The sequence below is a fragment of the Hippocampus comes genome, unplaced genomic scaffold (assembly GCF_001891065.2).
Source record: "Hippocampus comes isolate QL1 unplaced genomic scaffold, H_comes_QL1_v1.1 scaffold21, whole genome shotgun sequence".
Classification (NCBI taxonomy): domain Eukaryota; kingdom Metazoa; phylum Chordata; class Actinopteri; order Syngnathiformes; family Syngnathidae; genus Hippocampus; species Hippocampus comes.
Genome location: NW_017805745.1, coordinates 292,821 through 419,975, shown reverse-complemented (window position 1 = coordinate 419,975; position 127,155 = coordinate 292,821). Strand labels below are relative to the sequence as shown.

The following is a 127,155-nucleotide window of genomic DNA, read 5'->3' as shown; positions in this document are numbered from 1 at the left end:
GTGTGTGTGTGTGTGTGTGTGTGTGTGTGTTATATCCAGCAGGAGATTGGACTCCTCTTCCCATACTGTACCCAAAGTGGTGGTCAAATTTCATTAACTAAAAGAGGTTGGCTTCCAAGTGTCTCCTCGCTGGCACTGAGCTAAGATAAACACGTCTTGCAAAGCTACATTAAACTGTTTTCTCCATTAAAAATCCTGATCGATGCTAATGACGAGCCCCGCACTGCCTGTAATATATTCCAGTAGATAATTTGGCTATAAAGAATTGAGTGTCAAGATCTGACCACATTGACTAAATTGGCAACGCAGCCCAATAGAGGCAATAAAAAAATGGTCAGTGAGTGGCGACATAGTTGGCACACTGGGCTATTTAACACAAACTAAATGAAGGGATAACGTTGACAATGCGACTAATTAGGCCAAGTCGATGCAAACCCAGATAGTGGAGTTTGCTGTTTGGCCTTTTGTTAGCTCCCCATATGTATTGTCAGTAATTTGAACTACATTCATAATTAGTGGTCATAATGATTCGTTTTGAATGCCTTGAACAATATGTTCATACTGCAACAACATTCAAACTCCACACCGGATGGCCAGAGCTGAAATTTGAATCACAAACCATTTACAAACAGAGCACCCGAAGGAGAGCCAGAGAGTCGCAAACCACTCAGTGATGTTTCTGCACACCCTGATGTCATGTGGCTAAGATGCAATCAAAGAATTCTGTGACCAAGAGTTTGACTCCCTCTTCATTTGAAAGCCAGGACACAACACAGGAGAAACGCGGGCAGAGATGGTGTCAGAGCACATCCGGTAGAGGGCCATCAGGTCAGCGCGGGGGGGCACTTTCAGCTAGTCAATAAATGTACGGGCACACACACACAGCATGAAGCGTCATAACAGGTAAACCGTGGCGCGCATCGGGTATATTAACGGCGTGACCTAGCTCTAGAAGAGTCGAGGCGGTGACGGTGGGCATTTTGCCATAAACCACTCTATTCTTCCACTCGTCTTGCGCATTTGGGTTATGACCGTCAAACGCTGGCCGAGCCAAATGGGCCTTTCATTTTGTGGAGCACTTTTCGTCTGCTGAGTGAAAAAAAACGATTCTCAGAGTGTTGAATGAATACTTGCAGATTGCCGCGGAGGTGCCAAATATGAGTTACTTTTGACACGATGTGACGTGGCCACGTGCAGATGGTCAACACTACTTTTCTTCATTTTATTATTATTATTTTTGTTTGTTTTCATTAGTTATAAATAATGTTTGGCATGAAAAGACGACACTGCTTAAGACGGAGGCAAGGGCGGGGGGCAGCAGTGACTCAATGAATATGGGTTACAGATTACTGCTGAAACCATGTTGCTAGCTAGTGCTATGTTTGCTAATTGAGTCATGATGACTAGCTTAGCTTTGGAAAATACTTGAATGTGTGTCCTTAAAATTGTGCTGGACGTCTTCGATATTAACTGAGCTTCTTTTGGGGGCTGTACTGTAAACACTGGAACGTATAAGTGCTGCGTAAGGACTTGATGGTATGGCCCATGGAGATGGACAAGACACCCTTGCCCTATCCTCCCCTTACACCATCCATCCGGCTCTGCACAATTTGCAGGCACCGTCTATGGCGGGAGGATAAGTAATGTCAGGTCAAACAGAAAAGAGGCATTTCGGGGTTAGAACTGGCCGGGGAAATGTTGCTTCTGTGGTGAAGGCCACCGCTTCATCGCCACCGCACGTGATGACAAAAGTAGCTTTTGCTGCTGACAAGCTATTTGAAGTTAAAAAAACAAAAACTGCGATGCTACAGCCGCGCTACTGAGAAATGTGGTTGAACTCGTAAAGCAGCTATTTGCAACGCCACGGCTGCTCAGTGCAGCGAATCAGAACATGCAAATGTCATTGTTAGAGGTCTCGCCTGCCACTGATGGTTGAGTTACCCAAACACAAGGTGGGGGTGCCTTACGCCCATTCCATCTGGAAAAAGAATCTGCGACCCATTTTGGTAATATGCTTTCGACACAAAAACCAGACCCCAATCGTCCACGTTCAAGGTCACAGGGGGACATATCCCCAGCGGACTTTGAGCAAAGGGAGGGGTGCACCCTGGAATGAATACCAGTCGAGTTGTGAAATTTGGGGTAGAAAATGAAAACTTTGTTATGATTACTTTCTCCCCGCAGACAGCTATTATGCGATGTTTCTAGCCACATTTATGCCAACATTTATCAATTATTACTGAGAAATGTGGTTGAACTCGTAAAGCAGCTATTTGCAACGCCACGGCTGCTCAGTGCAGCGAATCAGAACATGCAAATGTCATTGTTAGAGGTCTCGCCTGCCACTGATGGTTGAGTTACCCAAACACAAGGTGGGGGTGCCTTATGCCCACCCATTGGGCATAAAGAATCGGTGACCCTTTTTGGTAATATGTTTTCGACACAAAAACCAGACCCCAATTGTCCACGTTCAAGTTTGTGTCTACGTTCAAGGTCACAGGGGAACACATCCCCAGCGGACTTTGAGCAAAGGGAGGGCTGCACCCTGGAATGAATACCAGTCGAGTTGTGAAATTTGGGGTAGAAAATGAAAACTTTGTTATGATTACTTTCTCCCCGCAGACAGCTATTATGCGATGTTTCTAGCCACATTTATGCCAACATTTATTAATTATAGAGTTATTATTATTGGCACTACGTGAGCCTATTGGCTGTGGAAGACCGTAAACTTGGGCAGTTGTTGTATTTGGCATAATGTTGTGACTCATTTGGAACAAAACACTTTTTGTGGTTGTGGGAATGCTGAGAGTATTCGTCATTCACACTGCTGTAGTTCTCCAACAACAACAACAACAACACAAATTCTCGGGGCAAAAGGTTTTTACAAACCCAAATGAAAGAGCCGAGGCGTTATCACCCGCCTGAAATTTTTCAAGAAGTTTCTTTGGCATTTGACTCGATGACCGTTGACAACCAGTTTGCAAAGAACTTTCCCAAGTTCCCTCCCCCCCTTTTTTTTTTTTTCTGTCATGTTGGAGATGTGGTTACGGTCAAACATCAAATGTCGCAAGATTACACAATTTGGAATTAATTTTGTGTGGAATATGTCCTCGCAATGATGATTTCATCCATCATTTAAGCAACTCTGTTCAGACAGCATCAAAGGAATTACTCATACGCATTCATTGCTCTATGCGTGTATGCTGTTATTTGTTCTCAGTTTGTAAAATGCTCATTTGTTTTGTTTTGTTTTTGTTGCCACAGTTAAATTTATAGCACCCGTACTCTCAAAGACATCAGTCAATCATGCACGTATATTGAATCCATGCATGACAGTGTCAAATGATCTCATGTCATTAGTGTTGTGGTGGCTTAGTCTGCTATTTATTTACAGGCAATGAGTCTTCCTCCAGGAATATGGCACGTAATATGTCAGGAGAGGCTTTAATTATTGTCTCACCAGAACATTGCATGTGCCTTGTGTTGTATCTGATTAGTGCTAAGGGAATCAAGGCTGTAATTGTTTGCGCAAAGAGTGCGAGTGTGTGTTTGCGTGGCTGTGTGTGTGCGTGCGTGCGTGTGTGATGAGTGGCTGGTCACCCATAGGGCTAATGTTTCTCCTTTGAACAGAGGGGAAGTGATTTATTCGCTGCGGGCCTCGATGTGCATCCAATCAGCCCCCAGGACCCTCGGGTGACATCGCCACGGTCATCTCTTCTGCGGGAAATGATGCAAGCTTTACAGAATTATATAGAGTGCGAGAGCAACAAAACGGGGCCTATTCTTGTCACTGCATCAGATAAGGACCGGCTGCTGGATGCATCGTAGCAATTACTGCGCTCTTCAGCTGTGGGATTGGGAAATGATCATCTGTGAAGCGCGGTGGAGTACCATCGCCTCAAGCACAATAACTCAACATGTCCTCTTGGCTAGGCCCTGTGTGCATGAGATCCAAAGGGGAAAGTGACTAAAACAACAGGAAAAAATAGAGATGTTTATTCGTATGTACAAATCTATCTCATCTGAATGCATGCTTAAGTTAAATACTGTCAAATACAGAATCGTCCTTGAACTGGGAATTAAATGTTGTGTCCTCGATACGGGACACGGTTTGTTCCGTATTTTCCTCATTGTACCATGCGTCTGTCACACACAAACGTGAACGCTGAATTTAAACAAAAATGAAAAGACAGGCAGCAATGTGGTATTGGGTAGCCTACATCTGGCGCGTTCGCCTCGGCTCGGTGCCAAATCCTCTGTTTGTCTGCCTGCACGCAGGCCTTTGCGCTTGCCGCTGCCTGTCATGATCGTTGCCGAGTAACGCGCTCACTGCACACTTAACACCAGGCCGGGTTTTAAAAATGGACATTCGCAGCACTTTATAAGCTATTTAAATTAAGTATTGTCCTCTTTCAGTCAACGTGCCCCCAGACAGGCTTTGTTTAATTTCCAGCACTTTATAATGTAGACAATACAGCAGGCCGCGTCTATGGGCTTAAATTCAGACTATAAAGTGTTTCATAATTTTTAAAGGTGTTAACGTACAAATCTTTGTTTTATTTAGACAGATTTTAATAGCCTAATCGATGCTATGCTAAGTTGCCTCGCAGATGCTAACAGCACATTATTATTATTGTTATTATTATTATTACTATATTATTATCATTATTATTAATAGTGTTTTGGGGAGCCAAACCCTCAAATTCGTTTCTCCCGCGTGATTTTGCCGCGACCTCGTGTGGCGTGCCCTTTATTTCCACATCTGAAAGGTGGCAACTCTAAGCACGCTAAGAAACCGAAACACTGAGACAATGTGACGGAGATGCGGACGGCAAACAGACAGTTGAGCCTTGCAAATGACCGTCCAGTGGCCTAAACGGGAGGCACGGTGGAAGGAGAGGCTGAGTGTGAAGAAAATGAAGACTAATGAGCTGTTTAGGCATTTACGCAGTGAGCTGGATAAGAATTGTATTAAATCATAATATAACAAGTAATATAACAATAGCCAGGCCGAGGGAGGTCACTGTTAACAAAAGCTCGCATTACCCTCTGCTCAGTGGCACGATATCCATTACTTACAGCGTAGACACAAGTCGGATTATTCGCTTAAAATGCTTGAGTAGAAACTGTTGGCCCGAGCCCCTCTTCCCACCTGACCTGAATGTCCACGTCAAAAACAAATGAATTATTTTGTTCCCGCGTCTTTCCTGCGGGCCACAAGAAAGCATCAGTGGGACTGTTGGAATTCTACTTTTGTGCAAAGAGAATCGCCTTTCTCACTGATTAGCACTCATCTGACGCATTCGTTTCGACATGCTCATGAGCCCCCGTGCGTGCTTTGGTCATGTTGCCGTTACAAATGATCATATTGAAACAATTGGTCATCATGGCAGCGAGGTATTAAATTACACTATTGTGTTGATGTTTATTTATTTATTTACTTGGTGGAGCGGGGGGGGGGGCGTACAACTACACTGCATCACAGTAGGAAGTAGTTTCTCCTGCTGTGGGCAGAAAAATGACCTTGACCGTCTTCCTTTTTTTCCAAAAACCTCAAGGTCATCCAATTTGGAATTTAAAAATATGTTCTACCGATCATACGAAAGCTCCATCCCATCTGAAAGCCCTTGGCTCAAGAAGTGCCAGCGCTGCTCCTCGCATGCCTGCGTGTGTGGGATCTCGTTCTTTGTGTTGGTGTACAACAGAAATAATACAGCAGAGTGTAAAATTAATTTGCTCTTTAGAGAATAAAAAAAAAAAGAGGGGGGTGTTTCTAACATGACTCCCTTTTTATTTCAATTTCTGGTATTGGATCTCCGAACAATATTGCTGTGTGTGTGTGTGTGTGTGTGTGTGTGTGTGTGTGTGTGTGTGTGTGTCTGTGTGTTGTAAACACTGTACGTGTAGGTACATCTAGTGCTGCAAGTAGAACTAACTAGAATATCCCAAGACATGGAGGGATCGGCTTTTAAGCTTTCATGAGGTCGAGTCTCATGTGGGACGCACTATCGCTAAATTGTGACAATTTTCGAGTCTGCTTCACGTCCAGTAAGTGAGAATGTCTGCTTTGAATGTGTTTGCTTGATAAGAGCCATTGTGACTCCGCATGAGTACTGATGGCGTTTTTGTGTATGTTTTCAAGACTGGTTAGTGAAACAAAGCGGAAAGATGTCGGGGCACTGACAGAAATAGATCTTTCTTCGGGTCTCAAGAAAAGGCTGCTCAGATAATAAGTTTTGTTTTAAAATATACTCTGTCAAAAAGTTGCATGTCACAAAGCCGCCTTTTCACTTACGGATTTTTTTAACGAGCGCGCATTCTCTTCATACGGGACAATTTGTTTGTAACTCCCGGTGGCACAATATAAAAAGCTCATCATAAATATAATTAAATGAAAGTATCTTTTGAAATAATAAAAAGAAATGGGTAAGTAATAGGTCATCAAACATCCGATCATTATTTTTGAAAAGACAGCAGCATATGAAAACAATATTTCTGAAAAGAGGCGAGTGCTTTCTCACCACCTGATTGCATGGCTCTCCCTGCCCCTCCCTCCTGGCTTGTTTGGGGGTCTTACTCGCTGTCGGGAGCTGTCGGTTGTGAGATCCTTGATGAAGCGGATGATGGTGACCCTCATCAGCCTTCCGGCACGCCCCGAGGCCGCTGACGGCGCCACAGCTGGCTGGACGGACATAATCATTTATTCGCTGAAAGGATGAACCCACCCCTTACCGCGTCTGTCTTTGCCATCCTCTTTCCAATCTCGGAGCCCTTGTATGTCCTGACATGGACGCGTTCATGTCAAAGTGGGGTTAATTGCAAAACGAAGCACACACGTGACTGTAAGTTCAAAGGACCCGCACCTACAAAGTCGGATTTCATCGGAACCACTCAGTTGACAGTACAATTTGAACTGTTAGGACAGAGTCCTTGTGAGCAGCTCAGTCCTTCATGCCTTCGTCACATGGATTCCTGCAATGCACTTGACTTTGGAGTCAGCCACTCCTCCATGAAGCGTCTCCAGTTGGTCCAAAATGCTGCTGCTCGCCTGTTGACAGGTACTCATAAGAAGGAGCACATCACTCCGATTCTGGCATCCCTTCACTGACTCCCTATCCATTTTAGAGTTCTTTTTTAAGATCTTATTATTTGTTTTCAAATTTTTAAATGGCCTCGCCCCAACTTACCTCACTGAGCTCCTCCGCCCCTGTACGCATCTGCCTCAGGTCTGCAGACCAGACATCATTAGAGGAACTAAGCGGAGGCTCAGAGGGGATCCAGCCTTTTCTCATGCCGGTCTCTCTCTTTGGAAGGACCTCCCGCTGAATGTTAGGCAAAACTCAGCTTAAAACTCATTTTTATTCTTTGGCTTTTCACTCAGCGAAAGAGTTGATTTTTAGTTTTAAGGTTTGTGTGCATTCTACTGTCTTCATTATTGATTTATTGTTTTGTTGTTGTATGGACTATTTTTGCTCCATGTCCGGCACTTTGTAAAAAGAAGTCTGCAGGTTCTGCGGCATTCTCTGTACTCCTGAATACCTTACCTGTGTCAATTCAAGCGGCTATTGCCATGGAAATGTTTCATTTTGACTCAAGACGTATTTTGACACCGAACCAAACCTTCACGTTTTTCCACAAACATGACAAACTACATCTTGACATTGTACAGAGTCAGACTGAGTGACTGAGTGAGCAGGGCAGCAAGTTTTTGTGTATTCCTGCACTTACTGAGGCAGAAGAAAAAGTCCTGCGTTTCCCATCAACCGCGCATAATTGAGATATTTTAACGGTCCACTGTCTTCCTGTTAATGCGGCACGTGACCTCCAATGTTCAAGTTTGATTTGAGAATCGCTTCTGAGAATCAGATATATTGGTGGGTGGAATCACACATCACTAAACGGCTGACATCTTCCTTGGAATCAGACTTTTCATCACTATACGCTGTGTTTTTGAAGATCTGGATGTTCTTCCTGTACCGCACGCATGCACGCACACGCACACACACACACACACACACACACACACACACACACACACACACACGCACGTACGTGATCAAAAACATGACTGCCTTGGCTGAGCATGAATATTCATTCGCGTAAACAAATAAATACATCCCAGGTCAAATGCAACAGTGCAAAAATCTGTATTTTCATCTTAATTTTTTTAATTGCAAGAACAAAAACCATCAATAATCAATTTTAATGGCTTTAAAATGAACGTTACATGAATGTTTACTTACCAGGAACGATACATACAACATTGCCTTTAAAAAAAAAAAAAAAAGGAAAATCTAGTTCCAGCTAATTTGCAGTCCTCCGTCAGGCTTTTTAGAATATAATGAAAGCATGTTGTGAATACAACAATAACAACATGAACAAATAGCAAGAATAAATAAACACAGTCAAGCAACTCGTTAACTACAGACAAAAAGCTACGGCGTACACATGTTGGCAAACAATCCAGTGTATAAAGATCATTTCCTATAATAGGCTACCGGGTGGCGCGGTTCTTGACTGGTTAGCACGTCCGCCTCACAGTGCAGAGTGTGAGCGCGAATGGTCGTTGGTCTCTGTGTGCCTTGCGATTGGCTGGCAACCAGTTCAGGGTGTCCTCCGCCTACGGAAGAGAAAGCAGGCTTGCTTTGTTTTGTGTTGCGGTGAGGTTAAATGAATGTTAGCTAGAAGCTAGGAAGCTGCGCTAGCCCCCGGAACAAGGAACCGTCACTGAACAGAAAAAGAAAAAAAACAAAACAAAGTTAAGCGCTAAAGTGAAATGATGACAAATGACCCCTCGCCATTCTCATGCTGCAAGCATTTTTGCCATCTTTTGTTCAATTCCCTTGCTCGCATCAATATTTATAAGCTTGAAATAGACCAGCTCATCGAAGGTTCTGGAGTTGTTTTGACGGAAACACAGAGGAGTATCATTTGACATTCATGGGTTGAAAACAGCTCCAATTATTAACTGCAAGACTGTGATCAGACGCTTGTTATCAGCACCGCTGCTGGAAATGCACTCCTTGCTTTGAATGCTCCCTTTTTTTTCCTGATAAAATGGAACGTGAACACGATTTCCACGAACCTAATGAGACCGTACAGAAAAGCCGTTTTTCTTGGAATGAGATTTGAAATATACTGAAGTCACACCATTTTCATTGTGTCTTGCCGTCACATTAAAGGAGCCCGTATTTACCCGAAAACGCACTTATCACTCTATTGAGATCGACATTTCCCCACAAGATTATTAAAAAAATAAAAATAAAAAAATAGATACAACTGAACAATGCGCTGTAATGTTGTGTAGCCGTGACAAGTGAAGTTTAAAAAAATAAATGGTGAAATCCTACATGATGGTATCTGGCAATTCACGCTGAGCACAGAGACAATCCTGAAATGGATTCTCTCGCGCCGTAGCCCGACAGGCAGGAACGCATCTTAACCTGGCCCTCTTCCGCGCCGGCTCTGCCGACGCTCAACATTGGCGTTCAAGCAAAGTCTTTTGGAAGCTCGGACAGATGCAGATTTCACACTTGACAAGATAGTTTACAAAAATAAAAATGAAATGCGGATCCGAAATGAGTCTGTGTGCTGCTCACCAAATAAACGGCTGTGTAAAGTATCCCCTTTGCCCCGGGGTAAACAATTCTTCATCACACATTTTGTGGTGTTTATCTTGCTGACCAGTGAGTTTTGACAATTAAGGAGGATTAGACGAGCACTCCACACACACACACACACACACACCCACTTTCTCCGAAGATGCCTCACCAAGCCTCCCTGCCTCCGGAATGATTGTAATCAGCGTGGTTTGACGCCCCCGAAGAATTAGATTAAACTTGTTAAGTCGCCCAGACACGAACAAACGGCATGACTTACAGCGCGCGAGCATCCTCGCTCAATTTGTTAGCCTGAATACATCTTGTGATGTTTTTCCCCGCAGCACCTTCTTGAGTTAAGAGGCAGCAGATGTGCAGGCGCGCGCGGCCAATTATTGGACGACTGTCGGGGAAACCGAGCGACCGGCGAAATGTTTTTTAACAGCAGGTGCGATCCGGCGCGCTCATTAGATGCACAAAGATGAAATGACGGCGCAAAACAACAGAGGCTCCATTCCAAAGTTAACTGGAGTCGATTGGAGTTGCGTAACATGAAAAGGACCTTGTACTTTGTTTTAACTGATGCCGCTCAGTTTCTTGCGAGATTGTTTCACGCAAAACGTATGGCGACTCCCCGTACGATTTGGACAGGTCTGTGTTTGACGCCATTTTCATCCCAAAAGACACAAGAGCGCTACAGCATAAACCTGGCATATAACTCCACAAAAGCAAAACAAAACTCTTTTTTTTTTTTTTTTTAGATATTTGATTTGCATGCAGAAAAGTAACATGGCGGGAAGGGTTATACATAGCTGAATATATTTGGATTTTATCTTGACTAAGTTGAAAGGAACATATGGCGCAGAGAGGCTGTGGAGCTACTCTTGAAAGCATATGGCTGCAAAATAATTCATTTCGAAATTTGCCACGGACGCAGCTTTTTTCTGAAGGTGTGTGCATACGGAAATATAAAATACAGAAATGTTAACAAGTTGAAAACAAAGCTGCTTGCTGTGCGCGCATCGAAAAGCAAATTGTGAGGAATAACAAAAAGGAAGTGTTTTCAATGTTTTGTAGGGTTTACTAAGGATTTGTGTGTTCGAAATGAAACAATATTGTTCTGATGAACTATTCATCAACGTTCCACATCACACAAACTGCAACCGTGCGAGCATCTGCAAATCAAAGTGAGAGATGTGCAATCTGACATCTGTTTCAAAATCATCCGCATAAAGTCGATGGATTTCATGCTGTGTGAAGGTGAAATATGATGCACCTATATGTGTCATTGCAACAAATACAGCTTTTTTTTCCCAACCTCACCTCTTATTTTCTGTGCAGAAACGGGAGTGATGTTGCGATGTGGGTGTGATACCAATTGGGATGCAATTGTGAATTTTTTATTTTTTTTTTCCAAGGGGTGGGGAATGAGCATGCGGCGATGGGCTGGTGTGTGGGGGGGAACTTGAAACGCTATAAAGGGCGGGGGAATGAAACAACACATGACAGAAGGCACAAGGATCCTCTGTAGTTTACCTTTGTTTGTTTGAAAAGCAAAAGGCCGTTTATTTCTTTTGCGAAGCCCGAATTCAATTGCGCATTCAATCATGACATCTATGTGACAATGGGAAATGGAAGAGTAAGAAGACATAATGCGCATTTTTTTTCTTTTCACCAAACAAAGCTTGTCTGCTTCTTGTAGCTGAGAAGAAAAAAGAACAGATGTCCTTTCTCCTTGTCCTTTGTTTACCATGTCACAAATGTCTCTTTTTGGGTGAATTCATTGTACTGATAAGATGTCAGCAACGCGTGCCTGTCTGGAGGCTTCTAGTTTGGAATATCCGCTCAGACCGTTTAGCATATTGATTGCATTTTCTGCTCGTGTGAGTTTACTGTTCGGTGATTGATTGATTTCCCCCTACATTTAAAAATATTATATATGGTAAAGATTCTAAATTGCCCATTATGGAAGGGTGAATGTGTGTGTGTGTGTGTGTGTGTCAATATGTTCCTTGTGGTTGACTGGCGATATATTGTGTATGTTATTAAAAAACAAAACAAAACAATGCTTTCAGTGATGTGGATGTTTTTTTTCATGTTCCAAAAAAAAAGGGGCCCTATCATTCTAAAATCGACCGCTTTGAGCAGCTAATCATGTTAAGATGCTAATTCCTCGGCAAACACACCTCCAAAGTGGCGTTTTCCTCCATTCGCAGTCCTGCTCATTCCTCCTTTTCCGAGCAAGAACTCCGCCCAATCCAAGAAAACGACTCCATCCTCACTCTTATACGTCACAAAGTCGAGGAGTCGCTCCCATGCGGCCTCTGCAGACTAAACACACACAGCCACTTTCTCAGAGCGGCCACCAGTGAAACACTTTCATTTTGGCACCGGAGTTGGGGAGAGGTGGCTCCTTTCTCACACTGGGTCCCACTCATTCCGATGGGGGTTGTGGCCCCCACCTCGAGGATGGCGCATTGGGCGGCCGTCGACCCGCATCGGATGCCACAGAGAATGAATGACAATGATCTCAGCTCGGACAGGTGTGTGGTTGTTTGGGACTAATGGAAAACGGCACTAGTCTGCCCAGAAACTGTTCAGCAGTCAGCTTTAGGACGACATCACGAAAGGGCTGCGGCAGCCACACGATGAGTTTTGCTAAGCCGGAGGTCTTGCTTCACGGTTTGAAACGTAGCCACCGAAATAACTCATATTTCATCAGAAAATAGATCGCCATTGTGCCAAAGCTATTATACATGCCCCTAGTTAGCTATGGAAAGCTTCAAATAGCATGATATGTCACCTTCAATGTTCAAAATATACTTGAAAATGAAGATCGATATGAATATACATTGCTTAGCTCACAGCCAAAACACAAGATCAGTCTGTAAAAGAACCAATAACATTCCGCATCACTGCAGACAGCTTTCACAGACAATGCAACTGCACGCAGATGTTTTTGTTTCATTCGGCATGTCCCAAAGTCAGTTCCCGAAAACATTGTCTCACAGTAACTTGAAGCAGATGTTTTATGAAGCATGTCAAGGGTCAGATGACGTAACCATAATTATATGAATTTACAATATCGTGCTTTTACTTGCATACGCTCCCACGTTGCGCAGTTAGTCAGGCAAACAGTGTCGTTGATGTGAATCAGGATTGGGTTTCAAATTTCAGATGGCTATTCATATGAGATTTTGAGCTTTGTTTTGTCATCTCATATTTGTCAGTGTTGCCAAGCGTGGCTTGTATGTGACCGGGGGGGTTTGCGTCTTGATCACAGTTGGTTCACTAATTACTTAGAAAGAGTCAGCAAAAACAGCAGATGGGTCAAAGAAGAAACATTTATTAAGGTGTAAAAAGGCAAATGTAGTCATCATGTATCGGCTAAGCCTATTGAAATGATGGCCTGTAGGAAAAAAAAGATTGACAAAGAGCCAACCGAGGATTCTCTTTTCACAATATCTTAATGGTTACTGTCGGAAGAAAAAATGTCTCAGAGGCAAGAATTTTTTAAAAAAATGCCGCTGCCAAATACAAATTTGGAGAAGAACATCATAGATTTGCATCCTGGGACATATGACCAAACTTCCCCAATGGGGGATGGCACAATCAATAATTCTCAGTAGAATTTTAGATCCGCACTGGACACCATTCAAGCGAGGACTGAGCTAGTGTGCCTCAACCTCGCAGTGTATGAAAAGCATCTCTTATTTCGGCATTTTGGTTTGTTTACAGTTGATTTATGAAAATATAATGAGGTCTTTCAAAAGGAAGCGCTAAAATAACTGACTGAGTGTCTTGATCAAAATATCATCAACACGAGATGAAGTGTTTCCATAATGAGGACCAGAGTGCCCCAAAGGGACAATTTGGAGCATTGAGAGCATTCTGCTGACATTGCTTATCTGGAGAATAATTAACACCTCTGCCCTTTTTGTTATCCCCGAGGAAGGCCCGTCTTCATCACTGGTGGGTAAATCGGGGGAGGGACATTGTAGTGGTGAGCTTAGTCACACGTTCACGGGAAGAAAACATCACGGAAAGGTCGCCAAACACACATTTACTGCAGATGTTACGACGTAAGGCACTCTCCGTTCCAGCAGCAATTGGTCAACATTGAATGATGTAATTTGGAGCATTGCAGTGAATGTTTGCAAAAGGTTTAAGTTGACATTCGGTGGTGGTGAGGCAGAGCCTCCGGTCCAGCCAGTCAAAGATGACCCCATTCCTTCAGTGACTCAGATTAGCTGGATGATGAAAATTCTTTTTGGCTGCAGGATGTTAAATTGTAACAAATACATGTGTAGATATGCACACTTTAAATGCATTTTCAGGCCGAGGTGTCAATATTTTCTTAAATTGCGTTTTTCTTGATTGGGATTTGCTGGATGAGGAAGTTACTATCAGTTTGGGCTTCAGGATGTCAAGATTAGGGTTAGGGGGTAGGGTTTGGATTAGGGGATAGAGTTAGGGGTGAGAGTCAGTGTTAGAGGTTAGGGTTCATGTTAGGGTAAGGGTAGGGATTAGGAGTGGGGTTAGGTGTATGGTTTAGGGTTAGGGGTATGGTTTCGGGTTCTGGGTTAGGTTTCGGGGTTAGGGGGTTAGGGTTAGGGTTTGGGTTAGGGTTTGGGTTAGGGTTGGGGTTGGAGTTAGGTTTAGGGTTTAGGGTTCGGGTTTCGGGTTCTGGTTACGGTTTGTGTTTGGTTTAGTGTGAGGGGTTAGGGTTGAGGGTTAGGGTTTAGTGTTCGGGTTAGGGTTTAGGTTTAGGGTTTGGGTTAGGTATTGGGGTTAGTGTTACGGTTTTGGGTGAGGTGTTAGGCTTAGGGCGTTACGGTTAGGTTTAGTGTTTAGGGTAAGGGTTCGGGTTAGGGGTGAGTTATGGGTTAGGGCGGTTTTGGGGTAGAATTCGTTACAACACTTTTTAAAAAACTGCACAAATAGATGTTTAGAATACTCTCACTGGACATCTTTGAACATGCGGCACACGTGTACATTAAACACCTTTCCAAATATTTTGGAATAGTTAGGCCAATGCTTTGGTTTTTGCTGATGACTGAAGACTTTTCGATCAGTCCTCTGTTCCCTTAAAATGGGGCGTATTCACCTTTCGCATGGAGGCATGTTGGCGTGGAAAGGAAAGATCTGTGCGTGAGGGGAGCATTCGTCAATGCTCTTGGAGCTGGTCGAAATGGCTCCCCTGACGAAATGAATCGCCACTCGCGACCTAAGTGTTTCCTTGTCAATTACTCAATGAATCTCTGTCTCGACTCTTTCCTTTCCTACACAGCGCATACTGTAAAGTCAGAACAAAATGGACTAAACATGTCACAGTGAGGAGAGTCTATTTTCCGACGGCTAATCGTATGCGGCCTTGACAGACACGGGGAAAGGAACCAAAGGAATTAAGTAAAGTTATACTGTACGTTGGCAAATGTCTGCCGAGCTAAAAGTTGCGGGGTGAGTTAAGAGGACCCTTGGCAGTAGCTCTAAGAGCCACAGATAAAAGTGAGTAGGTAATGTGATGAGGCTGCGCTAGGTGAGATCAGCCTAAAGGAGAGATAATTACACAGGAGCAGAGGGATTAGAGTGATTCTAGATGAAGTGGAAAAGCTATGCAAAGCACATTATTCTGATGAGAAGAAGTAGAACTCGATCTTTATATCCTTTATCCTGTGTGGCAGCAAGCAGGTAGAGAGGATTAAGGGACCTGTTTATTTCTTGGAGAATTCAAAGAATTCAGGCCCAAAACACTCATAGTCTGATTTCTAAATGAAATCAAGGCCCAAAACATGATTGGTGGGCAGGCAGAAACTCAAATGCTTTCCACTGAATCTGTTGCCATTGTATTGTCAAAAGACACGTTTCTGTCATTGTTTCAGTCAATCGTGTGATGATATCGAAGGCGCTGCCTTTCTGATCATATATAGAGTGGAGATGATATGCTAGGAACGTTTTATAGCACAATGAAAGTGACCAACGATATCAGCTGTCAGTATTTAAACAGTGTTGTAAAAGAAATGTACATAATGGGTTGAACAAACTGCAAATTCGCCTCTCACTGGTGTATAATTTCGCATAGTGTTGATCTACAGCAAGGATGGCACGGTGGAAGACTAGTTACTACGTCTGCCTCACAGTGCAGAGGTCGTGGGTTTGAATCCGGCTCCGACCTCTCAATTTGGAGTTTGCATGTTCTCCCCGTGCCTGTGTGGGGTTTCTCCAGGTACTCCGCTTTCCTCCCACATTCCAAAAACATGCATGGCGGGTTAATGCCACACTCGAAATTGTCCCTAGGTGTGAGTGTGAGCGCTCCAGCAGCCATCCATCCATCCAGCCGCACCAACGCAGACTGTCCCAACAGCACCGGCATCTCCGCTGAACAAAACGGGGCTGGGAAAAATACTGCCCAATACAAAAAAAACAAGCACCCCAGGGCTGTCGCGCGATGACAGTCAAAAAGCGCCGACATTTCCCCCGTAAAAATCAAAATCAATGCTGCTACACGCAATGCCTAGAAGGCACAACCACCAAGCAGATTCTTCTCCTTCGGCGGATGTCGTGGCCAAAACACTGAAAACAGTCCACAACGGGTCCATACGAAGGACAGCAAACACCATAGGCAGGGGACACCCTGAACCGATTGCCAGCCAATCGCAGGGCACACAAAAACGAACAACCATCCTCAGTCACACTCACACCTAAGGACAATCTGGAGTGTTCACTCAGCCTGCCGTACATGTTTTTGGAATGTCGGAGGAAACCGGAGGACCCGGAGAAAACCCGCATAGGCCCGGGGAGAACATTCAAACTCCACACAGGGAGGCCGTAGCCGGAACCCACGACCTCTGCACTGTGAGGTCGACGTGCGAACCACTGGACCACCGGGCCACAGTATAAACATTCAGTCAGTATACCCGTTTGGGTGAAGAGCACTGAACCTCGAGCCTGTCAGTCACAGACTCTATTTTGAACCGAACACTTCACAATTGCATCGGTGATGTGTTGCTAATGTGTAAAGACAGTTCTTTAGTCCAAACTGTAATGTCTCCCTACCCAGCTGTTTTCGTCACTATCTAATTAGCCATGCTAGGAGGGCTAATTAGTCTCCCAGGAGCGCGTAAAGCTTTCCCTTAGCATGATGTAACGTGTTACACTGAAGAGCTCCCACAACAAGACATTGGTCGTGATTACATTGAGTGTTGTGCCTGTCAGTCACCACATTAACGAACCATTTTATTTCTGTCTTCAGTAGAGGTGTAACATCACGCTTGTCTTCACGTGAAAGGCTTGATAAAGGTTTTAAAAAAATACATTTAATGGACTAAATTAAGGTCTCAAAATAACACTTGACAACATCATAATAACAAGAAAAACCTAACCATAAAAATAAAACATACTGCTCGCATAATGCGGGCTGCTTGATCGGTCACCATCAAAAATCGCAGGAGCTCAAGGTAACGGTTGACTCACTGGTTGTTAAGAGGAGTGATTATCGTTATGTGGGATTCAACTGAAGGTCAAGTTGAGGTGTAAAACTACAGCCTCTGTTGTCATGGTACCTCACATGAACAGGACATCAAAGCTTGTGGCAAGATTAGGAACCGCTCAGGCAAAATAATGTCTTTCTTTTTGACCGCGCACACAATGTACACCGTCAATAAAATTTAGAGAATCGTGGACAATGAACTGAGTGCACTGTGGACGACTGGTTAGCACAGCCGCCTCACAGTATAGAGGTTGTGGGTTCAAATCCGACCCTGGGCTTATGTGTGGAGTTTGCATGTTCTCCCCGTGCCTGCGTGAGTTTTCTCCGGGTACTCCGATTTACCCCCCACATTGCAAAAACATGCATGGCAGGCTGACTGAACACTCTAAATTATCCCTCGGTGTCAGTGTGAGCATGGATGGTTGTTCATCTGTGTGTGCCCTGCGATTGGCTGGCGACCAGTTCAAGGTGTCCCCCGCCTGCTGCCCGAAGACGGCTGGGATAGGCTCCAGCACAGCTGTGACCATTGTGAGGATAAAATTGATGAAAATTGTCCCTTGGTGTGATTGTGAGCGCGAATGGTCGTTTGTCCATGCGTGGCCTGCGATTGGCTGGCTACCAGTTCACGGTGTAGCCCGCATGCTGCCCGGAGGGGATAGACCAAGGGTGGGGAACTCCGGTTCCTCTGGAGCCATATCCTGCCTTTTTTCGATCCCTCCCTACTCCAACACAACTGATTCAAACGATCAGATCATTAGCCAGCTCTGTAGAGTCCTGAATCGATCATGAACAATTGAATCTGGTGTGCTGGAGTAGGGAGGGATCCAAAACGGGCAGGATATGGTTCCAGAGGAACCGGAGTTCCCTACCCCTGGGATAGACCTGAGCACGTCTGCAACCCTCGAGGGGATAAGCGTCTCGGGTAAATATATATATACAGTATACACATACTGTACATACATGGTTACACATTATTGCAAGTAATTACGTTGCAGTGCGGTTTTTAAGCAGGTTTGAACATCTACCGCAAGATAAATACAGAATTTGAATTTTAAATCTGACAATTGCAGTGGTAAAGAGAAAGCACCAAACTGTCATTTTGCTTTCTCCCATGCAGGCCTGAAATGATTCAAATCATATCTGCTGAAGGTTCCCAGTGACAAAGCCCAATGAAATGCCCTTGGTCTTGCGTGTGGGTGTTTGAGCTCCTCAGTTGTGATGGCACTTTGAGACCGTGGCAAGGCCAGGCAAGACAATTTTGTTTTTCTCAGACATTTCATCCACAAGGTAACTCACTCAATGTGCTTCACACAACCAAAAGAACAACATTGACCAACAGAACAACTGGAGACATTTGCAAAGCAAAGACAACAAAGGTATCTCATTCTAATTATTAAATGAATGCACACGGACAACATTGATTTCAACTCATTCAATGCCAAGGATATTCTTTCATGGTTTTTTTTCCAGAATGCAGTCATTAAATTCCAGCTACATCTTTATTTTTTTTTTCTGCACGTGGTAGACTTAGGGCCTGAAAATGGTTGCCACTGAATGAGTTTTTCAACCAAGAGATTCAAAGACATTAAAAGTGAAGGAAAGAAATAAAGAGTAGCTTTTAGTGGGCTGAAATTTGTCGAGGCTATTCTCTTGTGGACGGCGGCATGCCGATTGCAATCGCAGCTGGATAGAAAAACGCACGTGACATACTGCACGGCGGAGCCACAAAAGTTCAACTGCTGCTGGATCGTCATGTTCATGCTATCCTGCTCAGTAACATTCTTTTTCTTTTTTTTTTCTGCTTTTTATTTTTACACCTCAACATCCCACTTTCAAATTCGTCACCCTGCTAAAAGATGTGTTGGTACAGGGACTTCACATTTTCAAGACTGACTTATGCACAGTTAATGACAGCAGATGCGAAGTCTCTTTCCCTCTCTCGCTCTCTATGTGTGTGTTTATAGTTTCTCACCTTTCGGCAGTCACAAAGTAATATAATGAGCTCCTGAGTATATTTTTGTTATATTATTTCAGTAAATTAACCATAATTGATTGGTGAAAAGTCCCAACCAATTCCGGCGATTTCAAGAAGTCAACAAGATCATAATTAGCTCGTGCGGTTGAACATTCCAGTTCCAGTTGCCAAAATGAATCACCCGAGTACTGGGACCACGATCCCAAACGGCAACAAAATGTCTTTGCCAATAAAGAGAGAAACTTGATACCTTACGATAACAGAAATGATATTACCCACAAGGCAGAACTGGGAGCTGTCAGAAAGGAGATGGAGTGAGTGATTGCCCCAGTTATGCATAGCTGATATATCCCATTAGACTTTGGTGGAGGCGCGAGCCCGCAGCTTGTGCCGCTGAGGCTCAGGGCCGGTTATTGGCTGACACGAAAATTATTTTTCAAGCGTAAAGTGTCAGAAAGTAGGATTGATGCTTCTGCTCATTCATGCACCGGCATTTTGGGTGGTTTAGCTCGAAATGAATACGAGTGAAGAGCCGCGCGCTCCATATTTATGGCAGCTGATGTTTCAGCCGACGTGCGTGCGAGAAGAATGAGAGAGAAATTACAAGCAAAACAAGATCAACTCATTCTCAAGATCAATAATGACGTATGGGTAAAGCGGCTTATGGCCAGGGAAGCTTTGACCCCGACACAGGCATATGAATAGTACAAACATCTGGCAGATTTTTCCGTGTACAGTAATAAATGACTGCAGCCCTTTGGAAGCTTTCTGGAGTGTGACAAAATGCATCAGCTCAAGTACGATGCAGCCTCTGCGGCTCACATCAAGATATTTTATCAGCTGCGCTATGAAGACTAACCTCAGAAATGTGCCACCACATTCGGTTGCCAAACTACCCTCAAAAAAGCCGTACGGAGGAGCGAGCGAAGGGCAAAAAAAAAAAAAAAGGAATGGGGTCATTCCAGAAAATTAGTTCACATTTGAGTGCCTATATTTGAGTCATGGCTTCAGTCTTGGAGTGAAAAATCACAGAATAGCTTTTGTTTGATGCCTTTGCATAAGAAACTTCACAAAGAAACCTCACTCGGGCTCCATGAAATCACAAATGCAATGAGAACACCCACATCAGGCTGCGATTTCTGGAGCACTACTGACTTTTCTAAATGTGATTCCTTGTCATAGAGGATGATTATTTTTGGCTTACAGCAGCCACGAATTACAGAAACAGGCAAAGCATGGGTGTTTTTTTTAAAATGCCGTTGGTTGAGAGAAGAATGGTCCTTTCTGTAATCCAGTATTGTCTTTGAACCATTTGAAGAAAACAAAGAGTCATTTGCGTGGCCACATTTTTGTCTAAACTTCCCCTGTCCTCTTTTTGCACTACAGTTATGGTGTTTCAATCAGGTTTCAGTGATTTTTTTTATATTTTTTTTCCACTCAACTCAATTCAACTATATTTCTAGACCACTTCAAAACAACCACCGCTGTAGACAAAATGCTGTATTGGGAGCAAACATAATTCATTCAACAACAAACAATAAAACAATAATAGCGAAGACAGTAGAAAAGCCCCAAAACAGTCGAACTAAAACTCAAGTCTCATGCTGGGTCAAAAGCCAAAGAATAAAAATGAATTTTTAGACAAGCTTTCAAGATGGCAGCTTGCCTAACGTGGACGGGAGGTCATTCCAGAGAGAGGGACGGGCAACGGAAAAGGCTCCATCCCCTCTGAGCCTCCACTTAGTTCTCGTACCGCTAATAGTGTCTGGTCCGCAGACCTTGAGTCACCGGGCAGGAGCTTTGAGAGGTAAGGTGACGCGAAGCCATTTCTAGATTTGAAGACAAATAATGGGTTCTTAAAATGAGCTCTAAAATGTTTAGGGAGCCAGTGAATGGATGCCAGAGTAGGAGTAATATGCTCCCTCTTACGAGTACCAGTCAAGAGGCGAGCAGCAGCACTTTGGACCAACTGGAGGATTGGCTGACTCCAAAGTCAAGTGCGTTACAGTCATCCAGCCGAGATGTGACGAAGGCATAACTGACTGTTTGAAATTGCTCTTGAGGTTTGAGAGGTTTCACTTCAGCCAGCTGACACAAATCATCACTTTCAAAGTATTTACTAAGCTTATTTGCTCTGAAAATTGTGTAACTGCTCAGCTAAAATTATGAGCTTGGAGTTGTTGAGGGGCAAAGCCACCCGAATATGGAGGCCTTTTTGGCTCGGACAGCATTTGCTCCATTGTTCACATTTAAACCTGTCAGGAATTTGTGAGTTATCGCTTTTAGAATCGACACGACCTCACATGAACAGCAGAGTCAGGAGACGGAGTGAATAGCAATTTGTGGTATTGACTGCCATCTTAGTCTTACGCCGGGGTCCGGCTAAAAATTATAATGAAGTCAGTGATTATATTTTTTCCGGCAATAGACCCACCTGACTGAGAAGCTTCATTAAAATATAAATTTGTGTCTGTGGCTTTTTGCTCTTAAGGCCATAATGTCATCTGCATTGCAAGTTGCAGATTATCTGGGGTTTTTTTTTTCCCAGTTTTGCTCGATAGGAAAGCCGTGCTCGACACAAACAGCCCAGTACAAGACTTAATAAAGATCGATATGTTGTTTTTTTTTTCTCAAAGCAACACAAACGATACCATGAACGTTGGCGTGTTTTTATGTGTACGTCGTTTTGCTCATGTTGCAAAATGGCCACCAATTCCGATGCTGAATGCAGTATGAACATTTATAGATGTAAAACCATGAACATGTAATGCAGTCTAAACATGTCAGTTAGAGATACGTGAATACCAGGTCAGCGCTTTGTTCTCCTTTGTGTCGTAATTGTGTGTCCAGCAACGTCCGTCTCTCATCAATAATTTGATTTGCTTACTTCCTGCGGAACTCCCATCACTTGAGCATTATTTCAAATATTTTAGCATTTTGAAGTTCTGTATCTTTCGTTTGGAAAGTTCAGGTAAGCCGGGAGTCAAAGGACAATTGATCGAATGCAGGAGGGCAAATGTTCCTTTCAAGCCCAGCATTGCTAAGTGAGCCTCCAAGTCACAGCCAAGCTATTAAACATCGAGTTGCATCAGTCAGCATCTTCTCCAATCTCAAGTCCTTCCATGCCGAACCGAGGGGCGTTCCGCGTGTTAATTAGCACAAGCGGGCAGCTGCTTGCAAGTAACAAGACAAACCTTTCAGAAGTCGTCACGTATCTGATTTAGACACGTGCGTAAAATGTACTCTGAAGAGAAGGCTGCAGTCTACCAATTTAGAAGAAGAGAAAAATATCTGATTGATGACACAGTATCTTATTTTCACACGTCTGCCTGAAATTGACATTCACTTGACCGTCTTAATTCACTTGGGTTTGTATGGTATTGATTGAAGGAAGAACATCATCATCCTTTAGACAACCACGCATGTCCTGAACCTGCCGAAAAACAAGTTTGCTAGTCATGCCAATCTATTGCTCGCCCGAAGTAAGGAGAACACGTTTGGGCACTTGGAATTTGTCACAGCAGAAGAAGAGCTGTCTTGTTGAAGGGGGTTAGCCGTGAACACTTTTTTTGCCCTCCGATGTACCACAATCAATTCGACACTGAGACGATCCGCATCACCGCCATCGTGACACCATTTGCTGCCTCGTTCGACATCAGGCGCAGCTCCGGGATTTTGCTCTTTTTTATTTCTTTTTCTGGTCCTTCAAATAAAGTCCAATTAGTAAAACGAAAAACTTTTTGAAACATTTGGTGGAATGGAACAAAACCTAACGGTACATAATTTTAGGGAATGTTTTGAAAGGTGTGGGGACGGTCTTCTGAGACTTGTGAAGGATTAGAAAGGTGAGTGCTTTGCTACGGCTTATGGTAATGAAGGTTTGTTTAAATGAGCTTTCAGCTCTTTCTCGGCGGTAAATGAGATGCACATCTTAATTTAAGTCGGAGGGTCACGCGGGTGATATCCAAATAAAACTGATGCCCAGCTGTAATTCAGAATCAAAATCTGTTCAAACCGCAATCAGAAAGATGAGCCAAATGTTAAGACCCACCTTGTGACCTCACAGTCGAGAGATAAGAAGGAGAAAGTATTACGAAACAGGAAAAAGAAATCCAAACGTGTGTTCCGTTGAAAGAAATGTCATTAAATACAAAGTTTCTAACTCGTAAAAATCTTTCATGCCAAGATTTAGATGAAAGGTTCAACTCTGAAAAGAATCGCTCTCAGATTAGTTGGAAGATAAATCCTGAGCAGGAAATAATCTAGACCTGATTCATTCAGTCCAAATAGTATACTTGAATGTTTTAAAGAGTACCCCCCCCCCCGCCCCCCACCCTCCTTCTTGGATGACCGTTTTTTTTGCTTCTGCCGTTGATCATCTGTGAATAGTTGCCTTAGTTTTGTACGGGTAGCATTTACTGGCAGGCAATGGTCTAATGAGGTTGTTTGTTGGTTCGTTTCAAACCAAGCAGCCGTTTGGCTTAGCTCAACGAGGGCAAAAGTGCCGGGATTGTCGTGTTCAAGCAAGGGAAGTCGTAAAAGACGTGTTACGTAAAGGACAAAATGTGAAAAATGGACTCCCTTAACCCTTCAGACAGCGACCACTAAGACTTCTAAACTCAAGTTTATTCCTGTGGGTGATTATTTATTGGTTGCTTCTTTTCAATTGAGAGACTTCCTTTGATGGCAGTGTACCGGAGCCAGCCAAAGAAAGCCAAATCATAGGCATTGGCTGTTCAAGCGGAAAAAGCCATGAGAAATCAAGATTTGATTTTGCTCTTCTTTTTTTTGACCTACTAATGCGTAAATGAGGTCACGGGCTTCAGTTCCCTTTGTGGTTTGTTCAAAATATGGCTTCAAACATAACACCGTGTATTTATTCGCAAGAATATAATTGGCAACCTGCCCTTGAGATATTAGTGAGAGAGCAAATTAATTCTAAAATGTAATTAATGTAGCCCACGTTTTGGAAATATCACACCCACTCATTCTTTTGGCATACTCTAATTGTATACCACACCGGAAAGACTTTACTTGGCTGTTAGAAAGAAAAATGCAGACAATTCAAGTGATACAACTTGACGAAGCTTGGAAGGTTGCATTGTGGTCTAACTTGTATTTACCATTTACTTGTGTCGCACTTACAAAACAAACAAACAAACAAAAAAAAGACTCATGGTACAAAAAAGAGGTGCAGGATTAAAATAGGGAGCGAGGCGGACGAATAGCACCGCCTTGCTACATTTTCATTTCAACAGCTGTTCAATTTTTCTTGCAATGTCCCGTGTTGGATGCTCCAAAAAGTGAAACTGAATTGTTTACTTTCATGCTTAACCCATGTGCTGCAGTCGATCTAAATAAGTTTATATAACGCAACATACAATTTTACAAAAATTGTAAAAGTATTATTCCTGAATATTTATTTCACTTTCAACCACTCGACATGTTCAGTGGCATCAGTGCTATACATACACATATAGTTCTTATTTTTTTCTTTGTATTTTTGCCCTCTATGGACAATAAATTGGTATTGTGCTATGACCAAAACATAAATATAAATCTATATAAATAAAACATGAATTGGAATATTTCATATCACACACTTTTTATGCTGTGTCTTTGATTTAAAGATGACAATACGCAAAAATCTACAAAAATTGTAGAAATTGTAACATATGGGGTAACCCATGTGTTACAAACATCGTAGAAATTGCAGCACAAGGGTTACAAAAACAAAACAAAACCAAAAAAAAAAAACCAACAACAAAAAGTTCCAATGCCCCATCAACGTTCTTTGACAACTTTCTCTTAGACCAGTGGAACTAATTACATTTCCTCAAATGACCTCTCAACCCCCTTCTTTAAAAAAAACGTCTTTTGGAAAATAATTACTTTTAACGGTAGAACTAGCCCCTCCTCCAGTGGGACTATTAACACCACGCTCTGGCCCATGTCCAAAAAACGTGTGTGTGTGTGTGTGTGTGTGTGTGTGTGTGTGTGTGTGTGTGTGTGTGTGTGTGTGTGTGTGTGTGTGTGTGTGAGTGAGAGCCACGCTTACAGATGGCCAACAAAAGAGGGGAGCTTAGAGTGCGGCTCACCCCTCTTCCCAGAATGATTTTCTTCTCTAACTTGATCAATAGCCCAGCCGCTTTTATTTTACTTGATAACACAGCTGCCTGCCTGTTGACACCTTCGAGTTCATCACATCATTTAAATTATGATGCCATGTGATGAAAGTTACAGTCCAGCCTTAAAATTAAAGGTGTAAAAAAAAAAAAAATAAATGCATCAAGTTAATACAAACAGAGCAGAGTGAGAAAAAGGCGAGCAAAAACAATGAAATAAGGAAGTGAGAAGGTGGATCACATTTTTTCCGTTACGGTGTTGCACAAAATAAAATCTGGTTCCCCCCCAAAATCAATTGAAATCCAGATGATTCGATTACGTGTGACCACTTCAAATAAAATGAAGCAAATCCACACACCTTTTTTTTCAGTGTTGTTAAAATATGAAAGAAATGAGCAAGTACAAATGTCAACGTACGTCTGAAAAAGCGGAACTATTCCGTTCCTATGAACACAGCACAACGGGCCACAATGTCATGATGTGATTGGGTGGAGTTTTAAAAGCATGGCTTTCATGCTCCTGTTTGAAAGAGGCAACTGCCACACTCCCGACTTTCTGGGTGGGGCCCCACTCCGAGCGCCGGCTTGCCAAGGAAACCTCGCCGACCGTTAAAATACTTTGAGGCCCCCCGTCACTCAAGATCAATGGTGCTTCGACAGGATGCGATATCGTTTTCTGCTCAGCTGATGCCCACTGTGTGAGTGAACAACAGCAACAATAGCCAGCACATGTGCTGGCTATTGTTGCAGTGAAACTGAGACACAAAAGCTTTTCCCCTGGGCTTCCTTCTACCTCCCATCTGTCAGTGTTTGTTCGACACCATTTGGCTCCCAACGGCTCGTCTGAAACAATTTCAAGATCAATGGAAATGTTTTGGTTTGAAAAAAAGGAAATCATAATAATAATAATAATCTTCATGTGTTCATGTCATTCGCATGAGCACACTGGAAGACATTCTAACAACGGATTGTCGCAAAGCAGTAAAACCGGGGTTGGAATTCACAATGCCACATGCGCCGTGATGTTCAGTCACGTTTTCTGAGATGGCCCTTTTCCACAGCGCTCGTGGCAGGGGCTAGTTCCGGGCCCGTGCCCAGGTTCGCACCAGTTCTTTCATTTTCCACCACAGAAATTGGCTCCAGCTGCGGTGCTTAAAACCTGCCCCAATTATTTGCTGGGCCAGACTCTGGCGCCAGCTACGTCAGGGGGCGGGGTTATCATGACCAGCGCAGATGTAGAGGAACGACTCCCTGGACACACGCAAGTTTTGCACAAACTGTTGAGTGGTGTACACAATTGTGTCTCGCCGGAAGAGCGATCGCGGACGTGCCCGAATAGCATGCCATGTCCAACTCCCAGCCAGCCTCCTGATCTTCGACAATGATTAAGGAAGATAGAAGCGTTTGCTGATTACATGTCCCTGAATGTTATATCCTGCATACAAGCATAATTGATGCTCTGCTATGTTGCAAAGCAGATGCTAACAGTGCATTGTGATTATTATTATTATGCGCGCAGCCGCTCTTGGGTCAGTGTCAATATCAGCGTGACGTTTGGATGCTTTACGATGACATCATGACGTGGCTCCTACTTGGCTCTTTGCCGGTGGAAAACCAACCATGTTCTTGTGACTTTTTCCCAAAGCCAAAACAGGGTTTCTGCTTTACCGATGAACTTTTTTCAGGAACTGATTATACAAACTTCTAATCGAAACACTTCAGTTACAATGGAGTGAAATTTCACTTAAAGGCCTGAGCAGAAAAAAAATCTTTTCTTTTGAGTATTTTTATAACATTTCGTACTTGCCAGGATGATATCTGAGGTGTTGGTTGCGTGTCGGGTGATTTTTAATTACTCTATCTGTTCAAAAAAAGAAAAGATGGTCCGGGTGATAATCGTAAAGGTTAAACATGTTCCGTAATTCTGATTGCAAGTCCTTATGTGTGGGTGGTGAACATAGAGGTTCGTCACTCCACAAGGTCAGTCAGGGTCAAATGCGACAGAGGGGAACCGATTATTCATTTACCACAATCAAAATCGCAAAGAGAAGCGCTTGATATGATGGTCCAACAGCACTTCATTTCCCAGAATACCTTGCTTTATCTCGGTCTGTAAAATGACTACCAAAACACCTTTTGGACCTTGGACTGTAATTCAAATTGAATTCGACACCCTGTGTCGTGGAGTCAATTCAAATTCAAATGCATCCCTGTATTGAATTTGAACCCTAAACTTCGGAAATTTTGCACGGCCCTGCCAGCTACCGCCTCGTTACCTCTGAGCAAGGCCACCGCCACAGGTTGTGTGTGTGGCGCGGCACTCTTTGCGCACCTCAAGCCGACTATCCATCTTCGACGGGACCGCCGGAGACAGGTTGTGTGTGTGGCGCGGCACTCTTTGCGCACCTCAAGCCGACTATCCATCTTCGACGGGACCGCCTCCGGCGCACCCGTCGGATTTCGGGCTCGTACACACTTTGTGGCCGTCAGTCAACTGCAGGGCACACACAGACGAGCGACGATCCACCTTCACGTCCGCATCGACTGCAAAGATAGCTTGGAGTAACATGACGCAGCATGCGAAGAGCCTTGGCGCACCTCTCTGAGTCTTGATCTCGCTTGGCACGCCCGCATATGTGTGAACTGGTTATCAAGTGTATGTTGTGCACGAACACATCAAATTGTCAGCGGGATTTTCAGTTGAAGGACAGTGATGAGTTTCATGAATGAAGAGAAACGTGTATGTTCCAAAAGTGAAAAATGGTTCGGCGCAAATCAGACTTCAGCTGATGTTGGCTGGAACTTTCTTCTTTTCTCCATTATCCGCACACCAGCTCGAGACCAAAATAGCGTCGCTACCTTGGAGTCCAATAATAAGCCCTCTGACAAGATGTGCCACAAAAAAAAAAGAAGAAAGAAGACAGCCGGCACGTCTCACGAGTATTTCACCCAGTTTTACTGTAAAAAAAAAAAAAAAAAAATCTTTGCCTTATAAAGGTACATAGGACAGGTTTCCCAAAAGGCTTGAGTGAAATGCTCGACACTCAGCCAAACGCACACAGACACATCTAGATTTTTTTTAATTTTTTCATTTTGACAACAGGGATAATCTCCTCCTTCCACGTCATTCAAAGCTACTTGCGCCGATTGGAAACTGTCCGTTATTATTATAGTATCTCCGTAATACGCATTTCCATCACTGGCGCTTCAATCCAAAGACAAAATGCAAAGCCACGGACGCGGCCATGGCTTTTCCATCCGCGAGCATTCGTGGTGTGACGTGCACACCGGCGTTCTCGCTTTTTTATTTCTGTTCGAATTATCACCAGCGGATTAGCATTGTTGGAGGTTGTCATCTGAGTGTTGACAATTCTTTCAGAATAGGGGTGTCCAACTCAAAAGAGTTGACAAGCTCTGAGACGTCTGATTATGATCCCGATTCTTCCATCTGGAGAAATTCTGGACAGAACGTGGGTAACACACGGAACGTGACTGGCCCGAACCGTCATCAGGTAACGATGTTACGTGCAGTCATGCAGTCGGGTTAAGGCCAAAATCCTGGTTTCTGAAAAATTAGGGATTTCCACAAGCGAACGGACAGAGTGACTCCCGCGTTTGAATAACCGAATTGAAACAGCAACGCACGGACGTCACGACGCAAATAGATGTTATTTTGACGTGTTACTTCCTCCGACTGATTTTGTCGTCGTGTGATCGGACTCGGGTGAAGAAAGGGGCGGAGCTGTCAAGTGGTCACCACATGGTCGAAACATTTTGTAAGAGTCTGCCGGGGACGTCGAGCAGAGTCCCCCGTCAAAAGCAGCCTCAACCTCGGAACGTCGACCGCATCCGAGAGGCGGCGGGGAGTCGAGTGGGCCGTAAGCCCCGCCTGCTGGGTGTATTTTGGAGGATCGGAGCGGCCGATTGGCAGGCGGATTGGTGCAATGTCTGCAGTGATGTGGACTCTTCATCTGTCATGTTGAAATGAGGAGGGAGCTGGAGTTCTCTCAAGGATTCTTTGCCCTCCCGGAGGGTTTGGGCCATGAATATTTGTCAAGCCCTTTGAGACGCCGTTGTGATTGAGGGCTATGATAATAAATATGACTTGGCTTGATGAGCAGAAATGGGATTTTTTTTTCAATTTTCTGGTCGATCACATTCCCAACCTCACCTGTGAAAACGGAGATCATGGACACAAGCAGGGAAAAAAAAATGAGCTTCCTGCGCAGAGTGTCTGCACTCATCCTCAGCGATAGGGTGAGAAGTTTGGTAATTTCGAAGGCGCTGACAGTCGATCCGCTGCCCCCCCCCGCATCGAGAGGAGCCAGATGAGGATGGCTCTGGTGTTTGGTTCAGATGCCTCCGAAGACGCTTACCTGTTGAGGTGTTTGTTGAGGCATGTCCCACCGGCAGCGGGCCCCGGGAGGGGGGAAACCAAGGACACGCTGGAGAGACCACGTCTCGCGGCTGGCCTCTGTGAAGTTACCGGGAAAGGGAATTTTGAGCTGCCCCCCCCACCCACCCCGGAGTCCCGATTAGCGAACGAAGATGGATGGATAGAGGGGGCTTCTGAGAACAGGGGGCTTTTTGTTAATTTAATGCTTTTCAAAAAGCTTTTGCCATGCAATTTGAATCCCCATGAACACTAAAACCCTTCTTAGCAGGTGCATAAAGATAAGAAATTTGGTTTCGAGGGACAAAAGGCTTTTTCGGTCTCCTTTTTTTGACAGATTGTTCATTCAGCCTGCACGGAAGCCGGCGACCATTCCCATCATGAACTGTGTTTAATGCATTCGGCGATGTGTGGTGTTGAATCTAAGGTGAGCAATAGAAAGGCTTCCAGAGAGCACACCCTTGTCCCTGTTCCTCCTCACTCTGCATTAATGACCGGATCTTTCCTATTACCTGCTCCGAGCCCCGAAGATGGGATTCCCGCCGTGCAAGCCGGGAGCTGTGCTGCAATTCTTATGAGGTCTCTGCTCACGTCTCTCCGCTCATGCTTCTCCAGCTATGCTGGCTCCACTTATTTCCTTGCCTGTCTTTGGGCACAGCATGGTGGGTTTTTTTTTCCAGATGTACACCGTATTTTTTCTTGTGTGTATGCTCATCCTAGTGTGTGTGTGTGTGTGTGTGTGTGTGTGTGTGTGTGTGTGTGTGTGTGTGTGTGTGTGTGAGTGAGTGACAGGGTGCAAGTTCCACTGATGCAAGTGGCACGTAAGATTCAGCCAGGTGTGTGTGTGTGTGTGTGTGTGTGTGTGTGTGTGTGTGTGTGTGTGTGTGTGTGTGGGAGTGTGTCCCTTTATTTGTTGCTTGTGCTATATGTGCGAAATAATGAGCAAGGACTACATTTGTAAGTACCCAAACTGAGATCTCGAACGACTGCTCCGCTGATTTCAGACTCCCACACAATAAAACCGTCATACAGAGTGCGCAAGACAGAAGAAAAGAAACCGCCTGATCATAGAACACTCGATACACAGCACCAACGTCCGACTTTCATGTTGTATGACAAGGTGAGCGGGGGGGCGAAAAAGGGAAACCAAATGGTTGTGTCAAAACGTCACACTCTGACATCATTTAAAAACAAGAAACTAATGGCTGTGGAGGTATGTAGGCAAGATGACGGGATCATTCCGAAATGGCTGCACACATCCCGGCATTCGGCTATAATGTCAGCTTCTTTTTTTTTTTCTGCCTTTCGATTCAAGTCAGCAAAGGCACAAGTCTGTCTCTCTGATGAAGAGATAATCCTGAGTGTGCTGCGGTGGTGTGGGGTGTGCAGAGCTTGAATTTTCGACACCGGTGCGCTCGGAAAAACAGTCTTCAACGTGTTCAGTGTTTACAATCTCAAATCCCGATTTTCGTCAAATCCTCGCGTGTGGGTGTTTTGTTTTGAAAAATAAAGACGGGCCTTTCCACCTTGCAACTATGCCATGGATGCCAATGTTTTTTGTTTTTTTTACCCAGTCTCTTCCCTATTGTTGATTTATGAACGCTGACCTGAAGTGAGGTGAGGGAAGGGTGCCGTTCTTTACAAGATTTGTCGTCGCTGCGCTCCTCGGCTAATTATTGTCGGCCAGTCGCTCCGCGGAAGCTTGAGCAGCGTCCCATCGTGTTCTCCATCTGGGGAGAATGCTTCTCAACTGGAGTCCTGAAGCTTTTGGCTTTATAACCACTTCCAGACTGTTCGGTGTCACTTACTTTATTTCTTAAATGTCCTCGTAGAATTTTGTTGCAGCTTTTTGACATCTTTTGCCGGACTTGATTTTGTCAAGTGGCTTCGGGATTGAACAGGTCAGCAGGTAAGCCGGCCTCGGGTGCGGTCAGGGCAAATGAGCTCTCCCCAAAAGTGCGATTCGCCACAGTAAAGTGACGATTTAACAAGTGGGACAAGTACTCAAAGTAAGAATTTGAGAATTTGTTCTTTTCACACGATCCGAAGCTGATCATTAGGCGACATTTTAACTAGCAGCCTCAGCTTGAAATGTCCGCAAAATACAAAGTGCCGAGGAACAATCATATCTGAATCCACGACGCAGTTATAAATAGTCTCAATGAAGTTTGCCACACGTCGAAGGACAAAATCATTTGGATGTAAACTTAAGCGAATAGGGGGAAGTGACGCTTTCACATCGCATTTTCACTTGTGTCCTCCCCACGTTTCTTCTCTGTATGTTAATGCCTCTCCGTCTATTTACTCTGCATCGCTGTTTCATCTGTTGGCGCCCTCTCGGGAAGCCCGTTTGTCTGCTTATTCCATCGGCGTCAATCTTCTCGACGCTGGCCTCATACTTTTGCTTCCTCTCCCGGGAGTCGCCTGTCACTATCTGTGCCCCCAGTGGTTTATCTGTGCACAAACAACTCACAGGATGTCTGTATAATATGGACGGAGTTCAATAAAAAAAAACTCAGCAGGATCTATCCTGTTGTAAGGGTAGTTCAAATAGTTTCCTTTAAGTTCGATGTCTAATTGTAATCCTGGGAAATGGGGCGTGCATGTTCATTTGGGGCATCTCCCGCAAATGGATTTGATCAAGCCACAATGAAGTCCGCATTCCCCAAAGAGCTTCTGGCTGCTTCCCCGAGCTCTGCCCGCCGCTACTTTTTCAGTTGATCTCCGCGCAGGCCTGACAGGGGATCCTCCCCCCTCCCCCACCCACCTCCAAGACTTTGCCCCAGCGCTCGCTGCTTTAACTGGGCCTACCATAACAAACCTCTTCGTATTAGTGACTGCGGGAAGTGTGTTGGGCAAGAGGTGGAAAGTCGAGCGGGCCGCATGGCACAATAGCCTCGGGGTCTGGACGACGGTTGGAGTGGAGGAGGGAGGGCAACGAGGGCGAGAGAAAGAAAATGTCAGTATGAAGAGAGATGTTACAGTCAATAAGCAAGCTAATACGGCAGGGCTAGGCAGAACAGGCATTTCTCCCGCACGTCCCTCGTGTTTTGCGCGGAGAACAATTTTTCACGCAAAGAGAAGGATTTGGGTTAGACGCGGAGGCCCATGAGAGTCAACGTGGCATTTGCACCGCACGTTGCGCCTTGAGGAAAATAAACGATTTTGTCCCACGACTACAATTTTTCACGCAAAGAGAAGGATTTGGGTTAGACGCGGAGGCCCATGAGAGTCAACGTGGCATTTGCACCGCACGTTGCGCCTTCAGGAAAATAAACGATTTTGTCCCACGACTACAAACGTAAACGCATTGCTAAATCGAAACAGACACTAAATGGGAAAGAAAAAAATATATTTGATGAGATGGAGGCACCGCTGTCTTTAGTCCATGGGGGACGAAAGAACGCAACAATATCATATTCCGCAGGAATGTCACCGTCAAGACAGTCTTTTAATCACTTAGCCCTAGATACTGAAGAACGCCACGAAAATAGCTTGTGTTGCGCCCCTCTTATTCCCTTATGTTTGAGTGGGTGCGCCGTTACGGAACAACCTCCTCCACACTTGCCACGGTGGCCAGCTTCGACTACGGTCGGAAGGGAAAGGACAAGTATGTGTCGAAAAAGTTGCCGAAGTAGGACAAGATTGGCCTGCGGCAAATAAAACAGTTAAGGAAATCAATTTTAGAATCCAAATTATTATTCAGGCCTGACCCCTATGACCTCAATAATGGTCCTTTCAGGGGTGATTGAAGGGTGCTTAACCTCCATCCGAAATAGCAATAGTACATAAACACAGAGATGAACGCCTTATCAGTCAAATGATTTGCTGCTGCGCTTCGTTAGCTGGAATCGGGTCGCGGAGGCAGCAGCTTTAGCAAGGAAGCCAACAACTCCCTCTCTCAGCCACATCTTCCAACTGTTCCGGAGGGATCCAAGGCGTTCCCGGGCCAGCCGGAAGACTCTCCAGCGTGTCCTGGGTCGTCCCTGGGGCCTCCTGCCCGAAACACCTCACCAGGGAGGCGTCCAGGTTGAGTTAGTTTCTGCAGCCGGGGATCGGACTGCCAAGGTTCCCGCCGTTTTGCCGCCGCCCAGCTCACAGGGCACCTGACCCCTTTAGCTCCTCCCACAGGTGGTGAGCCCATGGGAAGGGGGACCCACGTTGCCTTTTTCGGCTGAGCCTGGACACCAGGCACTCGCCAGCGAGTCCAGGCCTGGCTGCAAAGGGGGGCCCCTGGTGACCCGTGTCCGGGCAAGGGAGAATGTGTTGCAAATTTGTCAATTATCATCACGGTCTCTGAGCGGTGCTTTTTCCGGTCCCTCACCTAGGACCTGTTTGCCATGGGTGACCCCGCCAGGAGCCTAAAAGCCCGGACAACTCCTCGGATCATTGCGACACACAAACCCCTCCACAGCGGTAAGGTGACGGCTCACGGGCAGGTTACGGCTCATGGAGGGGATTTTATTTATTTATTTTTTAATTAGAGTGAATAAATACACTGAACAATAATAGAGTTGATCAGATCATCGACATTATTTATGTAAGTAAGAAACAGAACAGAATAATCAAAGTAGCATGGCAGTTAATCTGACAGGTGGCCCGCCGCCACCATTAAATCAAGGCAAAGCAAATGCTGTGCTGCCACTTAAGAGTAGACAGCAAACAGAAGGATTTGTGTTCTGTCCAACTTACATTGATTTTTATTTCATTTTTTAAAAAAATCATGAAGTGGTGGATTTAATTATGGTCTTACGTAGAGAATCCCCATAAATAATAAGTGTTACTTGTTGCTTTTTCTTCTCTCATCTTTCCTACTAAAAAAAAAAAAAAAAAAAAAAAAAAAAAGAAGTCCAAGATGGCGCCCGAGTAGGCAGCCGTCGGCAAGTGAGCCTTGCTTTTTTGTTGTTGTTGTTTTTGCGTTTGTTTTGTCACTTTGTGTTTGTTGTTGCGTCGTGGGGACCGGATGTGAATTGTTTTTCAGCATTTCTTGGCCACGACATTCATCAAGGAGGAGACTCGGTGCTTGGTGGTTGCGCTTTCTCGGCAGCACGGGTATACCAGCACCGTTTTTGAGTGGGAGGAATGTCGGTGCCATTTGACTGTCATTGCTGGACAGCTCTGGGGCGCTTGTGTTTTTTTGCGCCTGTAATGGGGAGCATTTTACACAGCCCCGCTTTGTTCAGTGGAGAGATCGGTGCTGTTGGACGGTCTGTGGCTGGATGGATGCAAGGCTTGAGGAGCCGATGATGAGAAGAAAGGAGCGTCAGCGCAGAGCACGGATGCGGCTGTGGAACTGGGAGTCGCGGCTTGGAATTGAAGCGGATTACGTGGGACAGGAGATGTGAGCCAATCTCTTTTCGTCAATGGACGCTACAGCTTCGTGTTTGCTTTCAAAACTTAGCTTGTAGCAGATGTGTGCACATTTTCAGCATGACGTCTCTGATCCACTGGTGAAAGGACACTTTGATCCTCTCCTCTTTCATCTAACTGCTTCTAACAACAAAGTGTTTGCAGGAAAAGTGATTAAGATTGCACGACTGTCTGTGTCTTATGTGTTGTGTTGTGTTATTTTGTTATTTTGACTTCAAGATGGTGCCGCGAGAGTGGCTGCCTTTCCAGCAGCTCCTATATTTTGTTCTTCTACATCTTCCTGTCACAACTTTGCTGCTGTGAATTGGGAATTTCTCCATTGCGAGACTAATCAAGGTTTTCTTATCTTATTTTATCTTATCTTAAATACATAGATTTGGACATATTTGAACCTTTCACTGTGAATCACATCACAATGCAACATATTGCAAATTAAAATTAGAATTACAACAAAAAAAACGCAATGTCTATCCACCTGAAGTGTGTCATGTATAATCTTTCGTTGGGCAGCTCTATTGAAAATGTCACATTTTAACAACATATTGATAAAAGTCCTAAAATCTTGTCTTGCCATGGCTTTTTATCAGGGACAAACACAACTCAAACAGTCAAATACTAACATTTGGTAATATGTCTACCTCTTCAAATAAAGGACATAAATATGCCGTATTCATTCATTCAGTTCTTAATTTTATGCCACTTGTGCATTGAGTGCTGGAGCTATCCTAGCTGCGTTATTTTTGGCCTGAGGCAGGGCACACGCTGGTCGGGTCCCCAGACAATAACATCCAAGGTTGTAGTCAATATTATCTATTTTTCAGATGTGTTTCTGCCATCATCAGACATTTAATTGGGCACAGTGGTACTGTTGAGAGATTTAATTCTTTTTTTTTTTTCATTAATCCTGTTTGTTTTTGTTTGTGTGTGTGTGTTTTTTTTTTTTAAATGCTGCCCTTACTGGTAGCATTCAGTAAAGAAAAACCTGCATCAAGGTGGAACAGTCCTAAAGCAATCATGATGTAAAAGCAACACTCATATATTTTGACATCCGATTGCGGGTACGCTGAGAAATCGTATGATTCTGTGGAAAAAAAAAAAAAAGCATGCATTGTGCCATATAGTTCAACACCCTCCTTTACCAAGTCAACACACACCAAGTTTCCCGCACAAAATGAGTATCTAACAGCAAACATTGCTTGATATAGTCGTGTTGAGCGCCGGTGGGAAACACAGTCAGAACCACTTATTCTTATTTAATTTTTTAAAATCATTTTTTTATGTGCAGTACGGCTCAAAGTATTGTTACCAATCACACTTAAAAAAAAAAAAAACATTTTTTTTTTTATATATATATCTTTATGCTTAATGTCGTGATAACAGGAAAAACATTGATCGGTAAGATGCAATTTGATGCAGCAGTTAAGAACCCCACTCAAATGCTGTTTACATTTTTCTGCACTTCTATTGAAAGAAAATCCACTGGGAAGAACACAGAGAGTGCCAGAGAGTAGCCTGATTGATATCTTGTCAAAATTGCATGCTATGCTACCGCATGCCTTTGCCAATTACAGTATTATCAGTCTATTGATAATCTATGAAAAAAAACATTCAGAAGAAACTTTCACCCAGAAGAGCTGCCGAAAGCCTTGCTAACTTTTCGATGCCATACTTTGCTTGAGTGCAGAGTCAGCTCATTGATCTGTTTTACGTGCCGCTTTAATTCGACACAATTGCTTTACAGTAGCACATCATCAGCACATACAACATAGTAAGTGTTCATAAGATGACGTTGGCTACTTCTTTTAAAAGGGCCTGCGAGTGGGAAATCTTCCTGTAAAATTAAAAGTGCCCGCTCTAAATGTCAGCATATTTTTTTTCTTTAAAAAAACAAGACAAACAAAATCGAGTAAAGCCTATGTTTTAAAATGACACTTCAGTTAGTGAGTTGGACTTGCTTGGTGAAATTTAAACATCCCTCTCAGAGTCAGTCACTGTTTCTTGTTGACAAAAGTACCACGCAAGAAGGATTACGTCACTTTTTTTTTTTCAGTCAATTGCCGGCTTTGACGGGAGATCAATAAGACACGCCGCTTCTCCTCTTACTGCGTTTGGGGAGCTTGTCAGAACGGGGTGATGGATTGCTGGAGAACAAGCTGAGCATTGGAGGAAAATGAGCTGGACACGGAACACGGAGGTCAGCCAGGTTAATGATGTTGGCTGTGATTATTTGCAGGTGAGAATAATCCAAGATTCATCATTTGCAGCTTGAATGGCAGGAAGTGAGAAATAGCCATCATCAAACTGACGGAAACATCCATGAGCTCCCTGCAGGACATTTAGTCAGGTGGAACACACCGAAGAAGTGATGGAAAAGTTGCTGCGGCAAGAAGTAGTTCAGTTCATAAAACTGTGAAGGATTTCTGCTCCACTGCACACACATTGTACACAAAACCGAAGTAAACAGTATATGGTCGTGCCTTCATCAAATAACACACAAACACACACAAGTGAATACATACACCCCAGACACACACACATTGAAATTGTGAAGGTTATAGCGGCGAAAACGTTGGGTAGGTTTGACTGCACTGATTTTCCCTCACTTGGCACTCTCTGTTTAGTGATGAATTAATTTGTTTCCAAATGCAATATTAGATCAGAGTATAACATGTGTTGACTTGTGCTGGCTCATCCAATGCATTTTCGATTTCATGTTTGGGGGTGGGTAAGTTCCCTTTTAAAGTCAAAAGTCAAGAAAATCTATGTTGAAACACCGAAGGGACAGATCCCAACATTTGCTAACTCGCACAGCAGTCTGACATGACTCATGAACTATACACTCACCTGATTTATTCCTAATAAAAGGTGAGTGGCCAGCAGAGAGTACTTCTCTGCTCATTGACACGGACTGCGGGTAAATGTACAGCACCTTAATTAATGAGCCTAGCGGAGGATAGCACATTTGTTTTGTTTTCCCTGTTGCTGTTCCAAGGTGAACCCGCACTCCGTGATACATGCTTCCTGCAATAAAACAGCCCTGGGTTTTGGCGCCAGTCCAATGAACAGCTGTAGTCAAAACAAAAAGGGGGGGGGGGTGGAGGTGACACACTTCCGAGCATTCAAAGCAGAGCCACACTTGAGTTCATGAAAATACATTGAATGACACGACGGTGCATATCAAAAAAGACATCAAGTCATTGTTTCACCTTTCGTGTCGTGCTCATCTGACCCATTTCGCTCATGCTCAGCGACAGCGTGAATGTGAGTGTGAGCTATTCGTCTCGATGTGCGTCTTGGGGCGGCACGGTGATCAGATTGGTCAGCGCGCTCGCCTCACAGTGCAGAGGTTCTGGTTTCGAATCGGGCCCCGGCCGGCCTACCTATGTCAAATTGGGTTGAGTGGGTTTTCTCTGGGTACTCCGATTCCCTCCAACATTCCAAAAACATGCATGGCAGTCTAATGGAACACTTTAAATTGTCCCGAGGTGTGATTGTGAGCGCAAATAGTTGTTTGTCGATATGTGTGCCCTGCGATTGGCTGACAACCAGTCCGGGGTGTACACTGCCTAATGCCCGAAGACAGCCGGGATCGGCTCCAGCACAGCCGCGACCCCCGTGAGGAGAAGCACATCAGATGATGGATGTTTTGTGGTTGACTGAAAATAAGTCCGGGGTCGAGTCCACCTTTTGCCCACAGTCATTTGTGACAGGCATCATCTCCCTTTGACCTTGAAACCAATAAAGTGATGAATGGAAAAACACACTACTGTAGGTCTTCACAGTAATGGAAGTAGGAAAGTAGTACATGAGGGCACATGCAGTGTTCGCACACTTCTTTTTTGTTTTGCCGGCTACAGCTTTGGTTTGTGAGACGGGCATTCTTCAAACTCGACTCGCAAGGATGGTTCTTGTGTGCTCAAAACACGCTACGTTGAAAAAAGTTCTTGTTGAATTTATTCCATTCTATTTGGTCGAGTGGTTGTATGAAATCAAATGACGTGGATGAAGACATTTTTTCAGTGGACTATACATCGACTTAAAAAGTGGTTACATCTACTTGTCAAGTGGTTGCACAAAATCAAAGCATCTGGATCCAGATATTTTTTTGGAAGTAGACGATACATTTACTTCAAAAAAATGTAACTGGATCCAGATGATTTGATTTTGTGCACCCAAATATGAAGAAATTCAACACAGCATTTTTTTTTTTCAGTGTATGCAATGAAGATCGACTTTTGGAAATAAAATAGTCCAATTTGATGTCAGTTTTAAATGCAGGTTGGTGCTTTTGATCATGTTTAGGCCAGCAAAGAAGGCTTTGAAGGCCCCGAGTGCTCGCTACCGGGGTTGGTCATGATTAAAAGTTTTTGTGGAATGGTTCCTTTTGATATGCACTCCTGCTTTCCATTCAGTAGAGCTCAGGCATCGAATATGATCAACTGACATTTATATATTTTTTATTTTTCAGCATCCAAAATGTCCCTTAGTTGCCAACCATCCAAATGATTTTGCTGTTTTTTCTACTGCAGGTGTGAACCATAACAAACATTCCAAACAAAATGTTACATTAGTATTCTGAAGGAAAATTCAAAACAAGGGCAAGCTCTGAATCCGAATGAGATGTTTACACTCCTGGAATGGTGAAAGTAATGAGCGTGTTTGTGTTGGATTATTAAATGCTCGTGTCAATCAAAACTTTTATGAAAGAAATTATCTTTGTTGAATGTTTGATATGACCATTGTTTTGGTTCTAATTAGTTTGCGTCGGTGGATTAAGTGCTCGGTCAGTCAAATTGTTCATGTTGCCAGTTCCCAGAACAGACAATTTAATACATGAACAGTTTAGTCATTGTCACAGACTTTTTCTGGAGGGGTGGGGGGCATTTGTCAAACTCAGTTTTTTTTCTCAATTATTCAGAGTAGAGATTTGTAAATGTATGCCTCAGGAGCTCTCGTGTGGTGTGTGCGTGTGTGCGTGTGTGTGTGTGTGTGTGTGTGTGTGTGTGTGTGTGTGTGTGTGTGTGTGTGTGTGTGTGCGTGATACATTTTATATACAGGAAAATAAAAGTTGAGCTCACTGGTGTGATTTTTTTTCCCTCCCATAGAACAATTGAATGTTTGCATTAACTCAATTCAGCTTTATTTATCGAGCACTTTAAAGCCCATCACAGCTGCATACAAAGTGCTGCACGCAAAACAAAAAGACATAAAAACTAAGACAGTTAAAACAATAAATTCATAACAAGAAGACAGTAAACACAATGAAACACCGAAACAATGCTGAGTCTCATGCTGAGTCAAAAGCCAAAGAATGCAAATGTGAAGTTTTAAAGAGGGACCGTGAGGGTGCTTGCCTCAAGTTCAACAGAAAGTCATTCCAAAGAGAGGAACTAGCAACGGAAAAAGCTCGATGAGGTTTGGCTCAGTCCTCGGTCTGTCGGACAAAGTCGAGCAACATTTGTGTCGTCGGACGTCGGCATAAGGTGGGGCGAGACCATTTTAAAGTTTTAAACTCAAGTCAACTGTATTTATAGAGCACTTTCAAACAGCCATCGCTGCATATAAAGTGCTGTACATGGAGCAACTAATATAAACAACAGTAAAGCAACAAATCAGTAACAAAGACAGAAGAAAGCCCGAAACAGCAAAACCAAGATCAAATTTGAGTCATGCTGGGAGGGCCAGAATTGGAGTTATGTGCTCCCTCCGATGAGCTCCTGTTTGAGGCAAGCATCAGCATTTAGGACCAACTGGGGACGCTTGTGGGAGGATTGGCTGAGTCAAAACAATGGTTATGAACGGAATTCAGCTGAGATACAACAAAGGCACAGATTACTGTTTGTGAAAGGAGACTCTTGACCTTCGCGAGCTGCTTAAGATATAAAAAAAAAATGGCTTTGACAGCAATTGCCATTTCCCGGTCAAATTTAAAATCCAAATTCGAGACTTTTGGCATGATTATGGATGACACGGACAAGGGGAAACGATTGTCCTCGTCCATGATAATACAGGGGCCAGGATACGTCTAAAATTAAGTATCCCCCTAAAACACAACCTTGCATAAAACATTCTAATGTATTCTGGTGGGAGTGCCAGCGGTACACGCGGGCCCACACACTCTCTCCCTCATCCCACTCTAACTAATGAGAGGCAATAAATGAGGACGTATGGATCGTGTTTATCTCTGTGACTCCGAGGGGGCCAAGGTGCCCTCACACGCTGGAGTGAGCGGAGACGGGGTGACTGCTCGCTCTCATACTTCACACATTAGTCGCCTCTTACTTACGCTACCTCCAACTTCGCTCCGCGTGCCTTCCTATCTTCGTCTCGTCGTTTGTTTCCCCAAACCGAACTGGGCTGCCTCCCAGTGCTCCCCATGTTGCCGCATGGCATGGCATGGCATGGTATGGCATGGTATCGCAAGCCAACAGTTTAGTCATTCCATGCAGCACTCTTTATTTTGTGAACAAGCCCAGTCATCTTCTCAGCCCATAACCTTCCCCTTGATCCCTCCCCCATGGCTAACTGCCCTTGTCCTGCCAAGCCTGCTGTAGGGTCACATCTGGAGTGGAGAGTTATTGCTGCTTTTCATCTAACCACAGATGGCCTGTTGATTTTAAGCCCGCTAGAGTCTGCTGAAAATGAAAGAGGTGGCGGGTAGCGATAATGACTTCTTTTTTTTTTTTTTTGCTTAGAAAACAGATTATGTAAAGTTATTACAAAACATGTCCAATTAGAGTTTGATCCAGATATACAAATGGTCTGCTATTGTGACTGATACTGCTGTTTTTTTCCCCATCCATTTTCTAATCCGCGTCTCCTCACGAGGGTCGCGGGCGTGCTGGAGCCGATCCCAGATGTCTTCGGACAGTAGGCGGGGGACACCCTGAACTGGTTGCCAGCCAATCGCTGGACACACATCGACAAACAAGTATTCTCACTCACACAGAGTGAGAATTTCGAGTGTTCCATTAGCCTGCCACGCATGTTTTTGGAATGTGGGAGGAAACCTGAGTACCCAGAGAAAACCCACGCAAGCATGGGGAGAACATGCAAAGTCCACACAGGAAGGCCAGAGCCATAAGTGAACGCAGCACCTCTGCACTGTGAGGGGGACGTGCTAACTATTTGACCACCGTGCCGCACTGTTTTTTTTTTTTTTAATTATTATTTCTTAAATACCTGAGCTACGGAAGCAATGGATGCAATGATGGATTTTTTTTTTTTTTTATATATATTTAGCTGCTAACTGGGCGTTTTCCGAAGTTGAGCATCCAACGGCAAAGTGTTGTACAAATGGCCTTCACCGCCGGCTTTGGTGACCACCCAGCTGTCTCAGCAACAGCGAGAATAATAAACTATGTTTACATGCAATCGATATTTGGGTTCAGGTCAAAATTCCAATTCTGAAACCTTCAGACATTTAGTTCGTCCCGCATTTGAATAAATTAGTTTAAACGACGACGCAGGGACATTGTGATGCAAATTGATGTCATTTCCGCATGTGACTTTTGTTTCCCTCTGATTATGTATTCCCCACGAGTTGCATGCCGGACTTACTGACTTTTTTTCACACACCTATAAATATACACACGGTGCCATTTTCAAAGTGAAAACAAAATCCGAATATTTTTCCACATTATTTACCTTGATGACGGCACAGCGGAAGCCACAATGAATTTTGACCCCTTGTGGCAGCAGCATACTTAAAGTGGCAGCAAAAGGAACCAACCGGTCAAAACGCAAGCAACCATGACAGAAGAAACATCAGGATAAAGGTCCAACAAAGACTGAACAGAAAAGGGGCAAAGAATGACATGCCGACTAATTACTGGACCAGACAGCTGAGCAGGACGCAAGGGCAGTAAGGAGCTGATTGGATGTGACACAAAAGGGGAAGGGCAAGCAAATGAAACCAAGTGAAACTAATGGCAGACATTGAACAGGCACCAGGGAGTGACACAAGAGGCTTTGTGGCAATGGATTGGTGGATTTCCGAACAGAGGCTTTGAAAGTAACTGTGACTGAGACAGATACCAGTGAATGTAACACGCCGCCAGCGCAAAGGGGTAACTTCAAAATAAAAGCATACTGAAGGATACATTGACGTCAGTGCAATAAACGTAGAAAATATTTCATTGGAAGTAGAGCCTCTCCGCGGGTGGTGGCATGCCCGCTACCTTGTCGAGATTTCAGCTTGCTTTATTCGAGTTTTTATCACCATCACATAGTTGCTACCAACATCAACAAAACGCCTTCCCGAAATCATATTCACCCGTTAATTAAGGAGGCTAAGAAACAGCTTGTTAAATCTGCCCTCATTGTATTATATGGCAAAAGTTCCCGGCATTAGCTGACAACTTCTACGACTAGTAAGACGAATAAATTTGCTTGACAGAGTTTTTCTATTTAAAACTTCAATAGTAACGACATTTCTCCTCATAATGCCTTATGTATGAATATAATTCGTTTCAGGTACAAAAAAAAAAATGTCATCCTCCACTCGCTGCTGTCTGTGTCAACGTCTGATGTGTGAACGTCATGATTAATGAAGATCCGGAAATAAACACATTTGCTTGGTACAGATTCCGCTTGTTTTGGTTGTGACTGTGGAGGTTTGCTAAGAGCAGGGCAAAATCTATTCTTGTAGAAGAACAGCCTTCGATTTTTTTTTCTGTAAGCTGCTCCATACATTTTCAAAGAAAATGAAATTGAGACATTAATTTTGACCGTTGAGAAAAATGTACAGTCAAAAGGCCACATTCAATACATTCCAAGATTGAATGTAGCACGCTGACTAATTCTGTGGCAGTCCGCTGTTTGCCTCAGCATTTGACCTGTGGAATGTAAGCCTCCAACCACATTTGTCAGTGTCCTCCAAACAGGATTCTTACCGGACAACTCTGCATGGGCGGTTGCGTTGATATATTTATAGCAGTGGGATATAGTTTGGGATTTAATATAACATATTGAATGAATATGACATAATACTTTGAATGTAACATTATTATAAGAAGCATTAAACAAACCTGCTACTTGCACACACAGTACATCCCCACCAAACGACCTTGGTGGCTTTTGGATGAGAAGAGTAAAAATGTTCTTGCAATTCTATTGCACATGCAGTCTTCATTATACTTTACAAATCTCAAAGAAGACATTAATTTCCACCAGAACTCAAATCTTAAGGTTTTTAACGACTAGGCTCAAGAATCACGCGGTCCTCCTCGAAGTACGCTAACCTTCTGCTTAAGTAATTTGATGTTTTGACAGGTAAGCAAGAGTATATGTTGAATCCAGTGCATATAGCCTTGTGGCCATGTCATAAAAATGAGAGATGAATTTATTTCTGCCGATATGAAATGCAGCAGCCAGTCAGCTATTGCGGCGTGACCATGCGCGCATTTACTTTGATGTGAGTCATGTCCGACGTTAGCTTGAAAACAAATGCAAAATTGTAGCATTGCCATTTATGTTCCAACACAAACATAAATAACAAGACAACAATACTCAATACGTTTGGGGTCAATCCTCATGGTAGCCCTTTGCCCTCGATTGTGTGTGTTCATGACATCGAAGGGGTGTCACAATTGAACTTACAGCTCCAAGATATAGTTGGCGAGTGAGCAAGGTGAGGCCAGATGTGAGACCGAGACCACCCCAATGAAAATGACGACAACTGAAACTGTTAGCAAGCTAACAAAAAAACGACTCATCTTTACCCAACAAAATTTTTTTTTTAAACTAACACTTTAATAGAGTGTGGATACCAGCAAAGGGGGATGACATAATGCATGTGTACAGAGAAAAAAAAACTGCCTTTAAAGAGCAATTTACAAATAGTGTACCCTAACCCAATAATGTGAGTCAAATGTGTCCTTAACATGTTAGCTAACGTGCTAACAAACACTGTTTGCCTGTATCGGCTGGGCTACTGCCACCAGCCAAGTTGGTAACCTAATTTGCTCTTCCTTGGCACTGTGTTTGAAAGTGCTTTTCGAAGCTTTGATAGTTTTCTTGAAGTTGCACTCTTGACTTGAGTAGCAGCGTGGATCAGGGAAAGAAAGAATCATCTGTGTGAAGATTTGCCAGTCCTGGAAAAACAACAAAATGGTGGGTGAGTAACAATCTGATCCTCAATGGCTATGATCTTGAGAGCGGTTGCGCGAAGGGCTGAACTCCAATTTTGTTCCAGGGGAGCAGCGCTGATGCCAACAAGAAAAAAAAGTCAGCATACCGGGCAAATGTGAGCAGAAAACCTTGTGTGGGTGATAGCTTTCAGCGAGAAAACAACAGCCGGCAAAAAGAACCAAAATATTGTAACGCCGTACAAATGGGTGCGTTATTGCATTGAGGTAACTTAAAACAGCACGACGTGTGGATCTGCTCAAGAAATATATATGGTAACCATGGAAGCGGGATTTATTATTCATAACATCACCGTGCCTCTTTTTGTATCACTGTGCGGATGGAGAAGGATGTGAGAGGACTACTGATGTACCTCCATTTTTCATTTGAAAGTCACAACATTTTTTGTTCGAACAGCTCTGTGAGGCTGATGGAGGGGGCTTGATGGGATTCCTGCATGCTTGTAGGTGAATGGAGGCAAAAGCCTTTTTCTCATCAACACCTGGGATGAGTGGGTGCTACCAGCTTTGACTGACAACAAAATGTTGAGGCCTGACACACGTTCGGGTGGGAGGTGACGTGATTCAGCGAAGAAAACAGCAATGAAAAAAAAAAAAGTAGTGTGTTGAATTTACTCTGTTTTATTTGGAGTGGTTGCAAGGAGAAAAATCATGTGGATGCAGGTTACATTTTCTAAGTAGACTATACAGCGACTTAAAAAAAAAAAAAATGTATCCGGATACAGACGATTGTCTGTTGCGCAACCACTTAACAAAATAAAATGGAGTGATTACAACACACCATTTTTTTTCAGTGGACTCGGTTATGAGAGGGAAGGAAGAAGACAAAAAGAAGGGGTGCAAGGGCAATGTGGACGTGAGACACAAGAGGAGAGAATGTATAGTCAAGGGGAGAAGAGAAGAATGAAAAGCAACATTTCAAATGTGGAGGAAGGAATAATGCACACACTTGCAGCATCCGTTCTATGGTATGGTGACTTAATAAGCTTACATTTTTACGGCCGTTGTGAAAAAAAAAACCCAAATCATACACAACATGCCCATCCCCTACCCTCATTTCTATATATATATTTTTTTTGTGGACTCGTACTTGGGCATGCCGGATTTTTATTTTTTCACAAATGTTGACATGTTTTCTTTTTTATCAACCACTGCAGCAACGAAAAAGACAAAGAATTATGGTTTCACCTTATGCATTATACAGTACATTCGTGTATGTCGGGTGCAGAGGGATGCGTGATGGATGGAGGCTGCTTTATAATTCGGGTAATGCAGATAACTGACAGCCAGAGAAAGGAGGACCCTATACGTGTGTGTGTGTGTGTGTGTGTGTGTGTGTGTGTGTGTGTGTGTTATATATATATATATATATATATAATATTTGTGCCAGTGGCAAAAGTTCATGCACAAGAAAAAAAGCAATAGAACCTGTGAATCGCCAGCTGAGTATCCATTTTGTTGACATATATTGCATTGTGACCTTTATGAATGATGGTGTGTTGGATAAGCCGGCACATCGCCAAGGTTACACCGTGCGAGGCTAAGAGAAAGTGTATGCTCACCTTATTCCTTCTCCTTTTCGAGCCGTAATTTGTAAGAGTAACTATAGGACAGGTAGTAACTCTCTCCAAAGAAGTCATCCGGTGGCAGGCCTTCTTTGTAACCGCAGGCCCCCCAGCTGTCATTAGAGGCTTCCAGCTAGTGATCTTAAAGAAGTGTTCGGTCTAACCGGGCTGCTTGGACATACCTTGATGTGTCAAGCATCCCCAGGGTGAAGAAAGAGCTTTTTATTCCGTGTCGTGTCTCGCCGTGCGCCCGGTTGTCACCGGTGCTCACCGGACACGCATATTCGCACTGCATCTCATTACCTCTTTGAGGCCGAGAGGTTCTATATGCACGCATGGCTTTACATTCTCACTTTGTCGTCTACTGCACATACCGCCAAATGCTCGGGTGTTCCGTCTGCATGTCTCCGACTCTGCTCATACCGCTCGCAAGTGACACCGACAAAGCCAAATCTGACTAATGGGATAAATCAACTCCTCTAATCTCAACCGGGAGACCGGTGCCCAAAATCAAAGGTTTTATGCAAATCAACTTCTTTATGGGGGTCTTACAGTCATCCAAATATGAAGTCACATCAGGTAGTAAGCTGGACAGCTTTGAGCGCACGATGTAAACAAGTGTCAGGCTGTGTGCTGTTTGCTGAGACCCCGCCGACGTTCTCCTGTCAAAGGCAGACTTTTTCTTCTGAACTCGCACCTTTTCTAATGACGCCTCGTCTTCCGCAAAGGGGTTTAAGTTGTTAATAAAACGTGTTGGTTGAAGAAGTCATCGGCTCGACTGGTTGTGGCTGCTGTGACCTTAAAGCGCTTAGCAAACAGTCATCACTTCCCTTCTTGATCTCTAGCGTGTAACACGGGTGCACTCAACTAGTCATTTGTGTATCTGTGTGCATGGTATTAATATGATATATTTTTGTGTTCGTGTACACTGCACCCTAAGTGTCCTATATGCCCCCCCCCAAAAAAGAATAAAAACATAGGTGACCTTTCACCAACGGTGGTGCATGATCTACATTACAGGAAGTTGTTAGCGAGCAGCTAGCGATCGTAGCTGTTCAGATCGATATATTTCTTTATTGTTATAATTTTTGTTCTCATTCAAAGTTTGTTTGATGGCAAAGAAGCGGAAGCTGGAGCGCTAGGAGCAGCATTTTAAAACGGTACACGCGAGCTACGACGGTGATGATGCTGCACTTAACATGCTACAAAAGTGTGTCCCTGTTTCCCCTGTGTCAGGTCTCCGACTGAGGTAGGCCGCGATTTCTTTTTCTTGTATCTCGTTTATTTTTCTGTCTCCTTCATGGTCAATGGTAATGGGCTGTCACTTATTTTTTCATTTACTTTCCTACCTCGGGTACTCATAGTGCTTTACGACCTGCTGCGACCTCATTCACCGACTGATGACGCATCATCAGGAGCAACTGGGGGTTCACTGTCTTGCTCAAGGACACTTCAACATGGTCGCAAATGGCCAGGGATCGAACCACCAATCTCTGTTAGTGTCCGTTATGGCTGTTGCTCAACATGGCTCGTGCGCATGCGTGTGTCAGCGCGCAGGTACGGGAGCGGCGGGTCAATCGTGGGAGGGTAGCTGCTTGAAAAGTAGCTCTTCGGTCAAAAAAGGTTGGGCACCCCTTGATGTGACATTTATCCCACATTTTGAAACCTGTATCGTTGGACACGTAACTTTATTTGTTGCAAAATAATGTAATGGGACTCAAAGATGACATTTTTTTTTTCCCAGTCCGGTCAACAGCCCTTATATTTTCTCAACATTACGTCGCTTCATTTATTCATCTCTTACAAGCGGGTAAGTACATGATGATGTTTTTATTAGCAGCCAAAGCATTTAAACATTAACAACAATACATCAGAATATATGGGAGCTGTCAAAGTTTATGCTCCAAGTCGGTCTTGGGAGCACATCACCAAAGCACAGCTGTCTTGTAAGCGAGATTAGGTTCAGTGCAGCAGAAAGACAAAGCATCACTTTGCAGTATTTATGAACAGTTTTTAGAGTGGTGGCACTGAGTGCTCTCCTTTGTATTTGCCACTCTGCATATCCTGGCCTACATAACTTATGTGTGACAACAACAAGCAAGTTGTCTGTTGAGCGCTGTCTGCTCTCCAAGCGGAAGTCCTGCTTTGCTGGCACAACACCCGCAGCACTTTCCGCATGTTAAATATGCCTTTGTTGATTCATTGAAATACACGCACGCACACACACATACACACCCGTACAAAATGAAGAAACCAAGGTTTATTCACCGTACTGTAATTACATGAACCGTTGTCTGCTTTATGCTGATGATCAATGGTTTAATCATGTCTTGGCCAAGGACAACTGCTACATTGCAGTCGATTCCCAGTCAACCTACAAATAGGTATCAGAATTGTTCGGTGTCTGTTAAATGTTGTTTTTTTCCTAAACATGTACTGTAGACAATTTGTGTCTCTACTGGGTATTCTAATTTGGATAAAATGAAAAGTGAAAACTTATTCTTGCCACCAAACACCATGAGATGGGTGAGAATGATCCACTGGGTGACAGAAGCTCTCCACTGAATGTAGGTCAATACATTTGCATCGGAACAACACATAAATGAGTAAAGTTCTATTCATTTTTGCTTTATTACGGTGACCAAAGATTTCATTTCAATGCTGGGCAATTTCTTACAGCTGTAGTTATGTAATAATATCATCACTAAGGCCACAGCAGTAATCGCTTAATATTATATGCAATTAACAACTTGATTCCCCCCACCCCCGGATGTTTTTTTTTTTTTTTTTTACAAAGGAATAAACAAAACTTGTCTCAGGACTCATAACGGCTGAGAATTTTAAGATGGTGTTTGTTCAATATAATTATGTGTAATGAGAGAGAAAAAGCAGAGGGCTAAAAGATTTGCTGGCAGTTTTTTTTTTTTTTCTACATTGGATTCAGTCACTGTGCCCCACCTTCTGTCTTTGTGCTTTTCTTGGAATGTGTTACTTCCTGTATCGATAGGTACTGTCATTGTGCATCACGCTTTACCTCCGTATTGATGCCATCAGGGATGGATATGGTCTACATGTCACACAGGCCTCGCAACTGCTTGAAATTTCACGGTTCGCATAAGATGCTTCTGAACCATCTGTTGTTTCGTTTTTTTTCTTATTGAATTGGATCGCCAAAGAGCGCGGTACATTTTCCTATGATATTCTATGGAATACATTCCAGTAATTACGTTCCTTCCTTGCTTCCTTCCATATAACGATCCCAGTGATAATATGGCCATCCATACGAGAGTTATATACATGAGAAAATACAACCCAATTCTATAAATGTCCTCTCATGCCTTCTTCACATGATACAACCTCACTGCATCATATTGTCCACTACCATAACCAAACTCCAATGAGCAATGCTTCCTAAAAAAAAAAAAAAAAAAGTACCTACTCTCACTAAAATGGTAAATAAGTGTAATTGCTGCTATAGAAATGACATGTTGTACAACACCAATGTGTCCATTCTGCCTTTTTACCTTTGTGAGAAAAGTGCAAGCAGAAGCAGCAAATTAATTAATCTCTACAGTGACGTTAGTGTCCGAAATTTCAATTGTATGCATTGCGAATGTGTATTCAGCGCTCACCGTAACATGAAACATCCATCTCTTCAGTCACTGACATTGGTGACACGAGCGCCATGTATTTAGCCAGTTGCTTGATCTGTTAAGCTGATTGGTGAATAAATCAGTCAGAAAGGACAACGTTGTCAGACAAAGACTCCGGGACCGAACCCATCTTCATATTCGTCCCTGGCAAAGTGAAAGCTTACTGTCAAATGGTGTCAGGCACATGATCTGACACAGCACCGTCACTGTCCCTCTGCCACGGAACTGACACTTGAAAAGAGGGCGTTCAGATGTGCACTGGGCTATGATATGCGCGATGACACTGGCCAAGATGCACAACATATGCACGCTGACTCACTCACTCACTCCCTCACTCTCTCACTCATAACCGTGTTGATAGGCTGTGTGGTCCAGAAGAAAAGGGAGGAAAGGCAGAACGCGAGCAAGATGTCTGAAGGGCAGAAACATGAAAAGAGAGACCAAAAGAGACATAAATGGAAATGGAACAGCCCTTTTTTTGTTGTATAACCCAAGGCGGACATGATTTCATGGTGACTCCAAAAGCTCATCTGTGGTGTCAAAGTTAATGCATTCCGTTTATACAGATTTGAGTCGAATGGGGAAGGTATCCTCAGCAGTTTGTATTCATAAAATGTGGTGCTGCCATTCACTGACGTGGGAAGGAGACGGTCATACGACAGAAGAAGCAAAATCATACCAAAGGACAATTTCCGGCAATATGATCAGGGGTGCACATAAGGGGTGCGCTGGTGTGCATGCGGCCTGTACTTTGACACATCTGTCACTGCGCTTTATGCGCACTAGAATAATAGAGCTCAGTCAGTTAGCTTGACTGCGATCAGGCTATGCAGCCGCAATTCGAAGTCAAGTCAGCCGATTGCTTCGGAGGGCCGGCTTCAAAATTAAAGGCTAGGTGAGGCGGCTATGCAGCCGCAATTCGAAGTCAAGTCAGCCGACTGCTTCAAAATTAAAGATAGGTAAGGAATTAATATCCATGGACAGTCCTGCTTGTTGCGGCACCTTGCGTAGCATATAAAAAACAGTTGTTGTGGTGGCTAGCTTGACTAGGCTAGCTCCGGCACGAACGACCAGTGGCCAAACGTGTCGTAGGATATCTCCATCTCGCTGTGCGCAGCGCCAATGGTCCATCAAAATATGTCCTAGCGGGGCGAGGTGGGGGAAAAAAAAACAAATTGGCACAGGACTGGTGCCTTCGAGCCGTGCACCTAGCTAGCTAGTTGATTGCAGGGCCCCATACTGCAAGTTATACATGAGCAGTTAATTTTTCGAAAGGACCATGCAACTCACTTGTATAGTTTTAATAAAGAGAACACTGAAAAAAAAATGGAAAAGTGTATTCCGTTCTATTAAAATGACACAATAATGATGAACCTTTCTCAGATGTGCTGTCAGTTCATCCATGAGGTCAGTGAGCCGAGAAGAAAACGAGTACCAAACAACAACCACCCGGTGCTCATTTGAGGACCATGCTAAAATGTTTCTGTGCACCCCTGAATACCGTTATATATTGGAGCATTGAAATAAAATGGGAAGACCAAAAAACAAAATTTTTGTTCTTAGCATTTTTCGAGGGAGTTTGTTATTTAAAGCCTCTTATTGCATCCAAGTCAGTGTTATGCGGATGTGTGAATTTCTTGCTTTGTTGCACAAAGTAGACCAGGCCCAGAATGCGCTAAACGCGAACTGTCAGACACAGCTTGCGAAGTCTCTCAAGCTCCGAAAAAAACAGATATTTACTCCAGGCATTATCTTGAGAAAAGGTATCTTCAGTTTGTTTAGCAGCTCACATGTGAGTGTATACAATTTTTTTTTCCATTTCAGTCTTCGGGGAAAGGTGTGAAAAGCTCTCATGGACAATCTAATCGTATGCGCTCAGCATATCACAGACTTTAATCATCTTTGTCATCCATGTCTGAGTTCAGAGCAAGGCATCTCTGCGCGCTGCAGAGCGCTGCGCATCTCGCGGATACATACATAAACTATGAACGCAAAGGGCGAGCGGCAAATTCGCCACACTTTGATCAGACTAAAAGTGAGCAGTTGCCACTGATGTACCTTCAACATTTCACGAGGTCTGTAGCTTGATCAAGTGTTTGAACTGGTGCCAAAGAACAAATAAGCTCACAGATTTTCTGTGCGTTCAACGGACATTCAAGTGACTTATCCTCTCCGAGCAAGAAGCCTCTCCGTGTGCTTACCACCAATAGCGGACATGACGTAAACACAATCGGCTGAACACCAGTTTGAGTATTTATGCAGGAGAAAAGCAAAAACTGGCAAAAATGGTCATTCCGGAAAGAAAAAAACAAAGCAAATTTTGACACTGAATTGGTATTTTGTACAAACTCTACTACGAGTTCTACTGACAGCATTACAAAGCCCGGTCTAGTAAGAGCTAATACAAGACCTGCCAGTTACAAAACTAGTAATGTTCAGTAACCGCTGCAGGCAAAAGAGGCTTGACCATATGTTTTGTTTTGTTTTTGTTTTTTCCCTCTACAGCCCTCGCGATGGACTTGGGATCAGTCCGCGAGCTGGTCGATCGATCGACTGACGTCACGGGCACCCCTGATCATGCGTTTGGCTCCCCATTCGTTAGCGTTATATCCAACATACAATAATTGACATTAAAGTCACAATTTCTGACGGATGTTAAATGTAAAATAAATGAGTCGTATTTCGTATTTATGAAGTTCGTCAACAAGCCAGTGCGGCGATGTCTGATGTTTCTGGCGTTATTTCAGGAGTTCCCTGATAACAGGACACATAATAGTTGAATCCATTTGTTTTTCAGTCGCCGTGGCATTTAGTGAAATGTCCTTTTAGCTTTTATGTGTCCGGCCACTCAGACATTGGCTATTAATTGATTTAGCAGCACCAGTCATTGTCGCAACTTGCCCGGGGGGGGCGCTAATCCATACGATGGAATTCGTACGTCTCCTTCATATGAAATCTCCTGTCTTGCTAATTGACCTTTTCATTTCGCATTTTCCTTCATTGATGTGAGAAAGGCCCTTCACAGACGCTGATGACGGACATTATTTTGCTGCTTCTCAGTCTGCGTTTGCTGAGAAATGCAGTACGTGGACACCTGAGACACGGCGTGACTGTCAGGAAGAGTTTGACTTTGGAGAGCTTCCAGTCCATGCTCCTAAATGTTGCCGCAACCTTCATAAAAAAGTAATGCACGCATGGTTATGACGGTCCTTGCGGTTTGATGACCTGCACTTTATCCTGGAACACCACGAACACATCCTGTTGGTGGACTACAGCTCGGAGGCAATTTAAAGCTTCTTGACTGGCAGGACACAGCAGGTGAGGCTTTAGGGAAAGCACCTCATCATCCACACGCGACATAAGCGCCGGAGCAGCCCAACGGTGTTTCGTCTCTCCCCGACTCTTTTCTCTCTGCGGGAATAAATGATGAGTTAAAATCTAGATTGCAAATTGAAATGAGCGTGTGGTGTAAATGCAAACATAATCGCGGTTATTGTCATATAAGCATCCTCTTAAGGATGAATAACCTAAAGCAGGGGTGTCAAATTCATTTTTGTCGCGGGCTACATTGACGTTGCCATTTCCCTTGCAGGGCCATTATGACTGTAAAACCATACAAAGAAGTCAAGAATAATCGTTTCTTCAATGATTTAAGTGACTGTAATGAGGGGTTTGGTAACAAGAAAATGCTGACAACAGCTCTCATTTATTATATATGATCATTTTAAAATGGTGGTACAGATTTTAGGAAGCATCATGGAAATTGACATGCTTGATTGGCTTTCGCGGGCCACATAAAATTACGTGGCGGGCCAGATTTGGCCCTCGAGCCTTGAGTTTGTCTCCTGTAGCCTAACGGAAGTGAACTTGCAGCACGAGTGATACTATTTTGATTGCAACCGGATGATTTTCTTGACCCTTTCATGTTTGGATTTAAAGGCCCTGAAAAAAGATTTCACTGTTTTGTTTCTAAATACAAGAAAAGTGCAGATTTGTTGAGAAGTCTTTTTCACCATTTCAGGTTTCTTTTTTTGCGGGGGGTACATAGTATGCACTTGGGCTTTCTGGCATGAGGCGGGCCTGCCCGACGACTTCAGTGCTGAGTGCCGTCATTCCATCAGTGGCCGTTTGATGATTGCAACCGGATGATTTTCTTGACCCTTTCATGTTTGTATTTAAAGGCCCTGAAAAAAGATTTCACTGTTTTGTTTCTAAATACAAGAAAAGTGCAGATTTGTTGAGAAGTCTTTTTCACCATTTTTGGGGGGGTACATAGTATGCACTTGGGCTTTCTGGCGTGAGGCGGGCCTGCCCGACGACTTCAGTGCTGAGTGCCGTCATTCCATCAGTGGCCGTTTGACGCTATTGCCAATTTCTTCTTGAGAGTCACTTTTCTACCACTGCAGTCTGCGGTGAGCTGGCAGGTCATGTCTGCAACCTGAAAAATGCATCTTCCCTGGAAAGAACACTTTGGAGTCATTCTGCCGCAATTAGCGTGCAAAGGTTGTATTGTGATATTGTTACTATGATCGCGCATATCCGCTTATGAAACTATACTTTTTGACATTTATCATTATATCCCTTAAATGCTAATGCAGAAAGAGGCCAATTTCTCAAAAAAAAAACAAGAAAAAAAAAGACACAATTATCAGGTAGGGAAGGTTAAAAAAATTGGTTCCATAAATGACATAAACATAATTAATGCAACTTTTGCAAAACCGACAAAGACAAGAGAACAGTATGAGTAACATTTTTAATTTTTTTTTAATTTGAACTTTTCTTCTTTTTATCCACAATGAACAAAGCCTTTAGACAATAGCAGTTGAAACAATAACATGGATTTCTCTGGTCTTCACCAGTTGCCTGTCGTAGCGCTGTGCGGTGCAGGTGATTGGGGAGGGCGGAGGGGTGGGATGACACCGACAAACATCGGTTGCTTGTTGTCGCTGACCAAAAGCGACCTGTGGTGGCTGTGTTTTTACCTGCAACGGTGTGAGTGAGACGATGGCGGTGAGCCACATTCAACAAAGCCTTGCCCGAAAAACTCGGTGCGGGCTCAAATAACCCATTTCAGATTTGAGAAATACACTGGCAGCTGTGAATGATGAGCATGACGGGAGAGGCCTCGCATTATGCTCCATCTCCTATTATGTGCTGACCTCCGCATCTCGCATGGCCTTGCGCTGTTAGACAGCAAATAGCCCAGGAGAGGGCCCATGGCTTTAAAGAGAACCTTCCATACACAACAACCAGGTCCGTCGCGGCCTGCGAGTTTCACAAGAACATTGGCGCTATGACGTTCATCTTATCTACTTGTGGTTAAATTAGGTTTTCAGGTTTCTTTTTTTTTTCCCAGACAATTGTCTTTTTTATGTGTGTGGGGGGGGGATGATTAAAAAAAACAAACACCCAAAAGACACCGTGACAAGAAATGCAAGCTAGGAAATCCCATGCAAGTCATGCAATGAAACTTAAGATTGGAGAAACTGGACGCACATTCAGCACCCGCAAAAAAACAACGTCAAACAGAATGCACAAAACAAATAACGGGACGTTAGACTGCAAAACACAAAAATAAAAAGCAGAACCACTGCATAAGAAGCAATCACGTCATGGACTGGGAGGAGGGGGAAAGTCATCACATCAAAAACCAGTACATTCAAAAAACGGAGAAAAGAGGCAATGGAAAGAAGGAGGCGTGGAGATGGCACCAACAACAGGGATGAGGGGCTTACGTGCTCCCAGACACCCGGGACACATTCGCTTCACCGGCGGCAGGGGGTTGGAGCGCAGCCTTGCCGGGGTCGGGGAGCTTTATTTTGAAAGTTTCCCGACCCAGTCAGCTGTTTTTTTTAAGACACGTCACCAGGAAGCTGTGACAGCTCCGACGAAAGCCGAAACTGTCAGCCAGGTAAGACTTTTTCTCTTCACCCAGATAAAAAAAAAAAAAACACCATTGTCTGGGGAAAAAAAAAAAAAAAAAAACCTTAAAGCTAATTCACATGAACGAAAAGTCGCCGGACCAGGGAAACACCATTCGAGGGGACAGCACTCACCTGTGGCTGTAAAACTCATACCAAATGATCAAATCCTGCAATATTCCCCCGCAAAACTAGACTTGCAGGAAAAATAAGTTTGTATCCTATAGCACAGGTAAAAGAAGTTTAACAGCAAGAAAAGAGATGTTTTTTTGGGGGTTTTTTTTCCAACTTGACGTGGAAATGAATAAAGCAGATGAATATGGTGAGAACGATCCTTGATCCTGCATGGAAATAGGGCACAATGGGATAAAAAAAAAAAAAAAAAAGAAAAGAAATAACACAAAGACAAGTTCACATGATGTGTCACAGTTGTCTAGGTAGTGCTTTGCCCTCCTTTCAACCCTTGAGTTTCCCTTTAAAGGCCTTTGCGTTCCGATGAAAGGCAGTGTGTTGCTGAAGTGGCGGCTGCTGCGCGCGGGGGCATTTTGAGCAGCACATTTGAAGGATTTCTACCGCGCGTATGATCCAAGTGTCAGCCTTACACGATTCACCAAGAGAGGCAACAAAAACTCCCGTTTTAAATTACCATTAAGACTTTTCCTCCTAAGCCAAATCCTCCGAGCGCACTACAAAAGCAGCCACGGCTATCTCTGAGGAAAACAGCTCGGTATGTCAGAACTCAAATATTTTACAGACTAACAAGACTTAACAAAAGCAATCCGGGCTATTCGTCGGCAATGAAACAAAGGCGGCAACACGAGGAGGACAAAACGGGCAAACAAAGAAAATATCCAACGTGAGCAAAGCGGAGTGGATGTTCAAAAACTCGATTGAGAATGTGACACGGGAACGGAAAATAGACTCCGATGATGCTTGTCATGCAGGATGAAATGTATTATTCTTGCTGTCAAAACTCAACGCGGCGCGCTCGCCTTCGTGTGAGCTCAACGAACGTACAGGACAGTCAGTCGGCGTTCCCTCTCCTGGTTGCGTCATCCCTGGATTTGCGATGACAACGCACGCCTCGAATTGGGCTGATTTGACCATTGAAGAACATTTAGAAAAAGCACCTGTCGTTATTTCACAGCGTGGCCAAAAATTTGCCAAGATTTGAAAAAATAAATGTCTGTCAATAGTTTAAGAAAGCCTCAATGTGATTCTACGACTGGATGGTGTCGCCTAAAGAGCTAAGACATCAAGTTCAAAGTAGAGAGAATTTCACACGTCCGGTTTCTAGGAGACTTTCTAGCATGTGTTGAGAAGCAGTACATACATAAATAGCGGGGACCGCTGAAGGGGGACCTCCATTGGTCCTTCATAGAAAATGCACATTCTGGTGGACCGGGGTCTCATAAGCAGTCATAATGTAAGCGCTCCGCAGAGACAGTAAGGCAGTTTGATGATCACCAAGAAAATCACTCCATTTTCCATATGGCAGGTTACTTTCATTTTTTTTTCTTTCTTTTTTGGGGGGGGGAATTGAAAGTAAAAAACAAAATGAACACAAAAATATGCATACGAGCTCTTGTGAAAGAAAATAGCTGCCCGGTAAAAATCGGCTCTGTAAAAGTACCCCAATAATTATTTTCTGGTCGTTGCTTTTTTGTGTGTGTGTGTGTGTGTGTGTGTGTGTGTGTGTGTGTGTGTGTGTGTGTGTGTGTGGGTGTGTGTGTGTGTGTGTGTGTTATTGTTGGTGGTTTTTGACTTGCATTGTAAATCATCTGGCTGGCTCATTAAGCTTTCAACAGTTATTGTGTGCGATCCTGCTGAATCTCAGGGAAAAAAAAAAAAAACATCTCAAAAGCACTGAAGCCGGTCGGCAAAGATGCAGAAAAGGGAGGAAAAGAAAAAAAAAACACCAAAAAAAAAAACAAAAAAAAAAAAAAAAAAACATCTCAAAAGCACTGAAGCCGGTCGGTAAAGATGCAGAAAAGGGAGGAAAAGAACAAAAACACCAAAAAACAAAACAAAACAGCAAAACCCCAAACTAAAGCAAACTCACAGAGTTCGACAGCTACTAAGGCAACCTTTGCCAAATACAATATAAGCCCATGTATATTGCAACACAACTATATATTAATTTAATAAAATACACAATATAGCTTTTGTACACGTAACAATTTGGCTCAAATGCACAGAAACTGTCATGAAATCAAGAAAAATATGCCTTTTTTTTGTTGGGTTTTTTTTTTTCTCATGTCGACACATCTAACTTGAATACATTTACACATATAATGATAGTATGTATAGTGAGAACGCAAAGGGACATTTTCTTGATTATTTCTGAATAGTCGGCGTCAAAACAGAAGCGACGTCCTTTGAGTTGAGTTGAATTCTTGACGCCACTCTTGGCCTTAACTCAAGGACACTTTTTTTGCTGAGATTCCACAATTCTTTCTTTTTTTTTTCAATGTAAAAAAAAAACGTATAAATATGTTGTCATTATTAGGACATTGTACATGGAATCTTACATATAGGCATCTCTATAATCATATAGATCTTTTTTTTTCACAGTTGAGCAAAAATGTCCCTTTTTATACAACTTGTGATTGCCTTAAGGCGTTGCCACACACACACACACACACACACACACACACACACACACACACAGGCGCGCACACACGAAAATTCACTGTACACTGAAAGCTGACGATGATGAACATGTATACGACAATTACACAAGCGTGTGCGTGTGGTGCGGCGCGTCAGTGCTTGTGAGTGTGTGTGGGCGTGTTGTGCTCGTGTCGAAGTGGTGCGTGTGTGACGATCATCGTGGATGTTTGAGACAGACACAGCTTTACACGTGGGCTACAAATGGAAGGCGGGGAAAGGAAAAAAAAAAACAAAACAAAACACGATTCCTTCGAAATTCTTGTTCAGCAGAGCAGCAGCACCCGCTAATCCTGACCACTTCAAAGAGATCAATCTTTCGCGATCAAAGCCCTGATGACCAATCCCTCCCTCGGGTTCACACACACACAATCCATCAAGGGAAAATGCCGACATTAGAGTCGCCAAACATAAGGATCGTTGTTGTGTATTTTGGCCAGCTACTGTCCCAGTAGAATCCGTTTGTCTATCATCACGTCAATTGTCATGTCTGACCTTTGATGAAGTCCTTTCTTTTTTCTTTTTTTTTTTTTCTCCATAGTCTATATGGCCATCGCACCGAAAATAAATTCACCTCCAAACACAAATTCACGAGAGACTCGGAAAAACAAACTCATGAGCTGGTGGGCACTTTGATCATACCTTGCGAGGTGCCAGAGGCTCAATCCTCTGCTGTTTTCTTGAAAATCCCAAACACGAGGAACAACAAATCAGCAGATTTCAGATCACCCCGTGTTTTTTTTTGGGGGGGGGGGTGCTGAACTGCTGCCAAAGGACTGTTACTAAATGTTCTCAAATTCAATTCAGTGTTGGTACTTTTGCATACCACGAGGAAAAAGGTCCTTCAAAAGAGAAAACGTCAATGTCTGTATTACTTTGGGTGAGAGTTTTGGCATGGAGAGTTTTTGGAATAGGCTCTTATTCCGCACTCAACGTCCTTTCTTTCCTTTCCCTTTTTGTCTTTCTTTGTTTTTTTTTGTATCACTTCCTCAACGTGCCAGCGACCTCGCTTCCTCTGCAGTCCTGCAAAAGCTTGTCAATGTCTCTCACCACCTGGTCGGCATCCATCCCATCGCGACTCACATCATTCTGCGCCTGTTCCAGCGCGCATTCCATTTCCCCTCGGCTCTCTTGGCTGATTCTCGAGCGGGCCTCGGCGAGCACCTTGGCCACCGGGTCTGAAGGGGGCAACGGCGGGTAAACCCCCTGCTCCCTGTTTTGTTTGGTGGGTGACAGGTACTGGCCATCGGGAGGTCCGTAATAGCCGGAGCAGGTGGCAAGAGGAGGCTTGCCTTCCGCCCCGTCAGCCGGACTCTTCACTGAGGCGCACGTGGCGGAGCCGCCCTTGACCGGGCTGCCCGACGCTGATGGAACCTCTTGGAGCAACGGACTGAGGGCCCGCTTGGCCTTCAAGTAGGGCTTGACGTTTGCAATGAGAATGGTGTGATCGCGGCGCTCCTTGCCAAACGTACAGAAGGTTTTTTTGCCGTTGGGGTTGACGGTCTCGTAGGTCTCCGTCTCAGGCAGGCTCTCCATCCCCGCCGGCACAAACATGTTGTTGCGGTAATCGACGCCCTCCGCTTGGTTTCCACCGGCGGGGAACTGCGGCATCCAACAGCGGTCGGAGTGACCCAGTACTCGGCACTCCTCCGTGCAATTCAAACAGTCCTCATCTGCAAAGACAAGGCGGAGAGGAATTAATGGATGGGGAAAGGAGCGCCGGATATCGGCGGCGGCGTTTTCTCGCGAAGCTCAAGCGAGCGGAAGCAGCTGGCAGAGGCTACGTTGAGAAAAGTCAAAAAGTTGCAGCAAAGCGATGACACCGCACACGCGACCACATCTCTCCGAGACACCGGGGGGGGGGTCAGCGACCGTTTTCCAAGCTCTGATCAATGCGATGGCAGCCGTGATGGGGATGGCGGGAGAGAAAAACAACAACAGTTGCCGTTTGGCAAACGCATCGTACCGTTATCATAAATTCATGTCGGTGGACTTTGAAGCCCTCCCTTGATAAAAAAAAAAATCGGTGCCAAATGGCTTGCGTAACCCCTGTTTAGTGTGTAAATGTGTGTGTGTGTGTGTGTGTGTGTGTGTGTGTGTGTGTGTGTGTGTGTGTTTTCTGTTCTTTCATCTCTATCAGAAAGATGCACACTGGCTGATTATGGGAGCATTCATGCCTGTGTCAAATGAATCCAATCATGAAAAATAAACTATTTTTTTTCTTTCTCCTCCTGAGCTTAAAGTGAAAAATAGAAGGAAAAAAATATATTTTGGGATTTGGGATAGAAAGAGAGAAAACACAACAGTGGTAAATAAATGAACGAATCATCGTGTGGTCAAAAAGAAATCCGATTGCGCATTTCTGCGGTTGTTCCTTCATGTGTCGTACCAAGATGGACTAAAAGTCTTCGCAGCGCTGTGTGCCATCCCAGACGCTTCGCCACGAGTGCGCACAATGGAGCTCTGCCATTCATGTGCGTCGGTCTAAATACTGACAAACAAAATCACATCTGCATGCAGCGTTCGACCGCAAAAGTACATCGACTCGGTGGGTCGAACGAGATAAATGTGTCGAAGAGGAGTTTTTTTTCCTGCACTCGCTTTACTCTGAGATGCGTGTTTTAGGATTGTGGGAGGAAACCGAAGCACCCGGAGAACATGCAAACTCCACACAGGAAGGCCGCAGCCGGAATCGAACCCTGCACCTTTGCAGGCTAACAGTGGGAAGCTAACTGCCGCCATGGCCTTGTTTATGAACAAAACGTACAGTGCGAGATTCACCTCCGTCGCTGAGCAACGCGACCGATCGACTCGGTACATTGTTGTACTTCCTGCCGTAACTCGCGGAGGCATGGCACGCTCCTGAGCACATGCTCGGAAAACATGCCTGGCAAACGGAAGCAAATCTCGCTGTCTGTGAAGGCTGAAATTGTCTCTCACTTTGGAGAGGGACTATCTCAGACGTCGGCGGCGCTGGCAGTTGCCTTTGGTGTCAACAGGGAGGGTCACCTAAGCGCTTCTAGCATTTTCTCGCTGATTCTGGAACAAATGTAAGACATTAGTTTATTGCGCAGCTAGCATATAGCAATTACATTATGCAATGTTGAGTAGCTAGCTCCCGACCCCACAACCCCCCCCCCAAAAAAAATGGATGTAATACATCCATTTTATTGGCGTGATGCCAAGTGAATGTGCCCGAGTGCATGTGTTGGGCTTGTCTTTCCCGTGTAGCGGGTCGGCAACCCGCGGTCCTGAGAGACTTGTCTCCGAAGCATTCGCGACGAGCTTAACACTTTGCAAATGATTGAAGAAGCCAAACAGGCCTGGCAAAAGGGAGCCTGACATTTCCCATGGTGAGGCAGTCATGTGAGGAAGAAACAAGGTGGGCTGAAAAGTAAAGGTCACGGTGGTTTGAGGTGGCTGCATTCAAATGCTGTGGGGTGAGCGCATGCATCTGTAAATGACTCCCACATATGTAGCGTGCGTCCGTGTTTATCGGCACTTAAATGCAGCACCAAGAAAAGAATTATAAACATGTTTCATATGCGATTTGAAAAAAAAAAAAAAGGAAAAAAAATCAATCCAGCTTGCCGGAACATGAGAACATGCGATACAAACGTGTTGTAATGTTCCGGCAAATAAATACTATTATCGTCAAAGCGTCAGCCTCCAGAAAATGAAAAGCAGACCAGAACCTGCAACACAATGTAAATAAGTCAACAGAAGAGCTGCCATCTAATGTATTCCAGTCACACTTTCGGAACATTTGGCCTATACGAATTCATTGTCTGCTCGGGGGTGACTTGCCTTTCAGTCAATACTTAACCATCCATCCATCCGTGCATTTTCTAATCCGCTTATTCTCAGGAGGGTCGCGGGCGTGCCGGAGCCGATCCCAGCTGTCTTTGGGCAGCAGGCGGGGGACACCCTGAACCGATTGCCAGGCAATGGCAGGGCACATGTAGACGAACAACCATCCGCGCTCACAATCACACCGAGGGACAATTTGGAATGTTCAATCAGCCTGTCATGCATGTTTTTGGAATGTGGGAGGAAACCGGAGGACCCGGAGAAAAGCAACGCAGGCCACGGGGAGAACATGCAAACTCCGCACAGGAAGGCCGGAATCGAACTCTGCACATCGCACTGGGAGGCCGACGTGCTAACAGGTCATCCAGCGTGCCGCCAGTCAATACTTATTCAATCATAAATCATATGAACTCATTAATTGGACATCTTTGTTGAGTAGAAATTTACAGTAGCTTCAAATGTGAACATCCACAATTTAGAATTAGGATCTTAGTTGCCTGCAGTGTGCAACAGAAGCCTTAAAGTGGACGGAGATTCTCATCTTGCCAATAGATTTGGGGAGAGGGGTGAGCAGCAATTATTCTATTCAGTCTGATAATGTCTCTTATCTCTTTCCAAATTTTACAAAATGCCTCAGTCTTTCCCTGACAGAAAAAAAAGAGGGAAACATAATCAAAGCTTAATTAAGAAGGGCCACATGCCGTGAGAATTGCACAGAGCTTTTCCTCAACACACACACACGGATCCGCCCAAATCTGGTCACCGTTCCCATAATCCCGTGACGTTTTTTTTTTCCCTCCCTTCTTTTCCTGATTCAATAGTTCCAATTTCTAGGTCAAGCTCTCAATATAGTACGGCGATGTTGTGCACGGCAACGCGTTTGTGTTGTCAGTGTGTGTATAAAGCAACGTGTGATTTCCCTAACCGCACCTTTTTTTGCCACCATGGCGCTTCCTCCCCAAACCTCTTTGCGTTATTACCCATCCATGTGATTAATGTCCCTCTGTCACACGCGGCTCTTCTCGTGCGGGGAGGGTGGGAGGAAACGGTTTCAAGCGCGTTACATCAAAGTGAGCACGGGGATGGACTGATGGTCTTGTCACAAGTATTGAACGGGAAATTGGATGAAAGGTTCAACGTGATAATAAATGCAAAGTGACTATTCTCGAGAGGCAGGAGCATTGTCGTGCCTGCGTGAGGCAAATCTCCAATCATGCATTAAAAAAAAAAATGCCGTGTACATTGGAAACAACACGTTTTATGATGCTATAGAATGTATGGAGAAAATGATTTTTAAATTCAACTCAAAAGTATGACTTTGGAACTTTCCATTCCAAATTCTCAGCCTGAACATAACAAAGAAAAAAAATAAATAAATAAACAAAAAAGCCGGCTGACACACGAGTGCTGTAATCCCAAAACACAGTAATAGTGAAGCATCATATGAACCCCCCCGCCTGCCATCAGAAACCATGCTGGACAGGAGGAATGGCAGCTGACAAGTTGCAGAGAGCATCTGTGACAGACCACAGTCGCACCTGCTCACCTGAGGGAGACCGTCGAGTGTGTGTGTGTGTGTGTGTGTGTGTGTGCCTCCATGTGTGCGTTATTGTCTTTTTAATCTCCTCGCCTACTGCTGTTGAGCCCATCTGATGCATGCGGGCCCCTCCTCTAATGCTCGAACCGAATCAGCTAACTAAATATTGGAACTGCACAGATGAAAACGTCCAGAGCAAATGTTCAATAGCGACCAGGTCTCGGTTCACCGCTTGATGAAATGAGGATCATTGTCAAGTGCATTGCAAACTACAGCACTTTGCATGAAAAAAACGATTCATTTATTGGCCACTCAAAGGTTATTTTACTGAGTGGACCACAAGTTATTTATTTATCAGCAAAAAAAAGCAGTGGCATTTTTTTTTTAACTCAATATGTGACACCAATGAGTGTAAAGAAAATGCAGGGTAAAAACAGCGTTCATATTTTTGTTAACTAGAGGTGAAATTTCTGATATCACAACAGGAGCAGGAACATCCTCCCGCCTTGATCATGCGATTGTTTTTCACCACCCGAAGTATAAATAAGGGTGGTGCTCCTCCGTTTGTTTTGAGGTCATACAAGTATATTTACACTGACTTGCAGTTTTGCTGTTCTCATCACAGTCAAATGTGGGAACTGTCAATGACAAATAAATACTTCAGACCAGTGGTCTCCAACCTTTTTTGTGTCACGGACCGGTTTAGACAAGAATATGCTGTTTCGCAGACCGGCAACCTTGTTTTTTTTTCATTGCTTTTAAATTGCCCGTTTTAAAGCGCTGCTACTGACAACAACGATGATTACAGAGCAATTGAACATTTTATTCACATAGATGTTTTTTTTCCCACTCATTTCAAACTGTGTTACACTACTGTACGACAAACGTAGAATAGAATAACAGTGAACGACTAAGAAATGGACCAATTCGGAATGACGAATATGCCTTATAATGTAAAAAGAATAATTTTTAAGTTATGAACCTACATACGATGTTAGCATTATTGCTAGTAGCTGCCGGTTAGTTGTTAGCGACGAAACTGCTCATGTTTATGTGGGCAGGCTGTGCCAACTCTGCTCACATTTTTCATGCTTTCCCATTGATCATTGTTCAAATGATTCAACGGGTTCCTTGTATCGCCTTGTTTCGGACGACATACCTTGCGCAACAGCTTCCTTCTCCACGTCGCCAAGGGAGAAACTTCTCTTGGGAAAATAGCATCATCTTTGGAAGTCAAGATGGCGCGTTTAGCTGCGCACTTAGCTGTACCTTGGGTCAATGTGTTACGATTACTTTCTGTTTACCGCTTCTTGTTTTTCATTTATGGGCGCGCTCTGTTTATTTCAATTTGCCAACCAACGTTAGAGGAGTGGCGGGGCACTCCAATTGGCTAGAGTTGCGTCCATTTCCGCCACGTCCGATGGCGTAAATTTGCTCACAGGTCAGGTCTGTCTCTGTGTGGACCGGTGGTTGGGGACCACTGCTTTACCGTTTAGAAGTGCACCGTAAACACGCAGGCCATGACGCTGTATCAAACACTATTCATGAAAGGTATTGCGATACATTTCTGGCGAACAACATATAATTGCTCATTCCAAAGTCCTCGAGAATGTGGTCAAGTATGAGGAGAAGAGGACTGTGGGCGGTTTAGCCGGGGATTAAGAAGAAAGGGATACTTTTTTTTTTCGGGGGAGCGAGGGGGGGGGTTGTATAATAGCTTTTATCGCAGTGGGAGGCAATAGAATGGCGATGCGTAGCGGGAAATGCTTGGCAGCAGCGGCAGTAAGGGAGCCTGGTGGTTGGCGATACCGAGACTCAAGCAAGGACGTATATCTCAGGATCAAACATGTCCTCTCATCAGGCATTCCTTCACAAACCGCAGGGCCCTCCATCAGCTAATGCCCCGGCTAAGTTGTTTAAAGAACACCCCGAGGAGAAAGCGTTTATGCAGAGCAGAGCGCGGGACACAAACTCAAGCGGAGCAGGACCGGGCGAAGCGAGCTCATCTTCAAACAAAAACAAACACACAAAGCCGAATCGATGGTGAGCAAGCGGCGATGTCTGCTGCGGGTGACGGGAAAGGTCCGGCCGTTGCGGAGATGGGAGCGGAGCGGTGCCGGGGGTAGGGCTGATAAACGCACAAGGGCCCATTTTCTTTTGAACCAAGCACAAACGATAGCATTAAAAGCACAACGTGGGCCGAGAAAATCCAAAACGGTTGCCATGTTAGCAACAATATTTTATCATGGCTGTGGCAGATCTGCGTGTGGATGTGTATATTCCTGTCTGAGTCAAGACGGAATGAATGGGAAGCGTGTCGCGAACATGACATGAAAATCTGTCATTGAAAGTCTGATCCGACCCATTTTTACAAATTGCCACTGGTTCAAAACAGGAATGTTACATCATCAAGCAGCCATATACAATTGAAACTGTGACACAAACACAACCGCGAATACTTTGTACGCAGCATGGCTATTGTCTATCATGAAGGGTGTCAGATTTAAGTGTCACGTCAGGTTGTTTTCTTAACGGTTAACAATCCAAGGTGGGAAGAACTGAAATCTGACCAAACTGGTTTGCTAACGTCTACGGCTAAAGGGGCTGGCAACACCATCATTCAGTCTTTATCTGAGAACTTCATCAATGATGTGTGACGACACGCTGAAAATTGCTGCTGGTTTTTTTTTTTTGTTTGTTTTTTTTAGTTTTTTTTTTTTTAACAACATGCAAAGAAGGATTACATTGTTGGGAAAGAAGGGAAATCGCAACATTGTCACCGAAATAATCAGAAAGTGACAAAAGTAAAATCAATCCATCCCTCCATCCATTTTCTGATCCGCTTTATCCTGACAAGGGTCTTTCTGGCCCCTCGAGACCGCTGAAAACAACGCCGCCGTGTTGAATTTCATCCATTATATTCCGTCAAGTGGTGGCACAAAATAAAATCATCAGGATCCAGATCAACTTTTCGAAGTAGAGCCTTCTTAAAAGAATATGTCCGGATCACTTGACGAAATAAAATGGAGTCAATTCCACAAAACCTTTTTTTCAGTGTATTGCAGCTGTCTGCTTGTGACTTGTATTTTTCTCATCTACCTTGCGCAATCTGTTTGTTTTAGTTTGTTGGCGCGACTTCTGTCACGGGTGCTGTCAGTGTGTATTTTACCAATTCAACGTAACCGCTCGCAACATTTGACTCCATTTCACCGATTTAACTGAGACAGGCCATCACATGAGCACATACAAAGTCTCCGCGGACCCACGCGAAGGCAAAGTTTCCAAAGTGGCTAATTTACGTGATGCGTGTCAGAAACAATGAAGAAAACGGCGTTGTGTGACTCACAGTCAGAAAAAGCGGGACACCCGTGGCCTCACATTCAATCTAACTTCACATTACACATGACAGAAAAAAAACAGTTCTGGCAGGCGCTGAACTGCCTCGTTCCTGTTGTTTGATGTAACCTGAACCTGCTGAGCCAATTTCACAAGTGTGAACCGAGAAAGTTAATTGAAGATTTTGGCTGATTTTGAATTTTCTATCCGGATCCATATTTGGAGCCCAAAATAGAAAGCTTACTGTTTTAACTTCTGTTTTAAGCGGCACAGCATGACTGACTTCACGGTTCTGACGAAGCGTACAGACCAATGATGTCAGTTAAGCCATCCCACGTGACTTTCCTCAGCCAATTAAGTCTACAGGTCAGGTCGTAATCACCTGAGCTGCACACGGATCAGACAGAAAGCCAAATCGTGGCTGGTGAAAATGCTGAGTGGCGAGTAACTCCATTAGCCACAGATGCTAGTGAGCAAAAACACCGCCAGGCCAAGAACTTGATTAGTTTAGTTAAAGTGACAGTTATAAAATATCGAAATTTACACCTTCCTCTTATATATTTTTGGTCCATTTGAGGTTTCTGCTCAGTTTTGAAAAATGATCACACTCTAACTCAGTACCTGCATTTTTTTTTTTTTTGGCTACACTACCCGCTTCTGATCAGCGATAATTAGGTCGCCCTCAGTTTGTTTTGTTCTTCGTCTTTCTTGTGTGTTTTCAGGTGAATGTTTTGGGTCATGTTGGAACCATGACATGCAACTGAGGCAAAGCTTTCGGATACTTTGCGGCATTCATTTTAGAATGCCTTCATCGGGGTAAGATTTGATTATAGCCTGCACAAATTCACCATACTCTGTGCCAGATGGAGCAAATCAGCCCCCAAAATATTGCCAAGATCTTATTGATGTTTCACAAGAGATAGCATTTGTTTCTTTAGATGCTTTATTTTTTGCGTCGATAAAAATAGAGCCGAAGCGCCTTGCCAAAAAGACCCAGTTTTGACTCATCTGCGCAAAGGAAATTCTCACAGAAGCTTTGTGGCTTGTCATCATGCATTTTTGGCAAAGAGCGGGCTCATCAGTTTCAAGTTATTTCAATGACAGGTGTCTGGGTTGCTTTCTCGAACCGAGGGGGTGACCATTTTTGTAGCATCCGGGTACTTGACAAACACATGAGACCACAACAAATTACATTCAAAGACATACACATGCAACATCCTTATAGTGTTCGCAATTCACAGTGGATAGATTTTCCCTTGACTTCATTTCAGGAGCAGAGTTGAAGGAAGTTGCGGGGTCAAGCAAGGTTGTCGCGTGGGCCAAACCAATGGAGGGTTTTAAGTCACTGGATGGAAAAAGACCGTTGCTGTTCGAATGTCCTCGGGCCACGGCTCACTTTTCAACTCATCTTTCTCGCACTCCTTGAGTGTTTTAACGATGGAGCAATTTCACGAGAGCAGCCACAGGCAAGCTATTAGCTGTCGATGTCTGAGAGGACCATAGGTTTCTCCTGGCGCCGTGTTCCTGCTATCAAACACGATCAAACTATAGTTGGCTTAACTTGGATGTAGAGTGCAAAGACGTCAGCCAACTCAAAGTCGATTCATTCATAAAATGACTCATTTTGCATAGAAACATTTTTGGGTGAAAGTTATGCCTCAAATTGGGTTCCCCTCATGCAAAGGATGCCAATCCCGCTGTCCACTTCAACCAAAATTAAAGCAGAGCGGCTCTTCTTATGTTTCATAGTAGTTCATCTTTAAAGGGGTGCGGTCGTATGCATCTCTTGTTGGAATATAAACCAGATCAGATATGGCAACTCTTGTCATTTTAATGATGACTGCGTGAAACGCTAGCAACCAGGTGCTACAGGATAGCTGTGGCCACCTGGGGTAAAATTTTGATCTTTGTGATTTTTCCTCCGCCACAAGTTATTTTTATGAATGCCATATTTAAAGAGTGAATATAACATTGATCTGAATGCAAACATTACAATGATTAACATGATTCATTTTAATTCAAAGGACTGACGATTCTTACAAGCCAACGTCAATCAAAATCACGACTTTCACAACATGGCTGAGAAGTCATTGTTTATCATACCGTCCACAGTCACGGTTTCATGAAATGAAATACACCTTATACCCGTCTTGCACACACACGCTTATAATACAAGCAGCAGCACGCTTATGTAAAACGCAGCGTTTGGAATTGGGAAGAATCAAGAAATGTGTCCGCTTTTTAAGATATGACTTGAACGAAACGTCGCTTTTTACCGACATTTGTTCCTGCTTGATGATGAGCGTGGCGGGCACTGTTCTGGATGGACGTGAATTTCACTTGATGAAACCTTGACGGTGAATGGTCTGATCAAGAATGATGCCGTTGTGTCACCAAGGCCGCCCCCACTGAAGAATTTCTGGCTGTGCCCCTGCTAGCAACAAGGGTTGCCCTTTGGTTTTGAGCTTTTGTTTTGTTTTGTTTTTTTGAAGACACTCCAGTATTTTTCTCAGGCGGTTCATGCCGTACGGCGTTGGCCTGGATATGTGTAAACAAACAAAAAAAAAAACCGCAAAGCCACCAAAGCAAGGTGACGTCGCCGGTTAATTGTAACATGTGACTTGTACCTGAGGAAAGACACGTCGGATGGCAACAAGGGAACAAGAAGGAGACTTATTAAAATATGAGACGAGAAGCGTGGTGAATCAGTAGCTAATCCGTCGCTTCCTCTAAGCCTGTGTAATTAGGACATGGGGGATTGCACCGTGACAGGGGATTCTTCTGGACCGCCTTGCCCCCCCCCTTCCCCCACCCCTTCTTTTTTTGGGTATATTTATTCCTTTAGCCTGAGTTTATGGCAGATTGTCATCTTAATATAGCAAAGCGCGCATGTGCCTGGGCTTTATTGTGCGCAGCTCAGCGTGCTCAGTCAGACGCAACATAAACAGCACAGCTTGCCTGCATCATGACTTGGTTCCCACTACTACTGTTTACAGACGTAAATGAAGGAGCGCATTGTTTTGCGGCTTTGCTCCCCACACGACACCCTCACAGTGTGTGTGGGTATATTTAGCAAAATCAAATGGGCTGTCAGTCATATCGTAACCTTTTACAACAAAAAAAAACTATTTGAGTCAATGACAAAAGATACTCGCACGAGAGAGAGCGAGAGCACTAAGTATGGGCCAAGCATGAAATAGGAAAACTATACAGCACATCTGTCTGTCTTACAATCCCCGCACGGGGTTTTATTCAGCCGACCCATACAAAACGAAGCTCGAGCAGACGACACGCAATCCTGTCACACTGAGCGAATTAAATCATTTTCTTTCCGACTTGTTCCCCGTCTGCCTCTCTGTTTGTCGCTCTCTTTTGAACAAAAGGATTTCAACAACTCCGGGTGCCGTGGCTTTGTGCGAGTAATCATCCCCATGTGTACTGCTTTAGCGGGATTACGAGGAGTGCTTCATTTTCCCCGTTTCAGAATCATCGCTGCAAAGGCAACATCACATATGCGCGAGTACGGTATCGAGTGGCCGCGTATCAATATCGCCCCGTGTAATGCATGACCTTCGGTAAGGGGACGAGCAGAAATAGAAAGATGCGACGGACGGGCGGTCATTTCTTTGTGACGGTGTCAGGTTTTGGAACCGTCAAGTGAATGGAGAACAATTAAGAGGATACGCAAATTAAATGATTGGTGTTTGTATGAATTGATTCATGAATGAATGAATGAAGTTCGGAAACAATATTCAAGCCCAATGCCACATTATAACAGGTCAAACCAGAAAAACAAATAGATTGAATCACCTAATGAATCATACTTCCGCTACAAGGACAAATAATTCGCACATGAAGTTGGTTTGAATGAATGATGTCGGATAAGAGACGGCTCTAAAAATTCTGCCGTCGCTGCCCATTTAGGCGCATGCCTGATTTTTGCTGCCGATTGATGAATCCAGCAAATCTGTTCTACTGTGTGCAGGCTTTTTCCCGGCTTCATTTATTTATTCCTCAATCACGATGTCAAGCATCCAAAAAAAAGTCAATCAACATACCTCGCACGAGGCGAAAAAAAAATAAAAAATCAAGAATGCGTGTCACGCAGCCGCGAGAACATGAGCGCAGTCAATTTTTGAACTGGTAACCTTTCCATTTTTCAGAAGGTCACTTGACTTCCTGAGCCATGCCGCTTTATTTATTTGCAAGAGCAAATTTTGTTTCAGCGTCATCATTTTTGTTCCTTTAATGTCATATCTTGAGAATGAATGTACAGCGGTGCAACCGAATGCGAAATCCCCGATCAATCACATTTTTAGACGACATACACAACACAGAAAAATGGCCTGCCACAAAGAACACACGCAGCAAACACACATGACAAACTTTGCTGCTGCGGTTGCCTTAAAATAACTAACTTAGTGACTGATTACTTGGTTTTATCCTTTCAAATTCGGGTTAGCCCACAACCCTCACATCTTGGTCAAATATCTTCTATCTTGTCCTGTCCGACACGCCGACGTGCTAACCAGTTGACCACCGTGCCGCCAAACCTTAAACGTATTTCAACTAATAAGATGATGATGAACGTCATAGCGCGACCCGTCACCGCGATTTTTCGGGAATTTAAAAACCTCAGCTGCACCATCGAGTGGTTAGAGCATGTACTGTAAGTAACTGCATGTACTGTTGTCATCTTTGTCTCAAATATGTAAAACCGAAACACCGTCTATATATTTTTAAACATGCTGGTACACATATACAAAAATTCTTAGGGCGGAGGAGCCTATCTCGCAAGGGGTTTCTGGTCCCCATTAACCACGAAAAACGAGGGATTACAGTACTGGTATTACGGATAACAAACATTCGGCACCCGTCCTCATGAGACTACCAGTAATAAGAAAACAGTCCACTCGTATGTTGGCATTTGATTATTTTGGCCATTGAAGAGGAATGTCGTTCCCTGAAGGATATTGGCTGAATTACAAGAGAGGTTAAGTGAAAAGGTGGCGGGAGGAAGGTTGAGCGGAGCTTTCTCAACCCCGGGGCCGAACGCATTTCGAGAGCTAACTGACACACTTTGGATGTATTAGCCACAGCGAGCTCTGCCAACCCGTCTTTTTCTGCTCCTCCTCCTATCGCCATCTGTCTGTCACCGCACTCTCCGCTCTCGGGGAGACTGAGAACCCTGCCTGGTGTTTCAGCAACATTGCTTTAGCATTGATGTTTCTCTGCGCCGCGGCCAAATTGGCGTTTGCAGTCTAGACACTGGTTGCTTGCGTCGCAGGATGGATAAACATAAAACACTCACGCTCACTCGTCTGCTTAGAAGTGTGATTCGATTAAAAGAACAGGAATGCACAGGAAATGCAATCATGGTCTATTAGTCTAGCCGCGAGGGGGGGTGGATAATCATTTCAAATACAAATGTATTTTCCATCTCGCGATCTAATTTAAACTTTCTTTGCATCTCCATTTTTCATTACGCTGGAGAACGGCGGCTTTAAAAGAGGCGGCGTCGAAGTCCCGGCCGCTGCAACGAAAACACCAATAGATGGATAGACATTGTAATAAACTCGCTGAAAAGAAAGCCCAGAGGTTTGAAGACGGTCATTTTTTCCGCCAAACAAATGCACGGGATTGGAAAAAACAACCGACTCCTCTTCGTGCTGCCCAATTCGGTGTGACGGTTTAAGATTAGGGTCAAAGATTATAAGGCTTACATAAAATAAGAATGGGATTAAAAGAGATCACTCATGTAAAATTACAGATCGCAGTCGCGGTGGTGAAAGCGCACCTGGATTTTGGACTCACAACATGGCAGCAGCTGTCCTGCTGGACAGGCCTCGCCAAAAAAGTAAGCAAATCTATTCCTGACAAGAGAAAGGGGAGTGAGTATTCATTCCGGAAGCTGTCTCCACGATTCCAGCGAGGGATTCGGCACACATCAAAGGCTGCCTATGCAGTAAATCTGTTAGATTTGGGATTAATGGACTCGAGAGATGCCTGGAAAAACACGCGCGCGCGCACGCATGCACGCACATACCCGCCGCCTGATCACAATTCTGAAAAGTTTCACAAGCAAAGCTAGCAAAGTAGCACAAAGAGTAAATGCCACGTAACTCGACACGATAATGTACGTCGTGAGGCTGTGTTCGCGGGTTTTCCAAACAGTCCAAATGCTACGACTTGCTCAAGAGCAGCGCACACCTCCGTCATCCGACGTGAATTATATTTTCCCGGAAATGATCGCAATAAACGGCAGTATCCTTGATGTCGTTCTTTTCTCAAGCACATTGAACCACATCTCAGTACTGGCAGGGTAAAATCGATGTTTTTCTTTCCTTGAGAGCATCTTCTTTCACCTGCACGTCTTTTAAGGCAATTGGTACTGCGGCATATCTTCAAATGCCGGTTTTGCAACAGTGTTGAATGGCTGCATCTCTTTTTGTATAAAGGGAGTCACGCTATATGTGAGGCGCGACTGTATAATTGCAAGCTGCAGGGAAATTGCCATGCGTGTGTGTGTGTGGGTTTTTTTTTTTTGTTAGCAGTCGAAGAAATTGGCTGCAACGGTTGTGCTTTCAATGGATTTCGACATTCGTTGTGTTGCGACTTTCTTCAAACAAACGCGACAGCGGCTCGCTGACGTGAGCGGGCCACTTGGCATTCAGCTGGCTTGGATTCAAAACGTTCCCATTGTGGCATTAGGCTTGAGAACTAATTACATTCATGCTGCTCAACTTTCTGGAATTGTACAACTGAAGCCGTTAGAAAAAGTAGCCTTGAGTATGCTAATTTTTTTTTTGTCTCTGCCTCCACGCTGTTTTCACCTTCCGTGTGTGTGTGTGTGTGTGTGTGTGTGTGTGTGTGTGTGTGTCTCACCACCCACTGAGGTGAGCAGGTTGGCTATTGTTGCCTGTTGATGACATATGTAAACAAACACACATGCAAATGGCAGTTTATCGAATCTGGAAAAAAAAAAAAACGACTTTGTCCAGTTTATTTCTTCAACGATAAGTCGATAGATTCATTGTCGGGAAGGCCTACAGATGACTTGCCTAGCCTTTTTTGAGCCAATGACACGCCCAACTCATTAGCATTAGCATCAATCATTAAATCAACATCACATCAATGAACTAAATTTCTTTTCTGAAAGACAGGGAAGCAAGTCTCAGATTAGTTTGTTACCATTTGTTATAGAGCGATTGAAATCACTCGGCGTATCCTTGACCACCTATGGAAGGATTACAATTCACTCTGACGAGCAGTGGTAGGCTACGTTACATTAGCGAACAATGCTTACCGTAGACATGCAATTCTGTCAGCCAGTTTTGCTTTGCGGTAGCCGCTTGAAACTTTGTCCTTTGTGTGTGTGTGTGTGTGTGTGTGTGTGTGTGTGTGTGTGTGTGTGTGTGTGTGTGTGTGTGTGTGTGTGTGTGAGTGAGTGAGTGAAACGTGTGATATGAGCCCAAATTTTGGACTATGGTTTATTGAAAAGTCCCTCAATTTAGCCAAAAAAAAAAAAAAAAGAAAAGAACAATCTGCCAAAATAAAATTAGATATGTAAGGAAATTTGCACCACAGTGACGTTGCGAAAAGTGATCTGTGACAAGGTCAGGCACGACTACCTAAAATGATCTAAATTATTGCTTTAGAAATGCGGGGAATATCTGAAGATATAATCTGAAATGCAAAAAAGTTTTCACTAATCCTCCGCCCCCAACCCTCCAAAATGTTTTGGAACTCTGCTAAATACTTTTAGCAATTAAAAACACAACTTCTGCGATGGAGGTACACTGAAATGTTTTCCCTTTTAAATTCGGCCATTTTAAAAGTACACTATTCCATTTAATCTCGACATAGAGAGGCAACCTAATCCAAGTGTGGACTGCCTTTCCGCCCCAATTTCCCCCTGACCCCCCCCCTTCCCCTACCCTACAAACCCCGCACCAAATTACGGGTGTGGAGAAACGCAAGCCGCTGGGCAGAAAACGCCTGTTGACAGCATTCTGGTTTGTTTGCAAATTGGTCACTGAACAATGAGGGAGTTTCCTGAAGCACTTGTCATGTTGATGAAACAGCTGGACCCCAACATCAGAAAGAGGCCATGGTGGGACATCAAATTGGATACCGATTCACTCTCTCACTGCCATGTTTGTTTCTTTTTCGCTACCACGCGAGCACAAAAGGTAATGCTTTTGCAGGCATTCGTGACCCCCACTCAGCTACGGCGCCCAAACCCGATTCTCATCCTCCTGATCATCCTGAGCAGCTTTATCACAATCCAGGAAACTAGATTATCCCTCGGATGAAAACTTCATCCCGGTTGATCCCCACTTGGGAGCTGATAAGATGCAAGGGGCACCATCACACAGATTTCCCACTTGTTAATCAAGATAGATTTCGATCACCTTCGGCGCCAGATGGACAGCTGTTTTCAAAACATCACCGCAGACGATGCTGTCGAGGACGCACGCTCCAGCAACAACAACACCACTGTTTTTTTAAGAAACAGTTAATCTCAGGCATGTTATGAAAAGTATATCGGACAAAGGAAACAAATTAATGTGGTGCGTGATGCAATATCTAATATGAACTGTAAACTCCCTCCCCACCCCCAAAAATCCTGAACAGTATTATACAAGAGTGTTAATATGACACAAAAATGTGTAGTTGTTTACCAGTGCCTAGACCAGGGGTCTGGAACCTATGGCTCGCGAGCCAGGTGTGGATCTTTTGATGATTGCATCTGGCTCGCAGAGAAAACAAATGTTTTCACCTGTTTAATCCATCCATCCATTTTTCACTGCTCATGTCCTGTTCAGGGATGCGGTTGGCTGCAGGAGCAATTTTAAATGGATGTTACTGTGGCTTTGCAAACAAGAGGTACCACTACTATTAAACTACTTTTTTTAAAGGTAGATTGGGGGAGAGTATTATACACGGGTCCATATGATACACGAGATTTTACGGGGTTCAAATATTCATATTAGTGCTACACTTAACCAGTAAGGACAATACATCTTTTCTGTAGAAACATTACGATTTTTCTACAATTGTTAGATCTGAAATCAACTTCTTCTTCTTCTTCATCTTACGGGATTTTATGACGCTTTGCAAGAGACTGTGTTACCGCCACCTACTGGTAAGGAGTGGAAACCAGGTATGCCGCTCACCTATCACCCCAGAAGAAGGAAAAACAAATGTTAAAAAAAATAAAAAATACACGAAATAAGTAACTTGCTTTACTTAAACACACCTGAAAATTAATAATACAGAGGTGTGCACCCGTGGTGTGTGTGTGTGTGTGTACATAAAATAATTAAAAAAAAACATTCCCAAGAGCACTGTACATGAGAAACACCGGCGCATTGATGTGCAGCCAGCATCCGAAATCCCCATAACAGATTTGAGTTGTGGTTTGAGCTTGGATGAGAGGTCGTGTATTAATTGGCTGCTGGTAATTACAGATGCAGCTTAAGCTCGCTAACATGTCCAAAGGGTTTTGGCGACCTATCTTGCAACCATAGTGATTAGTCAAATGTAGAAATATAAAAAAAAAAAACCCCTCATTCCTGAATACAGAAACACCAATTAAAACTAGTCATGAATTTGAACCACTCGTATCTTGCCATTCAGCACACTTCTTTTCCTTTCAATTTATTGATTGGCGTATGGCTAAATGTAGAGTAAGATCTCTCTCTCTCTCTCTCTCTCTCTCTCTTTCTCTATATATATATATATATATTAGCATATTAACGAATCTATGGCGTCAACATCTTGACCCTTATCCCTCCATATTCAAATGTTCACACTTGACATTCCCTTCAACATTTGCCAGCAGCAAGGAGGGTGTTGTTTTCTCTCCCGGGGGCTGCTGCCCTGAGAAAGGAGGCAACGCAGGGACAATCTGAGTCACCCAATTAAAGTTGTGTTGGCCTTGCAATTCCTCAAGGGATTGCCTTGTGACAGTTTAATTAACCAAGTCCTTTATCTTAATTTAGCAGGATCAAAAAGTAACCAGCTGAGGTTATCAGAGAAAAACAGTTGCCGTTCATATCTTTGCATCCTCCATAAAACTACCCGCATTGTTCTCCTAATATCACCTCGATTGAAGGGGGCTAATGTGGAGCACAGAGTTGCATACATTGAATAAATAATATTCCAAGTAACGGCATTTGACATCCGTAAGCCGCACGGATACTGAGCCGCCGCTAAAATGTTCCTTAAACGCAGCTACAGGGGGGCAACTAAATGACATCTTGTTATGCCACCTCAGTATGTATAACAATGCCTGTTAACAGTGTGTGGGAGAAGTAGACTGAGTGCGAGGGTGCCTTAGCAGACTGTTTGTTTTTCGTTAGACGGCTTTTCTTTCCTATTTGTACTGACAACAGGGAGCCTTGCGCCATTCGACTTCAACCATCTCGACATGAAGCCGGCTTGGTGACCATCCATCCACCGCTGTATCCTTTTCCTTTACCGTTTGATTCCAGTTAGACTGTCCTTTCCTGCTTTGGAATGTCCCTTTCTTTATAACCCACACCACTGCAGCCTGTAGATGAAAGGACATTCTTAGAGTTGAAAGACAAAAAAGTCCAGAATCTTTGAAAAGACCGGGACCATTGATCTCTTTGTTTGCTGATGCAGTGGACAACGGGAAACAACGTCCCAGGGTAGGACAAATATTCATTCCCATTCAAATGAAATAGGCCAGATAAAGGGCCCTTCACTTGGATCCGAAGGATGCGGTGGGGGTCGTGTTGAATTCAGTTTCCAGGTTGCTTATGCAGCCTGTGCATCATCAAGCTAACCGATCCTGCTAGTTTGTAACCTTCTTTGCAAAATTGATGGAATAATCACTCTTTGGAATTAAGAATGTTTCCTCATTTATTGTAGTTTAATTGAGCCCACAACCCCAGCAAACCGATCTATCTACAAATACCGTGACCTCACACACACAAATTAATGTGTATTAATTAAAAATAGAACAGAGCTGCTGTAAGAACAGCTAGAATGGCAAGCAGTACGGTCAACAAAGCCCAGCTCGGCAGTCGCATCGACGCCTCTGTCGCTAGTCCGCTGCAGGCCTCTCAACTCACTCTGTAATGTGGCGGAAGTCAGCCACCAGAGAGAAGAGACAGCGAGCTAGCAAGCATGCAGCCGCTTGGCGGAACAAGAATGTACCTACAGGAAAAAAAAAAAAAAAAAACCCTTTTGTCAACAGCCAAAGGAAGTCATTTTAAACTATACACTCGACACAAAAAACAAATGTCCTCTCAAGACATTGTTTCCAAATAAGTGACTGTGAAGGTCTGTAAAGCGCTTTGGGCTCACTATGATGCCAATTAAGTGCTTTATACATGCACTTCGTTTAGCATTTTGATCCAATTGGATTTGACATTTGTTGGATGTTGGTTAAAATCTGTAATGAGCAACATTCAAAACCCTTTGGAAATTATTCCCTGCCGTCAACACATATAGCAAATGGAAATTTAGGATACAAGTCCAAGCTCTAGTGGACATCTAGTTCAGTGTATTTTATTTATTTTATTTTTTTTGGGAGGCATCTTTCCAGCCAACAGTAAATGCCAGCTCTAGTGGACATCTAGTTCAGTGTATTTTATTTTTTATTTTTTTTGGGAGGCATCTGTCCAGCCAACAGTAAATGCTACAATACAACAATCATACAAACTATAGACAGTATTTTGCCACACAAAAACAAAACAAAACAAAACAACAACAAAAAAAACCAACCTGCCTGTTTTTGCCACGCTAGACCATACAAACTATAGACAGTATTTTGCCACACAAAAAAAACAAAACAAAACAACAACAAACAAAACCAACCTGCCTGTTTTAGCCACGCTAGAATCCATGAATAGGTGACTTCCTGATTGCTGAATACGCGCGGTCTGCTGTCTACGCAGCCAATTGGAGAAATATGACAGAGTGAGATAAATAATTCTCAATAATACTAAAAACTCACAGCACACAAACATGCATGTCGAAAAAAATGCCCTGCTCTAAAACTCACAGCACACAAACATGCATGTCGAAAAATGCCCTGCTCTCTTTGGATTGAGGACAGATGGCGATGGAGTGGCCCCGGTCCAAGAAGTGACGATGTTCTCGGTCATAATCAGCTGCCCCTGAGTATCCTCCCTACTGCCGCGCTGGACAACATGTTTCACCCACTGCGGGCAGAAACTAGAACAGCACTTCTGTTGCTCGCTGTTGCTCGCTCTCACACACACGCATACACACACACACACACACACACACACACACACACACACGCACACACACACACACGCACACAAAATCTCTTGTGGAGGGCTGCGGCAACAAGCTAAATAGCTCTATCAATGCTTTGACATTAAAACCCTCTGAAAGCCGAAAAGAAAGGTCATTTCAAAGACAATCATTTCCGTAATGTAGGCCAGAATCATGCAGACTGCAAATGCACAGAAGCAATGCCTTGTAAAACCCCCATCTCCCCAGTCTTTTGCTAATCAATCTTGGGGTCCTTACAATTGCGGCTTCTTTCAGTTTTGAAGTGAATGACAGAAAAAAAAAGTGGGATATGTTCAGTGTTACATTTGTTTTTTTTGACTTTGCTGTATCCTTCCTTGAACAAGGCCCTACACCCTTAGCTATTCCAAGGTTGAAAAGATTAGTTTTTTTTTTAAAATCATTGTAACTAAACATTTTGTTCACAGATTTTAAAAAATACAGTGCTATACAAAAATAATTCACACAACAACAAACAATAGAACAATAAATTAATAACAAAGACAGATAAGCACAAAACAGTAAAACTAAAAATACTGAGCCGCAGTATTAAAATGAGTTTTAAGACTAGTTTTAAAGATGGGCAGCGAGGGGGGGGGGGTCTTGCCGAACGTTCAGTGGGAGGGAACAGCAACAGAAAAGGCTCGATCTAGAGCCTCCCAGAAAAGGCTCGATCTAGAGGTAACGCTTAGTCCTCGGTACCTCTAGAGGTCAGGTGGGGTGAGGCCATTTAAAGATTAGAATCTTAAAAAGAACTTTAAAATGTATAGGGAGCCAGTGAAGGCTTATGTGCTGCCTCTTCTGAGTACCAGTCAAGAGGCGGGCAGCAGCATTCTGGACCAACTGGAGACGCTTTATGGAGGATTGGCCGACTCCAAAGTCAAGTGCGTTACAGTAATCCAGTCAAGGTTCGACAAAAAATACATTAATAACAATTACAATAGTGTGTAATGTTATTCTTGCAGATAAAAAGTACACGAGGAGGAAACCTTCCCAACCTGGACTTAAAGTGCATGAAAACAATGCAGCATCACTAAGCTTTATTGCCGAGATAGTTTAAGTGACAAACACAATCATGCAATAATGAAGCCGTAATGGTGCGCCCAGTGAAATAAGATACATTTTTCACTCATTGCTTCCATAAACACCCTATAATTATTCACTGCGGTGAACCTAGGAGAACAGATAATGCCAGAGATTTATAGCGGAAACACAATGAGTCTGAGCGATCCATCAGTTGCTCCACTACACTGCAACGCCGCCGTATTTGAGAGAGGCTCCACTGGCAGAAGAAGAATCATGGGGTGATCCTCAAAGCAGGCTGGCTGAGGCTCAAAGGTTAAAACAACCCCCACAGACCGCATGCGAGCACATGCTCACGCACGCACACACACACACACACACACACACACACACACACACACACATACACACACACACACACACACACACTTGCACAACATGAAGGAATATTCCAAACTGGACATTAACCTTCGTGGACTTCAATCACAACAATAGCATTTAAAACATCTTTGTGTATTTCCGAAAAGTAGACTAATCCGTCTAAATCTTCCATAATGAGAGAGAAGGAATCCTAAGACTGTGATATCTTCCATCCCTTCACCCCACAAGATTTTCGGCTTTCCACAGGATTCGACTAGCTTAGCCACAAATCTCCTCGCTGTTGTGTGATAGCGCCAGATCCTCCAAGAGAGGGGTGACCACACAATCTGGCGCGTGTGTGGGCACACGATTTGACCACGAGGGAGGCATTGCGCAAAAGGCAAAACTGCTAATGATTCCTGTTTCCCACCACCAGGGAAGGAACTGGCAACGCCGCCGTGAATCCGGCTATCGGCCCAGCCGGGGACAGGCCACAGACGGCTGAGAAGATGAGGAGCACGGACAGATGAAGGGCTCAGAGACAAATCCTCTGTCCAATGGAGGAAACATGAGCATCTGGATGCTGTTTTTCTCAACTTGATTTTCTTGTCTTATCTACTCTCCGAAGCAATTCGGCACTGTTTCCGAATGATGGTTCAGCAGAGTCGGAGATTTAAACAGAAATGATTTCCCAAAATAAAATTGCCGGGCAATCAATTAAAAAAAAAAAAAGCATCAGACAGTGCGGCAGTGCGTCAAATGCCATCAAGGAGTTAACGCACTCCTCCATTAATCATGTTTTAAACTGACGGATGCAATAAAATAAAATCTCATAAATCCTTGACTCCTCCATATGCTACCTGTTTAAAGCAATGTTTGTAAACCGACTAATTATGGAGCTCAGCAGATGTTTATCCATTTATGAGGAGAACAATGACTTCTGCGAGAATCGTGCATTGACAAAGCCCTTTCCAAATCCTAATGTGCTGATATTTCAGAATGGGGAAAAAAAAAAACCTGTGGTTAATGGAGGAGAAAATATGCATTTGTCAGACGTGTGTGAATCAATATGCAAAAAAATATATTTTGTAAGAATATGAGGCCTGAGGTTTTATTCTGCACCGCAATTAAGAGTTGTCATTCGACAGCGAAAGGACGGGTTCCTGTATTAGCATCGCATTTTAAGCAGGCCGCAATTATTATGATTTTTTATTTTTTTTCCCGGCAATTTCATGATGTAAGCTTGGCCAACGTTTGCATACATCGATATTGACATCGAGGCTCAGCTCTCCGGCCAGACCGATCACGCCCATGCCTGACTGTAAAATTAGCGAGCTAATCGATTTGAGTCACCTACTGGAAAGCAGGAGAGCCAACCACCGGGCGCAGCAGCATAGAGATGACTGGAAAAAAAAAAAAAAAAAGTATTTTACGGAGTTGAAGAGGTGCTGTGAGTCAGCTGTCACAGCATTTTAGCTTTGACATTTATCGGCAATTGTTTTGGTTCCGTTGCTTCACTGGCGTTTATTTATTTATTTATTTTACAACAAAAAAAAAATGGATATATTACCGCAAGATGTGACCTGAATGTTCCACGGCACACTGGTCTGTTCACACCTGGTGATATCCGATTGTCACTGAGTGGAGTGGGAGGGTCGTCGTTGCCTGGAAAAGCTTGCACTGTGTAATACACCTTGCCGCCGGTTTTGAACCCCTTAATACACAATACAACAAGTGCGATCAAAGTGGAAGGAGAGCTGGGAATTATTCCACAGCACACAAAGAGGTCTGTGATGAGTTGCAAACTCAGCAAATTCCCACAATGCAGAACCCGCCGCTGTGGTGCGCCCAGAACAGGGACGAGGAGGTTTCTTCATTTGGCCAAGTTGTTGTGCAAACGATACCTGGCTGTCCCAGCGGCAAGCACACAGAGTGAGAGTTTTATTTATTTGCTTTTCCTTTTGAGATGGGATTTTTTTTTTTGTTTTTTTTTTTTGGTCTGGCTGGAATCACATGACAGCTGGCATGTCTTCTTCTTGAGTGTCTGAGTTGTGATAAATATTATTGTAAAGCATGACATCCTATATATTTTTTTTTATATTGCTGTGTTGAAAAAATATTGACGATGTCATTCGCAGTAATGACTTGACTTTCTTCACATTTGTGTCGCCTTAAAAAATGGAAGTCATGCAACCCTTCGTGAAATGCCATATTGCAGTTAACAAAGAAATCCACGATTAAATTGTATAAAAAAAAAAATATATATATATATATAAATAATTGTTTCAAGTTGAGCTTGAAGTCACTATCCTCATATTTTCCACAATATTATCTGTGGCGATGTTGCTTGTGTGCTTTGAAAAGGTGGGCCTGGTCTGTTGAGTGAGCAGGAGTGATGTGGCCATCAGGAATTTCGGGAAAATTTGGTCATTTTCCAAAACGGCCGGTGTATTTACGGGCCGGTCCTGGCCATGGCGGTCGCTCTATACCCACACTTCCCTCAACCATTATTTTGGAGGCACATGACTGCCGCAGGGTGTCCGGGCTCTCCCTTCCTTAGAAGGTGAGAAGCTCGGTCATCCGGGAGGGGCTCAGAGTCGAGTTGCTTCTCCTCCACATTGAGAGGAGTCAGGTGAGGTGGCTCGGGCATCTGATTAGGATGCCTCAGGGAGGCGTTCCGGGCAGGAGGCCCCGGGGATTATCCAGGACATGCTGGAGAGACAAAGTCTCCCGGCTGGCCAGGAAACAACTTTTATTCCCGGCACTTTCCTGATGATGTTAAAGTCAGTGAATGACAATGTAGAGTAGGCTGGTTGTAAACGGGCTAATCTGTTAGCTAATAAATAATGGCCATAGTTGAGGCTATTGGCAGGTCAACGAAGAATGTTTTTGTATTTACTCTATTTTGTTATCGCTTCTTCAATAAAGCCGCTAAAAGTGCAGCAGCAGGTGCGTCTGTCTTGTCTTTATCCTGAACATCTGCGGAGGGATTACAACTTGTTCGAACCGCGATGGTAGGCAATATTAAATTAGCTCAGGATGTTTACCGTCGACAATGCAGTTGTTTAACTGAAGACAGTTGAACTTAGCATGATCCGCATTGCACTTTCGCTTTTACTTTGCGTTTTCTGGGGTCACTAAAGGTAGGTGAAACGACTGAACATGACATCATTTGCTTCCCTCAGTTTCAACAATCATCGATGAACACACTCATGTGGACATCAATGAATCACAGCGGGCAGCAATTAAAAACTAATAAAATAGGAAGAAGTAACTTGCTGAAACATTGCATGCAAAAACATTGCATGACAAATCCAGTTTATCGATGACGTCTCTCGCTCGATGACTGAATGAATGTGTTTTCCGTTTAACTGATCATGTGCTCGAAACAATTGAAAAAGGAAAATCCTACCTCACGACCGAGTAGGGTTTTCTTCTGTGAAAACCCTAAACTGAAAAGAACAATCGCTCTGAAAGCTGATTTTTACAGTCCAATAGACGACTTTTTTTCCACCTCAACTCATCACGCATCCTGCATCATTCATGATGTCACAGTATGGTTGAAGGCAGTTAGACTCCATGACAGGCAAGACAGACACGACACAGTACAGTACAGTAGAGTGAAACATTTGACCGGCACATGCCCAGTGAATCGGAGGGACAAATTATAAAAGACAGCGATTCACTCTCACATTCACGATTGGTTTTTAGATTCCACCCCCAGTCTTCTTGGATTCCTCGATACTATGCCACAATGAATTTATATTAACTCCATGTTTTAAGAACACATTTAAAATTGACCTGCATGCGAACTCGAGAAGAACCAGTCTTGAGAAAAGAATGATTGATTCTAACAGTCAATGTCAATGTGTACACGTCCACGTGAAAGCGCTTATGTCCACCGCTCCTCAGTGAGATGCCGCGTCATCCACTGAAAATTTTCTGCCGACGCCTGTGCCCACACTCGGCACGCCACTTTGTTGCCATAACACAAATCGAACATTCCAAATAGATAAAGAGCATTATAATCAACCAAGATGACGAATGAATGCCGTCCAAAGAAACGATTGAATATTCATCAATTGATTGACTCCATCCACTGCACCAAAGGCAAATATGTCCTACCTTGTGAAACATACTTCAAAATAAGTTGCAAAAACATGACAACAGTTCAAACTTTCCAAAATGAGGGGAAAAGACCCACCACTTATCAACCAACCACTTTGGTCTGAAGCATGGGTCCCAACTGGGCCAAGTACCGGTAAGAAGTTGCAAGCCGTTTCATATTGGGCTACACGGAGGGGCACAACAAGTTTCTATTTATATTTTTTTACAGCAGAGCAGCAGACGTTGCTCGAGAACCGCTGTGCTTGACGATGAGACTGCAGGTTGCGTGGGAGGACGGGTGGGCCAGATGAAACCTCTCGGTCTTGCTGCGCAGCGGCCGGCCAAGCAGGCGTGAGCTGCGCGGCTGGGGAAGAGACTGGGGGGGCTTTCTCGCAGTCGGCGAGTTCCACTCGGTCAGAACGCAGAATATCTTATTGATTATCAGATGACGAAAGACGTTTTACTTTGATCATCGGGTGTACCCGTGCTTCTATCAAAATGCTCATCTCGATCACGTGAAGAATGCTAGCCAAAATTTGAAAAGAAAAATTAAAAACATGTTTGGAGAGCTCCTTCGAAAAGGAGAACAGGCCAAATATTTTAAACAGGAAAAAAAAAAAAAAAAAATCCCAAAGACTGGACCAGCTCAATGAAGAGAAACAAGCGCACTGTTCCCACCAATTAAGAAAACTACGTCTAGCCTGGAGATGATTTGTGGACCGGTAATCGTTTGTTTCTATGCCAATTCGTCAAAATATATCTTTTGATGAAACCCGTCTGTGGTGTAAAAAGGCTGGGGACCCCACAGAGTTTTACATATAGCCTGGAGATGATTCCGTAATCACATTCATCTTTCTTATGCATTTGTTTTACAAATTGATCCGACAAGGACATATTTCCTCCACTTTCAAAACGAATCGGATTGGATGCATCGACATCTTAGAAGCAAAGGTGTTTGTTGCCCAACCCGACTGAAGCGTGAAATAACCGTACACTTGATTATCAGCAACATTATTAATGATACATGGCAGCAGCTACTGGATGAATTGCTCTGACATTTGGAGCAAAATATTCATCTCGCGCACGCATAAGGTCAAAATTTAAATGAAGCTAATCAATATATTTATCCCGAGCAATGCTAATGACATTCCCCGATGAGCTTCAACTTTGCTTGACGTTTGGATCCGGAACCTCACGCCATACTCTCATTTTACGCATGTTTGCATTCCGACGGTAGCCACAGGCCCACCGACTCCCTCTTGTCTTCCGCCAACGTGCTTTAAGATATTCACACATTACAAACGCTTGATGTGTCTGTCATACATGCATCAAGCTCTTGACAACTTCACACCGCAAATTACACTTCAAAAGAACGCTCGGAGCAAATCACCTCATGAATGCTCGGTGACTCAAATTTTGGCGCACATCATATATTCAATATCTGCGTGTGCGGGTGTCTGTCTTTACATCAAAGATTGCATATTGACGCAAGTGAGCGCCAATGGCAAAGGATGACATTTCTCTTATTGAAACCATTCGCAAGCTGAGAACAGGGACTGGGGGAAGGGAATTATTCACCCTGGCAACAAATAACAGAAAGAAGTCGATTTCATTGCGCTTGCTCGGCGCTCTTACAGGCGCACGGATCACACTATCTCCCCTTCTTGTATCCAGGAAGTCCTTGTTTTCTCACCTCGCCGGTTCCGTTCTCTCCTACTCACACATGCTTTTAAAACAAAGCCGGAGGCAGTTTGATGATCATACTGGGATCATGGCTAATTAGGAGCGGTCTTCTGGTACACTCACACCGCCTGCGTCCCTCCCAACTCCTCCTCTTCCCTCATGCCTCTCTCTCTCTCTCTCTCTCTCTCTCTCATCATTTCCTTGAAAAGCGCTATCGGTGGGAAACATCTCGCTAAACCACTGCTGCCTGTCTGTTTGCGATAGCGTCTCGGCCAGTCATTTCGACAGAAGCAAGCAAAAACACTGGCGGCCGCACTGCCGGAGCCAGACAAGGCTGTATCCGTGTCTGTTGAGATCATGTTGGAGCATCAATTATTCGCTAATTAAAACTGGCAAAAAAAAAAAAAAAACCCACATCTGATAAACTTAAGCTTAATTAATAAATTGCTTGCAATTTTGCAGGGCTAATTAATCAATTTGGAAAATGAGCCATGATGTGAAGACCTCCAGGTTGTAAGTGTACGTCTGGAGGGAAATTGCAGAGGGGAAGTATTCACGAGGCAACAGTGAAGGGATAGCGGTTAACATATATGGCTCACAGTTGAGAGGTTCTTGGTTTGAATCTCAGCATAAACATTCCGATGAGCATATTAGCCCCATGCTTGTGTGGCTTGTCTCCCGGCACCTGGCTTCCTCCCACATTCCTAAAAGAAACATGTTAGGTCAACTGAAAGTTTTAAACTTCTCACAGGTGGGAAGGAGAGTGTGAATGTTTGTTTGTTTGGAATTGGATATTAATATGAAACCTAATTCCTACGGCTGGAAACTGAAATTGGCTTGAGTACTGGAAATATGTTTTGCACACCTGCAGTTTTGTTTATCCTTACAAACTGAGAAGCGGAGAGGAGGAGGTGCTCCTTCAACAAAAACAAAGAAAAAGTTGCTACATTGCTCGTCGATCTGGTGACCGTTGGTTGTGTTGGCTGCTAAATGTTTTCTTAGTTGACGGTTCAACAAGCCAGTCCACTCACCAGAGAGGTTGACCTCCTCGCGCACCCTTCTCCAAGCTTGCTCCTTTTTTTGTCCCAGCCCGAGCCAGTAAAGGTAGCCGGCTGTGGTGGCACATCTCGGTCCATTGTACCGCAATGATATTGTCCCACATTGTTTTTATTTCAGCATATCGTATGTGCCTGTGCTGCGCACGCTGTGACATAAGTATTTTCTCAACGCTGATTGGCTGTTGCTGACGTGCCGAAAAAGAAAAAGGTGATGATGTGATGGTACTAAAGTAGTGGTTAAGAACTGTAATATTTAGTTTAATCCATCCATCCATCGATTTTGTAACCCGCTTATTCTCACAAGGTTTACGGGGCATGCTGGAGCCTCTCCCAGCTGTCTTCGGGCGGTAAGCGGGGTGCACACCCTGAACTGGTCGCCAGCCAATCGCAGGGCACACATTGGCGAACAACCATTTGCGCTCACAATCACACCTCGGGACAATTTAGAGTCCATTAACCTGCCATGCATGTTTTTGGAATGTGGGAGGAAAACGGAGTACCCGGAGAAAAGCCACGCAGGCCCGGGGAGAACATGCAAACTCCACACAGGAAGGCCGGAATCAAACCCTACACCTCTGCACTGTGAGGCCAGCGTGTTAGCCAGTTGACCGCTGTGCCGCCATTTTGTTTAAGAAAGCATTTAAAAAAAGAAACGTCATTTAGCATGAGCGAGAAGAGCATCTTCTCTGTCAACCACATCAATCACATTTGGGTAGAACAACAATCCATCAGGCCTTACAGCAATCACTTCTAATCTCTCAAATGTTCTGAATGGACAAAGAAACAAAAAGTGTGGAAGTTGTTCGAGCTGTTTATCTCAACTCAACTGTATTTATAGAGGACTTTAAAACAACCACTGCTGTGTACAAAGTGCTGCACATTAGCAAATATCATATACACAACAATAAACAATAAATTAATAACGAAGATAGTAGAAAGCACATGGGAATGAACTGCATGACGCTTTGCGATGGCGAGACGTCGCGAAACACTTGAGATGTGCTCGATAGAATACAAGCCTATGTTGGCGTTCCCATAACAACAACAAAAAAAAAACATTAAATGCCAAAGCTCTCCTCTTCCTCTTTTTCCCACCTGAAAGTAGATGGAAAGTGTGTAATGCTCGCCGGTCTGCATGCTCGCGTGCCCGCGGGGATTATGGAGGCTGAATGCAGAAAATGTAATACCATATTTGCTTTTGGCAGCTCATGTTGCTATTTCTTCAAGTCATTTCCCTCTTCCTAAGCCTCATTAATTTGCTGTTCAAGTGTGATAATATAGTCCCTGTACATAAGTGTGCCTGCTGGAAAAAAAAATAGTTGACTCGAACGAGCCCGAGGTAATCATTTCGATATTTATCCTTGACCGTACGACGTGGAAGACCAAGCTGGACCTCTCTCAATCATTTAACAGGCAGAAAATTACACTCTGACGCAATATGTCGTCCGCCGCACATTACGGCTCAAAACTGCTCCTGCACCTTCGTCTCCCGGTTGCACCCCCCCACCCCCCACACACACACACACACGCACACACACTCACACACACCTCTTGGATAAGATCATGTTATTGGCTAAACAGAGACAGCTGCAGCCAAGTTAACTGCCTAATCTCACATCAAGCAATTTCCCTAAACAAGGACTGAAAGTCCTCGAGTGGAGGGGGGGTGAAGGCACGGCAGAGGTAGCGAATAAATGGAAGCGCAGTGAAGAGTGAAAAGCAGGTTATCGAAGGCAGGTTACTGACTTGTAGCGCTCGTGTGTTTGATTGGTGCACGAGGCCCGTGCTGGCTTTCTTCAAGCACGCCAAGAGTATTCAGTGTCATACAAAGAAAGTTGGATGAACTGGCTGGGGTTGGCTCTTGAACGCAGAAGCACCACATAAGCACACCGGGACTTATTTTTATTGACTAACAGAGACGCTTCTTTTGTCATCTGCGCATATGGGATTCATTTTTGATTCAATAAAACACACTAACGCGTTAAAACTGTTCAACGTATTTTACGGAGCTTTTCTTGTTGTTGGTTTTGTTTTGCCGATGTGTAGAATTGTATTTTAATTGTGAAACGGGAGAAGAAAAAAAAAAAGCATGGAGTCAGACATGCATAATGTAACACGGTGTTGGACAAATTGCCATTGTCCTTCCGCAAGGAGTAAAATGGCCCTTCTGTTCCTTGGATTAATAGCACCATTACAAAGAATCCATGTTCAATATAGTATAGTGGAGCTCAAAAAGCCCGTTAGTAAGATTACGCCGTGCCATAATGACATGAGCGGATTTCTCTGGGAATATCTATTTTTCTAAGCAGGTAATGACTTCCTGTGAGGTGCAAGGTTGTTTGGAGCAACGGTGAGACTTCAGCGCGCCACTTGTGCCATTAGGGCTCTTTATGCCTTTTTCCGCCGGCTTTTCGAAACCCCCGCAGTAACCGCGCAAGATGGCTGCAACGACTCATATCCAGGGAGTTATTGTTCAACACATGTCATGTGTAATCTGCCCGACCCGCAGCGCTTCGAATAATTATTCATATTTCATCACCACATCACAGCGTCACGTCGCTCGCCGCTCACTAAGTTATTTTCCATGTTCCATTATCAAAATTTCAGAGACGTACGCTTCGGGTTGAGGGACTAAATGGAGAGGCTGAAGTAGTCGGGCTTATGAAAACATAATGGGCTTGTCGCCTTTGATAAAACAGAGATGCGTATAGAGCGTTCATGTCGCACACACTGAATGGGGAAAGGTGCAGGAAAAGGGAAACGTAAAATTAAGGAGCAGATAATGTAGCGGGGCACAATCAGAGGCCCCCGCTTGCACGAGAGTTATTACAGATAATCACGGCGGAGACTGTGGGTTGGGAGTCATTAGGTTTCAGAGGAACCTTGCGGTTTAGGCATGGTAAAAAAAAAAGGGAACCCTCATGGCTCACCTTGTTCCAACGGAGGCGGTCGAACACCCGTCGCCTTCAACTTAAGTGCTTCCTTGGCGGACATGTCACAGCAGGAGCCTTTGTTGGTGTCCTGGTCACTGTCGGCCTGGTCGCTGTCACCGTGGCCGCTGTCTCTGAGACTTGCTCGCTCTGGGTCTTTGAATGTGGAACTACTATAGAAAGACAGACAACAACAGAGCGTCGGGACTCCTGAATGCTTTAAAAGGAAAAAAAAAATCTATTAATAAGACACGTGTTCATCCTGCATGCAATGAATGAGAATTGGCCAATGCATGCCATTTGTAACTCATGAACAATACATTATGTTGCGAAAGTGCTGTGGTGGAGCTGCCAGGGGGGGGAAAAAAATAATAATAATCCGGTCGGAGATGGAGTGATCGTTGCAAACACCAACACCTACCTTTGAACAAACTGTTGTCTGCTTCCCATGTAATTAGGCTCGGCGGGGAAGCTGTCCGTCTGAGGAGAAAAGAGGGGGGGAAAAAAAAAGGTATGTACTGGACACTACAGAAAGCACTCCTACTGTGAAACAAGATCTCCAGGTGATTAATTATACAGGAAAATGGTGTAAAAGGACAGATTGCTTCAACGGAATAATGAGAATTGAAGCAGCTCTTTATTCAGGTCTGACCATTTTATTACCCATGCAAATTGAGCAAATTAGCAATGATGAGCTACATCACCGAGCACAACTCCAAATGTGGCAGAAAGTAGGAGATGAAAAACGGGTCGGATATTTATCTCAGTCACCATCAGTAATTAACTATATTGCAACAAAGTCATCCTAATTTACACAATGCGTTTCGACCATATCTCGACCCAACTCAACTGGATTTCGAGAGCACTTTAAAACAACCATCGCTGTATTCAAAGTGCTGCACATGGAGCAATTATCATACATACAACAACAAACGATAAAGCAATTCACTTCTAACAAAGGCAGTAGAAAGCACAAAAACGGTCAAACTAAAAATCACATCTGAGTCATGCTGAGTCAAAAGCCAAAGAATAGAAATGAGTTTTAAGATGAGTTGGGCAGCGAGGGGGCTTGCCCAATGTTCAGTGGGGGGTCAGGTTTTACTTTAGCTGGCTGCCAAAGATGAAAGAAGCTGGATTTAACAACGGCACCGATTTCAGTGACAAAACGTCTGCACACCCTGAGTGACTTGCTCGTGGCGGTATTGAGAGGGGGGTTGAATGGGGGAAATCACCGCTAAGGGGTCAAATACCGAATGCACGGCCCACCATGACTGTAAAGAATTTTGTTGTAAAATAACAGTCAATTACTATGCCGTTATTTTACAATGCACCTCCTACTATAATTTACTTTCAAAGTATAGTACTGTTTTTTTGGGGGGCGGGGTTACAGTATATGACAACAGGACAAGATCTTTGTGCCTTGTGTTCCGACAAAACAGCGCGTCCCCAATCCCAGCGGTTAATTTTGATGCGGAAGTGGAATGCATTCTCCGTCAAGTAGTGGAGATAGGAATGTAGTTCCTCCACCGCTTGCAAGAAAATATGGTTTGATCCTGTTGTATTACAGTTTGCTCTTTTTTTTTTTACCCAAGCATTAGCCGTTCATTTACACGTAGGGATGAATAGTTCACGGTATTTTACAAATATGACAGAGAGAGTAAGATCCTGTTTTAAACACACCATAAATTTACAGAAATTGTTTACAGTGTAAATGTGACGTCTGCATGTCGTGATGCTGCACATGTTGTGTTTCATTGGCTGGCTGCAAGTCAGCCTGATCGTGCGCATGCGAATGCACCTGGAGTCAACGCAAAGAACAATCCAAAAAGGCATCAAAGAAGCCCTTAGCGCATTTGTGTCCGTTCCATTCAGGAAACCCAATGACATGGAGTGACTGACCAAGAAGCCATCAACTATAAAGTCACTTCGCCTCAGCGTAACAGACTTGATCTCAGCAGTGCTTGGAACAGCTTTCACTCGCTGTCAGTAATTACAGCAAAGTGTACTTTGGGAGTGTTTTTAATGATGGCAATTGATGTAAAAGGTCACCATTATCTTGCAGCGCTGAGTGGCCTTTAGAGAAATTCCTGTCGCCCGTATAAAGAGTGAACATAGAAAAAAAATAGTTGAAAAGCGATTAAAAAAAATCACGGTGTCGAATTAGAGGAAGAATGAAATGACTGGGTTGATAAAAATTGCGTAATTATCCGAGCGCGGTCGTGGATACGCGTCACAGAAAACACAAATCACTTGGACTGTCTTGAACTGATGTCAGTGAAACGATCAGAGAGCAAATGTGTTGTTCCTCGCTAAGGTTTTTCAGATGCACAGCTTGACTCACACTCGATAGACTATTTCAATCTCTTTGGCTCTGTATGAAAAGGAGCATTTGAAGGTCAGAGAGGAAACCTCAATACTTTGAACTATGCGCTCTTACTCACACACCTTTACCACTTACGCTGAACACTCCATTCCTCCACGGGCATTATTCAAAGAAAACACCCAGACAATATATCAAAAGGTTGGACGCAGAAGGAAGAGCGTTTGTTTGAAATCATTTGGCATTGAAATGATAATAGTGTGAAGCTTTGAGGAAAAAAAAAAAAATGGAGATGAAATTCTTTTTGTAGCCATCCAGGGACTCATCCTTGGACACGGTTTTCAATCAGCGTGACGCGACTCCACCTGAATTTGATCAGCATGGAAGGACGTTTATAGAAATTGGTCGGTCGCTGCACCTCACATGGGATCGCGTTTTGTTTACATCTGTGTTTGAGAATCGCAAAAACGTTGTCGTCCCGAATGACGTCCGGTTTCTAGTGTATGCAGCAAGTTTTTGGGGAGGGGGGGGGGTCAGAGGGAGACTCAGTACTGTGAGACTGAGTAAGTGTAAAAAGCTCCACTCCATTCTCTATTCCCACGGAGGCCCTAAGACTGACCAAGCAGACACAGGAACGATTGAGACAAATGGGACAAGCACATCAGACTGCTATTTCACTCTCAGGCCATGTTGCTGCGGTTTGTTCGTTTTCACAGGGCGAGTGTTCAGAGAGGTGTGCACGGGTGTGTGTGTGAGAGAGAGAGAGAGAGAGAGAGAGAGAGTTGAAGCTGTCAGAGGAATGGTCAGTGAACAGAAAAAGTGGCAGCTTCTCTTTTACACATGATTGGACTGCAATGGTTGATTCAAAGGAAAAAAGGCAACACCTTCACCTACTCTGGAGGCTATGATACACCCGTTTGTTCTTTATTGACTGCATGAGCACATTTGAAAATGGATTCATATCAGGACCACAACAGTCAGTTCGCCAAAGAAAGAGAGAGAGAGAGCGAAGCAGAGGAAGAGAGAGAGAGAGAGCTAGAAAAAGGGAGAGAGGGAGACAGATGGAGGGCAAGAGGGAGAGAGTGAGTCAGAGAGAGAGGGGGTCGGGGGGGGCAGTGAGGGAGGGAGAGGGAGAGAGAGAAAGGTAGAGGTAGTAAGGTAGAGACGGGGAGAGAGAGAGATGGAGAGAGGGAGGCGGTGGAAGAGTGAGAGAGAAAGAGGGGGGGAGGGAGAGAGAGTGAGGGAGACAGAGAGTGGGGGAGAGCGAGGGAAGGAGGGAGGGAGGGAGAGAGCGATCGGGAGAGAGGGAGGCAGAGAAAGGTAGGTAGAGAAGCAGAAAGAGAATGAGGGAGGGTGGTTGGGAGGCGAGGGAAAGATGGAGAGAGAGAAAGAGAGAGGTAGGGCGGGAGAGATTGTTTCTACCAGGGGAACTGTTGTTTATTCCTTTTGGAAAACTGTCAAAGTAAGCAAGCGGGCCAAATCGGAAGACTTGGTAAAGGATAAAACACAAGCAAAATGAGGTTAGCGGATAGAAAGCGCGGCGTTGGGCGGGAAAGCAGCACAAACAAAGAAATAAGAGGAGAGAAAAAGAGCCAAGGATGATAAAGGATATAGTGTACGGGAAAAAAAAAAAAAGAGGGCTTAGGGACACTGAACAATAATTAGGCGACATTGATTACTAGGTGACTTCAAAGCAATTGTAAGTGATCACATCTAATTAGCGGGTCGTACACATCTTGGAGGAGATAAAAGACAAATCATTCAATGGGCTTAAGTCAAGCCAAAGCCGCCAGTGTCTGCTGCCTGCTTGGCTATCTTCGGAATCGCCTCAGGGAAGTCCGACGGCACACCCGTTTAACCGACGTTGCTGAGAAAGGTAAATGCAAAGCCGTTTAGTCTTCCAGATGATTGTTCTTAAGAAGACTTCGAGTATACGAGCCCGATAAATAGACCAGACAACATTTCAGGTCTTTGATTGTTAGATCGTCAATGTAATTAAACAATCGATATAGAATGACTCTATTCATTGACTTTAATATCATCCATAAACATATTTAATAGGGTGCTTTGCATGTGTGCCATTCCGTCCCCCTCCACCATTTAGTCAGAGTGAGATCCACAATAATGCCGCAGCCGCGACGGTGCTCTTTTTGCCTCTTTTTTTGTCCAATTTGCCAGCTTGTTTATGCATCATTGGTTCTGCCGACATTCACGACACTGGTCAGGATCTCTTCGACCAGCACCAGCCCCCCCTTTTCCAGAGTAGTATAACAAGTACGTATCGCTGCGATGCGAGATCTGCGGTGCACAAAACAGAATTCGAAGGCATCCATATTAGGCACCAGAGATTTCGCGTTAGAACGATTACGGCCGATACGTTATGCTAACGTGCAGCCATCCGGCCGTGGGTGGCATACACACAAACTTTTATATTTCCTACACCAGCGGCGCCCAAGTCCAGTCCACGAGAGCCTCAATCCAGCCTGTTTTTTCCTTTTGTTTTGTTTTTAAGATGTCTTCCTCCTCCAACACGCTCTGCAGAAGCCTCATAACGATCTGGATCATTTGAATCTGGTGTGTTGGAGGGCCCTTCAGGATCGGACGCGGGCACCCCTGGTCCGTCACCCTTCGCCAGACGTGGCTGCAAATACCCTCAAATGAAATTAAAGTTGACACTTGACCGCACACGGATGTGCAAATCATCCATATGTTGAAAATAAGAAGGTTGTCCACAAGCCCGAACAGTTGCTTTTTTTTTTGCTGTGCATATTTGTACCAATATAAGAACATGACAAAACAACACTTTGTAGCTGACTCCCTTCAAGCGACATTTACTGCGACATCGAGTAAATGGTGCTTTCGAGGAACAGGCCAGGTGAAGAGTCTGGCAATGTTTCTTTCTCCTGTGGTGATAAATTACTACTTTGGTCACATTTAAGGTACCGTGCCGCGAAGCAAAACAGGCATGAACAAGCTACAGTGTACTGGCGCTGGGAAAGACAACGGTATTGAACTGCTTGCGAGGGAGTTGTGCGTCTATCCTTTGTAATAACGTTTGTCATTTAATTTGGCGAAGACTAAATTACCTTTCAAGTATATGAAAAGAAAACACTTAAGGGATAAACAGAAGTGGGCCTTCGAGTTGGTCAACAAAGCCCGTCATTATTGTCTCGAGAATCAACCCACGTGGAAATAATGAAAGGCAAACCCCCAGAGAGTGAATACCCTTGAACACCTTCTATTTGTCGACACTTCTCTCTCCCGCTTACGCAGTGTAAACCGACATCAACAACATAATAGGGGGGCTCTTTTATGTTCCATGAAAATCTAAGCGAGGGGCCAAATGGAATTTGGCGTGCAACAAAGTGGCTCAAAAGTCTCAACTTAATGAGCAATCTTTTAATAATGCTCTGTTTGCCAGACATGACGAAGCACATTTGCATAATCCTAAATGTAACGCCATTAAATTCACGGGATAAATAATAAATCACACACATTTACCAGACAAAGAAAAAAAAAACATCTTGATCAACATATCTTCAACTAAAGTTTGTGCATCGTTGCCAAAATGAAAACAAAAGAGTTTGTGTTCTATTGGTGGCTTCTTCAAGGCGGGATCTCCAACTCTCATTGGAGCAGTTCGCAACCGAGTGTGAAGCGGTTGGGATGAAAATCAGCACTTCCAAATCGGGGACTGTGATCCTCAGTCGGAAAAGGGTGCAGTGCCCTCTCCGGGTCAGGGATGAGATCCTGCCCCAAGTGCAGGAGTTTAAGAATCTTGTGGGTCTTGTTTACGAGTGAAGGTAGAACGGAGCGGGACATCGGCGGGCGGATCGGTGCAGCATCTACTGTGTTGCGGACTCTGTATCGGTCTGTCGTGGTGAAGAAGGAGCTGATCCAAAAGGCCAAGCTCTCACTTTACCGGTCGTTATACGTTCCTATGCTCACCTACGCTCACGAGCTGTGGGTCGCGACGGAAAGAACGAGATCCCGGATACAAGCGGCCGAAATGGGATTCCTCCGCAGGGTGTCTGGGATCTCCCTCAGAGATAAGGTGAGAAGTTCGGCCATCCGGGAGCGGCTCAGAGTCGAGTCGCTTCTCCTGCACATTGAGAGGAGCCAGGTGAGGTGGCTCGGGCATCTGATTAGGATGCCTCCTGGACGCCACCCTGGTGGGGCGTTCCGGGCATGTCCCACTGGCAAGAGGCCAGACTCGCTGGGGAGATGAAGTCTCCCGGCTGGCCTGGGAATGCCTTGGGATCATACCGAAAGAGTTGGAAGATGTGGCTGGGGAGAGGGAAGTCTGGGCTTCCCTGCTAAAGCTGCTGCCTCAGCGACCGGAACCTAGATAAGTGGTCCAAAACGGTATCGTATGGGGTTTGTGTTCTGAACAGTTTTTGGATAAACTTTGAATCTTTGAAGTAACAGTTTTTATAGTGCCCCCCCCCAAAAAAAAATCCAATTTTAAATTCTCCTCAGAAGGAAAGGGGAGAAAAGGCATCGTTGCTTCTAGTGGCAATACTTTATTCTATTATCATATGAACACGCGGTATCTTTTGGCAAATGCGTATTTTGGCACGGTGTCATTCATGCAAATCCTGTAAGAAGGTTGACCAAAATTGAGTGAGTCCCCGTGACTGACCTCGGAGCTTTGAGACCGGATTTGTGCCAAAATCCTCCACCAGACCGGGTAATTATGTGCATGCAAGTGGAGAGTTAACACGACGCATGAGCTGCTGGGTAGAGGACATGTTTGTGTGTTGTCAGTGACTTTAACCCTTTCTGTGTGGACATCAATGCAAACGAAAAAAAAAGACTTCCATGCCTTCTCATTATCGACACACCCGAGTCTATTTGACAGAAATGTAGGGAAAGTTGTGCTCCCGTTTTTAATTTCATCTCCTCCTGTGCGTAAATCCTAGCATGAGAGTGTTTCAATCCGACCGATGACACGAACACAGCAGTCATCTTAGCTCCGAGGAAGGAGTGTGCTTCAAACGGGAGCAGCAACACAACGCATCATGTGTATTATCCACATATGTGGCTGTTTAGCCGCAGGGGTGAAGGGAAATGATGGCTTCGGGCACAGATATTTACTTAAACACACTCGAAATATCAAGCGCAGCAGGCAAACAGTTCAAGTAAACATATTGACATGCGACATATTTAACCATGTGGTTCAGAGAAAGAGGACCAAGCTTCCTGGCTGCTGATAAACTGAGAGCAGGGCAAGATTAAGAATGGCGAAGAAGGAAAAAAAAAAAAAACTGCTGCTTGATGCTTAATTGTTCAACTGCCCTTGTGAAGAAAGTAGTCACGGGCGCAGCATGCAATCCTGGTGTGGGTGCTGCTAATCATTCCGTGCGTCCTCATCAATACTTTAGTGCATCTTTGCCGTTAACTTAAGTCTTGACTCAGCACTGACCTTGCTTTACCCTCATTTAAACCACTGCTAACTCAGCCCAAAACACAAAGTGGGAACCAGCTTATCAAGGTCTACATGCATCAATCGGCATTCATGAAATAATAATGAGCAAAGCAAAGGGTTTGCTTTGGGATCCATTTAAATAGTGAACATACAATTAGACACTGTATTGCAAAAAAAAAGAATTTGTTTTCATGCACTCAAAATGAGTTCACGCGCTCAATGTTGCTTTCTTGTTCCAGAATTTTGTGCCATCCTTGAATTGTGATTTTTATGCAAGAGTGCCCTTTGAGGTGGGGGAAAAAAAAATCGACAGCATGCGGTTAATAGATTGTTTGCTTCAAGCCCTTTTGTTGTTGAGTTTGGATCGTGGATCTTTTTTATACATGTAGTATGAATCAAAAGCGGATATTTTTGTGTACATATTTGTTTATATTGAAAATGGTAATTTTGTCATACATCTGGTTAGGAAGATTATGTGCTTATGTGCCCTGCCCCTTCCGAGTAGCACTGATCCAAAATTGTTGACCCCTCCAGCATTTAAGTTGCCCATCCCTGGTGTACATCATAACTTTAGAAAACCAAGAGTCATTTAACTTTGAGTTTGCTGTAGCTAAAATGAATTACTTTTGATTGAGGCGTTGTCATTCAAAATGAATCCCTGCCATTTGCATCTGTTTGCAGCCCTCACGCTGAATTCATCCACTATAAACCTGTCTACCCTTTATCCACATTCGTGACTTTCCACTACAACCGAAATCAAAATAATAAGAATTAAAAAAAAAAAAAAATAAACAAACAAGCAGGGTGGTAAAACCCCATCACTAATGAAACGCATAAAAGCTGAGAAGTGAACCAGAAAACAAGAAAAATATCCCTTTGGAATTGATAGTACAAGAGCCATTCTGGGATTAAAGGCTTTTCTCTGGCTCCCCAAAGCCCAGAACCAAGGCCAGATCTATGAAACGCGCGCATCTTCTATCAATACATGCAATGATTCACATATGCACACGCAGCAACCATCTGGATAACTTTTCTTTCCGTCTTCTCTAAACACAAGCACGAACACGCGGTCCTGTTTCCGTTCAAGGTGACCTCCTCGTTGCTTGCATTAGGTCAGCGGTGATGAGGTTTCTCAGCGAATAGGAAAGGCAAGAAGACAGCGTTACACTTGTGTTCCTTCAAAGAAGCTTCAACGGGCGGTGCTTTGCTGCAGCGTGCAAGCGTTATCTGGCCTGCCCCCTCTGACTCTTCACACATTGAATGCCAGCCTTTTTCACTGGAGCAAAGCCCTCAACCCTGCCGTTTAGCTGGATTTTGACTGATTGGCAATTGTGTTCCATTGCGATCTCAGCGCTTCCAGCGACTTCATCCAGTCAAGTCAAGTCGCATTTATTGACCCAGCCCTTAATCACAAACAGTCTCAAAGGGCTTCACGTGCCCACAGGCGACAAGTATTCATGACATCCCCCGACCTTAACCCCCAGGAGGGCAAGGAAACACCCCCCCACCCCCCAACCCCCCAAAAAAGAATAAACCCAACTGGGGAAGAACGAAAAACCTTGAGAAGGGGCCGCAGATGGGAGAATCCCCCTTCCAGGATGACCAGGCTGCAATGGATACTAAGTGGGCAACATTTGACACAATATTGGTAGACAAATGTGTGTTAGAATGACATAAAAGTCCATTTAAAGTCCAAGATGAAAACAAGCTGAATAATCGGCCCAGTTGGTCAATGAAGAAATCGGCCTAGCAGCGCCTCCGAGTGGTCAACCCAGCTCCCGTGTCAAGCTTTGTTTTTTTCCCCCAAAACAATAATCAAGAGTTCATTGTTTTGATTTGTACCTCGCTACGATCTTCGAATGCACTCTCTCCTAACTCCATGCTAGCCCGCAACTCCTCCCCCTCTACTTCTTCGGCAGCATGATGCTGGCTGATCGCTGCCACCCGCTGGTCAGATCTTTAATGATTTCCAATGCGGAAAAGCCCGATTCAGAGCCAAGGGCTGCGTCAGAACCCTTCTGTACACGATAACGCAAAAGAAGGTAAACATGCGTCATGGGTAGGCGGCCGTAGTGATTTTCAAGACGTGTTTATACGTTATGGAGAATAAAAGAGTTAAGTGTGTCCATGGTGCATTAACAATCCGCCAAACCAGATTCGGCAATAATTAGCAAGCCCATACAAGAAAACAATCAAGTGCAATCTCTTTTTCTAAAGGCGAGTAACATCAAGAAGGGCCTTTTGTAGAACAGTCGAAATAATCCCCCCCACCACCACCACCACAAAAAAAAAACAAAAAAAAAAAAACATTGACATTTAAAGACACATGCAACGGGCTGCCTGGCTTTTAATCGCCTCCCATCCCCGCACACCCACACGACCACTTACGGCTCTCCACCTGGGAGTACACGGACTCAAGATGTCGGTGTGACACTTTTCCGGCAACGTGCGAGAGAGCTGTTTTCACTTACTAATCTGGACAGGGAAGGAAGGAGAGTCACGGAAAGGAAGGAGGCAAAGAAAGCCGCAGCACTCCACAATTCCATTCATCATCGACGACGCAGCGTTGAGAGCGTATAAATAGCAAGATCTGCTCCGAGTTAACATTGAGCCAGTGCTTCTTCCGTGGCACTTTATTCATTAAGACCGTGTGCAGAGATCAATATGGCAGACGTATACACTGTACTGTTGACAAGATAATCTCATCATTATGAATTTGGCTCGGGTCGTCAGTAACATGAGCAATCGCAACATTTATCAGCAATGACAAGTGCCAGGAGAGAGAAAGGAGGGGAAAAATAAAAAGGTTGAAACGAGAGCTTGGAAATGAGAGAGCTCGCTTCCCGATATCCTTTTTATTAAGGCTCAAAAGCAAAAGACGATCAAATGTTGCGTTTCAGGACAAAATATTGCATTGTCAATAAGAAACAGAACAGACGAGGAATTGATCGGAAAGTTAAAAGCCCTCTCTGAGATATAACGCTGGTTTGGGACCAATTGAGTGAATCGGTGTAATGCAATAGAAAACGATGAGACATATACCGCGTTTTCATACTCCATTAGCATTTGCCGTCATTGCATTCAACCCTAGAAGGTAGGAAATGGGGAACAAACAAAAAAAACGGGCGAGGGGTTTGTTGTTTTCTGCCGAGCCGCCAGCCTTTTGTTTTGGCAATACCGTGTCGACGTGCCGACTCAGGCCGATTTTGTTGCTATAAACACATAACAGTCACAGCAAAGTACCAGGGGCTGTCATTTCCCTTCAGACACGCAGAAGGCTTTAAGGCGCGGGAGTCACATTTCAAACCGGGATCCACATGGAAGCAGCAGACAGTGCGAACGGCGGGGTTAGCACCACCTCCCAAACACCCGTTGCCGTGGGCAAAAACTCGCCTGCCTCCTCGAAAATACTCTTTCGATGGCACTCGTCGTTAATTTCAACACTCGGCAAACGTGATTGAGACCAACATGTCTTCATGTGGGCAAAGAGCCATTTTGTTTTGACATATACTGGCGAAATTCGAGCAAATGAGATGATTTTCATGGTACAGTATGTCCAGTCGATCAATTAATCACATCACTGATGGAGCTGGAGAAGCGCTTAGCAATAAAAGACAAGGACAAGGACGGCGCGAGGGATAAATCATTTCCTTCAACTAATGAGGGAGAAGGTGAGAACAGATCCCCATAATTCCTTCTTGCAGCCGCATGGTGTTTCGGTAGAGGCACATGTCTAGAGGGCAGAGTGTTGCTCTCTCGCCTTGAACCGACGCCAAAGCACTGCGGAGTGAGATCCACTTTCTTTGACTTTGAAAGTGTCTGATTTGCAACTCGCTGCCCCAACTACTGCCAGTTCGCAGAGTGCATTGTCCGCATCGTTGGCCTTCCGTGTGCTGGTGTGAACATGCAAAACCAGCGAAAGCCACGATTTTTCCCGCTCCAGCGAGAGCCACGATTTTTCCCGCTCGCCCTGCATTTACTGCGCGGGCAGTCGTAAACGGCATTTTTACGCTAGCGCCAGCCAATCACAAACATCATTTCATGCTTATCGCGGCACAACATCTGAAGCCCGCCAACGACAAACATCCAACAGAGGCATACTTGCATTTCATACACCACAGGGAAATTAGAGTGAAATAATGAATCATCCTCTGTTAGTTTGGATTTACAAAAAAGAGGATCTCAACCAGAGGGAGGTGTTGTGCAGGTCGTACTGAGCAAAAATTGTGACGGCGCATCCAGTTTTCCAGCATGTGAAACAACACGACACAACACTGTTTTCGTCCATCATAAATCGTGAGATGATTAACACACTGGTGTTCCTGGAAAACTTTTTGTCATGTTAATCCTCCAAGCCCCCCGCCCCACAAACACACACACACACACACACACACACACACACACACACACACACACACACAAAATTGTGACGGCGCATCCAGTTTTCCAGCATGTGAAACAACACGACACAACACTGTTTTCGTCCATCATAAATCGTGAGATGATTAACACACTGGTGTTCCTGGAAAACTTTTTGTCATGTTAATCCTCCAAGCCCCCCGCCCCACAAACACACACACACACACACACACACACACACACACACACACACGCACACGCACGTATACACAGTTATGTTATCAGTAGAAGACTTCCAAATATTGCACTGTTGTGTCACTTTCCACCAGTTGCAGCATATCTGTTTTTTTTTGTTTGTTTTTTTTTCCAAGCAGTCGCAGTGAAACGTTTGATGCCGACTTTATTGGTGAGTTTATGTGAATGTTGATGACTGACGATTAGTTCAAAGTCGTGATGGGAAAACGAAGCTTCAAATTTTGCTTCATGAACCAATTGTGTGTGGGTTTTTTTCTAACTCTTCTAGAATGCAGTCTCTGTTCGACATTGGGCTGAAAGCACGCTGACTTGCCAGTTCTTAAAACCGGGAAACCAGGTGGAAATGGCTCTTTGAGTGTCAAAGGTTGCTGACCCCTGGTCTATACCGATCAAAAATTGTGCAGCTCCATCATCTGGCTGGAGAAGGACCCCACGAGTCGCGAAGGGGTAAATGATCCCTTGGAAAGGCCATTCCAATTAAAGGAACCAGCAAGATCAGTACTTCAACCTAGCACTGCTAGCGAGATCACCTGTGTCACTGTAGCCTATATGTTGACTGTCAACACACTTGGCAGCACAATTCGAGATTCCCGCACAGTCAATGTTTTGTTCTCGTGATTTATGTGACCTTTGGTGGTGCTATTGACTTCTTGGCTGCCTTGTTTGAGCAAAATGCCAGCTGGGCGAGGGTAAATGCCTCGGGTCTCCTGGGGATATCAACATTTCATTTGGTCACATGCATCAGTGTTTTTTTTTTTTTTTTTTTGTGTGTGGATGAAATTGCAAAACCAGCAGGAGCTGAGGGGTGTTTGTATTAAATAAGAAGACAAAGTGAAAAATCAGCAGCTAAAAAGGAAAAGGATACATCTGGGATTGGTAAAAAACAAAAAAAAATAATAATAAAATAAAATTTAAAAAAAAAAGAAAACGGGGGAAATAATGGGACGTACAACAAAGTCATGCTGTCTCAGTCGGTGGCAGTTAAAGACAATTCAAATCACACCGACTCCAAATACAAAGCGGCCAAAGGTTATTGACTTGAAACTCGGGCGTCAATAAATTAGACAGCGCAGCCTTGAAAATCCACTTCCCTTCCTCCACGGATACACTGCCAAGGCAGTTATTATCATGGCCATGTCATCTCCAATAGGCTGCTTCCTTTTGAACTCAGCTAATTGCTTTAATGTGTCCAGCCCATTTGAGTCTCACAGAGGCCAACTTGTGTTCTCATATCCTGTCTCTTTCTTGACACTTGTACAACACAAAGTGTCTTTGTTCTCAACCTTTACCAGATCAGGAGGTCTTTCATTTTAATGAAATTACAAAATGAATGTCCGACAAGACCAACCTCCCGATCGAGGCTAAACTCGCACGGATGCGAAAGAGTCAACGATCACGTTTCATTAAAATGATTTGAAACAGCTTTTGGTCAAAGAATTGCGATCCGACAGCCAACATATCCTCTCTCGTGGCATGTGAAATCAATCAAACTGTAGTTACCTGTAAGGGGCAATGTACTACAGACATGTTAGTCTATAAATTTCTATCTAATAATGTGCAAAAATAAAAAATGCAGTATTTCAATTTCAAAAGTCCTTTTGTCATAATGACAGTTTTAGGCACACACGGTGAGTCAATTATCGTCACTGCTTCATTTATCTACATTACTTATTTAAGTAGTGGCATGGTGAGCGACTGGTAAGCACGTCCGCCTCACAGTGCAGAGGCGCGGGGTTTGATTCCAGTTTCCTGTGTGGAGTTTGCATGTTCTCCCCCGTGCCCGCGTGGGTTTTCTCCGGGTACTGCGGTCTCCTCCCACATTAAAAAAAACATGCGTGGCAGGTGAACGGAACACTCGAAATTGTCCCGGGGCGTGAGTGTGAGCGCAAATGGTCGTTTGTCTGTATGTGCCCTGCGAGTGGCTGGCGACCAGTGCAGGGTGCCCGAAGAGAGCTGGGATAGACTCCAGCAAGCCCGTAAGGATCAGCGGATTAGAAATTGGATGGATGGATGGATGGATGGACTATTTTCACTAATTTGATTTGCAGGAATCTTTCAAGAATAAATAAATGAGAATAAACTCACTTGCACCTGAGTCCTTTTATTCACATTGATTGAATTTCTGTGAGCTTGGAAAATCTATCTTCAAAAACGGAGTTCAAGGGAATATAAAATATTTGTAAATATGAGTCAGAGCAGGACTTTTGTGGGCGCTTCAAAACAGAAGACAAAACAGAGCAGTGAGTTAATGTAAATACTAATAAGATCTCACATCCCCCCCCCCCTCCACAGCCGAGTAGCTGCTTAATTTACACTGAAAACAAGCTTGTCTGGTAGTCTGCCAGAAAAAAAGAAAACAGTAATAGGAATTGAATAAACAAACATGAACTGATTTTTTTTTTTTTTAAACAATGAGATACTTTCCCTTATGTCCCCAAAGAAACATTCTACAGCCTCACAACTATCATAAGGGATTTAGGAATACGTACTGTATCGAGAAAAGCGAAATGAAGCAGTTATACGATACCCGCATTCTGGCTCTTAACAAGTCAAATGTGGGAGTACGTGAGTGACTTTGAAACAACTGCCAAGTCTGTTCTAAAAGTACACTTAGTTTTCCCAGGTAACTTTATATATTTTATCCCATCCCACCGGAGGCTCCGGAGGAGAGCGGCTATCTTAAGATGAAGGGAGAAAGAAAAATTAAATAAAGAGTGTTTTTCTAATCCATTGCCTCAGTGGTCTCTCAAGTGTGGGAGCAATTTCAATATAATATATGGCAGAGGATGTGATAAGACACGGCGCTGTTATGCACATCAGTGTGTTTGCGTGCTTAAGTGTGTGTGTGTGCCTTTCTGAGAGGAAGGGTGTTTCAAGGTTTGGACAAATGCAAGATTGTCACGCTCACAAAAGAGAAGAGGCTCTGGCTCCAAAGGACTAAATCCTATGCCTGGAATACACAATGAAATTACACCCACCCACCCACGCACATAAATCTGCCTGAATTATGCAGACGGAGACCATTCCTGGAAGAATTCATTTTAAACATCCACTCCGGCAACAATGTTGATATGCATACGCACAACTATCACAAATCAAAAGAGGGCTAAACAATACCAGAAATTCACGCGGTTCTAAATTATGATATTCTCACAGTTGGTTTAATTTTTAACACTCATTTTGGAAAAAAAAAAGGTTCAGTAATTGCTGGATGTTTGTGATTGAAATTAGATGGCGTGAATTTTAAACATGGCTTGAAAATCAGGCATGTTGCTGCTAGTATTAGGCAAGTACATGTACAACCCTTCCCTAATAGCAAGGGGTGAGAACCACAATTAACTTGGAAAAACTGAACTGAAACTCACAGCAGAACGCTGCCACCTAGAGGCAGCGTAAACTGCCTCAGTGTGGCATCTGTCAGCGTCTCCCATTTGTACCACTTGCAGCCCCGTGACCTTAAAATTGCAGTCTTTCATGTCCATTCAATTAAAATGACAATGTATCCAAACAACGGATGTGATCATTTTACAGCCGACGAAACAACATCTCCACAACCTTGGAGAAAATGAGTGCAATTTCCCCAAAGAGTCAGCAAGTGCTGAAACGTAACAATGCGAAATAAAATCCCCCACCTGTATTGGACACGGGGCACAAGACATGACAGAGGGCATGCTCTTGAGTCACAGCAATCCCTTCTGAGCATTGAGGAATTTCGCAACAGATTGGCTTTAACCTTCATCCTGCGCTAAGTAATTCTCTCAACGCCTTAAGCAGTATTAAGCGTCATTACTGTGCGTATCATTCATCTACTTATCCCAGGAATTCTCCTTGCAAATAGAATGAAGCTCTCCACCGGTCTGGTTGCTGGTCCAGTTGTGACTATGATCGGGGCAATCCAAGCTCTGCTGATATGGTTATGTTAGGGCTGCAGCTATTGATTATTTTGAGGTTTGGGTATCCTACTGAAAATTATATTGGATTAATGGAAAAAAATTAAATTCGGTATATTTTTTGCTTGGTTATAAATATCAAAGACAAAAATAAAACATTTCCACTTATTAAGAAATGCCTAACTGGGTTTCATTTTTTGATGATCAAAATGTGTTACATACATTTACAAAGTGATTTTCCTCACTGGAAACAATGGGATTTTAGTCATCTTCCTCCATATATTTTTGCCCATGAGACAAAGGGACATCAGAATCATGAGAGTGATTTTGCCAGCTAAAACAACACACTTCACTGAACCTGATTTGTTCAAAAGCGATCAGAAGGAATGGCAACCATGTCAGGCCGTCAGCATCAAAGTGTGCAGTCATCTACGTCTGTTAAACCGTCTTGAAAAGTAATCTCGCAAGCCTATATGGGGCACTTTAGCGCTGCTAGCCACTAACGCTGCAGCTGGCGCTAAATGATGGCGACTGGCGCCGTACAATACATTGTCAGCGTAATTAAGTCATTATTTTAATTGGCGATTGTATTGTCAATGTATTATTTGGTAAGGTATGGTTTATTTTGAAGGCCTTCTCACCGTGTTGACGACGTGTTACTGTCACGCGTAGCATAAACCATTGTTGCTGCGGTTAGCTTGATTACTTCTTCCTGACACAAGCAAATAAGCGGCAGAAAAAAAATGCCTCGAGCCATTTTATGAACCGAGGTACCCGGATTACTTGAAGACTCGTTTGTGTTATTGTCCTCTCTCTAGGCAAAAGTCCAAGCGGTGCCTGTAAACATCATGAGAGACCAAGAGGAGTGTTGTGAGTGCTGGTGAATGCAGGTGCCTGTCAAACCAGCTCTACAAAGTTGCTCTCGTGAAAGTGAATGAGCAGGCGTATATCTCTTCCGCTTGATACATTTATTGTCCCTTCACTCGCAACTGTACTGACAGATGGGCCGTGGGGCCCGAGGATCGATGAAGGAAGAATTTTGTCTTTGTTTCCTGACATCTTTTTCCGTCGCCACTTTGCTCTGACTCGGGTTACTTCCTGTCCACATGAAGGGAGAATGGTGGCAGGGTGGAAAAGAAAATGATCTGCTTCTGTACAGCCTCTGAAGAAACTTAATGCCTCAAGGCATCTCTCTCTACATTGGTTTCTCTTGAATAATACAATAGAGCACCCTACATAGCTCACACTTTCAGGGGACCCACTTAAAAGAAGATACCACCGTGTGCTTTGTTGCTGCTCCTACTAGTTTTCCCGACGACAGTCGGGAGACGGATGAGAAAAGAGTGCGTGCAATGAGTGTGCAGAAAATGTAACGTGGTATAATTCATCATCACCAAATTAGAAAGGAAACAGCCAGAAATGACCCTGTCGCCCTGATGAGGAAGTCCTACGAATGCTCTTTGTGCTGGCCTTTGCCCTTTGCAGCTGGCTCATAATAGAAGCCTGGTTGAGAGTGAGAACAACAGACAGTGGCTTTCCTCCCTGGTGGGAACACGTCACAGTTGATCACGGTCAAGATCACAGAAATGTCCAGCTCATATAGGGGGCTACAAATAACAACAGACAGCTTAACTAAGAGACAAATGGCAAGACAGAAAGAACGAAAGAAAGAAAGAGAGAAAGAAAGTCTGACTTGGGCTTGCATAACGCAAGTTAGAATATTAAAATATTTAAAACTATATCTCATGTTTTGCAAAGATACCGACACTTGAAGTAAGCAATACAAACCATGACGAGAAAAAAGTAAACAAACACAAGACCTGGTCTGTTACAACTGACCATTGTCTGACCATTACGTAGCGCTGCAGGTCTTAAGCCCCGTCTGACACAACAGATTTCTAATGAGCTTAAGGCCAAAAGACTCAGAGAATTTCACACATTAGAGACTTACAGACCTACATAGTCCCCACAAAGATGCTTAAAGTAGCTGGAAAAAATATGTTCAATCTGATAATCTCTTCATGGTTAATTCAAAACATTATTAATTGTGAGTCTTCCGCTAGTAGCAGTTAGCAAATACCAGTTTGCGTCATTCGGTCTCCCTGTAAGGAATGACCGCATTTGTTTTATTTATATATCCTCCTTAGGTTAGTTGAAAACTCCCAACTGCCCATCCATGCGAACCTGAGTATGAATGGCTGTTCGTCTATAAGTGTGTTGCATTTAGACCAGGCTGTCTCGCCCAAAGTCAGCGGGGACCGATCCAATTACCCTCAACCCTAATGTGAGCAAATTGTTTAAAAAAAGAAATAATAATAGATGTACAAGTATACATTGTAGAAATGGTTATAATTAGGATAATGCAACCTTTGAAAATGTAAAGCGTCTGTGTCAGACTGAGCAGGAACGTATGTAGATTTTAGTCACAAATCGCTAATTGTCGGGGCGAGGGGATGATTTGAAAAGCTTGCCGTGATGTATTTCAAACGCAAATAATTTGTGCGGCTGTCACTAGATCCCCTGTGAGAGGGGACGGGACTATCTAATCCATCTAATGATCTCTCCTCCCCGTCTTATGTTTCTGTTCCGTACTCTACTGCCTCTCTGTGCCTTTGGTTTCGCTGTCTTTCATTTTACAAGACAAGACCTGGATCCTTCACAAGGGTAGTCACGTGGGAGCGGGCATAACAGTGTGGGAGAGTAGGGCAATTCCCCTTACCTGTATGATGGACATGCGGTTAGTAGGTGTGTCTGTAGTGCTGGTGACTGGGCCTGTGAAGCTGGTGTGGCATCCCACGTGGCCTTGGGGCACGCTGAGGTTATTGGAAGTGGGCTTAAGGTACATGACCTCTGATCTCGGTGAGCTGAGTGGCAGGCGTGTCTGATAGTCAAAGTACATGGGAGAGGTGGCCAAGGAAGGGCTGCTTACCACGTTCATCACATTCATGGCATCCCGCTCCTCCACCTCGCTTTGCACCAGCATGATGTCGTTCTTGTTAATCTTCTTTTTCTTGCCTTTCCCGAGCTGTGGGTGGGAATACTCTGCAATGCGACAGTTATAGGTCCGTATCTCCTTGTTTTCCCTCTTGCACTTGACCGCGATGGTGACCATGGCAGCGAGAAGCATGATTGATATTATGCTGAGAGTTACAATGAGAGGCAGCGACATGTCCCAGTTCTGATTGCCGTCGACGTGCAGCAGTCCATCAGCCGGCTGTCCATCGGAGGCCTTAATGATCAGCCGAGCGGCAGCGGTGAGGCTCGGCTTGCCGTGGTCTGATACGCGGATAATCAGCTCCACAATGGGGTTTACGTTGTCCCAGAAAGGGTGGGCCGTTCGCACTTCTCCAGTCACTGGGTCTATATCGAAAAGGTGCTCTTCGTTCCCATCTGAGATCTGATAGGTGAGCCTCCCGCTCTCGCCGTAGTCGTTGTCCACCGCTCTCACGGTGGTGACAATGTAGCCGACGCCAACATTCCGCGGTACGTGGATTTCAGCCGTATCGTTTTGCAGAAGGGGCAGAACGATGACAGGTATGTTATCATTGACATCCAGAACGCTGATGCGCACTGTCGCGTTGCTCTCTAGGTGCGGCGATCCGGCATCTCGGGCGAGAACCTTGAAATCAAAATATTTGATTTGCTCATAGTTGAACGACCTCACCGCATATATGGCTCCGTTGGCGGCGTTGACATTTACGTAAGTATTGACATCACCGCCACTCACGTTGGAATTAATGATGCTGTAGTACACCGTGCCGTTCTGGCCGAGATCCGGGTCATGAGCAAGGACTGAACCCAAGAACTCGCCGGGAATGTTGTTCTCTGGGATTTGGAGAAGGTAGACGGCCTTGGTGAAGCGGGGGACGTTGTCGTTCTCATCCAGAATCTTGACAGTGAAGGATTTCGTGGAGTTGAGGGGGGGAACGCCATTGTCTTTGGCCACGATGGTGACATTATACTCATCCTGCGCCTCTCTGTCCAGCGGCCTGTCTGTCACCACCGTGTAGAAGTTGTCATAGTTCTCCTCCAGTTTAAAGGGGACATTACCCAGCACTCTGCATTGAAGCTGCCCATTCCTGCCGGAGTCCTTGTCTGTGACACGAACCAGCGCAATAACCGTGCCCGGAGGTGCCGCTTCGCTGATGGCTCCCTGTCTTACGGACACAAAGCCGATAGAGGGCCAGTTATCATTCCTGTCGAGCACTTTAACGGTGACTTTACAATGGCCAGGGATCGGATTGGGTCCGAGGTCCTTTGCCTGGACGTCAATCTCAATAACTGGGCTCTCCTCATAGTCTATTTCGCCTTGAATCTTTATGACCCCTGTTCGGGAATCTATTGAGAACAGCTCCCGGATTCTTTCTGGGGCATAGCCGCTAAAAGAATAGACAACTTGGCCATTGTTGCCTTCGTCGGGATCCGTGGCATTCAAATTTATCAGGACTTTACCCGGAGGTGAATTTTCAGGAATTTCAACAACGTAGGAGGGCTGGTCGAACACGGGGCTGTTGTCATTTGAATCAATCACTTTAACATTGATCTGCATGGTACCCGACCTTGGATATTCCCCGCCGTCAGTGGCTGCCAATATGAGAGTGTGATGGCTTCTTTCTTCCCGGTCTAGTGGCCTTTGAATAACCAATTCTGGGAACTTGGTTCCATCCCCTCGGGATTTTACCTCCAAGGAGAAGAGATTGTAGTCGTCGCGCGTGATCTGATAGGTTTTCAGTCCATTTTCCCCCGCATCTGGATCATGCGCACTGGTCAAAGGAAAACGCGTCCCTGGAACTGCATTTTCAGATATGTCAATATCAATCTGATCCGAAGGGAAAACGGGCGAGTTGTCATTAATGTCTTGGATGTCTATTTTAATCATGCAGATCTCCTTGTCGTTGGCAAACACTTCCATCGAGAGCTGGCACTTGGGGTTTCTCTTGCACAACGTTTCTCTGTCAATGCGTTGCTTTGTGTAGAGTAGTCCACTCTGGGGGTCAACATTGATGAGATGCGGTGCCGAATTCTCCAACACCCTGAAGTTGGCTTTCTTTCCTTGCCCTCCCGGCCCAGTCTGCTCCAGTCCAAGTCTGGCATCTTTGGCAATGTTTCCAATGACAGTTCCCGGACCTTGTTCCTCTGGGACAGAGTAAGTCAAGTTTTTCAATGTCAGGGCTTGAGCCCATAAGAGGAGGAAAAAGAAAATGGAAAGATGCATCCCCACTCTGAAGTAGTGGCAAAAAGATGGGGGGTAGGGGGATTCTCTCTCTTCTGCCTCTGACCTGTTGATGTGTTGTTAAATCTGGCAATTATTACTTAGGATCAAATGAAGAGTCCTGTTCATCACGTGAGGTCTTGACATTGGTCTTGGTAGATTGCGTTTGATCGGTTGCGCTCCTCCTCTGCCTCTCCCAGCAATCTGCGGCGCTGAATGCCTAATTCATATTCCGCGGAGCACTCGGACTCATCTGAGCAATAATCATGAGCCACTCTCCAAATTGAACACTCATTGTGAGCAAAAATGGATAACCACCTAGAAGAAAGCACAAAGAAATAGAGACATTATCCGAATGGCACTTTGTTGGTGGAAGGTAGACAGAAAATATTGGAAATTCTACCTGGGAGAAATAAAATCCGCGATTGAGCCAACATTGAAACTGGGTTCGTATGAAATTCATCTCCACAATTACGGGTGGAGCTTGCCAATTAGTTAACCTTGGGAAGACCCCCCCCCCCCACACACACACACACACACAGTTCCAGTTCTGATTCACTGATAAACAATGATTCCCCTTGAATGTCACTACTTACATCAAGAGCCAGTTGGCCTTTCTACCTGGCCATTCATTATGCTGAAAAAAATATCAGGATGAAAGCTGTCTTAACTTTAATGATATGGTGACTATGCGGGCATACAACAGGAGATGGCCTTTTGTCATGGTTATTCGAACAAGTGAGTAGAAAATGAGCCTCTTACACGCATTAACAAATCCGCATAATCCGGATATTTAAAATGAGCCTCATAAAAATTCAAAAAACGAGCTGCCAGCCATCAGCACAACCGTGTAATTCTCTCCTCTGGTGTTCTGTGTCTTTCTCTGCAAGACTCAACTGTAAAAGCTGTTGCTCCGCATGCTCCCTCCGAAAAAAAAAAAAAAAGATTTCTAAATCCCGAGAACACACACGACACTCAAAAACACGATTTAAGGACAGACTAACACACACGCACATACAAACGGTAACTTACCCATATTACTTGAAATCATAATCCCAAAAAGAGGAAAAATGTAAAGATCCAAAGTCAGTTCCTAAATGGGTTTGGGTGATTTTGACCCCCTTGAATGAGTGCGTATCCCTTTTGGTTTGCAGGTTACAGTGCACCGCAGTGTAAATAAATTAAGACGGCTTCGGAAAAGTCTGACTGTGATGTCAATGAGCTGAAGTCCTCTCCTCTGTGTGATTAGGATGCAGGGGGGCTCGCCTTCTGCCGACAGTGAGTCACCTTCGTTCAACAAACGATAGGCATCCAGATGTTTTGGCAAGGTAAGATCCAAAGGGAAAAGGGCAACCGGTCAGTGGTTTCTCCCCGTTTCCACTCAGTAACAGCAGCAGCGGCGGTGTCCTTGTCCGGCGTCCTCATTCATCCAAAGTGCGGAGGAGCGGAGAGGCAACAGTTCGTCTGCATACTGCATTCAACTCACTGTGCTGTTCCTATCAAACCGGTGAGTGGTCGGCTGTGCAAAGCACGCTGTTTCAAAAGTGTGTTGTGCACGTTTTGGACGGGTCCTGAGCACAAGAGCGCCTCCGAGCAAAGAATGAAGTCCGCGCACGAAGGCGCTGCATTAAAATGTTGTCTGCGCTCGAGAGGCAGCCAATCGCTTTCAGGAGGTGGGGAAAGAAGGAGGGATTCAAACGCAACCACCAGCCCGGACTACAAATGACGGGCGGGCTCGTTGGCCACCCGCACTACATGTTATTTTTCAAAAAAAGGGTTAGGGTTAAAAAAAAAAAAAAAAAAAAATCCAACACCTCATTACTCACTCAACTTCATTGTTGTTACGATCCAGGAAGCCAGCAGATGTCTGTGCCTGCGTGGCCCGGGAAAGAAATGTCCGTTAAGCCGTTAGGCAACAAGAAACGATTTCAGTGTCGCTTTTTCAACACATTTGTAAACACACACTTTTGTTTAAAAAAAAAAAAAAGCTCTATCGTTTTTAAGCGCAGGAGGAAATATTTTTTATAAAAATATCAGTGGTTTTAGTTATGCTCTGCTAATCTATTTTTTGTTGATGATACAGAAATGAAAATGAGAAAATGAAATGAGACCTGGAAATTGATGTGAGATGCAAAGAGTGAATTGGTAATTCTGTAGTGAGCGTAGGTGGCTGAGTTTATCTTCGTCAAATGTAATTCATCAGCTCTTGATGGCAATGAAAGGCACTGAATCTTGAGGTGTTCATTTTACAGTGATGGCAGCATCCATCCATTCATCCAACACTCTGGAAGTGAACATCCGCCATTGAGTCACAAGGAGTTTTAAAAAAAATTGCAGAAACCAGGACATGCAAGGACTGCTCTTACAAACCTTTCTGTGGTAATAGAAAAAAAAAGTATGCGCTGTACTGAATATGTGTAGCCTGTATGCGATAGGAGGCAGCAGTAGCGTCGTTAGGCCTATTTTAGTGGGCTTTACCCACTCTAAAACATTCTTAACCCCGCTTTAAATCGATCTAAAAAGGAAGTTGCTCCTCTCGTGGGCTAAACCCGCACCCTGTTCATAAAACCCTGTGAGCTACAGTAACACGAACCAGTATTTTTGCATCAAACTACACTAGCACTTACCTTGGATTCATGTATTCACTCCTATTTACACTACAAGATTATTAAATTCAAGGTGGTAAAAATAATGTATTGTTGTATGCCTGTCAAAGCACGTTTTGAATTGATTACTGCATTTCAGCAACTTAATTAACTAATAATGTAATTCAGGCAGGAAAAAGAAAACAGACAGTCGACGTGCAGTGGTATGAGTGAGCGATAGCTTTTTCATCGCTTAACCGTAATGAGAAAAACTCCTACTCGAAAAAAAAGGGACGGATAGAACACTGAACGTTAGCACTTGTGCATATTCGAAAAATAGAGCCTTTATTTTTTTTTCTTGACTTATTTACAAAATTAAATTTGTGCTCTTGGTCAACAGTAACAACTAGCTAAAAAAAAGCCAGCTTCTACTCCTGAGAGAGAGAGAGAGTGAGTGAAAATTCATCCGGATTTGTGACCCTCTTACCTGCAACCCTGAGTTTACATTAATAGGCAGTGTCTACACCAAATAAATCACATTTTAAATATTGTACCATTGAGCTAAGCTGAATTGATCAAGCCTTTGATAGTTTATTAGCTACTATTTATGAACATGTGGCAGAGAACCAGAAGAGTTTATTTTGGAAAGAGTTTTGAAGCCAAAATGTCCTCCAATTATGGAATGATGCTCAATCGTGAAGGCCGCCCAACCGAGATACTCGGCTGTCAACCTTTTTGACCTCTCAGCTTGACACGAGCCAGTGACAAGCGTCGGAATCATTCATTAGTCTCATGGCGACTAACACGCATTATTAAACAGTTGTTGATGTGCAAATGCCACGCTGTTGATAAGTGATGAAAGTAAATGTCACATCGCTGTCCCGATCTGCATATAACGTGTGTGCTGTGTTGTGCGTCGAAACGTGAGGCATCATGACATGCTCCTGTGTGTACCTGATGCCCTCTGCAAGTCACCCGGGAATTTCTAGAATCGCAGAAGCAGAGATGAGATGCCGAGCTCCAACATGCTTTTTACAATATGATTAGCATCTCGTGGGGGGGGAAATCAGTCAATTTAACCTTGAATGAAGTCACGTAATCCTCTTTCCTTTGAATCACATTGCTGGAAAAGAAGATTCAAATGTGCTGGTTTTTCCCAGTACAATGCTTTGCAGCACATTTGAATAATGACTGACTTTTTTCCTCAGAAATAAACCCAGCCATTTGCAGATTTTTTTTTCCAAGCCACCAATTGAATTAACTGTTGATTAACTACAGTATTAACTAATTTCATGTCAAAACATTAAATTACATTTGCAAAAATCATATTTTTTAGTGCCAAAATGTTAAGTTACGTAATATATATATATATATATATATATAAAATAAAGGGCTTTGCGCAGCTCTTTCGTAAGCATCAAGGCTTTGGGGATTGAATTTCAGGATGAGAAATCTCCACTTAGGAATGGTAGGAATGGTTTTGATCAGATCTTAGTCCACACATCGTGTGAGTTCGTGTAGATACGATGGCCATCCCACGTGGCAAGGCGGCGTGCGAAAGCAGTGTGGTGGTGAGAACATGGATAAAGTTCAACGTTCATGCAAAGTTGGTGCATCGATTATGCATCAGTGCAGTGTTTTTATTGCAATAAAACGTTATTTTGCAATCAAAGTGCCCTTTTTGTGTTTCATGCTTTTATAGCTTCAGAACTTGTTTTCTTTTGGCCTCAAAAATGGCTGCCACCGGCTCAAAAAACGGCTGGCATTAAATGAGTTAAAATACAAATACATCACTGTGCTCAAAAGCTAACGCAAATTCCAGATCTTTTGTTTCAGAAAATTCATTCATTGGATTCTATGTATCAGCCGATCATTTCATCACTTTTCATTGGTCCACTGTGAGGTGTTTGGACAATTTATTGGTCAGATGTGACGAGACTATGGGTAAATTTACAGGTGGCTTGAAGCTCGTTCGTAAAAAAATAAAATTTAAAAAACCATGAATAAACTGCGCCGTATTAAAAGCCACAGGGTCGAAAGTGTGGGGGAAAAAAAAGTAGCCGCTTACCATCCAGATAACTCGGTGCACTCGTTGTATTGTACAATATGGGTTAATGCAGTTATGCAAGGTCCACGAATGTATATCGTACATGTAAAAACATGTAGGTATATTTTAAAATAAATACAAAAACTAATTTGGACTTGTTCAATTGATAAGTAGCTCGCATGCTGCAAAAGTGTGAGCACCCCAACCTACCAAGGGTGTTATTTTTGTTTTGTTTTTTGTTTTTTGGGGGGCGGAGGCAGCCACAGAACGGAGCCGGGCTTTGAATCCCAAACATCAGAGCAACAAGGCAGGTGTGGTAGACGCACATGTACCGCGCTGTCTCCTTTACGTTATATGATAATTACGACACTTTTTTTTGTTTGTTTGTTCCATCGAGAAATGCAACCATCGAGATGGTCAATGCTTAAGTCTGTCTGTGAGCTTTTCATTTATCCACCACCTCAGACGAAAACATAACACGGCTGACATTTCCATTGGGATTTTTTTCTTTAGCAGCAAAATGTCACCTGTTTGACATGCGCTCACTACTTCTCTCCCACATATTTTTTTTTTCCTCGTTACAATCTGAATCTGTTTCTCTCTTTACAGTGTTCCGCGCTCTGAGAGATATTTCGAGTGCATACCGCTTGTGTTTATGAAAAACGCTTGGCACAAAGGGTATTTTAAGCAGTTGCACTTCATGGTGTCATCTCAAGCGAGTTGTTGTATAACAGTTTGGATGTTGTCTCATGGCAGGCTGACACCGCATACTGTATTTGACATTTACAGAAGCAAAGAGAAAACACTTATAATTTGGATGTGTGAAGTACTGGCAGAGCAAGCATGAATAAAACAACAACTTTCCCCACTTCTTCATTTGCTCTCCGTCTGTCTTGCCATGACATTTTTAGACTCCTGAGACAAACATCCCAAAGAGGGCTGTTGAAATAGTCTTGCGAAAGCACGTCTAATGATAAAAGTGAACGTGAATTTAAAAAAATAAAAACATTTTTAGACTCCTGAGACAAACATCCCAAAGAGGGTTGTTGAAACAGTCTTGCAAAAGCACGTCTAATGATAAAAGTGAACGTGAATTAAAAAAAAAGAATAAAAATGAGACCCATGCGAAATATGGCACCAAATAATTTGTGTTGTAGAGCGGCCATAAAAGTCTTGAGGTGTCAATATTTTGTGCTCCCTTCATGACTAAGTCAGTTTTTTTGTGTTGCACTGTTCACAGGGAGCGGGACGAAGGTAGTTGCATGTAGAATATAAATAGAGCTTGGAAGACGAGTCAGTTTGTTTGAGCTACATGCCTCCCAGGTTCATTGCAATTTCAACCTCAATAATAACATTTCCACACATGCTGGATGTATTTTATTGTGTCCATGTGAATGGAAAAGTTCAAATAAAAATTAGGAAGTAGGATGAGGTAAAACAGTCTTGCATTTTCAATCCTCAATTCTGCTTGAACATTAATACCCTGCTCATGCAGGAACAATTGATCGTTGGTGTGTGTGTGTCCTATTTTTTGCTGCTCGATGCCTGTCTGGCTCTTTTTCTTGGTCTCTTTTTATACAAATATATGAGGACATTCTCCTGCATGCCAATGTAATGAGACAATGCATCGAAGGACAATTTTGTGGGTAGGGGTGCATTTTTATGCTAACTTTATGTTATGCCGAGGCATTGATGTGGCTGTGAATGCGCATGCGCATTCCGGATCAATACTTTTCATGTCATCGAGATCTTTATCGAAAAATATGAAGAACATTCTGACATTCAAAGGTGGGGGGCAATTAGTCCCTGTCAGAGACAGCAACCTGAGATTGGGGAATGATGTATATTGTAAGACAGTCCCGAACAGAAAGGTTTTTATTGTTATGACTGTACATGAAAAGTGAAAGGATTCTGCAAGGGTTAAAAAAAAAGTTGATGAAAGGAAATCTCTGACCCAGTTTGTATTTTCTCCTCTTAAAAGTTGGCCAATGGCAATTTCCAAACTTCCTCAAACACGTTTTTGGTGACACTTTTCAGGTGAAAACAGCCTGTCATTTGGGACACAAAAAAAATCCACAAACGCACATTCAACAACTCAAATGCAGAAATGAATATTTGCAAACGGCAAATCGTAAAAAAAAAAAAAAAAAAAGTAAATCAAGAATGTGTGTATGGATCTGAAAAACGTGAAAATCACAGACAGATTTGTGGATCTGAAAAAATGTAAATATCGTGGATATGTTTACGTGAATAATTTTGAGAACTATCTCTCCCCACACACCCGGTTGATTACTTTCTAAAGGGCAATATGAGTAGGGCTGGCTTTATATGATATATTTGTTATGACGGCGACCAGCTGTGAACTGTGAGCATATTTACTCCATCAGACGCGGAGGAAATGTGCGCGACAGGAGCCACTCAGAGTCGACCTTGACCTCAACTGCTTTGGTTTGCAACTTGAAGTAAAGAGAAAGGAAGGAGAAGAAGCTAGCAAACAATGACCGAACGTGTGCCTAAACGTGCAATCTTGTTGGCGTCCGTGACTTGGCGTCAGCTTCCAAAGCTGAAGCTGTTTTGTCAAGAGAAGTGACTGACTATTGCTTGTTTGGTGGTTGCGAAAAGTATGTTCTCAAAAATGGGCAACTTCTGGATCCAGACGATTCTATTTTAAGCAACCACTTGATGGAATAAAATGTTGTAAATTGAGCCCAAAAAACATTTTCAGTATATGTCATGAAAAGCGCTGCTTGTGTTCGTCAACTAAACTTATTTCCAATGCGATTACCTCACTATGATATTCCCACTGATGTCAGTCCAGTCACGCATGACTGGACGTTTGCTTCAAAGATGAAGCTGTTTTGACAAGAGTAAAAATTCCGTACCGTTGCTTGTGTGGAGGTTTTGAAAGGTATGTCCTCAAAAGGGCAACTTTTGGATCCAGACGATTGAATTTCACGCAACCAATTGATGAAATAAATTTGAGTTAATTAAACAAAAACAATTTCAGTTTATGTTCTGAAAACGGTGCTTGTGTTCGGCAACTACTTATTTCCAAAGTGATGACTTCACTATTTCCCCACTGATGTCAGTCCGGTCATGCATCTACGCCGATTTACTTTCTGTAATTTATGCATTTAGCATAAAAATAAGAACATGAACCAATTTGCATCGAAATAGACCCATACAATTAAATGATATAGGTCACTGCATTATTAATGGAAATTCAGAAAGAAAAGAGTTAGATGATTGCGGAAAATGATCAAGCAATTTATATAGGTGACCTAGTAAAGTGTCTATATTTGACTTGAGCTCTTTCAATATGTGGTGGAAGTTCGTCGTTTCCTCATTTCTATTCTCGTCATACTTTTCATATACCCACCAGTCCCCTGCCTATTTCTTGAGCCCATCATTCTTTGTAGCCTCCGTCTCAGTCACCCTGTAGCGAACAGGTGTATCCGTCTCTCCCCTGATGAGTTTATTACTCTGAAGTGTCTCCATGGTCCCAGTGGACCCCCCGCCTTCTAATACGCTTAGGCCTTACAGCTTATGTCAGCCCAAGTGGGTGGTCTGACAGCGCTCCACTCGATCAAACCATCCACATCTGGTCAGCACTCACTCGGGTCAGTCTGGATGTCATGGCGACAGGCGGGATCTCAAATGAACCTCTCCCGTTCTCCACGAGTGCACTTGCACACCCGCTCAAGGTGCCTGAGCACTGCCTTTTCTAGACCTAGCAAATATTTTCTCGGTGAACTTGCTTTATTAACCACCATTGTTGTCCAAAACACTGGAATTACTGGAATAAGGATCATTGGTATCCACCCACCCGTTCTTGAAGAACTGCACACTGCAAGAACTTAAAAATGGGAGGCAAAATTCTCTTGGATTCACTCGAGCCCGGAGGGCAGCTTTTCTCGATCATTCACCCAGGTTGGCGCGATCGAATGATGCATACTGAAACCCGCAGCCAGTCCAATCGCTTCCTTCTCCTTGCCAGTAAACTAGTGATGGGAAAATGAAGCTTCAAGATGCTTCGTGAACCAGTTGTATTTTCTGACTCCTTGGAAATGAAGCATACTTCGAAAACTAAATGTGCAGTCTACTTAAAAAAAAGAAGTACCTGAGCCAGGTGATTTCATTTCATGCAACCGCTTGACGAAATAAAATTGAGTAAATTCAACACATCATCTTTTTCAGTGTGCCGGTCAATTGCCTTGCACATCCATCAGATCTCGCTGACTGCAGAAGTTCCTGAATCTCAGGTAGATAGAAAGTCTCTGACCGATCCTCCTATAAAAGGGTCATAAGCCCCTATTTTTCTGACTCAAAGTAACACGAATTTAAAGGCAGACTGAGGTTATGTAAGTCGGTTGCGGGAGGAATTCGTTTAGGTTCTCACTACCCATGTTTGACAACGCCAGCCCCGTCTGAATTAGCCCGCATCTATATTTGGTCACCATCAGAAATCAGATATGAATCCAATTGCATTATTTTTATGGCAGCTTGCTCTCTGTGGATCTGGTGCACGTGTGCACGACCTAAAATCATTTAAAAATCATTGTAATGACCTTCAGGACTCGTTATTGCTATTTTAGCTGGAATAAGTCTTTAGTAATTACTATGACAGCAGCACCTGTGTAAATATGGTGTGTTTCCACTCCCCAACGTGTGGTGGAATTAAGGAAAATAAACCAATCTTTGGGCAACTGGCAGCCTGCATGCTCTGAGTGGCCCCTTGATTAATAACTCCCCCAAGGAAGAAAAAAAAATGTCTATCCAGGTGATTATACACCAAGCAGCCATTTTTTCAGTGTAGTCCTCCAAAGAATTACTTGATTAGGAGTCAGTAAGTACTCAGTCAGAATACTAATCAAGTACTCAGTAACTGGTGGGCATCTGCGAAATTAATTCTATTTTTTTTAAATACCACGTCAACATCAAAGGCAAAAACCTAAAATAGGAAACATCTAAACTCAAACATTGCCCCACAAAATGACTTTAATAAAATAGTGTCTTCATAAAACAACATAAATGCAGGGAAATTCAATCACTGACTCTGTTTACACATATGAAACACAATATGCCCACCAGCTTAATCACATCGTGCGGAAAAAAAAATCATCTGATTATATTCAACTTTGACAGGTGGATTCACCCACATTCATCAACAAAGACATCTGTTTCATTACTCACAAACAACGCGAGTTCTGCCATTTTCAATCTTTATCTTCAGTGCTGTGCAAGCTTTTGCGAGTTGTTTTTTTTTTCTTCTCCCTCCTTCTTTTGAATGCGCACAACCTCCTTCTCTCGCAAGGAGCAAAAAAACTCAAACGGGTCCGAGTGGGTCGGATGAACTGCAATTTGCGTCCAGGTGCTGTGGTTGACCTGCCGGTTTTATTCCGCCGAGCGTTTCGTTTTGTAAAAACAGAGCAAGACAGCCTCTTGTATGGTTCTTCTCACCTTCCAAGTGGAGTTCTTGTCGGCTAACATGCCGACACTTTTAGGCAGACACGGTTAACGGTGCATAGCAGAGCTGCTCTTTTTCATCGTAATCTGAAACAGTGAGACAACAGAAAAGGAAAACCAGTTTAGAACAGTGCCATCTGTCCGGACCTACAAGGCCTTCTCTGCTGGCGCAAAAACGATCAGAAATTGGGACCTACAGTTGCAACTTGCTGTACATGAAATGGGAGGAGTTTATTTCAACGGTCGATTGTCCTCATTTCATCGTGTGTGTTTTGGCTGTGCCTCATGCAGTCGTTTGAAGAATTTTTTTTTTTGGGGTCCAATCAGATTTCAGAATGCAATTTGCCCAAGGCCTTCACAATACTGAGTGTTGGCTAATCAAACAGACACACATGGAACACACACACGCACCGTAATAGTAGCTGCGACAAATCAACCAGTTCACCGTATCAACAAAATCACTTTATTTTCATATCTGACAAGATTTTGGACAGGTATCACCGATGTACAATGTTTGATTGAGCGTACCTTGCGCAGTACAGCTTGATTATAGGACGCACTCAGGGTGGGGACCAGACTTGATGTCGAGTGCGGCATGAATTTCATTTTCAGTGGCATAGTCTGAAAACATCAAGTTCCTTTTAAAAAAAAAAAACAATAAAATATTATAGATGGTGACAGTGAGAGGAATTAAGTTTGATCCTGTTTTCGTTTTCAGTGGCATAGTCTGAAAACATCAAGTTCCTTTTTAAAAAAAAACAATACAATATTACAGATGGTGACAGTGAGAGGAATTAAGTTTGATCCTGTTTTCGTTTTCTCCTGTGTGGCATTCATCTTTTTGAGACATTTTTTGGGTGAGTTACACGTTGTTACACAGATGTCATACTTATTTACGGAACGGCAACGCTGTTGCCATCCTGCTTTGACATCCTGCAGCAGAGAACGCAAGCCAGAATTTACTGATGCAAACAGTAACCTGGTAAACTGATCAGAACTTGAAGGACATGTGGCCTTAAATCAAGCAATACAAAAATCAGAAAGTCACACAAATGAAAAGTATCTGCATATTGATGAATTCATTCCATCTGTGATGATGGCCATCAGAAATAGCCGTAAATAAAGAGTATCCCGCTCATTGATCAGTATCACCCATTAAGCAAAGGATGATGTTTCAGAGAGGAGGCAAATTAAAAGGTTTTTTTTTTTTTTTTTGCTTCACTGTTCTGTTTGAAATTTCAGCCCCCCCCCCACCCCACCCCCACCCCCTCCCCACACACACAATGCCTCCAGGTGATATCAAAGCAGCTGAAAGCAAAACAGAGACTGCAACCCCCCCCTCCTCCCTCACAAGAATGGCGCCATGCCTTCCCTCCGTGGTGAATCAGAACCATTGGAGATGGAAATCAAATCCATCACAGCTGCAATCATGTCTGTAGGCTCTCAGAGTTGAGGTGTGCACAACGGTGATTTCTATGTGATGTGCAGGGTGGTTTTACAATGTTTTTCACATGACAAACAACATCCATTCTTCCTTTAGTCCATTCTGGGCACAGAAATATATTTTTCATTCCAATCCTATCATCGGTATCATCATTATTAATGTTTAATCAGTTGCGCTGCAGTTAGTTATTTCAAGGAATATGTAAATGCACCATTCCCATTGTCTACTTGTCGTTTGTCTACATCCCCACAGAGGCAATCATTGCATGGGGGTGGGGAGAGAAAAAAAAAAAACGACGACTGTCAATCTAATCCGGCAGCATATACACTAATATTTGGCTGTCCACGGATAAGGTAGTGCAGGAGCCTGTAAAGTCACTGTTTTGGTCGACACAAATTCAGGGATTTATACTCCATTAGAGCTAACCAAAAGACTCCTTTATGTATTCTTTCATTCATTCATTTTCCGGCACCTATTCACAACGTCACACAACACTGCTGCCACTTGCCTCATTACCACGTATGTCAACAAACACGGCTTTTGTCCGTTCTGCAGCTATAAAGAGAGCTTGTTGCTCTGACATCAAAAGGAGCTGGGATTTCTTTTACTGGCAATACATCTTTTGCATTCGCTCAAGATCTTCGATGGTTATAGAATTCCAATACAGGGGGTAAAACATTAACACCATCTAGTGGTGATTAATGTGTGCGTGTGTGTGTGTGTGTGTGTGTGTGTGTGTGTGTGTGTGTGTGTGTGTGTGCGTGATCCCAAATATGTGGTAAACAGCTATTCCTTGAAAGTTACAATTCAAATATTTGACTGCTCTCTATCAATTTAGATTGTGAGGAGGGGGCGGGGGGGGCGATCACCGGTGATAAATAGATTTGAACAGGCCAGTGATTTGCCGTCGTGGCACCCTAGTGTCTTGTGAGAAACACAATCTATCCAATTTCACTGACTGCCTGAAGATTAGCTAATTCCATCTTTTTTTTTCATCTATCTATGCCAGTGATAGTGAAAACCAGAACAATTCCTTGAGGTGGCAGAAGACTCATCAAGCTTGTGTACCCACATTGCCTTTCACGCAACATGGCCTCCACTGGGTATATCAGCTTTCTGCTCAAATAAACAGGCCCAGATTTGACATTGACTGGGTCAATTTGTGAGTAAAGTGAAAAGAATTCATTCTTTCATTATTAGTGTATGGATTTGTGCTGTGGTTGGAAGGTTGGAAAGCAGCATTGCAACAAATGCGACGGGTGCTTGGCCTTGAGGCGGTGCCACAAAATTGTGATTTCCATATCATTATATTCCAACTATGAACTAATGTTTACTTTTAAATGGAAGCTACGACACATGATAATACCAAATAAATTGCCTTTATACAATATGATAGATCGATGGACAACTAGTTAGCTAGCTAGCTAGCTAGCTAGATAGCTGGAAAATTAAAATCTAATGTAAGCAGGAAGAAAAGGAGACGGAGACTTTAAGTTGCTTCCTGTTGGACCATGGCAAGTAATTAGTAAAGTATAAATATAGTTCAATATGCCACAGCGGTAGCCATACAACAAGTGTGAAAGGAAAATATTGTATTGGCATTGAAGGTATGTGTTGATGAATTAAATTGTCATCATTTCCAAATTAGCATGCAAAGTAATGGTTAATATGCATTGTATTTGTGTTCGCTTTTCCAATATTTATTGAACATGTGAAAAATGCATACGGCATTGCATGGTGTCTAGGAGTAATGTTATATCAGTAAATGCAGAACGATCTTAAAGGTTATCTGAATCATTTATTCTGGCAGCAAAGGCGAAAAAGTCCATTTCAGAAATAGTTCCTTAGCTGCTGTAGAGTGTCGTGGAGCCCATGTGAATGATTGTCCAAGATGGAGAGAAGTTTGCTCGGTCATCCCCGGTCACTCACTCGCTCAACCGTCTGCATCTTTAGTCCAGTGATGTCACCATCCTTCTTGATGAGTTTATTGATCCGTTTTGCTGCTCCCCCAGCAGACAGCTGTAAAGTAGGTGACACTTACAAGTCCGACATCTTGCCGCACACACTGAAGGATCTCAGCTTCTTCAGGAAATACAGTCTGCTCAGTAATTTCCTGTAAACAGCACCCGTGTTGGTGATCCAATCCACACTGATAAAAAGTTGCAGTTGAATTTACTCAACTTCATTTCATCAAGTGGTTGCACAAAATCACCCGCACCCACATACATTTTTGAAGTCAACTGTCTATCATTTTGTGCACCCATTTGATGAAATATAATTGAGTAAATTCACCACACCGTTGTTTCACTTGAGTCCATTGTTTACGTTTACTCCCAATTTAAAGTAGCTTACTTGTGTCATTGTTCACCACATTGGGTAGGGGCAGATCTGGAATGATTGTAAGGGACAAAATCTGTTGCTCTCTCTGAGGCTTTGGATATTTCATATTGTCTACGGTCAGCTACCAAGTTTAAACGGTCGGGCGGCATGGTGGGACTGGTTAGCATGTCCGCCTCACAATGCGCAGCTCTTGGGTTCGATTCCGGGCTCAGACCTTCCTGTGTGGAGTTCGCATGTACTCCGTGTGCATGCGTGGGTTTTCGTTGGGTAATCCGGTTTCCTCTCACATGCCAAAAACATGCATGGCAGGCTGATTGAACACTCTAAATTGTCCCTGGGTGTGTTTGTGAGCGTGAATGTTTTTTTTTTTTTTTGGTCGATGTGCCCTGCGATTGGCTCGCAACCAGGTCAGGTGTGTACCCCGCTTAATACCCAAAGTCAGCTCAGATAGGCTCCAGCATGCCCGCGACCCTCGTGAGGATTAAGAAATGGATAGATACACAGTATGGTGCTCTATTGCTTGGTTGCAAAGATAGGTCCCGAAAATTGCCCCACCGTGCCCTCATTTACTGTAAGAGGAATACAGAAATTAGTCATCTTGCATTCTTTGCTTGCCCTTGCCCTTCAGATTGATGCATTCAGTTTGTTCTTCCTTTGAATTTAATAAGTACATATTGAGGCTTTTGTGTGTGTGTGTGTGTGTGTGTGTGTGTGTGTGTGTGTGTGTGTGTGTGTGTGTGTGTGTGTGTGTTCTCTCTTT

At 43.8% G+C, this 127,155-nt stretch overlaps 1 protein-coding gene and 2 long non-coding RNA genes across 4 annotated transcripts; 1 reads left to right on the top strand and 2 right to left on the bottom strand.

Annotated features, from left to right (window-relative positions):
- Positions 1-5,886: 5,886 nt before the first annotated feature.
- On the bottom strand, positions 5,887-7,133 carry LOC109524501 (uncharacterized). The gene is made up of 2 exons (XR_002169978.1): positions 6,864-7,133; positions 5,887-6,682 (listed from the first exon to the last, which is right to left on the bottom strand). It is a non-coding gene; the product is annotated as an uncharacterized LOC109524501 (long non-coding RNA).
- Positions 7,134-58,706: 51,573 nt separating this feature from the next.
- pcdh17 (protocadherin 17) lies at positions 58,707-114,279 on the bottom strand. 2 transcript variants are annotated; one of them, XM_019884614.1, is made up of 5 exons: positions 113,546-114,279; positions 110,231-112,831; positions 91,471-91,529; positions 91,050-91,222; positions 58,707-60,581 (listed from the first exon to the last, which is right to left on the bottom strand). In XM_019884614.1, the coding sequence occupies exons 2-5, from the start codon at positions 112,514-112,516 to the stop codon at positions 59,890-59,892; spliced, it is 3,210 nt and encodes a 1,069-aa protein (XP_019740173.1). In that variant the 5' UTR covers positions 112,517-112,831; positions 113,546-114,279; the 3' UTR covers positions 58,707-59,889. The 2 variants fall into 2 exon arrangements, with proteins under 2 accessions (XP_019740173.1, XP_019740172.1); XM_019884613.1 differs by having other exon boundaries at positions 110,021-112,831; positions 113,546-114,276.
- On the top strand, positions 65,172-73,985 carry LOC109524621 (uncharacterized). Its single transcript, XR_002169988.1, has 3 exons — positions 65,172-65,264; positions 67,378-67,380; positions 73,973-73,985. It is a non-coding gene; the product is annotated as an uncharacterized LOC109524621 (long non-coding RNA).
- Positions 114,280-127,155: the final 12,876 nt, after the last annotated feature.

Coding starts and splice junctions, on each gene's coding strand:
- pcdh17 (XM_019884613.1), bottom strand. CDS start 112,516: ATGCATCTTTCCATTTTCTTTTTCCTCCTCTTATGGGCTCAAGCCCTG. Junction 91,530..110,020: donor ACCGCATGTCCATCATACAG/GTAAGGGGAATT, acceptor TTTTCTCCTCAG/ACGGACAGCTTCCCCGCCGA. Junction 60,582..91,049: donor ACCGCCTCCGTTGGAACAAG/GTGAGCCATGAG, acceptor TTGTCTTTGCAG/ATGAGGACTGTTTGAATTGC.